This window comes from Aulonocara stuartgranti (assembly GCF_965226115.1).
Source record: "Aulonocara stuartgranti genome assembly, chromosome: 2".
In the NCBI taxonomy this organism is placed as follows: domain Eukaryota; kingdom Metazoa; phylum Chordata; class Actinopteri; order Cichliformes; family Cichlidae; genus Aulonocara; species Aulonocara stuartgranti.
Window position 1 is genome coordinate 6,355,310 of NC_138940.1, and position 144,179 is coordinate 6,499,488.

Genomic DNA, 144,179 nt, shown 5'->3' on the forward strand with positions numbered 1-144,179 from the left:
CCATGCAACTTCTCATCACTAATACCTCTATCAAAGCCCTTCACCAAAAGCAAGCTGTATCACATCCTATAATATGCCAAGATATTTGACATCAGCTTTGCTGGCTAAGTAGCCAGTGGTAAAATGTGGTAATGTGGTGCTACAATACCTCATGTTACCAATATGCATATATATTAGTAGCTCAATTAAAGTTGTGTTTATATCAAAATTTTACCCTGCTATTTAATTCTTATTGCACCCCCATATCTGTGATGAGATAAGCACTTACTAATTGGCTGTTTCTGCTTGCCTGCATAAATGCCACAGATCAGCAGCCTCTGCTGGCTCTGCTGAAAATAATGAGCTAATAAAGATAAGGATCATGGGAAAATTGCAGACTGGGGACCACTCATATTCCCTGTGACACATTATGTGCTGCATTGTGAAGTGGGCGCCGACAATCATTTCTTTTTCCCTTCAATGCAGTTGTCTGAAAATGAAAGCTATGGCCACATTTAAGAACCTTGAGGTTTATAATGTGATGTGTGGAGACCTTCAGTGCTAGGACCTTGACTGCTCCATCAAAACCAATTGTTGAAAGCTGTTTTTATTCGCATGACTCAAGGCGAATAAATAAGACTTCATAGCTTAGTTTGATAGCAGGTTCTTCTTCATTGCATTTTTTTTTAAAGAGAACGTTTGTGTTTTGGACAAACTTAAACATCTTATAACATCTTAAACAACTTAAACAGGCATTTTTTCTTCTTGTGCCCATTAAAAGTTGATCATGTAACAGATCTTTATACAACAGGATTAAACTAATATAATCTGACAAAAACACAAACTTTTTTTACTTGAGTTTTCTTCAGTTTTGATTAAATCTGTCAGCACTGTTATGGTGCACTATTCCACCATCATATATAAAAGGGAAATGAATAGAAAGTTAACAAACGGTTTAAAGACCTTGCTGCTTTTGCTGCTTGGGCAAACCTCAAGTGGTGAGCAGCCATCAGAAGAGAATCTGAGAGCTTTCTGTGTTTAATAGCAAAAGTCAACTTTATCAGAGTGCATGGGTTCATTTTGTTGATAAACTTTAAATTACATTAAAAACATCCACACAAAATTCATGACTACACTTCTGCACAATTAAGATGTTGCATGCATGTCCAGACTTTTCAAGTACTGTAATACTATTGCACCCTGTGGTTTACCCAGTGTGAATCCTGATCTTCCACTCTGTGTGAGTCAGGCTGTGATCACGCAGAGTAATACCAGTCACAAACTGCCTGGGTGCCAGTTGAGTTGATAGGCCTGAAAGCAAAACATACTATCACTGAGAACTCAATTGGCAGGCAACTGCAACTGAGAGGAGATGAATAGCTAACAACTGCTTCCTTTAAAGTAAGGAGAAACCTATGAGTTAAATTGTCTTTCTCTGTGGACAGCCATGCAGGGTGCATGGCTGAATTTGGTATTAGGAGATACCAGTGGGTACGCTAAATAGTCTCCACAGTGCTCATCAGTACCAGAGCACAACCTGACCTGTGTAATCCCACACTGCTGCATTTCAGCCAGGTCTGACTCTAAGTTAAGGCGAGGTATACGTCTTCAAAGTTGCTTTTTCACAGGAGGTTCATCCATCTTTAACCAGGCTATATGCAATGACATGGGATTCAACAAGGGCAGAAAACAAAAGATAACAGAATAACGGTGAAGGAGAACTACGATTTTAAAAAACAGAAAAAAAACCCCAACTTTCCCCAACCATTGCCTTTTGAGAGAAGATTTGGGCATAACTGGTGTCTGATGTTTACATGGCCAGGCTCCTCACAACACTCACACCAAAGAACACTGTCTGTACTTCAGGAACCATCATAACATAAATTATTTTATTTATAAATCAAAGCACATATTACTAATGAATTGTGAGAAAACAGTTGCCACTATTACGTTTGCATTAAAACAACAACAACAACTTTGAATAGTCAATCGTCTTTCTTTGCCAAGTGAGTTGATCAGTTTGGCATAGTGATACATTTGGTGTGTGTGAGTCAACCAGCATGTTGTTTGTAAGATGAAACGATGACCAAAAAAAAAAAATCAAATAAAGTTCTAATTTTGAACTGTATGAACATTCTGGTCCCTGTACAACTGATCCTTCCAAGGCTGAAAGTCAACATTAAATTCGATGTTTTCATTAAGGCCAAGTGTTGCATAATTCCCTTAGAACTAATTTTGCCTGTGCTTTAACATTTATTTCTTTTATATTTGATTTCACACCAGATATCTCCTGTTAGTGTAAAACATGAAATTCTTAATTACTTAAATAAACTTTTTACTTGGATGACTGATAAATTAAACAAAGATTTAGTGGCTCAGGAAGGGTGGCTGACATAAAAATCTGTGCCAAATCAAAGAAAAGAATATTTTGCTATGGTGACTCCTTGCTAATAAGAGAGCAGCTGGAAAAAAAAAAAATATGTGGGATGTTAGTGTATTTAAAAAGTTTTTCAACTAGATAATAAATGGCAGATATCAATACCATAATTTAAAAAAAACATAATCACAACTATGTATAACACAGCCTGGCAATTAGATAACTGATATCATGTGTCAGAGAATTTATTGCCAATTGTTTTGATCATTGTTATTTTAGTAACTATTTATTTGACTACTGTGCCCAAGCACTTTGGGTCATTTGCATTAAATGTTCTCCCTCAGTTGCCCATGATGTCACAGTACAAATTAAGTGCAAGAAAAATACAAATCCTACTTCTAATCCTTAAATGGTTGGTGCTCTTGGGTCTTGAAGACAATCAAGTCTTCCCTTGCTTCGAGTGCAATAGGTCTGGATTGCATCTGTGACTCCCATTCTTATCACCTTGATGATCTTGTACTTAAAGAATCGGCAGACAAATCAGTTGGTCATTTTTCAAGGCAAAGGTAATGCTCCAGGTGCTAAATTCAGGCAGCACTTATCCAAATACAAATTTGTTCCACACCTCTTTGGAGCAGGAAAAGTCTTAAACCTTAAATTTTGTTTATAACTCTTATTTGATTTGGTATCTAAATGGAGAAATCACTACCTCAAACCATTTGTTTGATATAAAAGCTTTAGATTATCATCCAAAGGGTTAGATTGTCATCTGGAAGCATCTTCGAGGCTGATTAAAACAAAACAATCTGAGTCCTTGTGTCCCACCACTTTAACTAATATGCTGACATCTCAATAACCTTGATGTTTTGAAAATGAACTTTTATTTACTACACTATTTTGCTTCGTAATTGGTGTATTGGTTAGTTTAAACTGACACTTCTTGAATATTAACTGAGACCAAAGCTTCAAATGCCTATTAAGAATCTGACAGTGCTGCCCTCAGTTTTAGGAGAGAATTATGGCTGCAGCCAGTGACCTTCATTACTGATAAATCTGCTGTTTTTTTTTGGTTGTTGCTGTTTGTTTTTAATTTTAAAGCCTATGGTTTTCTTTCTTTTGATTGTTCCTGGTTAAATAGAAATAGCAAATACAGTGTATATAACTTATGATGAACACAGGAAGAGCAAATTTGCAATAACAAATGTCTTTCCCACTTGTCTTTAAATTTGTCAGCATTGATTTTGTGCAGACTCTATACTTTCCCATTTAAAAAACATTGCATGAGACATAAAGAGGAAAATGGAGGAAAGGGTTCACAACTTTAGATTCTTGGGATTAGTTTGCAGGTTGTGTGGCATTATTCATAGGTCTGGCTGTATTCTAAGGTATTAACTGGACAGTTAAACTGTTAGAATTGCTGGGAAAATTGGGAATCTCCCAGCCCCTGTGAACTGTGAACAAAAAAAGTTAAGCTTTCTGCCTCACAAAGACTCTAAAACCCCATTAAGAACCAAAGCCACGATGTGTCTCCATTGCAGTTTTGTCCTTTATAGCTTCCCCTGTCCTTTTTTAAACTTGCCACATTTCAAAGCAGATGGGATACACCCAAGGATTGGCCTGCTGCTATTCATTCTCATTGCCTTTTTTAGCACTTCTTTCCACTCTGGTTGTTCCTACATTGGGGTAATTACCATTCAGCACTCTCCTGAAGGCTCTAGCTGTAAAATTCAATCAGCAACCAAGCAAGATTTAACTCCCAAACTCCCATATGTTGAAGCAATAAAGCCCTGTCCATTGATTTCGCAGTAACATCCTCTCTCTTTTGGCTGTGTTCAAACCGCTTTGGCTTTTTATATGTGATTGCAAATAATATTGGAAATAGATGAACTTTGTTAAAGGACGGCAACAGGGAGGGCTAAACGATATGGCTCTTCTACACAGTGTTTCACAACTGTTGCTGTTTAGGTGAACTGCAATAGGCATGAGGTGAGTGCATTAGTGTGGTGAAATAATCCAATAATTCTTATTATATTACTTCAGTAATTTGATTTTGTACTTGTATAACATTTGGGGCAATGGGTAAATTTGTCAAACAGTTATCAGCAGAAACATTTGCAAACAATACAGTTGGAGAAGAGGGTGACTGCTGTTTTGATTAAATAAAGCTGAGATCTTGTTGTTGCTTTTATTATATACACACACTTTGTTAAAGCAACTTAAAAGCTTCATATATCAGTGTGGAAGGCACAGTTAGACACTACTACATTCTAGATATTTGTAGATGAGTAACATGACTTCAGCCTGATTTGGTGAACAGGCACTTGATGTCGCCTGATGCTGAGGGTCGGGGGGTTGGTATGTTGTAAGGGATGTGTGGGAAACCATATCTGCTGCAGCTGAGTGGTGGTATTTCCTAAGACTTTAAAAACAACAGCCTTCCAGCTCTTCTCCCAACCATCCTCCTGGTTGCTTGCCAAGAGCTTTAGTCATGTTTGCATTACTGTTTTATTCATTAACTGTCTTTCACTGTGAATGACAAGAGGCTTGAATCACTGTATAAACACAAAATGGGATCTTTGAACCACACTACCTCTTTTCCTAGGGGGAAAATAACTTTGTACCCATCTTTAGTTACAGATTGGTATTATTTGTAATTTGTGATTAACATGATAACTTGATTCACTATAAGTGCAGCACAAAACCTCATAGATGTTCTTAGTTGTTTTCTAATGATTTAAACTAAACCAATTTTCAACTTGACCTTTTGAAGAATGGAAAAGTAAACTGCTCCCCAAGTAGCTTTTAGTATCATTTACAGAGCTCCCGCAAAGGCTAATGGGTCTGTTGTCATCACTCTATAAGCTTTGGTGCATTTGTTTTTGTCAATTCTCTTTCTACTCATTTTCTGTCTCCTTGTTCATTAAAAGTGCATGAAAGCTCTTTTATAGATCAGTCTTAACTACCAGGAACATTGTCAGAGCAGTTAGCTTGAGACACACTGAACTTATTAGAGGTGAGTTTGTATGCTGAGTAAAGCTACTAAGACACAAGAACTATTCTTTGTTCTTCTCTTTTCCTCTTCTGACCTTTCTGGTAATCATTAGTTTTAACTCTTTTCCCATAAAGATGACATTTGACAGCCTCCCCTGTACCCTTAATGACGAGTTTTGATGCCTCAGTGTATGTCAATAAAGAAGTGGTTTTACTACCATTAGAAGAGACTGCAAGTTTTTCCAAGGGTATCCCTAGTAAACTGTTCATTCAACAACTTCTGTTGCTTACCAAATCATTTTGTTCTGGAAGCAGGCCTGAAATATGACAAACCACTCAGTTCAGAAAGAAGAAACAAGCATAACCCTAATAGAAGTCAATATAAGTTATACTACAGTGACATTAAGGAAAACAAGTGGTTATGGTGATAGTGTACCTCAAACACACTTAAATTTCTCAATCAAAACATTTTTTTGTGTTTAAGCTCTTTATTTAAAACACAAGACATTTTGCATGGCAGCAAAATGTCATGCCATATATCCCATAACCTAATAAACAAAACAAAAACAAAAAACTGCAAATGGGACAGTGATTGTTTATTTCTAAACAAAAAATCCCAAGTATTCCATTTATCCAAATGTTTTATAATGTAAAAACAGCAATTCACATTATTATTTTGTCTTGTACTGACCTTCCTACAATCCATAATGAAATGAAAAATGCCATTGTGCACAAATATGTAAAGTACTCAATTTAGTTTACACTGGGCCAGCCGTGGTTAAACTAAATATGAGCTTCAACATGAAACATGAAAAAACAGCACTCTGAAATGTGCAACTATGTGTTTTAAACCAAAACCAAAAGTCTTTTAGCACTCTGGTGCCTCAGTGCTCCAATTCTGTTTGTGACATAGACCTTAACTGCTTTCCACGTCCTTTGTTCAAGTTCTTTTGGTGAAGTTTCAATACACGCAATCCACCTTACCAGGAACTTTGCCACCTTCTAGGAACCTTTTCTCTTTTTTTCTACAGCAAGAGTCTCTGCTGCAGACCAGCCTCTCTTCTGTGAAGCTCCTGAGAACAAACAAAAGTATTAATAGTAATAATTAATTTTAATTGAAGGGGCCTGTGAGGTGAAGTGATATTTCTGAATCTAGTGATTTCGAGAGCATAGTGGTGAAACTAGTGTGAGGGACAGACAAGAAAATAGGAAACCGAACAAGTAAAATACAACATGTGAACAAGTGAAATAAAAAGTAGCCCCCATTTATTTTTGCCATTTCAGGGGAGATATTGTACTGCATGTACATATCTCAAAACTGGCAAACTTCCCTGTATGGCAGGGGTGTCAAACTCCAGTTCTCGAGGGCTAGTATCCTGCTTGTTTTTGAGATATCCCTGCCCTACCTGCTGCCGATTACCTGGATCAGGTGTGCTTTGCCAATAAGAAGCTACAAGGGCAGGTTAGTTGGAAAACAAGCAGGACAGCGGCCCTCGAGGCCTGGAGTTCGACACCTGTGCTGTATGGTGTTATACAAATGCTGTAATAACTCAAACATACTTCCAGAGCTAAATAAAAACCTGTACAGTACCATAACAATCTTTTAACTGTGTTCAACAAATTCATCAACTGAAGATAAAATTGTTTCAGGCAACAGGGAACAATGAAATAATTAAACCGTCGCCTGGAAAAGAATTTGGACAGTTAGGCCAAGTTCTTTGTTTTTGAGTCACATGAAGAGGTTTAATTTTCTTTGCTGTGGACTTTTGGTTTGACTTCAAAAGCTGAATATCAGACAGCAGATTTAAATAAAATGTAAATAAAATATCACCCTAGCTCTTGAGGTGTACATTTGTTGTAACAATACCTTTCAAAGGAGTAGCACCCTCTGACTCGGTCCACCATGTTGTTGTGATCAAAGGGGCTGTTTAAACAAAACAAAACATTAAATTCAAATGCATAAATCTGGTCATTTCAGAAGTGAAGTGTTTATTAAGTGTGTCATAACTTAACAAGGAGATGGAGTCAGGCCTAATACCAAGATGGCGGCCCATGCATCACACTAGGTACAGTGTCTCTTCACATTTTACAAGTTTGCTGTATTATTCCTGCTTATTTTGGGTCTGTTCTTGTAGAACAGCTTCGCTTTTACATATTACACCCGACTAGAGGTTTTGGATTTAGGATTACACAACTTCGACTGTTTTATCAGCAACCTTTGACTCATCCCGGAAATAAGAAGAACACCGATGCTTTTGCAGGCTGCTCGGCCAGCCGGAAGTGCTCGAAGACGGCACAGAGACTGTAAACAAAGGCAAGGGAAACACAGAGGGCTAACAGTTAATCTAAGGCTAACACCTGGTGAATAAAATGAATGAGTTATGACTGTGGATCACTAACAACAGGACACTAATGGATTGTAATGTCATGATAATAATGGAAACAACTCTATCGAGCTAGTTGGATGCCACACTCTCCGGCGACTTCAGCTCAGCATTCAGTACAGTTATTCCCTCCAAACTCCATCATAAAGTCTGCAGATGATACTATGGTGATTGTCTCATCAGTGACAACGACGAGTCTGACTACAGGGAAGAAGTAAAGCACCTAGCTGTGTGCTGCTGACAATAACCTGCTTCTGAATACCAGCAAAACCAAAGAGCTCATTGTGGACTTCAGGAGGGAGAAAACAGACACCCATGTCCCCATCTACATAAATGGAACAGCTCTTGAACGGGCCTCCAGCTTCAAGCTCTTGGGGACCCACATCTGAGAATCTGTCCTGGTCAACTAACACCTCCAGCCTGGTCAAGAAGGCCCATCAGCGCCTCTTTTTGTTGAGGACACTGAAGAAGAATCACCTGTCTGCTGACATACTGCGTAACTTCCACCGCTGTGCGATAGAGAGCATCCTGACCAACTGTGTAACTGGTATAAGAATTGCGCTGTTGCTGACCGCAAGGCACTGCAGCGGGTAGTGAAAATGCATTACAGGAACTCCACCTCCTGCCACTGAGGATGTCCAAGAGAAGAGATGTCTATGTCAAGCACGCATCGTTCTCAGGGACTCCTCTCATCCTGCCAATAATAATAATAATAATAATAATAAATATCATAATGTTAGGCAATGATAAGAAAATGAAATATCGCGATAGAAAATGGGTAAAACGCGTTTTGTTGTTTTCATATGCATATGGCGGAAAAAGCATGGCGGCGACGGAGAATGAGAAGGGAGAAAGTGGATGGCTGAATGAATCAGATGAACCAGAATTGGTTTGTAAAAATGGTGCAATTTCAGTGGTGTGGAACTGGTTTGGCTTTCGTCCGTCAGATACACAGCAGAGCACATTTTTTGGTAGAGCATGCAAATTGGCCGTCGTTATTACCGAACCAATTTTATGTCGTACACGGCGCTCAAAAATCTGTCAAAAATGTTTTAGTACGACTTTGCTAAGCTACAGAGTCACACCGCTTGATGGATTGTCAGAGCATTACGGCTACCGTCGTCAGGAGCCTCGTAACACGTACTGTGCTTCAACATAATATTACCACATTTTGTGTATAACCTCTTTTTAAGTTTTGTGGTTACTATACATGGTTGTGCTGAGTATATGTCGGCCAATTTCCACTGGAAATTAGTGATGGGATTTCCGGCTCTTTTTAGAGATCCGGCCCTTTCGGTTCGGCTCACTAAAAAGAGCCGGCTCTTTCGGCTCCGAACCGGCTCTTCAGGTTGTTTTGTTGCTTTAATTAATTTATTATTAACAATAATATAAAATTATGCACAAAAGGAATTACTAACGTAAAAAAAAGTGGTTTTATTTGTATATGTTTATATATAAATATATGCGGTGGCCCCTAGAGAAAAAACACGTACAAACTCCAAAACACATTTCTAGCATGAACGGAACTTCCAAAGCAGAGCTACTAGATCACTTAAATTACACAATTGAAAGCATATGTGTATTGTTTGTGTATTTATACACAGGCAGTCATATATATTCAAATAATTTTTTAAAAAAAGTTCATTTACCTGTTACTACCACACACCAAATCCGGTCGTTGGTACTTGCTGGCTTGTGTAGCCACTAGGTAACAAAAGCTCAACACTGCGCCCAGCATCCTGGAGCACTTCTGTTGTCTTTTGTATGTGTTTTGAGTTTTTATGTGCTTCTGAGTTTTTTTTGTACGTGTTTTGGAGTTTGTACGTGTTTTTACGTGTTTTGGAGTTTGTACGTGCTTCAGAGTTCGTACGTGATTTGAAGTTTGTATGTGCTTTGTCTCTAGGGGCCACTGTAAATATACTTTTATTTTTTCACTCCACATAAAATGTAATAAATAAATCATATAATACAAAAATCAACTATTCACATTTCAACTTTTAACTATTTAAATTTTCAGCTTTTTCCTTTTACAAATTTAAAGTGAAAACAACACAAAACACTGCAAACCACAACACAATTAAATATAAATTATAATATGAAAACAAAAAGAAGATGCATATTCTCTGTCATATGGGCCTGCATGAATAAACTTTATGAATCCTTTATCATCTGCAACCGAAAATAGTTGTGGATGATTACTATACCTTTCTAATGTGACGTTGTTGTCCCTGGCTCTCTTTCTCTCTCTCTCCCTCTGGCTCTGTTCCTGTGCTACTGAGTGTAACTACCGCCCCTCCCCCCTCTGCCCAGCATAAAGCACAAGGCTCAGGTGCGAAGTGAAGCGGAAAAAAAGTGCGCGAGAGAGAGAGAGGGTGAGAGAAAGAAAAAAAAAAAAAACCCAAGTGACGGCTCGCGATAAGGAGCCGGCTCGCGTCGTTCACGTCAAAGAGCCGGCTCTAAGAGCCATTTCGTTCGCGAACGACCCATCACTACTGGAAATGCCTTTTGTTAAACTGTCAGCAAGGAATTTGCATTTGCAATGTTAAATTTTTATATAACTTTAATGCACATAAAAAACAGCTGCTTGTTTAAGTGAAAATTTATTGATGAGGTTTTTTTGCACTAATAAAGTTGTGGATTTGGAAAGTATTTTGTCTAGTGTCAATTATATCGTCAGTTATATCGTTATCGCAAATTTTCAAATGTATATCGTGATAAATATTTTTGGTCATATCGCCCTGCTCTAGTTCATATGTTGATTAATGGTTTTCTTTCGTTTTTGATCTACTGCAGAATATTTTTATAAAATCCCAGGCCAGGAAAATCGCCTTCATGTTTGTCTGTGTTTTATCCTCATTTACTTTGACACAAAGGCATCTGATGTGATGCTCACACCTTTGATAAAGTCAAGTGTCAGCTTTCATGATCTGAATTATGATATTTCTGACTATCTGAGGCAAAATTTCCCCAATTCAAATCAAATTGAATCGAAAATAATCGACGCGGGACCTTGTGAATCGGAATAAAATCGATTCTAGAAATCAGTGACGATACCCAGCCCTACTGTTTTACCTCTATGGCCTCAAATTGTGGTCATAAATTTTTTGTACCAGGATTTGTTTGTGCAAAAAGAATTTCTGTGTACGTAAAAAAGATTTGTGTGTGGACATAGCCAAAAAATCTCTGCACTCAAGTTTCAACTTACAAGTACGAATTTTGACCCTATTTTTCTTCCTTTCAGCTGATTGGTCAATGTCATGTCAATCACAAATGGAACTATCCAATCAGAGAACAGATTGGCTGTTGGTGGGAAGCTTTTTTGAACTGCAGGTCCTTGAAGGGTAATACAGTTGAAGCTGGAGGATCTTTATATAAATATCCCATAATACTCATAAGGTCCTTTAACTTTTGGTAGCTGTTGAAAGCATACAGTTGTGGTATACCAGTCTTCAGAAACACCATTATTACTTTAGTATTACTTTAACACAAAATCAGGGTTGACCCGGGACCACTGCTATGAGTCACACTATGCAGCATAAAGGCAGTTTCACATCGGACGCAACATGCGCTGTGCTCACCGCTAACTAAGAGCGAAGGATCCAGAATTTGTTGCGCTGGCTGCTGAGCTCTGCTTGTATATTGTTTTTTAGCGACTGCTTTAGGTGTACTAAATGCGCCTGATCCTTGTCGTTTCAAAACATGTATCTCTCTGACTTTATCTCCTCTACGAGAGTTTATGTTGTATTATGTTCAAATATTTAATAAAGACAATGCAGCTCTGCAGAAGGAAGAGCTGCAAACAGGGTCTGCAGCTGCATGAAAAACCCATGGTTCTGTCCATGTCACACGCCAGGCATGGAGAGCAGAAGCAGCTATTTTGTTTCAATAAAATTGCTGAGATGACAGTAGGTTGACCAGACTCCATGTTTCTACACAAATATAATTTTACTGGGCCTCATGCACGTGACCATGGTCTACAGGCACGTGTCCACCGTGTAACATTAAAAAGCTATATGGATTTAAAACAAACATGAGCCCATCAGAATAATTTAGAAGATAAACTGCCCAGAATCATTGCAATGGAATATGAAACATGCTAACAAGGTTAATGCGTATTCTGATCTTCAATCCCCCTTCACCACCTCCACCACTGCATACTTGAGCATTTCAATAAGACTTCAGGCTTTTAAAGTTAGTACAAATGTAATATAGGTCAAATTAAGCTCCCATGAATAAACAACCAAACCAGTGTCAAGGAGCCATCATCATCCCTCAGTAAGCCTCCACGCCACAGAGCTAATCAATATTAGCTAACCACACACCATGTATGAAAAATATTGCAGTTAAAAACTCATAAAAAGCTAAAATATATCTCTGAAACATCTCTGCATCTATTGAGAGCGGCAATATTAAAGTTTTGAGAGGACTTACCTGGTTTCCATCATGTAATCAGTCTCTGCAGAAATTAAAATTGCTTTGCTCCATCCAACATGGCTCCTCGTGCTGAGTGTCTGTGGGGGAGGGGATAAACTGATAGGTAACGTGGGGACCGCAAAATTCAGGAAATGTGTAACCTTTGGAAACAAGATTCTTTCCTCCTGCTGAGGCACACACTTTATGGGGGGATGGGCATGGTCATCATGGGGACCAGAAAAGTCTGGAAATGTCAGCTTACTCTCATCTGCACACATTTGTTTCATGTAGGCTTGCTTTTGTTACACTGTTGATTGTTTCGGTGTATTTTTCATATTTCTTGTTGATCAAAAATATATTATTAAAAAAAATCCAAATAAGAAAAATGGATCACTCATTTATAAAACAGCAGTTTAAGCACAGGCATATGTACTTCTTCAGCAATCACCGGGCTTTTTAGATGCTAATCTAAATAGTGACAGATTTCAGTCTGGGTTTAAACCACATCATAGCACTAAAACGGCTCTGCTGAGAGTTGTTAATGACCTTTTAATTGCAGATTTATGGAGCCCTGAGTTCTTGGTTTTACTGAATTTGTCTTCAGCCTTTGATGTGGTGGACCACAGCATTCTGCTAACAAGACTAGAATATTTAGTAGGCATTAAAAGAAGCGCCCCTGAATGGTTTAAATTGTACCTTTTGGATAGGTCCTTTTGTCATGGTCCTGGGTCCAAATGTGAGACTCAGACCCTAAATTTAAACTCAGAACCTCAGCTTTATTGCTGGAGAAAACAAAATGGGAACTGAACAAAGAATACTGGTAACAGAGACACACAGGAATAATCTGATGATACGGACACGGAGCAAGGGCAAACACAGGGCTAATATACACAGGTAGGAAGTAGGAAGTAATCAGGGAATGGAAGACAGGAGGGAGACACAGCTGGGAGAGATCAGGGCTAACGAGACAGAGGGAGCGAAGCTAGACACACTAACATAAGACACAGACCTTCACAACAAAACAGGAAACAAGAAACCACACTTTACTAAGACACGGATTAGACAGAGAGACGGACTTGACACTGAACAAAACCTACTAATATAATGATAAACACAGTATCACAAAGTAAACAGCATATAAATCCTAATCCCGAGAAATACCAAAAACATAAGAACTAATCCCTTAAAAAGAATAACCGAAACATAGCTTATAATAATAATCAATAAAGCACCAGAGAAAGAAGACAGTCCATCATTCAAAAATAAACCAAAACATAAGAACTCAAAATGCTGGGTCGAACCAACCCAGAACCATGACAGTACGTGTTTCCTGTTTTACTTTGAAGGTCCCTGTCTGATGTCAGTGCGTTTTGTTTACGTTTCCCCTGCCTCATCAGCTGTGATGTCTCCCAGGTGTGTTCCCCTCCTGTTTCCCATCCCCTGATTCCTGGTGTGTGTATTTATACTGTGTGTTACCTCGTCCTCGTTGCTGATTCGTCTGCGTTTTTCCCCTCCGTCGTTCAGAGTGGTTTTCGCCACATCTCCCTGCATCTTCTTTTGTGTCTCTAGGTTTCAGGTTTGTTTTCTATGCTTAGTTTTCCCAGTTTACTCGGTTCTGTTTTTTTTTTCGCCACTCTCACCTTTTGTTGTATGAGCACGCTCCACCAATAAAGCTTCCTCACGTCAGGTGTGCCACATCTTGGGTCCTTAATATTTTCATACGGCTCACCTCGCGAACCGTGACACCTTTTCTGTTACGATGAGGAGCTACTCTTCTTCTGTTACCCCTTTTCGTTGTGGTAATCTGTTCTGTAAACAGTAATCTGTTCTGTACAATTTTCTCATTGTACATGCTACCCTTGGGCTCTATATTTGAGAAATATAACGTTTCTTTTCATTTTTATGCTGGTGATATTGAAATCTATTTTTGTCTGACTGACAATACTCTTCACTACACTGCTTTCTTGATTGTATGAGGGAGGTCAAAGGCTGGTTATCGAGTAACTCCCTAACTAAAAAGATAACGGAAATTATTGTCTTTGTTAGCCACATGCCGCGGGGACAATTAGCTGATATATTTGGGCCCTTTGCTACCTCCCTCTCTGATACAGTATGCAACATAGGTGTTCTTTTGGACAGTTTCTTTAAACTTGTTAAAAAAGTGTCCTCTGTAGTACAGTCTAGCTTTTACCAACTACGACAAATCTCTAAGGCTAAGCATTACATACCGCAAATGGATCTTGAAAAACGTATCCATGCCTTTGTTACTTAAAGATTAGACTACCGCAACTCCCTTTACCTGGGCCTCCAATCTGCCCTTCTTCCTAAACTACAACTTGTCCAAAATGCAGCGGCACGCCTTTTAACTGGTACTCGAAATGGCTGACTTTAATGGCTGCCCATTAAATATTGGATTGATTTTAAGATTTTATTGCTTATATTCAAAATCATAAATAATATTGCGCCTTGCTATTTAACTGAACTTCTCAGCCTGTATACTTCTAGGAGAGCACTTCAATCATCGAGTCAAATGCTCTTGGCGCAACCTATGTCCTGGCTAAAAAACCAGAGGTGATCGTGCCTTTGACATTGCTGCACCTAATATCTGGAACAGTCTTCCAGCTGATATTCACGTGTCGGAATCTATTCAGTCTTTTAAAACACGATTGAAAACGTATTTATTTGATCTTGCATTTTCGGTTAGTGATTTATCGGATGTACACTTTGTACTTTTATTGCATCTGTATCTAATTTCAACCTATTGTCTTACTAGTTTTTTTTACACTAGGAGTGAAATATTTCTTTTAACATAGTATTCCCATGTTAATTACTGCTTTGTTTTTTTTCGGGACGTGTATATATACTCTGCTATCATACCCAATTAATTTTATTTCATATTTTACTATTTAGAAGCACTATGGTGTACCTCTGGTCTTTAATTGTGCTATATAAATAAAGTATTGATTGATTGATATAAAAAAATTTTTAAATGAAATACCCCACAGTCCACTTTTGAATGCAAGCTTGAGTTTCTCCCCCCTTACTTTTAAAGATATTACCTCTTTAACTTTATCTTTATAGTATTAACAAGCTAAAGACAGTAAACATATAAAGGAAAATTACTTCTAAGTAGGGCTGGGCGATATGGCCGAAAATCCATATTGCGGTATAATTCGAAGCATGTGCGGTAACCATATATATAGATATATTCTTTTCTTCTGTATAATGTATTTTCCACACTATAAAGCACACTTAAAATCCTTTAATTTTCTCAAAAATCAACAGTGTGCCTTATGTATGAATTCTGGTTGTGCTTACTGACCTTGAAACGATTTTATTTGGTACATAGTGCTCAAAAATCTGTCAAATTTTTTTTAGTAACACTTATGTCTTGAAGAGGGTGATTTGGCGATGAAGTGACCCGATTTCTGACCCTCTACGCCTCTCCTGTGACTCACTGCATGACTGCAAAGTTAGTAGAAAAGGCAATACAAATGTATAGGGGATTTTGAAAGTACATTTTGGGGGGCCTAATCGCGTAGGAGTGGCGTATCAGAATACAAACACTTATGTCTTGAAGAGGGTGATTTGGCGATGAAGTGACCCGATTTCTGACCCTCTACGCCCCTCCTGTGACTCACAGCATGACCGCAAAGTTAGTGGAAAAGGCAATACAAATGTATAGGGGATTTTGAAAGTACATTTTGGGGGGCCTAATCGCGTACAAGTGACGTATCAGAATGCAAACACTTATGTCTTGAAGAGGGTGATTTGGCGATGAAGTGACCCGATTTCTGACCCTCTACGCCCCTCCTGTGACTCACAGCATGACCGCAAAGTTAGTGGAAAAGGCAATACAAATGTATAGGGGATTTTGAAAGTACATTTTGGGGGGCCTAATCGCGTAGGAGTGGCGTATCAGAATGCAAACACTTAAGTCTTGAAGAGGGTGATTTGGCGATGAAGTGACCCGATTTCTGACCCTCTACGCCCCTGCTGTGACTCACAGCATGACCGCAAAGTTAGGAGAAAAGGTAATACAAATGTATAGGGGATTTTGAAAGTACATTTTGGGGGGCCTAATCGCGTAGGAGTGGCGTATCAGAATGCAAACACTTATGTCTTGAAGAGGGTGATTTGGCGATGAAGTGACCCGATTTCTGACCCTCTACGCCCCTCCTGTGACTCACAGCATGACCGCAAAGTTAGTGGAAAAGGCAATACAAATGTATAGGGGATTTTGAAAGTACATTTTGGGGGGCCTAATCGTGTAGGAGTGGCGTATCAGAATGCAAACACTTATGTCTTGAAGAGGGTGATTTGGCGATGAAGTGACCCGATTTCTGACCCTCTACGCCCCTCCTGTGACTCACAGCATGACCGCAAAGTTAGTGGAAAAGGCAATACAAATGTATAGGGGATTTTGAAAGTACATTTTGGGGGGCCTAATCGTGTAGGAGTGGCGTATCAGAATGCAAACACTTATGTCTTGAAGAGGGTGATTTGGCGATGAAGTGACCCGATTTCTGACCCTCTACGCCCCTCCTGTGACTCACAGCATGACCGCAAAGTTAGTGGAAAAGGCAATACAAATGTATAGGGGATTTTGAAAGTACATTTTGGGGGGCCTAATCGTGTAGGAGTGGCGTATCAGAATGCAAACACTTATGTCTTGAAGAGGGTGATTTGGCGATGAAGTGACCCGATTTCTGACCCTCTACGCCCCTCCTGTGACTCACAGCATGACCGCAAAGTTAGGAGAAAAGGCAATGCAATTGCATAGGGAAGTTTGAAAGTACATTTTGGGGGGCCTATTCGCGTAGGAGTGACATATCAGAATGCTCAACCCTTCAAAACTGCACCCAGATCATTAAGAAATGCTTTTGATGTAAATGCATTCATAAAATATAAAGTTATACTTAGTTTAAAAGTTTACACTTTGTCAGGAAAATGGCCCCACCGGTCCAATTTTACACACTTGCAATACCACATTTCAACAGTAGGGCGTCAAGTCGACGCACACATTTACACACGTTGTCAGGAAAAGTCACTTCCAGGGGACCAATTTTACTTTTCAAAAAAAATCGCACTAGGCATATCAGGAGGCTGTTTTCTATCCATTGCAATGCTTGTGCCTGTGGGGACCGGCGCTCGGTCCCCACCGGAAAAATTGGACCCCACGAGGTGAGTGAAATCTCAGGTTGTGGATCCCACCAGGTAGTAAATACGAGAACACACACACACACACACACACACACACACACACACACACACACACACACACACAAAAAAAAAATAATCTAACCTGAATTGAAATTAAAATTAATACTTTAACAATTCTGTCTTGCAGTGTTAGTCAGTAAGTGACAGGCTGCTCCCGTATGGGATTAGAACGATGCCACCTTATCCCATAGTCCAGCCAATATACATTCGTATATACGCAGCTAATCAACGTCGTTTACAGGCTATGACAGCGTCCTTATGTGCCGAGACCGGTGTTTTAGCTAGCAAAGCGGCGTGGCTGATGTGGAGTGAAGCCACGTTAATGACAATGTGTACAACCATTGGAGATGTGAGCAGGACAGACAGAACAACTGACGGGAAAAGTGTAGACTTTATACCAGTTTTTAAATTGTGTTGATAGGCCATGTAAAACCAGACTTATGATAAAAATATCTGCAATGTTTGGTTTTCTTCCTGAATACTATCGTTGTTAAATATTACTGCAGGAAGAAACGGTAAAAACTGCGTTTTATAAGATAAGCGCTTGAAAGCACTCTCCGCCTGTGAGCAAAAACAAAACCAAAAAAAAACCCCACCCTTTCGTATTGGTCGAAAAATGTACCATGTTGACCAATCAAAAAATGATATGGCAGCATGGCATTTAGATGTTTAGGAAGGGGGGAAGTTTTAGGAGTGACGGTGGTGTTTTGAGATGTGAGAGATAGTTAGTGTGTAGTGTAGTCAATAGTTTTGTTGTGTGTGTCAGAACAATGAGGCGACTGCTGAATGTTACAGGTGTTACAGGAGTGATACATCTCCTGTTGTCAGGCCTGCAGGTATCAGGCTGTTGTTCTCCTTTATCTCATAGTGGACAGAAATAATTTTTTGGAGTGGCACAAATAATTTGTGTGGCATCAAATGTTATGCAGAACAGCTGATTGTTCTGTAAATAGTCGTTTATTTTAAAAACTGCCTTGGCTTCATTTTTAGGTAAACAGCTGCAAAAAACGTTGTTGTTTGCAAAACTCAGTTACTTTTTTGAAGTAGTAACTATATAATTAATTGCCCAACATTGGTCATTATATCCTGTATTTTGCAGACAGAGAGTTACAGGACTCTCTCCCAGACCACAGACTCATAATACATAAGTCACAGCTTTATAACAAAACTGTTGTAATAGTAATTTTACAATGTATGTTGAAGAGATATTACTGCCCTCTGTTGGTGTGTCTGTGCATTACAAGCAATAAAAGGTGTTCGTTAAAAACATCAGGTTATGGGCCCAGAGGTCACCAAGGGAAGCTGCTAACACGTTTTCTTTTGGGAGTCATAAACAGAATTGTGGGATTCACAATGGAAGATAGATTGTTTATTGACAAGCTGAGTGGACCGGAGAATTGGGCAACGTGGAAATTTCAACTGGAGCACCTGTTGAAGGCAAAAGGACTGTGGGGTATGGTACAGGAGACGGAGCAGTTAGCTGCGGATGCTAATGCCCAAGCGCGAGCTGAATTTGAACGGAAGAAAGAAAAGGCATTTTCAGTGCTGGTACTGAATGTAAGTACACCCCAATTGTACTTGATAACAAACTGTAAGACCCCCAAAGAAGCATGGGAGATGCTAAAAGCACAGTTTGAAAGAGATACTGTTGCTAACAAGCTATTTCTGAAGAAGAAGTATTTCCGGTGTGAAATGAAGGAAGGAGAACATCTCAATGATCATTTAAAGAGGATGAAGGAACTTACTGATCAGCTAGGGGCAATAGGTTCTGTATTTGAAGAGGAAGATCAAATTGTCACCCTTCTAGGTAGTTTGCCACCCAGCTATGCAACTGTTGTTACTGCTTTGGAGACAAAGATGGACAGTCTGACACTACAGTTTGTTCAACAAGCCTTGATAAATGAGGAACAAAAGCGAGTGCTTACTGACAACACCACTGTGTCCAGTAGTGTATCAGCGATGTCATCTCAGATGCATAGAAATGAACAGAGTGGATCAAAAACAGTGGGAGCAAACAGCTCCGACTCATGGAGATGTTACAAATGTGGGAAGGAAGGACATATCAAGCGTGATTGTCCAAGCATTAAAAAAAAATACAAGGCCCACAAGGCTAAAAGCGTGGTGTATAAGGACAAAGAGGACTCATATGAGGGAGCTTTTGTTGTAAATGAGTCATGTAAAAGTGATGCACAACAAGAAGAATGGTTAATTGATTCAGGAGCGTCAAAACACATGACATGGAATAAAGAAGCTCTACAAAACTACCAAGAGTTTTCAGAACCACAAACAGTGAAACTCGGTGATGGCAGAGTAGTTGAGGCTTTAGGTCTGGGCAACATAACAATGAAAATGTCATTCAGAGTTAGTAATGGAAAAGATGTCACAATGTATGATGTGCTGTATGTTCCCAAATTATCAATGAACCTTTTCTCAGTGGGAGCTGCTGCCAAGAAGGGAAACACAGTGAAGTTCAAAAGGACTCATTGCTACATAAGAGGAAAGAATGGAGCTCTCCATGGAATAGGAACACAAAGATCTGACCGATTGTATCAGCTGGATATTGAGGGAAACTGCACAACCTGTCATGGAGCGTCAACTGCTTCAGTTCCAGCAAGTATGTGGCATCAGCGTCTAGGTCACACTACAAATCTGAAAAAAGTCAAAAACTTGGTAAAAGGGGTTAGCTTTACAAATGAAGAGGAGGACATTTTTTGTGAAGCTTGTGTTGAGGGCAAATTATCAAGAAAACCTTACAAATCAGTGGGAGAAATACGAACAAAACGTAAGTTGCAATTAGTGCATAGTGACGTTTGTGGTCCTTTTCAAACTGAGTCACTTGGAGGAAAAAAGTACTTTGTGACTTTCATTGATGACTACTCCAGATGTTGTAAAGTGTATTTCATAAGAGAAAAAACGGAAGTCCTGAGCAAGTTCAAAGAGTTTGAAAGAATCTTCTCAAATGAATGTGGACAGGGAGTAATAAGACTCAGAACTGACAATGGTGGGGAATACACATCTAAAGAGTTTCAAGAATATTTGAAAGCTCAAGGCATCCACCATGAAATGACTGTAACACACACACCACAGCAAAATGGTGTTGCAGAAAGAAAAAACAGAACTCTAGTGGAATCAGCTAGAAGCATGCTATTACATGCAAAGTTGCCAAACACATTCTGGGCAGAAGCTGTTGCTACTGCAGCTTACACACAGAATAGGCTCCCAACATCTGCTTTAAAGAACGAAACACCCTATCAGAGATGGTATGAAAAAACCCCAGACATTAGCCATATGAAAGTATTTGGTTGTGTTGCTTATGCTCATGTTCCAGACACAGAGAGAAAGAAGCTGGACAAAAAGGCAGTGAAAGTCCGTTTCCTGGGATATGCAACCAATGCAAAAGTCTACCGACTGTGGGATGAGGAAAAAGGAAAAATACTGATTCGACGAGATGTGGTCTTCAATGAAACAGAGTTTAAATGCAAACAAAGTGAAAAAGATCTCGGTTTGGGGAATGAGGTGACACTACACACGGGTGAAAGACAAACAAGTACTGAGGAGACTGTCACCAGTGAGGCTGCAAAAGGAGATCAGCGGATCAGAAGACCTCCAAAGAGATATGGATTTGAGGAGTTTGCTGACGCAGCTACAGTTGATCATTATGCAAACATCTGTTGTGTCACAGAACCAAATACACTAGAAGAGGCTATGTCAAGTCCAAATGCAAAGGAGTGGAAAGAAGCAGCTGATTTGGAATATGAGTCACTGCTAGAAAATGGCACATGGGATTTAGTGGATCTACCAAAGGATCGCAAAGCAGTTGGATCAAAATGGGTCTTTAAAGTTAAGCATCACAGTGATGGACAAGTGGAAAGATACAAGTGCAGACTTGTTGCCAAAGGCTATTCACAGATTTATGGTGCAGACTATGATGAAACATTCTCTCCAGTTGTACGATTTGGTTCAATTCGTACATTGTTGTCATTTGCTGTGCAAAACAATCTAAATGTGCATCAAATGGATGTTGTGACTGCATTCTTGAATGGACACCTGGAAGAGGAAATCTACATGGAGCAGCCAGAGGGTTACATCAAACCTGGGCAGGAACATCTAGTGTGCAAACTAAACAAGTCAATATATGGACTGAAGCAGTCTCCACGTTGTTGGAGCAAAGCTTTTACAGAGTTCATGAAAAGTATTGGTTTTACACAGAGTACTTCAGATCAGTGTGTGTTTGTTAGAACAGGTCAGGAGTTGGAAATATTGGCTGTGTATGTTGATGATCTGAGTTTGATTACAGAATCAGCAGAGAGCATGAAGACCTTAAAGGACACTCTGAAGAAACACTACAAAATGAAGGACATGGGTGAGCTATCCTACATTCTGGGCATCTCAGTGGTCCAAGACAAGGACAAAAACCATGTTATGCTTCATCAGAGGCAGTATATTGAAAACATACTACAAAAGTATGGAATGGACAGTGCCAATCCAGTAGCAACTCCAGCTGACACAAATGTCAAATTAAGAAAGAGTGATGATGTCAGTCAACCTGTAAACCCAAGCATGTATCAGTCAATGGTTGGAAGTTTATTGTATGCTGCCATGGCCACACGACCAGATATTGCACAAGCAGTGAGTGTGGTGTCAAGGTTCAATGCAAATCCAAACACTACACACCTGACAGCTGTGAAAAGAATCCTGAGATATTTGAAAGGAACTCTAAACATGGGGCTCAAATATCAAAGAACAGAAACCTTGGTTGGGTATTCAGATGCTGATTGGGCAGGTGATCAGGACGATTGACGTTCTACAACTGGAAACATCTTTCTACTTGCAGGAGGTGCAGTCAGTTGGCTTAGCAAGAAACAAGCAACAGTTGCACTTTCAACTGCAGAGGCTGAGTATATTGCTTTGAGCCAAGCTGCACAAGAAGGAGTTTGGTTAAGACGACTACTAACTGAGTTTGGAATGGAAACCACAGCAACAGTGATCCTGGAGGACAATCAAGGAGCAATTGCAATCGCAAAAAATCCAGTCGATCATGCAAGAACAAAGCACATAGACATTCGTTACCACTACATTCGTGAATGTGTGCAAAATGGACAAATCCAGCTGAAGTACTGCTGTACAGAAAACATGAAGGCTGATATGTTAACCAAACCGCTGCCTAGACAAAAGTTTGAGTATCTCAGAGGGAAGATTGGACTGTGTTCAGTTTAAAAGGGTTATCATATGCTTAACATGCCTATACTATGCTTATGTTAAGATGGTGAGCATTTAACTGTAATGAAGAATAATAGTTTTGTCTAAGATGGACACAGTACATTTTTTGTGTGAGTTCAAAACAAAAGAGAAAATGTTTATTTTCTAGTAACACCGTGATATAGGTGCATAATGTTGTTTTTTGAAAGAAATAAGCAATGGCAGTCAAGTAAGTGAACTCCATGGTAAAATTAAGTGGGAGTGTTGTAATAGTAATTTTACAATGTATGTTGAAGAGATATTACTGCCCTCTGTTGGTGTGTCTGTGCATTACAAGCAATAAAAGGTGTTCGTTAAAAACATCAAAAACAAAAAAAGAAAAGAAAAGAAAGAAAGTTGTTTTCAAAATTGGGGTTCAAGTTACTTTTACTTCCAATAGTGTTAACATACTACACAGGTCATGAACAAGATTTTTTTTTTAATTTTCATTGTAAGTGGGCTAAAACAGTTAATTAAAAGTAGTCTAACATAAATGTAAATGCTGTAATTTGATTTTTTTTATTTTATTTTAAAACTTTTATTTAACTTTTTTCCCCCAACAAATATAAGACTGGTTCACATCCAAAATAATAACACTACACAGCACTAGAATATTACAACATTATGTCCATAACTGTTGTCCTCTAGGATCCAGTTTATAGGTTACTCCCAGTGCTTCCAGTGGTCTCTTCCATTTGTCCACAAAAATTCGGGAGCTCCCATCAATATAATGTCCCAGCCTGATCAGAGTCATAACTTCAATGATGAGCGACTTCCATAGAGAAATGGAGGGAGGCTCAGCCCCCACCCATCTCAACATAATGCTTTTCCTGGCCAACATTAACAGTGACTGAATTACATGCTCATGTTGTACCAGTGAGACAGGAATATATCCCAATATACACATTAATGGGTTTTCTGTCACCTGATGACCAATGGCTGTACTAATATTGGCGCAGACCTCTTTCCAAAATGACTGAATAATAGCACATTCCCACAAGCAGTGGAATCTAGTGCCCACTCTGACCTTACACTTGAGACAGTTTGGAGATATTCCCATATTATACTTACTATAAATATATGGAGAAATATACACATTGTGCAAAATTTTGTACTGCAGTTCTTTAAATCGGTTACAAACAGAGATTTTGGATGGAAGGAGCAAGATTTTGTCCCATGCCTGTATATCTATTTGACATTTAAGCAGCGTCCCCCAAGATTTTCTCAACCATGCCAGTTTATCCACGATTAGGGCATAAATCTCGGAATAAAACTTTGATACAAAATGTTTATGCTCCCTATTATCCAGAAAAAATTTCTCCAACCGAAAAGAGGCAGTTGAGATTCGTAATGTTTTAGCATTTTTTAACACATAATTTCTCAATTGCAAATACTTATAAAACTCAGTCTTTGACATAGAATACTGGGACTTCAAGGCAATGGCGTGTCCAGCGGGGTGGCCTGGGGGGGCACAGGCCACCCCCCAAACCAGACTGGCCACCCCAGGTGCCACCCCAAAGGCAAAACAATAAAATTCAATCAAATATCAAATGTCCGATTATGTTTTCACGGTGACGCTCAGATATCCGAGTGTAAGTGAATGCAGCATTGCTTCTGTGCTATGCGCATCACGTTAGCAAAGGTAGGAGAGCCAAGCGCGAAAGATGGCACTGCAGGAAACAATTTTTCGGTGAAAGAAAATGAGGACAGAATAAATGTCCCGGTAAGTAATATCAAGTTTGTTGAGTTTAGTAAACTTCAGTGAAATTAGAATACCAAGGAAAAAAATAACACTTAAAGAATTATTGCAGCTGTGGAATATTTCAGACAGTATGCTACTGAGGGCAGCTAACATAAGAGTTATGAGTTATAAGATATAATCTAAGTCGTAACATTGCTGTATGGAGCTGCAAATTTGGTTGCAGGTTAACATAGCTGGACTGGCCATCGGGCATATCCCCAGTGACTTATTTTTTATTTTTTTTGTAATGGCATGAACAATGAGAGGTGGTGGATTGGCCAGATGCAGGTCGATGTGTAGAAATAACTCCGTTGTTTGGTGGTGGCTATGACGGGGCTTCCACAGAGGCAACAGGTGGATGAGGGAAGGGGAGGCAGGAGGAGAGACCCGAAGCAGCCACCAGTCCGAGTGTCAGGTGAACTGAACTTCAGGTAAGAAGTTATGACCTGCAGTCTATCTGGGTCAGATATAAACCAAGTTTAGGTGGAGTTTATTTTCATGTTGCTGACTTTTTACTGTCAGTTGCAATAACTCATACTGCGTTCTAGCCAGCTTGATGGAGTTTTTATACAGCTGGGTGGGTGCTATGATGTTACTGATAGTGAACTTTATTTTATTCATAAGGTTAGTAGAGTTGCCAACGGCTCCTTAAAAAAATGGAATGGTCCCTCATTCAGAGAAAATATTACGCGTTTCGTATTGAGCTGAGAAGAGACGCAGTTTGTCCCGGACTTTAGCTAGAATGGAAAAAAGACACAAAGCTGGATTTATTCTGTCTTTATGCTGCACAGCTGCCTCTTCTCTCATTCTCTCCCCCTCCCTCTCCTGTTGCTACTTCAATCATGAAACTGATCAATGATCAGCTGATCGGCTTTTCTCTCTTGTTTGTTTATCGCCCACTTTGCGCCAGAAAGAGGAAACCAGCAGATATTGCGCTAAACAACAGCAGCACGTTTAAGCTTGATCAGCTGTTGTTAGAATGTATTTAATATTAATTTCTAGTATCAGCTGATGTTTGCTGGAGCCACAGCTGTAAAGCTGCTGGTCATGATGTCTGTTTAGATATGTGGTGAGAGGGAAACATGAAGATGAAACCAGGAGATGTCCTTACTGAATCATCAGAGCTGAACAGGTGATGGAGAAACAGGTTTACCTTTTAGGTGACATGAATGAGTTGAAGTTATCAACTGTTTCTGAGAGATAAATAACACCAGGATCCTTTTTTATGTAGCTGACAGCTGGTAACTGTGCAGGGGCGGGTCTAGCAAAGTTTTGCCAGGGGGCCAGGTAGGGCATTAACAGGGAAAGGTGGGCACAAAGAAATACTTTTCTTTCTTATTCTCATTTAAAATACCTAGTTTTTATTAAATAATTATCTAAATCTTACAACCAAAGTTTTTATCTGACGTAAAATGTATAGAAATCATACATATACCAACAAGACTGTACATCACTGTCACAACAGCATTTGTTTTCATTCAAAGTCTTTATGGCTTTACTACCTGGTGGGTCGGTCTGTAGTAAAAATGCCCAATTTTTTTGTCCCAGTCCAGCCCTGCAGGTTAATACTAGCAGTGTCACCATGCCAGCTGACTGTATTTTATCATCAGCCAGTGTTGTTCTTTATCAATATTACCAAAGTTTACCATAAGGCAGCATAGAAAGTATTTACTTGCTTTCAGGTTTTATTCAAATGTTAGTCTTTTCATTTGTTTCCCCACTTTTTTCCTGTTTCAAAATCAAACACCAGTTTGTGAGAAGATTATCTTCTTTTTTTAACAGTCAGATAAAGTTTTGCATTGGCATTGGCTAATTTGTCAATTGTTTGTTACAAATGTTCGTATTTTAATTTTCAAAAATGTTTTTGCCCAAAACATATGTGCACTATATGTCAGTAAAAATACTATGCAAATATTGATGTCCTTGAATGCTGAGTAAACACTGACAAAGCACTGATTGTATCTCTTGTACTTTATCAACGCAGTATCTAAAAACTTTGCACCGTAGTGGTTAAAATCTCATTCTAATAAGAGTTAAAAGTGCATTTGGTTATTAGGTTTATAGGATTATTGAATTATGGTTAAGGGTTGGTAGAATTTTTTTTTTAAACATTATCTGCCAATTAAATCTGCCACCCTTCTCCAAATCTGTGCCCCTACCTGGCCCCCCCAACAAAAATTTTCTAGACACGCCACTGCTTCAAGGATTCAAATGATTTAAACTCACCATGTTTAAAGAGGTCATAAAACCTCTTTACACCTACTTTATGCCATCCCACAAAGCTTGACCCTATGTTTTGTGGCAGAAGGTCTGGATTATTTATAAACGTTGACAAGATATTAAACGGAAGACTACTGTTAAAAATTTTTCTCAGTTTTCCCCACGTCCACATAGCATTATATATCAGTGGGTTATGCTTTATTACGTGAGGTAAGTCATTTAGACGTTTCCCTAAGAAGTTAACAGGTGAGGATGGTTTACATAATACTTCCTCAATATTTAGCCATGGCAGATCAGAATGTTCATGTATCCAGGAAGAAAGAATCCTCGCTTGTATTGAGAGGACATAATTTTCTATGTTTGGCACTCCCCACCCGCCCAGATCTTTCGGTAACTGTAGTGTCTCCAATTTAATTTTGGGTTTTCTTCCTGCCCAAATGAAATCCACCATAGCCTTGTTAATTACTTTAATATCTTCTGATTTCAAGATTGCAAACAACATGCCTGTGGGATATAATATTTTCGGTAGGATTACCATTTTAATGAGATTTATTCTTCCCAAAAATGATATCGGAAGTGATCTCCATCTTGTCAGCATCTCCCGAAGATCTTGAACCATTCCATTAATATTTTCTCTATATAAGTGTCCAACATTTGGTGTAACTTTAACTCCCAAATATACAAAACCTGATGGTGCCCAATGAAAGGGTTTAACATATAAAGGTTCATTATCCCCTCCACTACACAAAGTCATTATAACAGATTTATCAAAATTTACTTTGTATCCAGATATAAGACCAAAGTCCTTGATGCACCTAATAAGAACGGGTAAAGAGTTAACCGGGTCAGTCAGAGTCAGAAGAATATCGTCTGCATAAAGCAGAATTTTATGTTGTCTATCCCCAATTTTAACTCCAAGAACACTTGGATTTTGTCTAATGGCCATGGCCAAGGGCTCGATGGCCAAAGCAAATAATAGTGGTGACAATGGGCTACCTTGTGCTGTACCTCTGCTCAGTGAAAATGGGGAAGATAACAAGCCGTTAGTTAACATAGATGCTATTGGCGATTTGTATATAATTTTGATCCACCCCAGAACGTTTTTTCCAAACCCAAATCTTCTCATTATTTCAAACATATATTCCCATTCAATTCTATCAAATGCCTTTTCGGCATCCATAGAAACAACAACCCCAGGGATCTGATGAAAATTTAAAAAATGAATAATATTAAATAGGCGTCGAGTATTATTATAAGAATTCCTCCCCTTAATAAAACCTGTCTGATCAGCATGCACGATAGAGCACATTATTTTTTCTAGCCTAAGAGCCAGTATCTTTGAAAGTATCTTATTATCAGCACCAAGAAGGCTAATAGGCCTGTAAGATGAGCATGACTCTGGATTTTTATCTTTTTTAGCTATCAATGTTATATTAGCCTGGTACATAGATTCTGGGAGTTTCGATTCTTCAAATGCTTTATTAAAAACCCTTAATAATAAACTATTTAACTTCATTTTCATTACCTTAAAAAATTCTACTGAGAAACCATCTGCCCCAGGACATTTCCCTGACTGGAGTGCAGATATAGCTTTATCCACCTCTATCATTGTTATGGGTGACTCCAGCAGGCTTACCTGATCTTCAGAAAGCTGAGGGAATACTAAGTCGTTTAGGAAGAAGCCTGAGTTAAGCCTTGTTATGTCCATCTCAGATTGATATAGGTTTGTATAGAATTCTCTGAAGCACTCATTAATCTGACGGTTTCCTACTTGTCTTTCACCATTCACATCCACAATAGCTGTGATAAAGGAACTTGATGGAGTATTCCTTGCAAGACGAGCCAGAAAGCGGTTAGGCTTACTAGCTGATTCAAAAAGCCGTTGTCTGGCAAGTAGGACATCTCTTTCAGCCTTTCGCATTATCAAATTACGCAAAGATGTCCTGGCAATATTAAGCTCACTTAACGTTTCAGCTGATTTTGTTACATAGTATTGTTTCTCCAGCTTTTTGATATTATTCTCGATCTCTAACTGCCTTATTAATCGTTGCTTCCTTTTATGACTTGTGTATGAAATAATCATCCCTCTCATGTAAGCCTTATAGCTATCCCATAAAGTTCTCGTGTCTATCTCCTCTTTATCATTTATTTCTAAGAATACTGTTGTTTGCTCTGTTATGAAATGTATAAATTTCTCATCCAAAAGAGACAGTGTGCTCATCTTCCAAGACCTAGAGCGCTCAATATGTCTCATGGGTTGAATGGTTAAGACAACAGGAGCATGGTCAGAGAGACCTATATGACCAATATTTACCTGCTGAACTAACTGACTGATACACTTGGACATAAAAATATAATCTATACAAGATGCTGACAAGTGAGGGTTAGAATGGAAAGTGTACTCCTTAGATAGTGGATTATAGTGTCGCCAGACATCTATAAGGTCAAGCTCATTTATAATTTGCCAAAGGGCTTTGGAGTTTTTGGTCAAGATAGATTGTGGGGGAAATTTATCCATTTTAGGGCATAAAACACAGTTAAAGTCACCCGCTAATATTATATTAGCACAGTCCATGTCCACTAATTGACTAAATAATACCGTATAAAATTCGCCATCCTGTGCATTCGGCGCATATATATTACCTAGGAGAACAGTTTCCCCATGCAACATCCCTTTAACCAATATATATCTTCCTTCATTGTCCTTGTGAGTGGCTATAACGTTGAAGGGAAGATTTTTGTGTATAAGGGTAATAACCCCCCTTTTATTTGTGGAGTAGGATGAGAAAAAAATTTGACCAACCCATTCTCTACAGTATTTTCTGTGTTCATCATCTGTCAAATGGGTTTCTTGCAAAAAAGCAATGTGAGTCAAATCTTTCTTCAGAGAATTTAAAATGGACTTTTTTTTCACCACATTGTTGGACCCTTTAACATTCCAAGTACTTATCTTAACTGACATATAGGAAAAGTAATGTATATATTGTGCTGTTTACATATTTAACCAAATCTACATTTGACCAGTCTGAGCCTATTAACCAAAATAATTGAGCATAAAACAAGAACACTGGTTCCCAGCAAAACCTGAACACAAAGCCTGGAAACCTCAACCCTCCCCAACACAAATAACACAAAATAACAAAAAATAAATTACACATCTAGATGTACCCTACTCTAAAGTACAGCTGTGGGGGGCCACAAACGCGTAACATCCCTGCACTGGAGTCTATGTCAAAAATCAAAGTCTCTATACCTTAGCTCATTATCAATACTATAATGCTGTAAGCCTCGAGTTTGTAACTTACGTTACAATGACGCTGTCGTGCACCAACAGTTTATTTAGGTCTTGGCAATTTGCTCACATAGTCCTTGACGTCCTGGGTGGTCGCGAGGGAGATGCTGGTGCCATCGGGGTTAAATATTTTAATGATGGCTGGATAAAGGAAGGAATATTTGATCCCCGCCTCTCGGAGAGCTTTACGCGCATTCGCCGACTCCTTTCTCTTTCGAGCCACCTCGGCGGAGAAATCCTGATAGAAGGATACTTTTCCTGCCTCTGTGTTTACGGTACCTTTAGCCCTGGCAGCCTGGAGAATCCTCTGTGTATCGGTGTAGTAATGAAGCCGGACCAGTACTGCACGCGGTCCCTCCGTGCCGGTAAGCCTCATAGGTGGTCCAGTGCGATGGGCTCTGTCGACTGTAATGGCACCCTGTTGAAGGCCCAGGACTTCTGGTATCCATTTTTTTAAAAAGTCCACTGGTGCTCTACCCTCCGCGCCTTCCTTTAACCCGACAATCCTCACGTTCTGCCGCCGGCTCTGATTCTCAAAGCTTTCCAGACGCTCCATGGCCTTCTTAAGCTGGGTCTCGAGAGCGGCAATACGTGGCTCATTTGTAGCCGTGACATCTTCCAAGTCCGAGACCCGCTGCTCCACTGTTTCCATTCTTTCTATCAGATTGTCGAATTTCTCAGTGAGCTCGTTTATTGGCTTTATGACTTCGGATATCTTGATATCCATATACTTAGATATGTTAGAAGTCACCTTGTCCACAATCACGTCATCCCGCAGTGTACTTAGTGCATCCTCAGCGTCGCACATGGTCTCCTTTTCGGGGCAATTGCTAGCTACCAGGTCACTGCTAGCTTTTGCTTTGACTCCACGTTTGCTCATTTCTCTCTTTTTGCTTGATCCAGGGTGTGCGAAAAACTCGTCTAGAGACATTATATAGATATTCGAGGCAACTTGTTGGCAAAAATGAGCTAAAATACCAATATTTTACAGCTGTCCAGTGCAGAGCTCATAAACTCACGTCTGCTCAGCTCGACGCATCACGTGACCCCCGCCCCGTAATTTGATTATTTTAATAAACCATGTAACTTGGATGGATTCGATGCTGGCGTGGCCACAGTGTCTGCTGTTGCTCACAGTGGTCCAAGGAACCACTCAGGGAGTTTGTGTGTTCGCTCAGACACGTGAAAAATTAGAGGGAACATTGTTTGACTATGAGAAATATTATTGTGACTGCGTGCAATGAATTTGTGATTTCATTGTATTTGAAATCGTTGCTTTAAAGAGAGGGACCAGGTCTGTGACCACTCAATCAGTTGCTGTCTTCAAAGTGATTTTTAGGGTATCAAAATGGTGATAAAATGGCAGTAAAATGGAATCTTATTACCATCCGGGGTCAAGCTGTCAAGTAAATACAACATGTTCTTGATGAAAGAGTGATGAACTGTGATAAGCGTTCAAGAGTCACAAATCTCTTGCTATTTAAATGTACAGAAATTCAGGTTAAACAGAAAGTCACATTACTAGTTTGCCTTCGATGTCCTCATTGATGTGAAACAGAATGTCCTCCATAAATAGCGATTTAGTTTGTACATGATGGCAATTTAACTACAAAATGACCAGAAAACCATTGGCTGTCAATCAGTTGAGTTGAGTCTCTTATTGCAAAGAGATGCATTGCAGAGGAGTTACATTCATCACTGCAGACTGACTCAGATTGATTGTAGCGTGTTGGAAATCTGTCTTCATAAAAAAATTGTAGTATTTGCAAACCTTTGCCAATCTCATTGAGAGTGGTTGCAGTCAGTTAGATGTCAACTGCTTGTAAACGGATTGCGCCTAACCAAGTGACCTATACACCACCTTACGATCAAAAGTGGTGGCCTAAACTAGGCAACTGGCAAACAAATTTGACTGCAATCACCATTGGAGCATGCCATCCTATTTTAATGCTAGTCTGATAGAGCCATTATGAAATCTCATTGTGCCTGGTATTATATTGGATAAAAATTGAATTGATCATCAGCAGAGCAGGAGTGTCAGGGTTGCCACTCAACTCCAACATTACTGAACCAACCTAGAAATGATAAAGTGTACAAGTGCAAATAGTTTTTCTTCTAAATGTAAATCTGCTTTGTTAGTCAGGGATGTAATTGCTCGAAATATAGTACAGACAGCATTTCATACATAAGTTGCGGTTCCAGCTTCCTGTGTTGCGAGAACAGTGAACGGGAGAAATATTAGATCCAGTACGAATTTGAGTGTGAGGAAATATTCAGTTTCCTTTTTAGTGCTAATTTGGTGTGCTATTCATGAGAAACCTTTTGCTTTGTTCTTGCCACATGTGGCACTTTTTTTTTTTTTTCCAGGCTTCACTCACGTTAAAATCGGATGTGTTAAAACACATGATTTTAATTTTAATTTATGCTCATTTAAAATAAAACCAATTCTATGAGATGAAAGACTGTAGAGGTGCAGAATCGAGTGATAATGATCTGTGGAGTTATTATAGGAGTGGATAAAAGATAATCTGCATAGCACACAGCTTCCATATAAGGTTGGTAAGGACTCGAAATGTTACAGAACTAGTAAAAGCTTTGTATGGGAGCTTTATGATGTGCACATTTACCTCATATCTAGGAAGTATTATTAAACACTAAGGATGTTTTTAAAGATATTATTTAACTTAACCAGGACTTTAAGACTTGGTGTTGGATGTTAACACAGAAATAATAAAAATAAACTTTTTTGTCTTCAGAACATCCTCATGTTCAATTACTTTTGTTTTGTATTAATTTCAGCCATATTATGCTCCTGTGGTAGACTTAAACTGGTTGACTGCCTTAGCAGAACAGATGTTTGATGGGCCAGCCATTTATTTTTCTCACAGCGGACAGTCTGGCTTGTCAAACACAGGTGGAACCGATAACATTTTTAGTGGCTGCATTTCAAAATTAGAGCCTCATGCTTGCTGGCTCACTGGCATGTTGCCTAAACGGACCACAGCCATCATTAAGGTTTAATTGTCAACACCTGTGTCAAAACATCCAATATAAAGAGGTTCTGATTTGAAACACAGTTCAGTTAGACATCGATGTGCAGTTTCTGTAAATCTGCTGTTAGATCTGACAAAATAATACCTGTTTAGCTGGTTGAATAGCTGAAGTTTCACAAGTTTCCACCAAATTACAAAGGCTGTATGTCATATCTTAGACCCCACTAATGACCATTTGTTATTGTTAGAATATCTTTAGTGCTTAAAATGACCACATGGGATCAGGCTGGCAAGCTGTACTTTTAAACCGTAATAATGTTAAGCACCATAATTACACTTCTCAAAGGCAATGACTCCTGCTTTGAACTGTGTCCCACTCTAACAAACATTCACTTAACCCATTGGAGAATTTCAGGTCAGCAGATATTAATAGCTCTATAGAGTACAAACCACGGATTTTAATTGAGTCATTTTTCTTTGTCAGAACATGCATGCAAGGACAGCCGTTCCCAGGGTGCAAAGGCTTGAAATCAGACATCATAATGACTTAAGCAAAACTTGAAGCAGTTACAGTGTTCTGATGAATTTGGGACATTTTGGTGCAGGAGATTAGTGGGTGGATTAGTTTAACCGGAGATTCAGCGGGTATCTTACACAGAAGCTTTAGCACTTCAAACATTTTTTTGGGGAAGATCATATCCAATAGATGCAAAGAGGAAATACAATCATCTCCTTCCTGAGGTTTCCCGCCTCCCCAAAAATACCCTCCCTTACTTTAAAGGCGCTTTGGAAAGAATGTCAGATGATGCAAGTAAAGACCAAGGCAATGAAATTATTCATTACACTGGCCATTTCAACAGCATCCAGAAACCTGCAAATGGTTCATGATGACATCACTTTGATCTTTTAATTAGCCAATGTGATGTGGACATTGCTATGAATCTCAATTCCTGTTATTTAGAAACTTTCTACTCCTCCCCCATCAGATAGAAGAACACACCTTTTACATAAAAATGCTGTTTTTGATTCTGTTCCCCTAAAAAGTCCAGGGGATGAGGGAAAGTAACAAAAGGTGTCTGGGTTGAAATAAAAGGAGTCAGGGAGGCAAAATGATTAAATTAAAGGGTTTTATTAATGTCCCTATTACTAACCAAACTAAAAGAGACAGAAAAACCACTCTCACCTTTTAAAGAAGGAAAACAACAAAGCCTAGGAGTTGGTCAATAAACTGAAAAGTTAAAAAAAAAATGGTTGGACAATAAAACACACTCCTCTCCACAGAGCAGGAGCAATCAGCCACCACATACACAGCTCACTAGCTGCAAAAACTAACAAGTCTCTCTGGCACTAGACTCACTTTTCTCTGGCCTTAAGTGCTGTTAATTGCTGATGGGAGTCAGCTGTACAAAAAAAGTGACAATTATCCTCAACAACCAAATAATTATTTACAATCCAGTCCAGCTAAAATACGTTTTTACTGGTATGGATGTCAGCAATAACAACTGTGCCGTCACAAGAAATGTGTCAAAATAATTCAGTGGCAAGATACAATAATAAAACAATATTATTTAACATCCACGTGGAGCATCTCCTGAGCACCGAGCAGCATTTCCCCTCACAGGCTCATTTTAATGAAGAGAACTCCCAGAAGTCATCTGTAGTTACAGGGTAAAGTACGTACATCACCTCTGCTAATAGCTGTCAAAATATCAGCGCTCATGCATAAAATATGTGTATGGAGTGACTGCATTGCAAGAGATGGTGACAGAATTCATTAAGATGAAGATTTTATAATAATTGCTTGACCTCTTTGATGGGTATGAATAAATATGAAGATAACTTTTAAATGCAACGCCTTATTGTGAATTGATTTATATTTTTTTAATCATGTCATCATCTCGTTATGATCAAAGGCTTCATGTGATGAATGCAATCATTTCCATACTTCTCTATGTTTGTCTGCAAGATTATGCAAAGACACTCAAATATGAAAACATTTTTAGGTAGGTGGAGCATAAGCAAAGCAACAACCCATTACATGTTGGTGTAGATTTGAATAATTTTCTTTCATGCTGCAAAACTGCCAGAAATAGATGATATTTATGTGTGTGTGTCTGATATCCTCGTGCTGGTGTTGTTCCTGGATTGTCATAATTAATGTTGGTCCAGGTTCAACATTGCAAGTGACCAATTATGATGTCATACTTTTGCGATGTGGGAAAGGAACAACATAAACATCAGATTTCTGTGGGGATCGCTGCCAAGGCCAATGTCCAGTCACATGTGCTCTGCGTGTGTATGTGTGTGTGTGCGTGTGTGTGTACTCAAAAGGAAGCACTCCCATGGGAACAGCTGCCTCTTCAGTGAGTCCCACATCTTTCAGTTTGATTCCAACTTCAAAGTCTTCAAATGCAGTTGACAGCGTTTGTCACTGTCATGCTCTGAAGGCTAGCTCGGCATATGAAGCTTGAAGTTGCTGCAGAGTCTGGTTGGAGTGGCGCTCTCCACAGCAGAACAGAGACTACTGTTGGCCTGGTGGTCTGTAGTGCAGTTCTTTTATATGATTTTTTTTTTTAAATAAAACCGCTGGATGAGGTCAATGCTTGCTACAATCGCTAGACATCTGGGAAGAAAATTATCAGCAAAGGGCACTGTTAGTTGTCAGCACTGACTGAACTTTCAAAATAAGAGAAGTAAATTAAATGTGGATCCATTGTTCTCTCTGATGGATTAAAAAAAGTGGGTGGCACGCCAGTTTAAAGTTTTTTTTCTTTTCTTTAAGGTTCTCCATGGAGTGTCGAAGGATTTTGCAGTTATTCTTTAATCAGTTTATTAAATGGCATAACAAATTTTTTTTTTAAATGCTCTATGTAAACAATGTAGAAAAAACAACGATAATAATATTACTGTCAAGAGCTAACACAGACTTTGGATCAATACCAATAACTCTAGAGTTGCTTTGCCAGTTGCTGAAATTTCTGGGTTTCAGAACTAATTTTCTGGCCTGTTTAATTGTGTTTCTCCACACTACAGTCTCTCAAACCTTTAATAAAGCCTCTGTAGAGAGACCTGCAAAAACACAAAGGTGTTGATGCTGTATTATAATATTAATTAGTATTTTTCACACTTACAACCTGATACTCCCAACTTACAACATAAGCAATCTCAAAGCAATGAAACATTACCATGAAACATTGTAAAGTCATTAAAGCACATGGCTGCAGTACCCATCAGGATGTCAACAGGTACTCAGTAATGAGGTCTGCAGTAAACACACTACTGTTTTGGGCTGAATGTATATGACAGCTTGTCTTTCCAAACATTTGGGAAAATAAAAATGTTACTTTGTATTCATCTGGTTTGGAGAGTTTCGTTAAGATCATCTTTGTTGAAGGAAGAGAGTTCTGTCATATCTTAATCTTTTCTTGTGCAAAATTACAAAAGTAGTTATAACCCAAAGATTACTGCATTTTCCTTGTCTGTCTCATCATGTCCTTCATACATATCATCATCAATTAGGGGATCTCCACTAAGAAGCTCATCACTGAAACCCAAATCACTAAGACATGTAATGGTTTATAGCGCTAACTATTAAGCTTATAGATGGGGCTCTGGGTTATTGTAGTGGCTTTACCTTACAATATAAAGCACCTTGTCACCTTTAGGATTTAAATTTAATGGAATGATTTGCAAATTTAGTCATTTCTGGCCATAAGGGAAAATGCACTAAATTGATATATAAATAGTTTATTTATTTTTGATTTAAGCACATTTTGTATGTTTCAGTACTTGCATAATCAGTTTTTGTCATGATTATATTTAATTGCTTTGTTGATTTGGAATATCCCTGGTTTGCCCGTTTGTTATGAAATATATGTGTATATTTAAAAAATAAAGTAAATTCTCTCTTTTTTGTCTGTCTCTTTTTTCTAATAATGGGAGAGCATACTTTTATCACAGTAATTTTACCTGCAGCAGCTTTACGACTGCTCAGGACAAGGAATTCTATAATAGACTTTCCACATCTGTAGACCGTCATTTCCTGATGGTTTTTCAACATGCAGAGTATTATAGCTGAGTGCTTTTCAACATAAACTGAACACACAATGATATTTATTAATGTCAGTCCTGATGTGTATGATGGCAGGTCACAGAATCCCTCTAAACGCTTGAACAGTCAACTGATAACATGTTTATACGTTCAAATCTGCAGATTTGCTGGTGCTTGGATTATCATGGTCTTACATTTGACTCTAGAATGCTTTGATATACAGAGGAGTTCATGGTTGACTTGATGACTGCAAGGTGCCCAGGTCCTGCAAAACAAGCACCAAATCATGAGTCCTCTACTTCCATACTTGGTAGTTGGTATGAGGTGGTTTTCTCCAAATCCACTTTGGTCTCTAAAGGATCTGTCTAAAGTACACTGTTCCATGAGTCTTGAAACTTTGGAAACCTAAGCTGTGCAAGCCATGTATTGCCTTTTATTCCTCTTTTATTGTAGAGTAATGGACATTTAAAATGCTAACTGTGGCCTGTAAAGGGTGGAGTGATTTGGGTCATGTCTAGTCTTTTGCAGTTTTTGTGACCTTGAAAGAAAATTTTTGGGATGCCACCTCTAGGGAAGATGTAGTTTTGTTTTAAAACACACCTAATAAACCAATAAACTGACAAAACCTCTGCTTTTATATAGATGGTCATGCTTGCTAATGATCAATTAGTCAAATGCATTTCATTAACAGCACCTAGCTGCTACTTCCACTCAAATTCAAATTCAAATTTTATTTGTCACGTACACAGTCATACACAGTACGATATGTAGTGAAATGCTTGGACAACTGCTCGTGACCTAAAGAAAACAAAAAAGGAAAAGGCTATGAATAAGATAGGAAATAAATATGAAAAATTAAAAAGGGTAAATTTAACTAGGAAGGAATAAAATATAAATTAAGGTTAAAAATGAAATAACTGTACAACACAAATTAGAATGAAGGGTAAATTTAACTGGGAAGAATAAGATAAAATATATAAATTAAAGTTGAAAATAAAATAACTGTACAACAAAATACACAATACACAATATAGAACTATATAAGAATGTATGAAGAAATCTAAATATAAATAAATATATACACAATAACAGCAGCTGTACAAGTATTAACCGGAAATGAAGAATATAGTGACCAGTGTTGTGCAAAAAAACAATGTGTGCAAAAACAATGTCCAGAGAGTCCAGTGTGTGTGTAAGAACCATATGTGTGGGTCAGTACTGTGTGGTGGTGTGATTGAGAGACCGTATCGCCTGCGGGAAGAAGCTCCTCCTCAGTCTCTCTGTGTTGGTCTTCAGGGAGCGGAATCGCTTTCCTGACCTCAACAGAGAGAACAGTCTGTTGTTGGGATGGCTGAGGTCCACTCTTAATTTCCATGAAAACAAAAACAGTGCACTGAATTTTGTGTTTGTGCATGTGTGTGTTTTTGACTGTATGTTTGCGCTAACACCCAAAATCTATTACAATTTTTTTCCCCACTTAACAAATTGGCTAATAGTACAGTTTCTGTAGGAGCCTTTGTTAAATAGTAAACCTATTTAAAAACATAATAATATTATTAGTATTTTAATTAGTTTGGACTAATATAAACTCCCATCTATGTTAGCATGTTTTCAGGAAAAAAATACATTTATATATTTGAGCCACTAGCATCAAATTTAATGCATATTGTAATAAAGGTAGACTTAAAAGAAGCTGAAAGGCTTGTTTTTAATGTTACTGGACTTGTCTGCTTAGACCCTGTTTCACATCTTATCCCTGTACTCGTGCATAACAGGTTAGGGTGTCCTTGGGTAAGTGCATATTGATTCCTTCAAGGGCCACAGTTGAGGTGAAAACAACCCCAATCTGAAAGTCTATAAAGCTCTAAGCAACAATTCAGCTTGTATGTGTTTTGATTTTAATTTCTATTCCATATGCTATCATTAAGCTGATTGAAAATGCCTGATATTTTCACCTTTAGTTACACTGCTGTGTGGTACAGTAAATGTATTGAGTAGAACGGAGCAACATCTGGTGAACATTTAGTACCCAGTGTGTGGATGTTAAAGAAGTATTCTTCTTTTAAAGACTTATATCCCATCAGATGCAAATATAAAATATATATAAATATATTTAGTGTCATTTATGATAGTATAGTTAAATTGGCATCCACACAGTTGCACATGTGCATGGCATCTGTTCCTGCTGGTTTAAAAAAAAAAAATGGGGTGGGGGGGAGAATGATATTATATTGGTAGTGCTGTAAATTGCCATTAGCTGCCCATACTGTACAATCATTTTGCACACATAGCGAGGTTTAGATTGAAGCTGATTGCGGCATAATTCCCTTCTCCCCAGATCCAAATTAGCCAATGTGCATTAGCAGGTAATTTTCAGTTCAGCGGGATGTTGCCTTCGCAGGCTGAAGACCTCATAAAAATCTGGATGCAGCCGTGCCAAGAACAAGATATTAGTCCCCTGCCAGCAGCAACAGGGTACAAATGCTGCTCAACAAAAAAGCACACTGTGGCCAAGTCTCCCTTGGAGGTGAAGATTTCTCGGGTAAACTTGACACTCGGCACAAGCCGTTAATGATCTCCACTTCCAACCTTATAGTGTCTGTTAGATTTATGTCTCGTTCAAAAAGGACTGTGAAGCCTCACATCTGTGGTGGGAAGTCGACAAATAAACTGTAACTCTGCCCCCTGCACAAGGCCAATGTTGTTTATTGATGGTCCTACTAGAAAGTGGTATGCAACCAAGAGTGTTGTCAAGAAGAAAAATATTTATGGGCCAGCAGTACTGAATAACTTTAGCCAGGGATTCAACAGAAGCTTCAAGAATATTTATTAGTATTTTCCATGTTTGAAGATTACAGTGAGAATGCACATCCCAAACACTGTGCCTATGGTCATTAGATAGGATTCTTTAGGCTTGGAGCATTGTATATATAAAGTTAATGGAGCACGGAGAGGAGAAAAACAGGAAGCGAATTTGCCTTTTTAATGGCTTAAAAGAAAATTTATGCCCTCAAGTTTCGCAATTGAACCATGAGCTTAAATAAAGTAGGGGCCAAAGGCAGCAATCTCCTCCACCACAAGTAGTCCCTGTGGAGTTGTACACAGAGAGAGGAGCTGCGTAAAAGGTGAAAGTAGAGACTCTTTCACAGTCACAGAGGACTACTACAGTAGCTAACTTCACATAAAGAGTAGTGGAGGATGACAAAAGTCTAACATCACATCTGAGTAAGAATAGAATACACAAATACACACTAGCCTCTGGCTCTATTTGCTCTTGCTGTTTGGATCATGCCTGCCATCTGCTACATTGGCTGATTTTCAGGAGTATTTTGAAGGTTACGTTGTGTTGAAATGCATTCTGTTGTTCTTTAGATTAGTTAGCCTGCTACATATTGGCTCATGATATTTGATCACAAATCTTATTACATTATTGTTATTTAACTTATGCCATATAATTTATTACTTTATTAACTGTAATATTTTGCACACAGACTGTATGGGTTTGTTGCACAGGAATATTATTTCCACCTAAGTACATTTGGTGTACAATGTGGAACGTTTTTAATTTAATTTAATTTTTTTTCAAAAATTCTGGAGAACACTATTTACAAGTAATCTTTGCAGTCATATCTCTTATTTTGAATGTTGGGTTTCTGCAAACCAATTAGTCCAAGTCCTTACCAGTGGGTTAACTCGTGAGGTTGATATTCTGGTAGTCTTTTTTTTTGCATGGAAGAGGCTATCTGCAGATACTCACCAACTTCAAGGCTAAACAATAGCAAAAGTGAAAAGTTGGTTACCATGGCAATTAGCCAGGGAAGTTTTTGGTGCAGCACCGTCTTTGTGGCTGATTTCATCTTGCAACCACTAACCCACTGGTTGTTTAATACGTGTATTTTCCTAGCAATCTGAGGTTTTCAAGGGGTTGCTAACTGGTTGCGAGCTGATCTCCAAGTCTGTCAACACATTTAATGGTTATTTATCAAAATTGGTTAATGTATTTATATAAAAACATTAATATCTACCTATATTGCTAATATTGCTTTTAAAATATGTATTAATTTGTATTGATATTAATCACATTGAATAGGGCTGCACGATTAATCGTTAGAAAATCGCGATCTCATTTCCAAAAAAATAAAAAAATAAATAAAACGACCACGACGTCCCGGCATTTTGATCCGGGACGTAATCTGCATGAAAACAAGCGCTCACTCTTCCTGTTCAACAAATGACAAGGGCGGAGCCTTATACCACGTGGTACAGAAGCTGTGCCGTGTGATGCTAAAATTAGCAGGGAAAAAACAACGGAGAGCATGTCAGGGATGAGGAGAAAGTGACAGGAGAAAATCCGTCCCGGTCAACCACCCAAACATCAATAACGGGAACCTTATACAGCGCTTCCCTATACCCGTCGAACTCCCACAGGCACAAAGAAATTACGGAGGCTATCACTTATCACCTGACCAAAGATATGGCTCCCATCAACACTGTGCAAAACGAGGGATTTAGGAAAATGATCAACACCCTAGACAAACGCTACACAGTGCCGTCCGCAACTATTTTTCTATTGTTGCACTACCTGCTCTATTCACGCAGTGTCGAGCAACGGTGGAGACTGAATTTCAAGCAGTACAACATTTTGCAGCAACAACAAAACATGAGACATTTGTTGTTTTTATGTTTATTTATTGTTTTTATGTTCAGTCTCAACTGTTACGAAGATGATGTGCAGTTAATAAGTGCAATAAATATTTATACTGGAAAAGAAAATCGTGAGAGAATCTTGATCTCAATTCTAAGCCAAAAAATCGTGATTCTCATTTTATGCAAAATCGTGCAGCCCTAACATTGAACATGTAAGAATTAATGTTTTTTTCCAGGACTTCAACTAAATGATGGAAAGAAGTTTGAGCTGATGTAATGAATACATTATTTGGTTTTATCATGTATAATGGGATGTACTGTAACCACGGTAGATTTGCATATGGAAACATTGCCCTTGCCTCACATGTATAATCTATATAAATGTATATTTCCCAAACCAGTGATATAGCCTCATATGCCGTATTATTCTGCACTCATTTTAATAATTTTTACTTTGTCTTGTCCTTATGGGGTCATTAGACCTTGTTTGAAGCATAAAGCTTCTCACCTGTTGTGAGCAGTGCAATAACCATTAACAGTTTATATTGTGAGACATTATGTTTCGGGTGAAGTATAGTTTGCACAGGGTCAACAATTTAAATGCAGTGCATGGCTATGTAGGTATGTGGCACATGATGAATTGGTAACCAGTTGTGAGACACAGTTTGAAATATATAGTTAAATGTGGACATAAAAATAAAAGGTCTTGTCCTTTCATGCGGTTTACTGTGTACAGTTTGATTTTGGAGATCCACTGAAGAAAAAAGGTGCAAAACATCTCATTCAAGTCTCACATTTTCCCCATGCAGTAACCACCAAGCCCTAATGATGAAGTTATTTGTATAGACCCCTGGTTTCACCCTACATCACAACCATCTATAACCGTACACTATTGTAATCTTTCTGCTATTCATTAAAATATGAGGGCAGGAAACTGTGCACGGAAATGGGCATTTGACAGATTTAATGAGACCGGCTGTGAACAATGAGCCTTTGGGGTCTATAGCGGGGCAATTCACACTTAGTCACTTTAATGGGGAATTAAATTCAACTGACAGACAAAGGTATTAGTGACAGTTTGTCACTACCAACTCACTTCACACGCTGATAAAATTCTGTAAATTAAGTTAGGAGAAAGACTGAAGTATAACAAAGGAAGTAGCTTCCTTATGAATTTGTGTGAACTGACTACAGTGTATAGAATAATATGAGCTCATTATACTGATGCTGTTATGATTATGAGCTGCATTTTGGACTGGATAAGGTGGGGGTGTCATAATTGCATTTCATTATAAAGAACGGCTTCGCAGGTTATCATTTTTATTAAATGTTAATTAGTTGTCATACATCTGTTCTAGCTTATCGTTGAAAAAAAAAATTACAACAGTGATTGATTGAAAATGGAGCCATGTATGAATGAACTTAATTTCCTCAGGTGATCTTCAGTTTTGCATATTTTTTAATAACTGAATAAATTACTTTCATTAAAATGTTAGCATGACAGTCAGCATTGATGAGGTCATGTTGTTTTATCCCAGCTCATCACTTTTTGAATTAATTCATACGTTTTGTAGTTGTTTTTGTTTGGGCTTTACTTTTTGTGTTTGCAAGTTCTACTTTTACTACAGAATTTATTAGGTTTCATATAGGAATATTACTGACGGTTAAAACTATGTAAGATAAAAATGTATCGACCAGTTAAGGCAGGAGATGAGTGAGGAACATGCATAACTGTCAACAACACTTTGGTAATGATATTCAGATATGTTGCAGTGATGGAGTCATTACCAAAAAATATAATGTATTTATTAAGCACAGCTATTTTTCTACAAAGTAATGCATTGTATAACTTAATTATTCCCTCAGGAACATTATTTGTTACATTACTCTTCACAGGGATGGTTATGACTCAAGAGGTAGAGTGGGTTGTCTTCTAAATGGAAGGTCAGATCAGTTTGATTCCCGACTCTTCCAATCTGCATATTGAAGTATCTTTGGGCAAGACACAGAATACACCCAAATGACCCCTATCCCCCAGTGCATCATCACTTTTTGTGTCTGTCAGTGCTCTGATAGGGTAGAAAAGTACTATAAAAGTACAAATCCATTACTTTAAAGTTATAAGTTAACAATACTAAAGCCAGACTATAGTCCCACAGACTGGCACAAATGCTTATCCTAGTGAGGACACAAAAGATTTTTCTATGAGTGGTTGTTTTTTTTTTTTTTGTTTTTTTTGAATGAACATAAAGCCAGCAAAGTTTAATACCAGCCCAAAAAGAACTCCACAGCAACTAATGTTGTAACAGGTATTGCCAGAAAAAGAGGCAACAATGCTACAATCCTGACTGCTCATCACTCCCTTTGTTACCTGCTGAAGATCAGGTTTTGACTGCTTGGTTCAGGTCAGCATACACTTAGCTATAACACTACTCTAACTTCTTTGCTTGCTTTGTATTAGAATGTTGTTTGTGCAGATGCTTGCAAAGAGCTGTGCTGTGTTGGCAGCAGTAAGGCTGCTTCTGTCCTGGGTGCAGTTTGCATGTTCCCATCACTCTGTTGTCCTTTCGTGCAATAAAAGCAAAAGTAATGCCCATTTCTCAGCTCCTCAAATCAGCTGATTTCTTACTGAGCAGATAACTGAACGACCTTTGTAACTCAATTAATGTCATAATTGTAACTATAATGTGATTACTGAATGAAGTATAGTATATGTGTTGCTTTGTAATGCATTGTGCTCAACACTGTTTATAGTCAACCTCAACTTTCTTTGCTACATGCAGTTCACATTTATTCCAGGTTTTAGCTGAATTTATAATGCTAATCTAGTTATTAAGGGATTCAATTAATGGTTTGAAGTATTTCTTTTTTCACTTTTTTCTTACTTTCAGACAGGTTGATTAGTCTGTTTTCTTTTCACAATCATTCAACAACTAAATTCATTACCAGGGACATCTTCACTTAGTAGCTATTTCACATAGACAGAGTAATTTATTTATACATGGCCACAGAAGATGTTTTAACAAAACATTAACAGCATTGCATTTAATCAATTCCTATCACAATCATTACTAATTATTAATCTCTGACTCTTTTCCACAGTGTGTCGTTTGTCCTTTCTCCCTCACTTCACCGAGATGGCAGATAGCTGCCCGTCCATGAATCTGGTTCTGCCAGAGGTTTCTTCCTGTTAGAAGGGAGTTTCTCCTTTCCACTGCCTCCAAGTGCTTGCTCATAGGGGGTCGTTCAAAAGTCCAGCAGATGTTGAGTGAAATTCATGTCATTTGGTGTCGTTTCTCTGCCTGCCTGATTGAATATAAGTCCAGTACTCTGCCTCTGGTCCCCACCAGTTCCTGTTAAATTCATTAGTTTATCTGCTCAAAGTTAACCTAAAAGTAAATTATGACCAGCATATTCAACATTTAATGTGAAATAAACCAGCAATAAACATAGGAGTATTAAAGTCATATAAAATGCTATATAATATTTGTGCATGACAGTATGCTGCCAGCTAACAGGCCAAACTAATGACTGCTTTACAGTTTAAATAAAAAAAACAACCCACCCTGCACTTTCACAAACAGCAGGCAGCTTAATCTGCGGCACGTACAGTAGTCAAGGACGGGACTTTAGCTGACAAACACAGGGAGTGCATACAGGTGGCAGGTTTTGGGGCGGCGGGAGGTGGAGATGGATTTCAGAAGTAATTAGAGATGACATTCTCCAAAGACTGCAGTCAGCATCAAAGTCCCTCGCTCCAAAGGAGCTGTTAGTTTCCTGGGAAAAGGTTAGGAAAGACCCCCAAAGGCCTCAGGCAGTACTTCCCTTTTCCTTCTTCTTTGGTCAAAACAGACGTCTGACAACTTGCTGACACTGTACATTATCACACTGAAATTTTCACTCAGAGAAACATGAAAAGTATCTGAATGATGACGGTTTGAATGGTGAAAAGCACGGGAGGTGTAAGAATGAATGGAAACATTTGAAAGTTGATCCCTGCCTCAGCTTTTCTCTTTAATTTTCATGGACAGGACATGGGCAGGTAGCGGGTGCTGAGAGATAATTATTTGATTTGTTTTTGGAAATATGATTCTTCCTAACTCAAGGCTTTGATTACTTAGAAAACTCATCGTTTTAACATGTGCTTCATGCTTTAACAAAAATCAGATTCGTTCAGTACCTAAGCACAGGCAAAAAGGCCCTAGCTAACAAGCAGTATGCTGAATTGCTGTTTTAAGATGGAAACACATTAGTTGGAAAGGCATTAAATGAGACACTGTCTATATCAACAGTTATAAAAAAGGTCATTCTGCGTTGTTGCTTTATTTAAATGTTTTTTATTTTATTTTGAAGTGCATTAAATTAATAGATCAAGATGATTTATTGCATAAATGATTATGAGACAAGTTATTTAGTCAGTGTTTAGATATGAACTGTTAAATGAGTTCATAAGAGAGAAGGCGAGCTGGGGAAAAATGAATTAAGTTTGCTTCTTTTGGTTCTCTTAAAGGATTTTGTGCTCTAATATCTGTGCAGATGAATGTGCTGGAGAGTGACGGCAAGGACTTCACCTTTTATTATTAAGGCATTATCTTTCTCCTTGTGCATGCCCCTTTTTCATTGCCAAGGCCAGATCAAACCCTTGCTCTAGGGTGCAACAAAGAGTTTTAACTTTAGTGTTGTCCTAATATCTCCTGATAGTGAGACGGGGGCAGTCACAAGGTTATCTTTCTACATGTCTTGGTAGTTTTGTTTAAGCATGTAAGCTGTGATGCACTTTGAAGGTATGGCTTCCTGCGGTCACTGGTCTGACAGTCAGTCGGTGTTTTAAATTCAAAAGCAATAATCCAGGGTCACATCTGGAATCTTCTCTTGCTAGCATAGCTAATGAATTTCTGAAGTGTGGAGCCCTGTGTGAGTCTGATGATCAAAGGGTATTCTGAAGTTTTGCTATCCCACTTCTGATTATTATTTGCCTCTTGAGTTTTGCTGATCTGATCCCACTTTAATATCAGACAGCACACCCCTGTCGAAGGATCATATTTGATAAATCCACCTTAACATCAAAAGTGGAAAAAACATAATTCTCTGAAAATAATAATTCACCTTACCTCTGTTTCTGCAAACAGCAGTAGTTTATTGTCAGTTTCAATTCCTAGCTCCTTGATGAGCTACTGATGCTACAGTAGCTGCTTTATTAGATAATACACGAGAGCTAAAGCTGGCTCACCCTAGAAATGTGTGCTGTATAATGCTATTGAATTTCAAGGATAAGACTGACTATATTATTTCCTTTAGTTGATTGGAAAAAATCAAAAGAAACAACTTATTTGTTCATTTGTCAGTGCTGTTTGACAATACTACCCTTTCAGCCCGAGTCTATAGATAGGTTTCTCACTAAGATACACAGACAGGCAGGAGGCAGAAAACAACAACAACAACAACAGCTGACCGAGAGCCTCCAGTATGAGGATAAAATGTTCATTATTCCAAGACAGAAACCTGTCTGTTGCTTTAGAGTTGGTAATTAGCTCCAGCAGTCTGGTCAGAGTTGTGAATTTTCTGAAGGGTGTTTGTAGTTTTTCTTTGAAATTGCGGAAGTAAAAGCCAGTTTTAAAATAAGACAGCTCACACTGTCACTGCATGTTCATAGCTCTGGTCCAGGCTCTGTTTCTCACATGCACATGAGTTTCTGTTCAGGGAACGAGTGGCAGCTGAAAGAGGAGCATACTGATGAGTTTGGAGGGAAAATGAATCCCATCGTTATGTTTATAATTTTCCAGAAAGAATATTAAGATAAGATAAGATAAGATCGAACTTTATTAATCCCTCGGGTGGGTTCCTCTGGGAAATTCGACTTCCAAAAAAAGCACAGCAACGACCGAAGTTAGTTACAGAACTGTTATATATATATATATATATATATACACACACATATATAAATACAGAGACAAATATAAATAAAATATACAAAGGGGATAAATAGAATAAATAGGAATAAAAAATAAAAATACAAGTGAATTGCACATTTCAAGTATTGAGTCTATTGCACTGTTGACTATTTACAAAAAGTATTGCACAAGGTATTGTACAGTGAGGTGAAGAGGCACTACAGCTTAGTTGTTCCCCCCTCCTTTGTCCTCCTGTTTCCCCTCCCTCTCCCCTCCAGAGAGGAGTTAAACAGTCTGATGGCGTGTGGGACAAAGGAGTTTTTAAGTCTGTTAGTTCTTGTCTTGGGGAGAAGCAACCTGTCACTGAACAGACTCTTCTGGTTGTTTATGGCCGTGTGCAGAGGATGCCCAGCATTGTCCATAATGTCCATCAGTTTCTTTAATGTCCTTTTCTCTGCCACTGTCACCAGAGTGTCCAGCTTCATGCCGACCACAGAGCTAGCCCTCCTGATCAGTTTCTCCAGCCTGGATGAGTCCCTCTTTGCTGTGCTGCTCCCCCAGCACACCACAGCATAGAAAAGTACTCCAGCAACCACTGACTGGTAAAACATCCTCAGGAGCTTCCTGCAGATGTTAAAAAGACCTCAGCCTCCTGAGGAAGTACAGTCGGCTTTGGGCTTTTTTATACAGGTGCTCTGTGTTGCATGACCAGTCCAGTTTATTGTCCACCCACAGCCCGAGGTACTTGTACTTGTTGACCACCTCCACCTCCTCCCCCTCTATCTGAACTGGCAGTGGACCTTCTCTGGACCTCCCGAAGTCCACAACCAGTTCCTTAGTCTTTGAGGTGTTGAGTTGCAGGTGGTTTGTGTGACTCCATGCGACAAAGTTCCTCACCAGACTTCTGTACTCCTCTTCCTGATCATCCCAGATACACCCCATGATGGCCGTGTCATCTGCAAACTTCTGAATATGGCATAATTCAGAGTTGTAGCAGAAGTCAGAGGTGTACAGGGTGAAGAGAAGAGGGGACAGCACAGTTCCCTGTGGTGCTCCTGTGCTGCTGACCACTGTGTCAGACGTGATGTCCTTCAGCCTGACGTACTGTGGTCTGTCGGTGAGGTAGTCGGAGATCCAAGCCACCAGGCAGGGGTCCACCTCCATCCTGTTCAGTTTTTCCTGAAGCATACAGGGCCGGATGGTATTAAAGGCACTGGAAAAGTCAAGAAACAGGATCCTGACCGTGCCTTTTCCCCCATCCAGGTGTGAGTGGGCTCTGTGTAGGAGGTACAGGATGGCATCCTCCACTCCGACACCCGCCTTGTATGCAAACTGTAGTGGGTCCTGGGCATGTTGTACCTGTGGTCGGAGGAGGTTGAGGAAGAGCCGCTCTAGAGTCTTCATAAGATGTGACGTCAGTGCCACCGGTCGGAAGTCATTCAGCTCATTGGGCCGGTTCTTTTTGGGGACCGGGACGATGCAGGATGTCTTCCATAGGGCGGGCACTCTCCCCAGTCGCAGACTGAGGTTGAAGACTCGTTGTAGCGGCTCCCCAAGTTCAGCAGCACACGCCTTAAGCATCCTAGGACACACCTTGTCTGGGCCTGCTGCCTTTCTGGGGCGAAGCTTCCTCAGTTGCCTCCTGACCTGATCCACTGTGACACTGGGAGATGTTTGGGAGGAGGGGAGGGGGGGAGATGTCTTGCTGCTGAGAGAGGGATTGGAGGAGGGGGGTGTCATGGTGTCAGGAAGGGGGGGAAGCGAGGGAGGCAGGAGAGTGGGGAGAGGACTCTGTAGTGAAGGTGAGGGTGAGGGTGGGGGGGTTGTGGGCTGGTCAAACCTGTTGAAGAAGTTGTTGAGTTCGTTTGCCTTCTCCACAGTCCCCCCCACTGTGCTTTTCTTGGTGTTGTGGCCTGTGATGGTTTTCACACCATTCCAGACCTCCCTCATATTGTTCCTCTCCAACTTCTGCTCCACCTTCCTCCTGTAGGTGTCCTATTAAATGGGCACAAAGAAACTTTTTTTATGATTCTTTGTGGCTGATCAAAACAACTGAAATTTTGCACTGTCACATTGGTCAGGATCAAAGGTTTAGTATTAACTTAACCTATTTGGTAAATAGCATACCACAAATTGTGGCTGTAGGTCTGGAGAGGGTCATCTTTGAATGCTGGTCATGTGATCTTTGGCTCCTTCAGTCTGCATGTACGCGGATGTGGCTTTATAATGGTTAATAAAACTAGAAAAGTGCTGTAAATACAATCATTTTACCAGTGTATGGTCATTCTTAATATTTGTAGAAGTTTGTGTTACATTATTGCTACAACCCTCCATTTCTTAGTGAAACGTGTCATATAAGCTATGGATGTCTGTCAAATGTGGAGTGTGTAGTTCTTATTAACCTCTAAACAGTAACTTTGTGAGTTTCCAGAAAACTACTTTATTTTAAAATAGCCTCTGTGCCACCGGGGGCTAAAGATGGATGGTGTTGTATAATATACTGATTGTAAAGCCCTCTAAGGTGAAATTGAGATTTGCGATATTGAGTTGTATAACTAAAAATGACTTGACTGTGTACTATCAATCTTTTTTAGAGCCGGTCGGATCATGGGATTTGCCAAAACTATCAAAAATAAGGATCATTACCAGATTTATTCTTTCAGGTATTTTACTTATGTTTTTGTACAATAAAATGCAGTGTAAGGTAAAGGGTAGGGGCACATTAACAAGAGTGGCTGGTCATGTTTTTACCCTTTTGGTTGCCATTTAACATACAGTCCTGTGGAATAAAAATAAGTGCACTCTTTATCCTTCACAGCTATTAAGAGGGGAAGTAGCAGTCAGGTGCTGCTTATCAAACGCACTTGATTAACCAATAATCAGTTAATCAAGTGTGACGACCTCCATAAACAAAAGTTTTGGTAGTTTGCTGGTCTGGAGCATTCAGGTCAACGTATTCCTTGGAGTGGACAACCCAGCAAATTCGCCTCCAGGTCAGACTATGCAACGCTCAGAGAAAAGGCCAAAAAAAAAAAAAAAAAAAAAAAGCCAAAAAAAAGAATTTCTTTACTATGTATTAATATTGCTTGTTCGGAAGGGTTGCCAGAATAAGTCATTTCCTCTCTAAAAAGACGATGGCTAGCTCGGGTTTCTGAAGGTTCATCCGAACAAAACCACAAGACCTCTGGAACAATGTCCTTTGGACAGACGCCAGAGTGGATACATTTGGTCAAAATGCAGAGGGTGGTTTGACCAAAACCACACACAGCATATCAGTACCACAAAGAATAGTCATGGAAAGGTGATGATTTGGGGCTTGTTTTGCAGTCACAGGACCTGAGTACTATGAACCACCTTTGTATACCAAAGTAATTGAGACTCACATTCAAGACCAACAACTAAAGGTTGTCCAGGACAATGATCCCAAGCACAACACCAATCCTACAACAGAATGACCAGGGAAAAAAACTGTTGCAGTGACCCAGTCAAAGTCCAAACCTCAGGCGGACTGAAATGTTGTGGTGAAACCTTAAGAGAGAAACACTGCAAAGAAGAGTGGGATAGAATTCCTCCAAACCAATGTGAGAGACAGAAAACAATTACTACAAGATTGCAGCTGAAGGTGGTTCTACAAGCTACCGAATCATTGGGTGTACTTAGTTTTTTACAGCATCGAATCCTATGAACATTTTCTCTTTCACATGACTTGAACAAGGTCAAGTGGTTTTGTTTTTTTGTTTTTGTTCATTTTTGTTTTGTTTGTTTGTTTTTTCCATAGACATTAAAACAGATGGACGTTGATACCCATGAAAGTCAAACTATGGAAATGCCTGAAACCTAAATAATTTTTGATAGCCAGAAGATGACAGTTTTCGTGCCTGCTTAAAGAACTTCTGGTTGTTTACAATAGGACTTACCGGGACCTTCCTGAGGAGATTATGGACCGCTGCTAGTCATACTGGGCAAAATGCAATCATTGTAAACAATGGTCATTGTTAAAATCAGAAAGGGGGATCATCCAGGTTATGCTCTTTGACTAAAAACTTGTCGTACAGCGTCCGTGGTTTCATAGTCAGATCCAGCTCTCAGTCATCTCATCCAATTTCCAAAAAAACAAGTTTACAACATATGAAACACTCAGCATGAGGCTTATTAAAGTTTATAATTATTTATGTATTGCATTGATTTGTTATGCTGCTTTTTAAATAATATACAGGATATTTTAAAATAATATAGATTTATGAAATCATAAATTAAACTAAATGAAATTAAACTTTTTATACAACTTTGGGTGGTTACATTTTTACGTATCAGATCTCAGCAGGGGGCATTTTAATTGAAGTGCATATTTCCAACCTGATATTTACATTACTGGTGAACTGCCTGAGGCGCCTTGCGGGTATTGCTCAGGTGTGTCAGTGTCAGACACTTACCTTTTCGTTTGTGGGGAAAATATGATGATTATCAAGGTATGCAGTGATACTATTTTGCAGAAACAAGCTTAAACTTTGAGACTGATCAAAGTCTCAGTCTTTCTCTTTCATCTTTAAAAAAAACATAGGTTAACGTAGGTTCTCTTGTACCCACACTTGTTTTAGTTGGGATCTATAGCTCCAAGTAGTACATTATAATGCCAACCATTTACTGAAATATATGTAATTAAAAAGGTTAATTTATATACATACAAAGATTCATAACAGTCGTGTGCTGCCCACACTTGGTTGCCCTGCTAATCTAATTTTAACGATATTTTCAATTCAAATCATTAAATAATGAAATGAATGCATTGCATGTCGGAAAATGATTAATGTCTTATCTTGAACAATGCACAACTTGGAACAGAATTACATGCTCCATTAAAAGAGCAGAAGAAAAGTAAAGGCAAAATAAACTGACAGAAAGTGCACCACTCTGTCTATCACAGTATTCCCAGTGCAGCTCAACAAATATACACCGTGGCATTGAGCAGTTTCAATTGAGATGATTAAATAGGATTAGAGGGCCACTGTATCCCCCAATTAAATGATCCAAAGATGAAAAATACATTTAGTTCTCAAATTCCTTTCCATCAATTCTTTGAAATTATTAGATGTATTCATCTTTGCCCTCTGAAGGGGACAAAATCATACTGGTTTCAGGAGTCGTTTTGTCTTCTAATTCACTGAATATAGTCACACATCAATATATAATAGGATCGATTTTCAAGAACTGCTGACAGAAAACAACACACAAGCCACAGACAGATTGTTCGAGCCTCTATGGTTTTGACTTGCTAACTCAATTGTGCTTCACAATGTACTCCCTCTTTCGTTTTGTTTTGATGGGTTTTTCTTGGGTCTCTTGATGCTCATATTGAAGTCGCTCATTTGGGCACAGTGCTGCAACGCACTGCTTTCCCGGTAACAGGCCTTTGAAGCTCTGCTCTAGGCACCTCGCTGCCAGTCAGGAACCTCAAAATGTACCGCTGGACTTCCAGACAAGACCATAGGGGCTTTCATTTGCCGATGTTCCACTACTCTCTTTTATTTATTTATATAGCCTTTCGTATTTTTCTTCTTCCTAACATCCCTCCCTAAAAGCTTTATGGTCCACTGGTCTGCTGCTTCTTTGTACTGTGTTCAAATTAAGTTGGGACTCTCTCTCAACTGTGGAGTTATGGAGTGGATGAGAGGAGTTTCAGAATAACTGCTTAAAGTGAGCGCCACACACTACGGCAATCTGTGGGTTGCATGGCTGGACAGTTTGTTTTAGTATAATGCCTTTAGTGTACCAATACTATTATTGCATCTATATATGTACAGTTCTGTGTCAAAACTCCTCATTTCTTTTTCTTTTTATTCCAAAGAGAAAAACTTTATTCTAATTTTTGAAAGTGATCTTAAACAATAGCTGTCCAGGCTTTCTGAGGCTCTTTTAAACCTTTTCTTTAGACATTTTTTGCTTTTTTTGGCTCATTTTCAGTTCATTCCTTAGGGCTGACCATTTTCAGAGAAATGTTGTCTGTATATGTTAATCCATGAACCCGTGTTCTGTATATATAAGAGCAAAGAACAGCTTTTAAGTTATGTCTTAACAAATCAATGAATTAATAAATAAATACAATTACCAAGAAAACCCAGTAAAATATATGTTTTCTAAAGAGCTATTAGCTGAAAGCTTAACATATATGGACATGGAGTCCTTAAAAAGATTTTGAGGACAAAACCTGCCAGTGGTCTGCTTTCACTGCTCTGAGTTTCTTTACTAGAGCACTTCTATGGAAACACAGCTAACATTAACAAGGACACCAGCTTCAATTAGGTTTCTTCATGGAAGTTTCCTCTTGTTAACCATCTTAGCCAACATATGTGATGTAGAGAAGAACAGCTCTGATCATGTTTGCTCTAACAAATCAGGCAATTTGAGCAGGTGCAGGCTGAGCAACACTTTCAGATTAAAATCTATAAGAATGTAAAATGTCCAACCAGCCTTTAATCCCCCTGTAGATATAGACAGTTCACCATGTCACTCACCGTTCAAGCTTTTTAATTCAGATGATCTGCATTTATGTTTTTTTGTGAATTTTTGCATTATAAAGATGGTTTAAGTTGCAGTTTTACAGTTAGACTCAAATTGAGTTGTCCTTATCTGGGTCTCAGTCATTGTGGCACTTTGGTGTTTTATTTTGACAGTCTCTTGATCGGTGTCTGTTCAGTTTTGCTTCCCCCTTGCTATGTCTACTCGTTCAAGCTGTGTTTCCATGTGTTTCCACTTCTTCCTCATACCTTTTCGGTGCCTCTGCAAATCCCTTAAAATCCTTCCTGGGGTCTCCATGTTTCCTCGTGTTCCAAGGCATTCCAGTCCCCCAGGTTTTCTGATTATTTCCATTTTATTTTCCCCAGTCGAAAAAAAAAGAAAAAAAAGAACAGCAACAGGACAAGCCTGTGCTTTATAGAATACGATATTAAACTAAACAAAGTACTTCAAATGAGCTCCATTTTAATCATATGCAGCAGAAATATTAATTACTTTAACACTGATGAAAGATATTTTTCTGCAGAATAATCATTTTAGCTTTTGATACAGGTTAATGTGTACTGACGTGTTTTATTGCTGTTTTTCATAAAGGAAAAGTTTGAAAAATTCTTCTACCACTTGTCATTTTCAGCTAATAATAAGTAATATTTGGTAATATAGTAGATATTTAACCAAAAGTAAAATGTTTTTCAGGAAGGAGTGCAGAAAGGTGAAGATATCCATGAAGAGTGCAGACAGGCTGCACAAATGCTATGTTTTAATCTAATCAAAATGATCTTATTGGAGGAAGATGTTTTTGTTTTTGTGTGTATTATTATTTATTAATTAATTAATTAATTTATTTGGGAGGGGGGGTCTCTGCTTGCCTATCATCAGTAATAGAAACTGATAAATGATCATATTTACTTATTTGCATAATTTCAGACTTAATAATTGTATATTTATATCTTTATATTTCAAAGTTAATAAGAATGCATTTATTACTACTCACTGAGTACTGTGTGTGTTTTTGCAGTGTAATGAAACTGAGGTTCTCATACAAAACTGTTTTTGTGTGTTTATTTTGCTCATTATACTTGTAGTGTCTAATTTGTGAACACGTGCAAAGGTCATGTCACATCGTGTAGCACGTTTGGGTGTTTTACCTGAAATAGTTGCAAGTTTTTTTAATGATGATTTTTTTTATTTTTATGATTTCAAGGATGAAATCTGGATTTTTAATGTAAAAGTGAAACATTTTGTGAAAACAGAAAGCAAAACAAAATGGTTTAAAGGGCAAAAATTGTTTCTCAGGATAATAAAGTGCAAAGTGCTGTGACAGGGCAGGGCTAAAAACATAAAAACAAAATTGTCAGTATGAGAAACCGGTGTTTTTCTGCTACAAGGATGTATTGCATTTTAAAGTAGGTAAGAAAGATTTTCTGTATTGGTCCTTACTAATCAGACAGCACTCCATGGCTTGTCCAGTAAGTGGTGCAGATGGTAGTTAGGATTGGCCATAATGGAAAACAATTTGGATGGTCAAAAAGTTGTTCTTCCTGATCAGTTAATTCACTCTTATGCATATCTTGAAAGATCTCAATGTCACCAGCAAATGTAGCCTCTTCTTCCCCTTATATTATATTATATACAGCCTTTCTGTTGGTCTTCTAGTTTAGCCTGTACTCCTCCATCACCTCACTTAAGCATCGCTTCCCAGGGTAGACCAGGGTTGGCCATGTAGCTGTGAAATTAGTCAGGATCTGTCTTTTCTTGTTCACATTCAGAAGCAGATTATTTCTGCTTGACCACTCCACAAAATCATTTGCTAGTGTTCTTTAATCCTCCTGCCCATCACTTATACACTCAACCACTGAACATAGTATTTCTGAAAGTGGAATGACCTGGAGTTGTACTGAAAGCTTGAGGTAAAGAGGAATAGATTCAGCCCGGTCCCTTGAGGACTTGCTGTACTGTTGTACCTTTTGTGCAAATAGAAGATAAATTAGGGGTTTGGCTATGGTCAGAGTGGTTGCCAAGCTTTCCAGCTTGCCAAATAAAACATAAAAAAGTAAGGAAAATGTATTTATATAGTGCTTTTGAAGACAAGAATCCAGTCATAATTTGCTTTACACAGGTATCAATAAAAACAGTTCATGCAAGGACAAAAATGAACAAACACAAACCAGTAAAACAACACAGAAAACAAAACACTACCTAATGCCTATCTGAACAGATGAGTTTTAAGTTGTTTTTTAAAGAATACTTTGTTTTGGAGCTAAGGATTTGAATGAACAATCCCTTGTAGATTTCAGATGGGTATGTAGAATCAAAAGAAGACCCCTGTCAGCAGAACTGAGAACCAAATGTTGTCAATTAATTGTGTATTTAACTAGTTTTGCATATAATGTAGCAAAACTAGTTTCACTAGTTTCAGTTTAATTAAATTAAATTTAACATTAAATTTAATTAATGTTAAATTTAATTTGCTACAACATGGTCTGTATCCCTTAATATAACCATCACTTAAAACATTCACACAAACACACTGTTAAAGGTCAAACTTCTGCAAAATTATTGTACGATTGGAGAGTGACTATATTGATCCATCACAAAATGAGAGAAAACAGGCGGAGGGAATTTATGTGTGTTGGGTTAAATTTGCATTTAAACGAAATGTAATCGCATGTTTGGAGAGACAGTAGTGATTCTCTCATCAATGTGTATGTGGAAGACCCTGTTCTGAGTGTGTGTAGAAAACACGGTGGGGAGCAGAGGTGATCGTATTGGGTATTGGCAATCTCGCAGGGTGACGATAAGATGATTGGACTATGGAGAAAATCGCCCAACTCCACATGAACATTCTGTTTCTCATCAAGCCCTACACTGGATAGTTTGTCCTTTGATTCAGCACTTTGAGCCCTCGCCTTCTTTTGCTCTCAAACATTAATGCTGAGCATGTATGTGACTATAATTAAAGTCTATGAAGGTCACAGACATTGAGAATGGGTTTCAGACTGTCTCTGTGTAAAGTGGTCTGTGACTTGCGAGGTTGCACATCCGACACAAAGTGAGAGAACGTGCCAGATGTGTCACAGTAAGTAGAAACATTTGGTTACCAACACGTTGTTTAACAGACAGCTGTTTGACTTCACTAAAGTTCAAGGTTTCGTTTTTATACAATACTACCTTAATGTCAAGCTGTATTGTCTCTTTTAGTTTAAGTTTATATATTTATGTTCCATCATCCTCTGATCCTCATTTTGATTGACAGATGTGTCAGCACAGGCTTCTGCCATCTGCTCGTCTCACCTCTACTAATTCAAGTCACTAACTTTAGAGAATTTTTTCATTAGAAATAGTAATATTTAACTACTTTTTTTTTTTTTAAATCAAAAAGCCAAAATTTTTTTACGTTAATTTACCTATTTGGTCTGTCAATCCTGCTTCAAAAGCTGCCTCGTTGTCGCTCTATCTACTCAGTTCAGTGCTTGCAGATGGTTTTTACTTAACCACAAGCTTTGGTCAAGTGAACTGACAACACTCCAAAACACAGATCAGAAGATGCTTTGGATTTTCTTCTCTCACTCCCTTGCTTTTCAGCTTGTCATGTTTGATATTGTAGGTGAGATACTGTACAAGATAAAAGCTAGATGTTGGTTGTTTATAGCGTTTGGTAGCTTTGCAATACATAGGGTAACAGTATGTGTCATATTGTCATCTTCATATTCATATTTCACTTCCCCTTCTCATTTTTGCGTGTCCATTTGTGTGTGTGCATGCTTGTGTGTGTGCCTTCTGTTGCACTTTCTGTATCTGTTTCAGCTATAGACAATATATTTTTTTATTTGGGGGGGGGGGAATTACCAGGAAATACTAGCAAATACTTTATATGGATGAAAGAGTTGGTAATAAGTTATCAGCTAACATTAGCTAGCTTGCTTAATAAGCTGGGTAATTGACTAAAAAGACACTACAGTAGTCTGTTGTTCTAATATTAAATGCAAGTGATCCAAAAAGCACCAATGGTACACACAGTGAAAAGGTCCAGTTCAATGACTTGGAAGTAGTGGATGAGGTCTAGCAGATGCCAGCTCCAGCTGGCTTGTGTGGGGACACCTGTTAATCAATGTTGCCACACACCTAACTCCCCCGCTTAACCAGATGGATGAGTTATAATAAATAAATTCCACCCTCTCAGAGTTCTGATGAGGGAGAAAATGTTCACAGATGTTAAAACAGTTTTTGTGCCTATACTGAAATATACTTTTTAACCCTGTAAAGTCAGACATATGAACATGGGAATCTATCCGGTCTTTAAGTGATGACGTGACGAATCCTACTTCCGGGCCTAAAGTAGTCTGCGTTTAATATGGCTTTTGTGTTGTAAACATGTTTAATATTTTCTTCTGTTTAATCTCAAAAAGCTCCTAAAACAGTCAGTGATCACTGTTGACCTCCCTCGGCTTTTATTACTGCTAATCATTTATTTAAGCTCAGTTTTTAAAACCTTTAGGATGTAACTACAGCCCAGTCCATGCAGCAGTATATGAATACTTTTTTGTGCATGTTTGTGTGCGTTTGTGTGACCTCCTGCCCACAAAAGGGTCATAAAAGCAGGAAGTTTACTAAACAAGAAAACAGAACCTTCATATAGGATGTGCCTATAATAAAACACAGACTGGGGATGTCACGGGCTGCAATGGCAGACCGTGGAGTTGCAGTGAAAGTAGGGCCCAAATGCGAGACTCTTAGTGAAGGACAGTGGATTTATTGACAGGGGGTGGAAAACAACTATATACAAAATCCCGGCACTGTGGTCCCATGGCGATTCTCCCTGAATCCCACACAGTGCAGATGTTCGTGAAAGGTGAAACAGTGGCGACTCCAAAAACTCCCACATGGTGACTTCCAAAACACACGCCGCTCCAGATTCCTGGTAACACAAACACATACAAGTTAGCAGGGAATCTACGTTCTCAAAGGTTTATACCAAGTCCACAGATGTACTGACGAGTTCTGACTCAAGGATCCCGCGTCGGCCTCAGCTCAGCTACAGTCTTAAATGCCGCTCCCTTGACGAGCGTAATCTGCTGCAGCTGGCAGAGGACGACGAGCGGCAGGTGTGGTTGTTTCTAGAGCAGAAACACTTCCGGATTCGCAGTCTCCTCAGCACACCAAAACCTCCGGAAGCTCACATGGAGAAACATGGAGAAGGAGAGAAAACCAAAACACCACACGGAAAATATAAACGTACACTAAAATACATGAGACCCAGGCCATGACAGGGGAGGTCAACAGAAACAGAAGAATGTCTTTGATCATACAGTTTCAACTAAGACTTACAAATTTAAGTAACACAATGACAACATTTAACAATTTGACCCCAACAGGCATTAATTTCAATACTCAGCGGGACACAAATAATGTTTTTGAAGACTTTTCCCAAAAGTTACACTTCTGCCATCATCTTTGCTGTTGTAAAAATTCTCTCATAAATTGAAATTCTGAAATTAAAAGTGCATCTTTCTTTTACTCTGTTGCTATTCATCCAGCCTAGCAGAGACCATGGATACCATAATCTGCCACAGTCCGTCACTTTACCACAATACTGCAAACTACTCATTTAAGACTGCACTTAGTATCCAATATTATTATTTTTTGGCCTTTTTCTGGCTTTTATTCAATAGTTACAGTTAAGAGTGACAGAAAAGCAGAGGGAGAGAGAGAGAGAGAGGGGAAGACATGCAGGCAAAGGAACCCGGGCCGTCCACTCTCAGCCAAACAGCATGTGGTCGCCTGCTCACCCCAGTGAACTAAACTGGCGCCCTTATAAACTTTTTAATAACATGGAATTGGTAAATATTTCAGAACATAAGCTATTTAGATAACCTAAACAATGCATCATGTATCTGATTAAACAATATAAAATTAATCAGGACATTACATGTAAGCGTTGAATTTCCAAATTATATAGGGTCACTTGTCAAGCGGTCCTTAACTTTGAGAATAATCTCTCATCTAATGTTCCTGCCTTCTCTTTCTTACATCTTCTGCATTTGAAAGTAAAATGATTGCACATCAACACGTTTTCTTTCTTGGTTATTTAGCCAGTGTGCATTTAGTTAGCAGACATACTGTGTGCCAGAATGCTCTGAAACAGTTTGTCATATTTGTTGAGTTGTTTGAAACATTGAATTGGGAATTACTTGCCAGTTCAAACAGTTACTCCTTTTTATGCTGGCTCTTCTTCTGTAGTGCTAGCTAGATGCAGAAGTAAGCAAACACAAACTTACTGGCATCTAAACCATGAATGTATGATAGGAATGGGATGGAAAAAAGGATCTGTACAATTAGGATTTTAAGTGTCTCTGGCATCAGCTAAAAAGATCACCAGACTGCAGCACATGAAAGCTAAGCTTGATTGAAAATATTTAGCAGAATATCTTAACTGCTATTTTTTGGCTGGATTTTTAGAAATGTATTTTATGTATCCAGGGCATCCAGTTCTCTGGGTCTTGTGTATAGTACCTTTAGTGTATAAATTGTGCATTTCCTTATGTCACATGACTAAATTCCTCTGTAATTTCTGAGTTTCTACATTCTTTTATGGGGGTGAATCGCAAGAATGTTGGTTGGAACGTAAAAGGAATTTAAAAATCAGGGAATAGAGGCCAAATTTCTCAAAGTAGTTCAAAATGACTTTAACAGTTAATTTACTTTTTTTGACACAATATTGCAAAATAGCTGGGGGAAAAAACTGTCCAAAAACTGCCTCTTTGTTACACATGTGACATTGAGGAGCTTAGCATCTTAACTGTGAAAATTTCTGAAATGGCAAAATTGATGGGCACTTACGCCATCTTCGAGTTGTCTTCTTCCTCTAATTATTACATTATTCTTTCCTGCTTTTAGTGGTCTAAAGTGTTACAAAGTATTTCAGCCCAGTTGGAAAAACTTTTAACTGTGTGCAATCTCCTTCTACCAGGGTGTCACTTTTAATGCATGACTGACTGCTCATTAAATACCTAGCTTGCCTTAAGAAAATAGACAATTGCCAGGATCTCTGTGGTTCTGTGGTGCTTGACGATGAAAGAAGTAGGTATTTCCTGTTGTTAAATATTTTTTTGACAATATACGAGATCATGTTGATCCATGTGATGAAGAAATACAGTTTTTACAAATTATTTAACAACAGATGACCCCCCACCCCCCACCCACCCACCCCCCACGAATTGTAAAGTGGCAGTAACAATATATTTAAATTAAATTAAGTTACCAGTATATTCTGGCCAGGCAATAAATATAACATATGCTGGGGCTCTTAATATGTCTCTGACCTTAGTTTGATGCTGTAATATCTCATTTGTGTCTCCAGACAAGAGAGACACAAATGCATAGGGTCAAAGAGAAACATGACAAAGTTGTCAGAAAACTGTTGATTGCAAATGTGAAAATAACACTTAAGAGTAAGGGTTCTTTTTCAATCTGTCAGCATTTTTAATGTCTGAAAAATGACATTTTAAAAGTGAAGAGAAGGGAGAAATACCCTTCAACTATGTTACGAGTGTTGAAGTTGCATAGTTTGCTCACCAGTGGTGACTCCAACTTCCCTGCTGGGAACATAAGTGGCTTTGTGTCTCAAGGGGAATAACCAGATGACCTCAGCAGAGTCGGTTAGTGCACATACAAATAATAATTACTCTGTGATGATTTGGTTCAGGCCGGAACCAATGACCTGACTTGTAGCTACATTCTCAGTTAAATACATTTTATTGAAGAATGTGGAATAGTTGGAAAATAAGGGACTGGGAATAAAGAAAGGCCTCAATGCAAGGGGAATCACAGAAGCGCTGCCAGAGAAGAGAGTGGAAGTTAGCCAAGCTTCCAACAGGTAGGTAGTGTAGCAGTGAGTTATAGATAAATCTTTTGTCTTACTTGTTATGGCAGGCAGGCAGAGTGTGAAGGGAGTACAGAGTCAGCAGGAATGTTCCAGACAGTTGGCAGGTGGATAGGTAAGCTGGAGCTGTTGCTGCAACAGTGGTGCAGAGGGTAGCTGATTTACAGAAGCGGTCCACAGAGTGCTGGTAAGTAATCTTCCAAACAGACGAGCTCCTAGCATGGCTTCAAGGGTAAATAGCTGCAAGGGACACAGAGATTGCACGTTACCAAGCGAAAACATCCAAAACAGATACAAGAAAAAGGCAGTCTGATTGTCACCATGATGACGGGGACAGTCTGCCAGAGAACTATGGCATCACCTGTCCTTGATATACTAGCTTGCCTTATGACACGTTTGTAAACAGGTGTGAGGGGAGAGACTCACACCAGGAAACACCATCCCTGGGTGGAGACCACACATAGTCACCTCAGTAACTCCACCTGAGAATTGATTAATAGGGTAACAAAAAGAAAGAAGGAAAAAACAAAACTAAAATCATCCTAGTGAAACCATAACATACACGTAACAAATGTTTTTTTGACAAACTGATAAAATAAAGTTTTTTATGATGAAACCCCAAATCTATTTTAGTCCTGGTATTTTCGTTTGAGGAAGATCAAAACTTTTTTTAAAGGAGGGGATGCCAACATGTTTCTTTCCTGGAAGAGCCTGACAAGTTTGTCAGAGCATCTCTGGTTTACATGCAGATGAACACGGTTTGTTTTTTTGTATTCTTTTCCTTGTGCTGCTTTTGCCTTTACCTGTTGTCATGGCAAATCTTCAACTATGTGCTTACCTGCATTATACTGACTATAGATTTCAAAGCACAGAATTCTAAAGATCCTTCTTTTTCTCTGCTACAACTTTAATCCTGACATCTATAAAGCATGATAGGTTGTTTCACTGTGCTATGGGCCCCTAACCTTGACAGTGTCAGGCCAATGCTCTATCTATTGAGCAACACAGGTAATAAAACCTAATCCTGGAAGTGTTAGTGCAACCCTCTGCCTGCAGAGCTCCAGAGGACACGGGATATCTAAAGATGGAAGTATTGAAACATCTCAATAAGCAGAATGAGATGTAGCAGAAAGTAAGGAGATAAAGTAAAGGACAAGGACAAAAACATAACATATGATGTGCAAGATCCCTGTCCACCAGCAGAAAAATCTCTGTTTGATTTCTCTGGTGGAGGAGGGAAGAGGTGCCCTTGTGGTTTAAAGATACTGTGCTATAATTAAAAAGTCACAGCTTAAATCCCATCAGCGGAAAACGCATTCATTGACAGCCATTGTTCCTGTTAAAATGTCTTTACTGCTCTATTTCTGTTACATTTTGCATGCATGAAGCAGTGTGGTTATTGACCATACTCCGGTTAAGGTTTAATGTGGATTAAATTATTCAAAAAGAAGCTATCACCATCTAATTGAGTATCCCAGTGAAAAGGCTGGTGTAATATTTCCACCTCTACCCTCTATATTGGGCAAAGTAGATGGCTTTCAGTACCAACAGATATCAATATCCCAGAGATAATTTGCGCAAGCGCCTGTAAATAACTTGACAAATAGGCTTGTTAATGCAAATTCTGAAATCTCAGGGCTTCTCAATAAGGGTCACCTACTCTGCTTGATTATTCAGGGACAATAACATTTTAATGCTAAGCATTGGAGGTTGCTTCTGAATATTGTGGATCATCTATGAGGCAATTAAATGAATGCAGAACCTAATGTTCAGTCTAATAAATTAGCTCACTCTGCATAGAGCAATAGTGCTAAATGTTTTACATTTTTATGAAAATCATATTTTAGCTGTTATTGGCTTACTTTTTTTTTAAGCTGACAGTTAAAAGGTTGACAGTTAAAATTTTTAATCAGAAAATGTTGGTAGTCATGTAATCACATTTATTTTATGACCTGATGGAGACTGTAAAAATGAGTTCAGTCCGATTTTAATATTAAAGCTTCAAGAAGTTTAGGTGGGACACACATAACTCAACTCTTAATGGAGTAAGAGTTCTTATCTCCCTAAAGCGTCATAGTTGGTGACATGTTGGAATGGACATTTTCACAGTACTCTAATTTTGTCTTGTCTTATAAATTCACCACACCTTTGTCTTTTGTGTTTATGTTCAGCTTCAGCCAGGATGGCAGAAAGAGAATTTTTGTTCAAAAAGATTTATCTAGAAGAATTTGAAGTTCTAGGTTTGTGTATGTGAACCTTTAGAGGCTCAGCTCGCCTTTGCTCTCCCTGTATTGCCTGAGGGCCTTCCATCATTGGAGTCCAAGACAAGCTTCAAGGTCAGAAGCATCCTCTGGTATAGGCTCACCTTCCAGCCAGATGACCTGGTGTCCCCCCATTACCTCCGTGTTGGTATTACCAAGGTGTACTTAATGAATAGTGTATAAAACAGTAGATTCTTGTGTGTAAAGGAAGAGAGTGGATTTTTATCATCTGTACTTAACAACTGATTGAGTGAATTAAATAATTATTAAATATAACACTATAAACCTCTTACAGCATCGTCACTCGTCTCCAGATTCTGACCCTTTTGTAGTATTAATTTATTTAATATTGTCCAACTTCGTAGTATTTAATCCTGAACTTATCAGGAAACAGCAACTATGTTCACCAAACAGTGCACATCATATAGACAAGATGAAAGACACTTTTTTCTTTTGCTTTGCAGTTTGATGTTTGTTTTTAAATTATTTACACTTGTTTGATCATTACGATTAATTTGAATGACACTCTCAATGCAATTTGTAAAAAGGGCATCTGCATCTTGTTCTGGAATCGTGTTACTTTTATCTATACTATAAACAAAGTCTCAGGAGGTCATTGCCTCCCTTCAGGAATTGATGACTAACTGTCACATTTGTTGATCTCATGGAATATTATTAGTTGTTATTATATGCAAAATGACTTAAAGTAAATAAACACTGTATACAACACTGTGTACAAACTGAGCAATCTGACCTCAATGCTTTTGTTTAGTGTTTTATATTTTTAACTCAGAAAGCTATTTAAACAAAATACCCCTCTATTTCCTCTACAACATTCAAATCACACTGTCCACTTGACTTCCACAGCTTTAGATCTCATAGTTGGAGATAAAATCTCATCAACAAACACATTGCAAGAGATCAGATCAATGTGCTTATGTTTTTATTTTCATTTTTTCCCCTTCTCTTAGATCAAATCTCTAGATAAGCTACAAAACAACAACAACAACAAAAAACACTTAACCATTTTAAGTCAAGACAGTAGCATGTCTGGCTATAGCTATTCTTGTCACAGACAGAAATCAAGGCAGCTGATACAACCAGCTATCATCTCACCTGTATTAGCTTTTTAACTTAAAATAGCCTTTTTGTACATGCTGGTATCCACCAATCATACATTTTATTAAGCAGCTTAACTATTTGTAATAAATAAATGTGCCATTGTTTGGGGAAAATTGAAAACCTGTTTAACTGAAAAGAAATCCAAAGACTGATTTCACAATATCAAAAAATGAAATAATACACAGGGTTACTACCAGTATACTGCAAGCACAGCAGCCTGGCAGGCTTAAATTGCTCTCTAAAGGAAACGAGTACCAAGATTTTTTTCTTTAAACTTTATCAGAAAATAGCTACAGACGTAAAGTTAGCCAGCCTTTTGTTCTTATTAATCACGTTGAGACGTCTAAAAACAGCTCAAAATGACTTTAAAGGGGAACAAAGAACCAGACTAATGTTATTAGTGAGACATCACTATATATATATATATGTATAGTGTGTGTGTGTGTGTGTGTGTGTGTGTGTGTGTGTGTGTGTGTGTGTGTGTGTGTGTGTGTGTGTGTGTGTGTACTTGTTTTCATGACATCTTAGGACAATTTTATGATAACACACTCACAAAATGAGGACGCTCAGAAAAATGAGGACATTTTTGAGGTCCTCATTTTTCTGAGCCTTCTAAAGTGTTCTAGAGGCTCCCAACATGCTCCCAAACCAAAAATCTCAAAAGTCCTGAAACATCACAATTTTATGAAAAAGTGTGTTTAAGTGTGTTTAGCGTTTTTGCTCACTTTCAGTTTCGCCGCCTACTGGCCAGTTTTGGAACTTAACACACTTTAAACACACTTTCAGTGACGTCACTCTGCGAGTCCTCATATTGTAGGTGTGTCAGACACAATAACACATTTGACCCAGGTTATACCCTTCTGGGGCTTAGCGGACACATGCGTGGACAGCACCTTTTAGTTCTTATGTCCAAAGTCGTATTCAATGTTGAAATGGAGGTGAACTTTATTTCAATCATTCGTGGAATAGTAACAGATGAATTTTGAGGCTTCTGAAAATTGTTCGTTCAAACCTTGCCAATTAAACAATCATTCTAACACACATCAAAAACTTTTCACATTTTTATACATATTAAGGTGAGCTATAAGCAAGGGTAACAACAGTTAAATCAGGCAAATCTTGACAAAAATGAAGGTCTTTAGATTCAGTTATCAGTACCTGCACAGCTTGGTTTCTTTTGTTGTTGACAAAATGTATCGAAATATAAAGTTTCAACATTTGTCTAATTATATTACTATTAATTAATGAGTCTTACTTCTCAAGATCAATGCACAAATTGTCTGACCTTCACTATGCAGAATGATGTGTGTGCAGATTTTGACCCTTGAAGAGTTTATATTAATCTACATTAATATAATTGCATCTGCAATCTGCAGTTGAACTTGGAGATTCCTGCCGCTGTCATCTGATTCAGTATGATCATCAGGCTCAGTCTCGACTCTGTGTATCTACAAGAATTGATGAAAAAAGTCAACACTTTATTAATTATATTTTAAATTCAACTTACCTTATACTTTTTACAATATAGTATAAAATGCATATTGTTTCTTTAAAAACTAATAACACACTATTAAAAACTGCAGAATGCACAATTCCAGCTTCATTTAGTAATTCAATTAGTAAATAAAAGTGAGTAATTAAGTCACTTAATTAACTAAGCAACTGTAAATGTCACAGAAGTACAATTCAATTTCAATTCAATTTTATTTATATAGCACCAAATCACAAAAAAAGTCGCCTCAAGGCGCTTCATAGATACAGAGAAAAACCCAACAATCATATGACCACCTATGAGCAAGCGCTTTGGCGACAGTGGGAAGGAAAAACTCCCTTTTAACAGGAAGAAACCTCTGGCAGAACCAGGCTCAGGGAGGGGCGGCCATCTGTTGCGACTGGTTGGGGTGAGAGAAGGAAAACAGGATGAAAGACATGCTGTGGAAGAGAGACAGAGGTTAATAACAGATATGATTCAATGCAGAGAGGTCTATTAACACATACTGAGTGAGAAAGGTGACTGGAAAGGAAAAACTCAATGCATCATGGGAATCCCCGGCTGCCTACGTCTATTGCAGCATAACTAAGGGAGGATTCAGGGTCACCTGGTCCAGCCCTAACTATATGCTTCAGCTAAAAGGAACGTTTTAAGCCTAATCTTGAAAGTAGAGATAGTGTCTGTCTCCCGAATCCAAACTGGAAGCTGGTTCCACAGAAAAGGGGCCTGAAAACTGAAGGCTCTGCCTCCCATTCTACTTTTAAATACTCTAGGAACAACAAGTAAGCCTGCAGTGTGAGAGCGAAGTGCTCTAATAGGGTGATATGGTACTACAAGGTCATTAAGATAAGATGGGGCCTGATTATTTAAGACCTTGTATGTGAGGAGTAGAATTTTGAATTTAATTCTGGATTTAACAGGAAGCCAATGAAGGGAAGCCAAAACAGGAGAAATCTGCTCTCTTTCTAGTCCCTGTCAGTACTCTTGCTGCAGCATTTTGGATTAGCTGAAGGCTTTTCAGGGAGTTTTTAGGACATTCTGATAATAATGAATTACAGTAGTCCAGCCTGGAAGTAACAAATGCATGAACTAGTTTTTCAGCGTCACTAAGAGACAGGATATTTCTAACTTTAGAGATGTTGCACAAATGAAAGAAAGCAGTCTTACATATTTGTTTAATATGTGCATTGAAGGACATGTCTTGGTCAAAAATGACTCCAAGGTTCCTCACAGTATAACTGGAGGCCAAGGTAATGCCATCCAGAGTAAGAATCTGGTTAGATACCATATTTCTAAGATTTTCAGGGCCGAGTACAATAACCTCAGTTTGATCTGAATTAAGAAGCAGAAAGTTAGCGGCCATCCAGGTCTTTATGTCTTTAAGACATTCCTGCACTTTAACTAATTGGTGTGTGTTATCTGGCTTCATGGACAGATAGAGCTGGGTGTCATCTGCATAGCAGTGAAAATGTATGCTATGTCTTCTAATGATACTGCCTAGGGGAAGCATGTATAATGTAAACAGAATTGGTCCTAGCACTGAACCCTGTGGAACTCCATAATTGACCTTAGTGGGTGAAGAGGACTCTCCATTTACATGAACAAATTGTAGTCTATTAGACAGATATGATACAAACCACTGGAGTGCAGTACCTGTAATATCTACAGCATGCTCTAATCGCTCTAATAGGATATTATGGTCAACAGTATCGAACGCTGCACTAAGGCCTAGCAGGACAAGCACAGAGATGAGTCCACTGTCAGAGGCCATAAGAAGATCATTTGTAACCTTCGCTAAAGCGGTTTCTGTGCTGTGATGAACTCTGAAACCTGACTGAAACTCTTCAAATAAGCCATTCCTCTGCAGATGATCTGTTAGCTGTTTGACAACTACTCTTTCAAGGATTTTTGATATGAAAGGAAGGTTGGAGATTGGCCTATAATTAGCTAAGACTGCTGGGTCTAGAGATGGCTTTTTGAGTAAAGGTTTAACTACAGCCAGCTTGAAGGCCTGTGGTACATAGCCGATTATTAGAGATAGGTTGATCATATTTAAGATTGAAGCATTAATTAATGGCAGGACTTCTTTGAGCAGTTTTGTAGGAATGGGGTCTAAAAGACACGGAGGATTGGAGGAAGTAATTATAGAAGTTAACTCAGAAAGATCAATTGGAGAAAAAGAGTCTAACTTAACATCAACGGTACTAAAAGTAGCTGTAGATAATGTTACATCTGTGGGATGATTATTGGTAATTTTTTTCTCTAATGATAAGAATTTTATTTGTGAAGAAGTTCATGAAGTCATTACTAGTTAACGATGGTTGGCTCAAAAGAGCTCTGACTGTTTGTCAGCCTGGCTACAGTGCTGAAGAGAAACCTGGGGTTGTTCTTATTGTCTTCAATCAGTGACAAATAGTAAGATGTTCTGGCTTTGCGGGGGGCTTTCTTATAAATCAGCAAAATATTTCTCCAATTATGATGATCCTCTAAATTTGTGACACGCCATTTCCTCTCCAGCTTACGAGTCATCTGCTTTAGGTTACGTGTTTGAGAATTATACCACAGAGTCAGGTACTTCTGATCTGAGACCTTAGTTTTCACAGGAGCTACAGTATCCAGAGTCATATGTAGTGAGGAGGTAAAATTATTATTAACAAGATAATTGACCTCTGTTGGGGTAGCGTTCAGATAGCTGCTCTGCTCTGTGTTGGTACAGGTCATTGAAGATGATAACAGTGGGTGGATTACATTCTTAAACATAGTTACAGCGCTTTCAGAAAGACATCTGTGATAAAGTCTACTCTCCACTGCTGTGTAATCAATTATTGTAAATGTAAATGTTATCAGGAAATGATCAGACAGGAGAGGGTTTTCAGGAAACACTGTTAAATGTTCAGTTTCTATGCCATATGTTAAAAACAAGATCTAGAGTGTGATTAAAGTGGTGGGTGGGTTCTTTTACATGTTGAGAGAAGCCAATTGAGTCTAATAACAGATTAAATGCCATGTTGAGGCTGTCATTCTTAGCATCTACATGGATGTTAAAATCACCCACAATAATTATTTTATCTGAGCTGAGCACTAAATCAGATAAAAAGTCTGAGAAATCAGAGAGAAACTCTGTGTAAGGCCCAGGTGGACAATTAGATGATAACAAATAAGACTGGTTTCTAAAAATTTTCAGCTGGGGTGGACAATGCTAAGCATCAGGCTTTCAAATGAATTAAAAGTCTGTCTTGGTCTTTCATTAATTAATAGGCTGGTGTGAAAAATTGCTGCCACACCGCCCCCTCGGCCTGTGCTTCGAGGTTTCTGGTAGTTAGAATGACTCGGGGGTGTTGATTCATTTAAACTAACATAATCATCCTGCTAAAACCAGGTTTCTGTAAGGCAGAGTAAATCGATTTGTTGATCAATTATTAAGTCATGTACTAACAGAGACTTGGAGGAGAGAGACCTAATATTTAATAATCCACATTTCACTGTTTTACTCTTTAGTTAGGATGTGGATACTGTATTGTTCTTTCTTTGTAATTGTTTATGTTTAAGTTGTTTGTTGCTGGTTTTTAGTTTGTTTTTTGTCTTTTTGGAAGCTGACACAGTCTCTATGGAGATGGGTTTTTGGGGGGGTAGCAGGAGGAGAGAAGCTGCAGAGAGGCGTGTAAGACTGCAACTCTGCTTCCTGGTCCCAACTCTGGATAGTCATATTATGGGGGGTTTAATTAATTTGTCCATATTTCTAGAAATGAGAGCTGCCGTCTCTCCTTATAAGACCAGGTTTCCTCCAGAAGGTTTGCCAATTATCTATGAAGCCCACATCGTTTCTGGGACACCACTCAGACAGCCAGCAATTTAAGGAGAACATGCGGCTAAACATGTCACTCTTGGTCTGATTGGGGAGGGGACCAGAGAAAACTACAGAGTCCCACATTGTTTTGGCAAAGTTACACACCGATTCAATATTGATTTTAGTGACCTCCGATTGGCGTAACCGGGTGTCATTACTGCCGACGTGAATTATGATTTTACTGAATTTACGTTTACCCTTAGCCAGCAGTTTTAAATTTCCTTCAATGTCGCCTGCTCTGGCCCCTGGAAGACAATTGACTATGGTTTCCGGTGTCTCTAGCTTCACATGTCTGAGAACAGAATTGCCAATTACCAGAGTTTGACCCCCGACGGGTGTGTCGCCGAGTGGGGAAAAACGGTTAGACATATGTATGAATTTGAGGAGTGGACCCAAAATGCTGACACAAAGGAACGTGAAAGAAAATTTGAATATTAACAGAAAGCAAGCCGTTTATTAATCTCTACTTTTAAGATTAGGCTTCAAACTTTCCTTTTTGCTAAAGCATATAGTTAGGGCTGGATCAGGTGACCCTGGATCCTCCCTTAGTTGTGCTGCAATAGACGTAGGCAGCCGGGGGATTCCCATGAAGCACTGAGTTTTTTCCTTTCCAGTCACCTTTCTCACTCACTGTGTGTTAATAGACCTCTCTGCACTGAATCATACTTGTTATTAATCCACAGCATGTCTTTGTCCTGTCTTCCTTTTCTCACCCCAACTGGTCACAGCAGATGCCCGCCGCTCCCTGAGCCTGGTTCTGCTGGAGGTTTCTTCCTGTTAAAAGGGAGTTTTTCCTTCCCACTGTCGCCAAAGCGCTTGCTCATAGGTGGTCCTATGATTGTTGGGTTTTTCTCTGTATCTATTATTGTGCGATCTACTGTACAATATAAAGCGCCTTCAGGCGATTGTTGTTGTGATTTGGCGCTATATAAATAAAATTGAATTGAAATTAAAAGATTACAAAACAAAAGGCAGAGGTGAAGCTAAACAATAACCTAACCTGGGGAAAATATTTTTTATTAAAAAAAACAAACAAACCATGAAACCTGACATGGATACAAAGATACCTGGAACATGGAAACGTGGCACCAAAGACAACAGATGACCTGACACTGAACAAATGAGGACAGGACTTACAGTGGCTTGCAAAAGTATTCGGCCCCCTTTAACTTTCCCACATTTTGGCACATTACAGCCACAAACATGAATCAATTTTATTGGAATTCCACGTGAAAGACCAATACAAAGTGGTGTACACGTGAGAAGTGGAACAAAAATCATACATGATTCCAAACATTTTTTACAAATAAATAACTGAAAAGTGGGGTGTGCGCAATTATTCAGCCCCCTGAGTCAATACTTTGTAGAACCACCTTTTGCTGCAATTGGATTCCATTAAAATTGATTTGTGTCACGGCTGGGAAGGCGAGCCGTGTGGTGTGGAGGAAGGAGGACCCAAGATGCAAGCAGTGGATGAAAATGCTAGTGAAGTTTATTTACAAGGTGTAGTGGCAAACAAGCAGTGGGGCATGACAAATAACTGAAGACACCTAAACTGGGAAGAACTAAAATAACAGACCTGGGTGCATACGACAAAGGGATGCGCGGCAGCCGCCGAGCAGGACACCGAGTAACAGGCAGGAGAACACACAGGGCTTAAATACACACACCAGTAATCAGGGGATGAGAGACAGGAGGGCAACACGGCTGGGTGGAATCAGAGCTGACGGGACAGGGGAAACGTAAACTGAACACACTCACATCAGACAGAGACCTTCACAATAAAACAGGAAACTCAGACACGGGGAACCAAACAAGACACAGAACTAAACAGACAGATTCACAAACAGACGGGGTGACAGCATAGACAGAGACACAGACGCAGACTCAGAGGCAGACCAAATATAACACATAGAACTCAAACAATAATAATCATCATCATCATCATCATAATAATAAACTAAAAGCGCTGGGTCACCGACCCAGGACCATGACAATTTGTGTTTGTGGCAGTAATGTGACAAAATGTGGAAAAGAGGGACGAATACTTTTGCAAGCCACTGCAAGTACACAGAGAGATAATGAGGGGATGAGGAACAGCTGGGACAAGGGGAAACAAAACTAGACTCACTGCATTTAGGACAAAGACTTTCCCAATAAAACAGACATCACAAGGGTAATCTAATAAACAAATGAACTTAGCAAACCTAAAGAACTTATAAATAAACATCGACATCTAAACAAACTAAAACTTAAAACGCTGGGTCAACAGACCCAGGAAAGTGACAGTAAAATCATTTATTATACACATTATACTTATTTTCTTAAATTGCTTATCTATTATCTGTATTTTAACTTGGGGGTCTAGGGGTGCTGCATGTTTATGATAACACACTGACAATATCAGGACAATTTTAGCCTTACTCTATCAGTGAACAGCATGCCCATGCTAACTTAAACTAGACCAGCAAGCTAACCCCATGTGTATTAAGTGTTACTTCAGAATAGGAACCAAACAAATTAACGGAACGAAATTAACTGTAACAGCAGTTTGCAAAACATTGTGACAGTTCTCAAGTGTTCCTACCTCAAATCCAGCACGTGTTGCTGTGTTTTTGTTGTTAAATGGACGAGGAGAGACCGTGACTGGTGAGAGGATGCAGCATTTCGTCAGTGGAGCATAGAACGACGTCTCTGATTGGTCAAAAAGTGAGTAAAGATGCATCTGATTGTTCGAAAGCGTCAACCAAAGAGCTGCTGGTCACGGCAAGATACAAACTCGCCGGAGCTCTGCGTGAACGGCACATCCGGGACCTTCAGCACTCAGGAGAGATTTATCTTGAGGTATGTATTTACCTTTGATATCCATGCGTCGACGAAAGCTCCGCGAGGTAAAGTTGTATGTTTAACAAGCTAATTAAGGTTAGTTAAACGGAATTAAAACAATACACAACCGATTTGAACAAATTGAAAGTGGTGAATGATGATAAATGCTAAAAAATTACTTAAGATTTATCTTTAACAATAGATATTAGAAGTTAAATTTAACTGTTTTTAAATTCCCACCGGAGTTAAAGGGACCTGCGGCCTTGCATGTGCTCTGCATCTTCAACTGCAGAGACAGTCAGTCTAAGCTCAGTGTAGCTAACTGCAACACACTTTTTTTTTTCAACACAAGATATGCTTGGGGGGATTTAAATGATAATATTAATGTTTTCTTATTCAGCACAAATCAATAATATTATAGTTATTTGCTCACGGTCTGGGTCTCTGGCCCAGCGTTTCTGATGTTATTCTAAGGTTTTTGAGTTTCTTATGTTTAATGGCGGGTTAGTTGAGTTTGGCTTAACGTTATTAATATCGTTTTAAGGAGTTTATGTTAGGGCTGTATATTACCACGTTTGTATTTTCATGCCATGTTTCCTGTTTTATTTTGAAAGAGTCTGTTGCGTTCAGTTCATTAATCTCACTTCCCTGTTGTGTCAATAGAATCATTTGTGCAAGCTACTACCCTGCTGTCCCTCTGTCGTGTCTCAACCTCCAACAGGAAAGTAGAAGTCCTCATATGGTAGGACCAGTGATTGTAGTGTGTGTTACACTGTCCTCATATTGTTTTAAGCTGTGAAGGACAGGAGTGTGTTTCAGTTGCCTTCCTCATGTGGTAGGACCAACAACTCTAGTGTGTGTTACACTGTCCTCATATCGTTGGGTAGCAGAACCGTACAGTGTTAAGTTTCTATAGAATCTGGTATAAGGAAGTCAGATCCTTCTGTAATAATATTCACTGATACAAATATGATCTGTAGTTAATTAAATAGTCGGGATTTATACTAGAGAATGTTTCTGACGTTATATTGTTGTCTTTTGTTGCAGACACCAGGTGCCGAGGTCCTGTCTCAACCTCCTTCAGACCAATTGGTGAGTGACACACCCACTTCATTCTTCCAACAGGTTACACATTATTTTTTTGTATTTGGCATCAAGTATATGTGTCAGTTGGGCCTAGTGCATAAATGAAATGCACTTTAATTGTACTAAAACAATCAGTTTTAGTCGAAGTTAACCAAAACCAACATTAGCATTAGGATAAAGTAATTGTCTATACCATTTGTTAGTCCAAACTTTCCCTTAAAGCATCAGCTTGATCTTTATTCTGACAAAATTTGATATTTTTGTCGTTTTACACATGTTTTTGTCAAAATAAGCTCCCGCTGATCAGTTTACATGATTTAATTTCTGGGGAAATAGATGGCTGTACATCAGTGTTGGGTTTAGAGCTTTTATTGACAACAGCAGGAGAAGTTAGAGGTCAGGAATGTGAACTCTACATGTGTTCAGTCGTCATGTCCTCATATTGTTTTAAGCTGTGAAGGACAGGAGTGTGTTTAAGTAGAAGTCCTCATATGGTAGGACCAGTGATTGTAGTGTGTGTGTTACACTGTCCTCATATTGTTTTAAGCTGTGAAGGACAGGAGTGTGTTTCAGTTGCCTTCCTCATGTGGTAGGACCAACAACTCTAGTGTGTGTTACACTGTCCTCATATCGTTGGGTAGCAGAACCGTACAGTGTTAAGTTTCTATAGAATCTGGTATAAGGAAGTCAGATCCTTCTGTAATAATATTCACTGATACAAATATGATCTGTAGTTAATTAAATAGTCGGGATTTATACTAGAGAATGTTTCTGACGTTATATTGTTGTCTTTTGTTGCAGACACCAGGTGCCGAGGTCCTGCCTCAACCTCCTTCAGACCAATTGGTGAGTGACACACCCACTTCATTCTTCCAACAGGTGAAGATGGATGTTGCAGACAGGACATATCCTAACTTTTGCAGCCGTTACGATAATAACGCGCTGTTTGCACGATGAGCACAGCTTCCAAGCTCCCCTAAATTGACCGTGCGCTTCGTGTTGTGTGTGCGTGAGTCTGTGCATTTAGTGGCGTCTGTGCAGAAATGACTAGTAAGACAAGGCTGCAAACTATTCTCACAGACTTCAAGTGTGCACTTGAATCCAAAACGATCTCTCTCTCCCCCTCCGGCTCTGTTGAGATGCCACTGGGAGAGTAACGACTGCCCCTCCCCCCCTCTGCTCAGCAAACAGGTGGCTGTTTTTGCACCCCTCCCCCTCTGCTCTGCAAACACGTGGCTGCTTTTGCACCCCTCCCCCCTCTGCTCAACAAACACGTGGCTGCTTTTGCACCCCTCCCCTCTCTGCTGAGGGCAAAAACAAGGCTCATGTGCAAAGTGAAGCAAAATAACATTGACAGAGGTTCAGAGAAAGGAGAAAAAAACGGAGCAGGCTCCCGTTGTTCACTTCAAGGAGGCGGCTCTACGGGCCGTTTTGTTTGTGACCGACACACACAGTATATATATATATTCTCAATCACATTCACACCACTCTCTTATATCAGTTCCACTACATCAAGACTATTTTATGGTGGTCAGCTGTTTTATTGTCATGTATTTTGCATAGTAAGATAACCATGTCCTCCATTCAAAAGCACTGAAAATGTCTATGGTGGTGCTGTACCTAATATTGTGCTCATTTGATCCAAAACCTATTTTTCCTTTATTTTGAAGGCTGAGGCTTAGATCCATTAGGTATTCACGAGAAAGGCATTATCGCATGTCAGGATTACAGTATATCGAAAATATGTGATTATAATGGGAGTCAATGGGGCCCAAACGGATACAAGGGTAAAAGGAGGTAGTACATATGTGAATCTTCTTTACTATACACCACACCATAGAGGGGATCATTGAATTTCAAAAATAATCCTAAAACACACATCCTGGCCAAGTTTCATGCAACTAGTCTTTAAAATGACTGATATATTGAGAATCAAAAATCCAAAGTTACCCAAGCGGGTCCCTTTTTTCGCTAGGGTAAAACGAGGGTTAAATAGTCGGGATTTATACTAGAGAATGTTTCTGACGTTATATTGTTGTCTTTTGTTGCAGACACCAGGTGCCGAGGTCCTGCCTCAACCTCCTTCAGACCAATTGGTGAGTGACACACCCACTTCATTCTTCCAACAGGTTACACATTATTTTTTTGTATTTGGCATCAAGTATATGTGTCAGTTGGGCCTAGTGCATAAATGAAATGCACTTTAATTGTACTAAAACAATCAGTTTTAGTCGAAGTTAACCAAAACCAACATTAGCATTAGGATAAAGTAATTGTCTATACCATTTGTTAGTCCAAACTTTCCCTTAAAGCATCAGCTTGATCTTTATTCTGACAAAATTTGATATTTTTGTCGTTTTACACATGTTTTTGTCAAAATAAGCTCCCGCTGATCAGTTTACATGATTTAATTTCTGGGGAAATAGATGGCTGTACATCAGTGTTGGGTTTAGAGCTTTTATTGACAACAGCAGGAGAAGTTAGAGGTCAGGAATGTGAACTCTACATGTGTTCAGTCGTCATGTCCTCATATTGTTTTAAGCTGTGAAGGACAGGAGTGTGTTTCAGTTGCCTTCCTCATGTGGTAGGACCAACAACTCTAGTGTGTGTTACACTGTCCTCATATCGTTGGGTAGCAGAACCGTACAGTGTTAAGTTTCTATAGAATCTGGTATAAGGAAGTCAGATCCTTCTGTAATAATATTCACTGATACAAATATGATCTGTAGTTAATTAAATAGTCGGGATTTATACTAGAGAATGTTTCTGACGTTATATTGTTGTCTTTTGTTGCAGACACCAAGTGCCGAGGTCCTGTCTCAACCTCCTTCAGACCAATTGGTGAGTGACACACCCACTTCATTCTTCCAACAGGTGAAGATGGATGTTGCAGACAGGACATATCCTAACTTTTGCAGCCGTTACGATAATAACGCGCTGTTTGCACGATGAGCACAGCTTCCAAGCTCCCCTAAATTGACCGTGCGCTTCGTGTTGTGTGTGCGCGAGTCTGTGCATTTAGTGGCGTCTGTGCAGAAATGACTAGTAAGACAAGGCTGCAAACTATTCTCACAGACTTCAAGTGTGCACTTGAATCCAAAACGATCTCTCTCTCTCCCTCCGGCTCTGTTGAGATGCCACTGGGAGAGTAACGACTGCCCCTCCCCCCCTCTGCTCAGCAAACAGGTGGCTGTTTTTGCACCCCTCCCCCTCTGCTCAGCAAACACGTGGCTGCTTTTGCACCCCTCCCCCCTCTGCTCAACAAACACGTGGCTGCTTTTGCACCCCTCCCCCTCTGCTCTGCAAACACGTGGCTGTTTTTGCACCCCTCCCCCTCTGCTCTGCAAACACGTGGCTGCTTTTGCACCCCTCCCCCCTCTGCTCAACAAACACGTGGCTGCTTTTGCACCCCTCCCCCCTCTGCTCAACAAACACGTGGCTGCTTTTGCACCCCTCCCCTCTCTGCTGAGGGCAAAAACAAGGCTCATGTGCAAAGTGAAGCAAAATAACATTGACAGAGGTTCAGAGAAAGGAGAAAAAAACGGAGCAGGCTCCCGTTGTTCACTTCAAGGAGGCGGCTCTACGGGCCGTTTTGTTTGTGACCGACACACACAGTATATATATATATTCTCAATCACATTCACACCACTCTTATATCAGTTCCACTACATCAAGACTATTTTATGGTGGTCAGCTGTTTTATTGTCATGTATTTTGCATAGTAAGATAACCATGTCCTCCATTCAAAAGCACTGAAAATGTCTATGGTGGTGCTGTACCTAATATTGTGCTCATTTGATCCAAAACCTATTTTTCCTTTATTTTGAAGGCTGAGGCTTAGATCCATTAGGTATTCACGAGAAAGGCATTATCGCATGTCAGGATTACAGTATATCGAAAATATGTGATTATAATGGGAGTCAATGGGGCCCAAACGGATACAAGGGTAAAAGGAGGTAGTACATATGTGAATCTTCTTTACTATACACCACACCATAGAGGGGATCATTGAATTTCAAAAATAATCCTAAAACACACATCCTGGCCAAGTTTCATGCAACTAGTCTTTAAAATGACTGATATATTGAGAATCAAAAATCCAAAGTTACCCAAGCGGGTCCCTTTTTTCGCTAGGGTAAAACGAGGGTTAAATAGTCGGGATTTATACTAGAGAATGTTTCTGACGTTATATTGTTGTCTTTTGTTGCAGACACCAAGTGCCGAGGTCCTGTCTCAACCTCCTTCAGACCAATTGGTGAGTGACACACCCACTTCATTCTTCCAACAGGTGAAGATGGATGTTGCAGACAGGACATATCCTAACTTTTGCAGCCGTTACGATAATAACGCGCTGTTTGCACGATGAGCACAGCTTCCAAGCTCCCCTAAATTGACCGTGCGCTTCGTGTTGTGTGTGCGCGAGTCTGTGCATTTAGTGGCGTCTGTGCAGAAATGACTAGTAAGACAAGGCTGCAAACTATTCTCACAGACTTCAAGTGTGCACTTGAATCCAAAACGATCTCTCTCTCTCCCTCCGGCTCTGTTGAGATGCCACTGGGAGAGTAACGACTGCCCCTCCCCCCCTCTGCTCAGCAAACAGGTGGCTGTTTTTGCACCCCTCCCCCTCTGCTCAGCAAACAGGTGGCTGTTTTTGCACCCCTCCCCCCTCTGCTCAACAAACACGTGGCTGCTTTTGCACCCCTCCCCTCTCTGCTGAGGGCAAAAACAAGGCTCATGTGCAAAGTGAAGCAAAATAACATTGACAGAGGTTCAGAGAAAGGAGAAAAAAACGGAGCAGGCTCCCGTTGTTCACTTCAAGGAGGCGGCTCTACGGGCCGTTTTGTTTGTGACCGACACACACAGTATATATATATATATATATTCTCAATCACATTCACACCACTCTCTTATATCAGTTCCACTACATCAAGACTATTTTATGGTGGTCAGCTGTTTTATTGTCATGTATTTTGCATAGTAAGATAACCATGTCCTCCATTCAAAAGCACTGAAAATGTCTATGGTGGTGCTGTACCTAATATTGTGCTCATTTGATCCAAAACCTATTTTTCCTTTATTTTGAAGGCTGAGGCTTAGATCCATTAGGTATTCACGAGAAAGGCATTATCGCATGTCAGGATTACAGTATATCGAAAATATGTGATTATAATGGGAGTCAATGGGGCCCAAACGGATACAAGGGTAAAAGGAGGTAGTACATATGTGAATCTTCTTTACTATACACCACACCATAGAGGGGATCATTGAATTTCAAAAATAATCCTAAAACACACATCCTGGCCAAGTTTCATGCAACTAGTCTTTAAAATGACTGATATATTGAGAATCAAAAATCCAAAGTTACCCAAGCGGGTCCCTTTTTTCGCTAGGGTAAAACGAGGGTTAAATAGTCGGGATTTATACTAGAGAATGTTTCTGACGTTATATTGTTGTCTTTTGTTGCAGACACCAGGTGCCGAGGTCCTGCCTCAACCTCCTTCAGACCAATTGGTGAGTGACACACCCACTTCATTCTTCCAACAGGTTACACATTATTTTTTTGTATTTGGCATCAAGTATATGTGTCAGTTGGGCCTAGTGCATAAATGAAATGCACTTTAATTGTACTAAAACAATCAGTTTTAGTCGAAGTTAACCAAAACCAACATTAGCATTAGGATAAAGTAACTGTCTATACCATTTGTTAGTCCAAACTTTCCCTTAAAGCATCAGCTTGATCTTTATTCTGACAAAATTTGATATTTTTGTCGTTTTACACATGTTTTTGTCAAAATAAGCTCCCGCTGGTCAGTTTACATGATTTAATTTCTGGGGAAATAGATGGCTGTACATCAGTGTTGGGTTTAGAGCTTTTATTGACAACAGCAGGAGAAGTTAGAAGTCAGGAATGTGAACTCTACATGTGTTCAGTCGTCATGTCCTCATATTGTTTTAAGCTGTGAAGGACAGGAGTGTGTTTAAGTAGAAGTCCTCATATGGTAGGACCAGTGATTGTAGTGTGTGTGTTACACTGTCCTCATATTGTTTTAAGCTGTGAAGGACAGGAGTGTGTTTAAGTAGAAGTCCTCATATGGTAGGACCAGTGATTGTAGTGTGTGTGTTACACTGTCCTCATATTGTTTTAAGCTGTGAAGGACAGGAGTGTGTTTCAGTTGCCTTCCTCATGTGGTAGGACCAACAACTCTAGTGTGTGTTACACTGTCCTCATATCGTTGGGTAGCAGAACCGTACAGTGTTAAGTTTCTATAGAATCTGGTATAAGGAAGTCAGATCCTTCTGTAATAATATTCACTGATACAAATATGATCTGTAGTTAATTAAATAGTCGGGATTTATACTAGAGAATGTTTCTGACGTTATATTGTTGTCTTTTGTTGCAGACACCAGGTGCCGAGGTCCTGCCTCAACCTCCTTCAGACCAATTGGTGAGTGACACACCCACTTCATTCTTCCAACAGGTTACACATTATTTTTTTGTATTTGGCATCAAGTATATGTGTCAGTTGGGCCTAGTGCATAAATGAAATGCACTTTAATTGTACTAAAACAATCAGTTTTAGTCGAAGTTAACCAAAACCAACATTAGCATTAGGATAAAGTAATTGTCTATACCATTTGTTAGTCCAAACTTTCCCTTAAAGCATCAGCTTGATCTTTATTCTGACAAAATTTGATATTTTTGTCGTTTTACACATGTTTTTGTCAAAATAAGCTCCCGCTGATCAGTTTACATGATTTAATTTCTGGGGAAATAGATGGCTGTACATCAGTGTTGGGTTTAGAGCTTTTATTGACAACAGCAGGAGAAGTTAGAGGTCAGGAATGTGAACTCTACATGTGTTCAGTCGTCATGTCCTCATATTGTTTTAAGCTGTGAAGGACAGGAGTGTGTTTAAGTAGAAGTCCTCATATGGTAGGACCAGTGATTGTAGTGTGTGTGTTACACTGTCCTCATATTGTTTTAAGCTGTGAAGGACAGGAGTGTGTTTCAGTTGCCTTCCTCATGTGGTAGGACCAACAACTCTAGTGTGTGTTACACTGTCCTCATATCGTTGGGTAGCAGAACCGTACAGTGTTAAGTTTCTATAGAATCTGGTATAAGGAAGTCAGATCCTTCTGTAATAATATTCACTGATACAAATATGATCTGTAGTTAATTAAATAGTCGGGATTTATACTAGAGAATGTTTCTGACGTTATATTGTTGTCTTTTGTTGCAGACACCAGGTGCCGAGGTCCTACCTCAACCTCCTTCAGACCAATTGGTGAGTGACACACCCACTTCATTCTTCCAACAGGTTACACATTATTTTTTTGTATTTGGCATCAAGTATATGTGTCAGTTGGGCCTAGTGCATAAATGAAATGCACTTTAATTGTACTAAAACAATCAGTTTTAGTCGAAGTTAACCAAAACCAACATTAGCATTAGGATAAAGTAATTGTCTATACCATTTGTTAGTCCAAACTTTCCCTTAAAGCATCAGCTTGATCTTTATTCTGACAAAATTTGATATTTTTGTCGTTTTACACATGTTTTTGTCAAAATAAGCTCCCGCTGATCAGTTTACATGATTTAATTTCTGGGGAAATAGATGGCTGTACATCAGTGTTGGGTTTAGAGCTTTTATTGACAACAGCAGGAGAAGTTAGAAGTCAGGAATGTGAACTCTACATGTGTTCAGTCGTCATGTCCTCATATTGTTTTAAGCTGTGAAGGACAGGAGTGTGTTTAAGTAGAAGTCCTCATATGGTAGGACCAGTGATTGTAGTGTGTGTGTTACACTGTCCTCATATTGTTTTAAGCTGTGAAGGACAGGAGTGTGTTTAAGTAGAAGTCCTCATATGGTAGGACCAGTGATTGTAGTGTGTGTGTTACACTGTCCTCATATTGTTTTAAGCTGTGAAGGACAGGAGTGTGTTTCAGTTGCCTTCCTCATGTGGTAGGACCAACAACTCTAGTGTGTGTTACAATGTCCTCATATCGTTGGGTAGCAGAACCGTACAGTGTTAAGTTTCTATAGAATCTGGTATAAGGAAGTCAGATCCTTCTGTAATAATATTCACTGATACAAATATGATCTGTAGTTAATTAAATAGTCGGGATTTATACTAGAGAATGTTTCTGACGTTATATTGTTGTCTTTTGTTGCAGACACCAAGTGCCGAGGTCCTGTCTCAACCTCCTTCAGACCAATTGGTGAGTGACACACCCACTTCATTCTTCCAACAGGTTACACATTATTTTTTTGTATTTGGCATCAAGTATATGTGTCAGTTGAGCCTAGTGCATAAATTAAGTGCCCTTTGATTATATTAAAATAATCAGTTTGATTGAAAGTTTCCCATATTCAACATTAGCATTACTTGTTTGTGAACATCTTAGGAGAAAGAAATTGGCATATCATTTGTTAGTCCTAACTTTCCCTTTAAAGCATCAGCTTGATCTTTATTCCTACTAAATTTGATATTTCTGTGTTACATTGTCCTCAGATTGTTTTAAGCTGTGAAGGACATGAATTTGTTTTTTTGTTTTTAGCCTTTCTCAATTGGTAGAACCAACAACTCTAGTTTGTGTTACATTGAAACTGAACAGCAGGGATGTTTGTCATGAAGATAATAACACTCTATCCGATTTCAAACAATCACACTGTGATGAGTATTATTAGTAGATTATGTTCACATGTAAAATATTCATATCAAATGGTAAATATCCTATATTTATATAGCGCTTTACTAGTCCCTAAGGACCCCAAAGCGCTTTACACATCCAGTCATCCACCCATTCACACAGACATTCACACACTGGTGATGGCAGCTACATTGTAGCCACAGCCACCCTGGGGCGCACTGACAGAGGCGAGGCTGCCGGACACTGGCGCCACCGGGCCCTCTGACCACCACCAGTAGGCAACAGGTGAAGTGTCTTTCCCAAGGACACAACGACCGAGACTGTCGGAGCTGGGGCTCGAACTGGCAACCTTCTGATTACAACTCTTGAGCCACGATCGCCCCTTAGCCCCTTAATGTAGAATTACACACTGCCCAACGCTGACTTTGCCTACAATGCAGAGAAAAAAGCAAACAGACCTATTGCATGCATTGATTCTCATATTTCACTGTTACTTTTCAAAGGCTCAAGGACCAAGTATTCCGGGGGTTCCAAGCCACACGCTTTACTCAGCTGCCCTGGACAACATGAAGGGCACCTCTGCCTCAATCACCCTGGACAACAAAAACATTAGCAACACTTCACCAAGAAGGGGTAAAGGCACCAAAATACAAAATGTTTTAGGTTAATATACTTGTGATCAAAGAACAAGTTTGTTTTCAGACATGACACTATTCAGAGCTTTTATCATAAATCATTTCATCTTATTTGATTCCCAGCAGAACACAGCACTTCAAATGGTTCATTCCAAGCATCCTTAAAGGAGCAATAAGCAATATCTTTTCACTGCTAGGTGTGCTGTTTTGCACTGCCTGTGAACCAAACCAAAGTCTATGGCTGGAGATCAACACAGAGAGAGGGATTGTGACTTCATGCTGTACTCCAGATGTAATTACACCTCTAGTTCTTCACATAGTCATTTTTAATTCCTTCAACCTAAGTATGATGAATTGTGCTTATTGCTCCTTTAAAGTGCTCCAGTAGAAAGCAAGGTTTAAGAACATTTTGTATTCACATTATAAACTAGAATATTTTCTATCTTTTCTTGCATTCACATTAAGATATTTTCTTTTGTTTCCATTTATGACAGCTGGGACGGTGAGAAGCAAGTGGACAAATGATGAAGTGAAGGTTGCTGAGCGGCATGTTTCACTTCATAAAAAGCTGCAAAGTACCAGGTAAAAAGGAATGTGACTGCTGCCTCCAAGCAGAGCCGGCAGCTCTGAAAGGCAGAGACTGGGTTGTCATAAGGTACTACAGCCACAACAGGATCATAGCATTAAAAGAAAGATGCAAGAAAAAAAGAAACAAGCAAGAGAGATACTTTGTTACTTCCACAGTTATGTCAGTATTGCAGTTTTCTGTATTGCATTGTTCTTACTCATAAATCTGTGGTTTATGCTGGGTGCTTTTTGCAATTAAATGATAAAAAAGGCAGATAATGTTCCACGTTTTTATTCACATGAACATTCACTACAAAATGAATTAATGCATTACAATATCAAGACTTAAAAAGTAGACTGACCACATTTGACCCATGTCTTTTTTTTTTTTTTTAAAAGTCTTTACACAGCTCAGATTTACTGTTTTATTAACACATAAATGTCTGATATTTCTGTCAGAAGTTACCCAACTGATGAGCATTACTATTGTGCATCCATGTCTATTATATTGTAATCTCAAAAGGAGCCAAGCTAAAAATGCAGAACCTACCGTTACCTGGTCCTTATAAGTCATGTATACTTGAAAATTATGTGTTTCCATGGGCTTCACAATTCACCTAAACATGAAATATCTGTGTGTGACCTTATGGTACTCATAAGTCACATAAACCTGACAGTGTCCTCACAAGTAGCATTAAATTCAGGTTTGACCAAAATTTAGCCCTAGCCAAAATCTCAACAGATGGGTGTGTTCCTGGAAGCATGGGTCAAATTTTTTGAGATCCCCATGCCTCTAGGACCTTCGGAAAGGCACGTTCCCATTTGTCACATTTTTGTCATACGTACTGATATATCACGAAAACACGTATGTGTGTGTGTGTGTGTGTGTGTGTGTATAAAATATACTTTTTCACAGGACCACATAGAGCCCTGTGATAGTTTTATTTTTTTGTATGCTCGTATGCAGTTTCATTAGGCTCTATGTAGTCCTGTGAAAAAGTACACCCTTACTGCTTCCATATGAAATGATAAGGAACAGCCAGGTGGTGCTAATCAGATGCACTTGATTAACCAAGCAAGTGTGACCACCTCTAAAAGCAGAAGCTTTGTCAGTTTGCTGGTCTGGTCCTCTTCTTAAAAAAAAGAAAAAGGGAAAAAAAGAAAAAATCAATTGTCTCTTAACATAATGCTACAATCCTCCGAGGAGTGGATGTCCTAGAAAATTCACCCCAAGGTCAAGATTTGCAATGCTCAGACAAATTGCAAAAGATATAAGACTCTTCAACAGTTAGTTAGCATGTTAGAGTTTATGACAGTAGAATTAGAAAAAGACTGAACAAGTATGCCTTATTGGGAAGGGTTGTCAGTAGAAGCCCTCTGCTAAAAAGAGCATGGCTTGCACAACTCAAGATTGCAAATCTACACGTGAATAAATGACCGTACCTCTAGAACAATGTTCTTTAGAGAAACAAAACCAAAGCACAGCACTACATTTGGCAAATGCATTTCAATACAAACATCTCCAACTGTCAAGTATGGTGGTGATTATTTGGGCTTATTTTGCAGCCACGGGACCTAGACATCTTGCAGTCATTGAGTCCACCATGAACGTCTCTGTATACTAAAGTATTTTAGAGTCAAATATGAGGCCATCTGCCCGACAGCTTGGTCTAAACCAGGGGTCGGCAACCCTAGGCACGCGTGCCACGGCTGGCACACAAAGGGTTAACTGATGGCACGACAATAGCTGGGCTGGGCTGATTTTCCGTTTTTATGGGCCGATGATTTTTCTTTTTTTGTAACGGTATAAACAATGAAAGGTGGTGGATTGGCCAGATGCTGGCCGGTGTGTAAAAAATAACTCAGTTGTTCGGTGGTGTGGTGGCCTCCACCACATTAGCAGGTGGTGGAGGACACCAGGTGGATGAGGGAAAGGGGAGGCAGGAGGAGCAGAGACCCGAGACGGCTGCCGGTCCGAGTGTCAGGTGAACTGAACTTCAGGTAAGAAGTTATGACCTGCAGTCTATCTGGGTCAGATATAAACCAAGTTTAGGTGGAGTTTATTTTCGTTGTGCTGAGTTTTTATAGTCAGTTACAATAACTAGTACTGCGTACTTGCTAGTACTATACAGCTGGGTTTGATGTTACCGATTGTGAACTTTATTTCATAAGGTTAGTTAGTAGAGTTTTCTCTCTTGTTTGTTTATCGCCCACCTTTCGCCAGAAAGAGGAAACCAGCGGATGTCGCGCTAAACAACAGCAGCACGTTTAGGCTTGATCAGCTGTTGTTAATATTAATTTCTAGTATCAGCTGATGTTTGCTGGAGCCACAGCTGTAAAGCTGCTTGTCATGATGTCGGTTTGGATATGTGGTGAGATGGAAACATGAAGATCAAACCAGTAGATGTCCTTACTGAATCATCAGAGCTGAACAGGTGATGGAGAAACAGGTTTACCTTTTAGGTGACATGAATGAGTTGAAGGGAAGTTATAAGGGAAGGAAGAAATACACGGATACATCTGTAGATTCGAGACAGAATTCACAATGCGTTTTTGGGACTTTCAGGTGTATGGACCAATGTTTTATTTTCTGATAAAACCAGAGAGCTTTAATGAGCAGCTAGACTTGTCTCTCATTAACTGGCTGAGTTAATGCCAGGTAATGCAACATCGAAGCAGCTAGAATCCACAGCTGTGCGTGTTCATGGAGCTGCATTTTCACCTGCTGGACATCACTACCTGACAAGTTTTAACTGTCTTCAGAACATTGCAGAGGCCTTATTGACAGTATTTGGCTCTACATGTCTGTGTGAGCAGATTTTCTCTCACATGAGTGTCCTCAGGTAGCTGTCTGAACGCTGGACACTCGGAGACCTGTGTCTCTGAGTGGGAGACCAGAGATCACATTAACATGTGTATTAACAAGCATGCCATATTGGCTCAGTTTATTTTTCTTATCATTGTTGTGAGGAGACCATAAATAGCATTTGTGTTTTCTGTTGTACAGTTCATTTGCTGTTATGGATAAAAAGTGTCTTTTTATTTTTTTTTGTTTCAAAATAGCTGATAACTATTCGCTGATAGCTGCCAACATCTGCGAACAAATATAATTCGATAAAGTGGTTCTATATATTGTGTAACTGTTAATATAGCGCGTTATTAAATTTATTGCTAATGCAATCATATGGCACACTGACTTCTGAGGAAATTTTAGATGGCACTCGCCATGAGAAAGGTTGCCTGCCCCTGGAACTCAGTCGTGTAACAGAACTATAATCCCCAGCAGAGCAGGAAATCTACAGGAGAATAGCTGAAAAAGAAATGATTGCTTCTGAAGATGGTTCTATATCCTATTGAATCGTGAGACTCTAGATTGTCCTGTGAAATCTTTTGCACATAACTGTGCTTACGTACACTTAGCATTAGAGCAGGTGAGTAGTACTACATGAATCAAGTGTAACATCAAATACTGAATCATGCAGCCATTGGGTCTAATAGCCCTCTAATATAGTGAAAATAATAATATAGAGAAATAATTTAATATAGAACATGGTAGAAAAGAGCAATCAACTTTCCTTGAGTAAGTCTAGATGTGGCATACTACCACACATTTGGACTGATTTGTGACCACTGTTTGGGAGGGATGGTTATATTGTGTATCTGGAATGAATTTTAGGTCTCTACGTCCATCCCATGGGGAATGGGAGCAGTAACAAAGGTGTTGCGTTTATATTTTTGTTGAGTGTAGATATATATGTATGTATATACAGGGAGTGCAGAATTATTAGGCAAATGAGTATTTTGTCCACATCATCCTCTTCATGCATGTTGTCTTACTCCAAGCTGTATAGGCTCGAAAGCCTACTACCAATTAAGCATATTAGGTGATGTGCATCTCTGTAATGAGAAGGGGTGTGGTCTAATGACATCAACACCCTATATCAGGTGTGCATAATTATTAGGCAACGTCCTTTCCTTTGGCAAAATGGGTCAAGAGAAGGACTTGACAGGCTCAGAAAAGTCAAAAATAGTGAGATATCTTGCAGAGGGATGCAGCAGTCTCAAAATTGCAAAGCTTCTGAAGCGTGATCATCGAACAATCAAGCGTTTCATTCAAAATAGTCAACGGGGTCGCAAGAAGCGTGTAGAAAAACCAAGGCGCAAAATAACTGCCCATGAACTGAGAAAAATCAAGCGTGCAGCTGCCAAGATGCCACTTGCCACCAGTTTGGCCATATTTCAGAGCTGCAACATCACTGGAGTGCCCAAAAGCACAAGGTGTGCAATACTCAGAGACATGCAGTGTTGGGGAGTAACGGAATACATGTACCGCCGTTACGTATTTAAAATACAAAATATGAGTAACTGTATTCCGTTACAGTTACAGTTTAAAAAGGTGGTATTCAGAATACAGTTACTTTGTTGAAATAAATGGATTACACTGCGGTACTTTCCTGTTTCATTTTGTCGCGGGTCAGGACTGTTTGGGTTTTGTTTGACAGCTACGTGTTGTTGTTCCAGGCGGCAGCGTTATGGTTGCCATGGTTACAGGGCGACGCTCTCTCTCTCTGCGACTGTGTGTTTCCTGGGTGAGAGAGCGCCTTTTCGTTGTTGTTGTTGTTGTTGTTGTTGTTGTTGTGCTAAGCTAACAGGCAGAATGCTACAAGCATAGCTCTAAAGAATGTAGCATCATGGGCAGTGTAGTCTGTGTTGCAGGGAGAATGGACTGCCATACACGTTATGGGTCTGTGAGCGCGAGGAGGGAGAAAAAGGGGAGTGGAAAGGTACGAGTTGTCTTCGAGCAAAAACGGGAGCTGGAAGCATGTAAATATAATAATAACCACTTCAGCCAAGAAGAGTGCCTGACGAGCCCAGTTGTAAGTAAGCTATTAAGACTCGACTGTACACCGTGTTCGTGTTTTCCTCCGAAAACAATAAGTTCCGTTGGAGCAGTCTTTCAACGCCTCTCTCTGTCAAGAAAAGTTGACCCACACAACAAAGTAAAGCTATTTTTCGGCTACGAGCCGACAGGGACACTGTCACGGTCTGCGGAGGCAGACCGTGCGGAAATGTGTGTGGTGGACCCAGGAGCGAACACAAGCGAGGATGCAGGAGTGGAGTTAAACAAAAGCGAGCCTTTTATTCTGGCTGATGAAAGGAACAAAACAGAGTGAGGGCAGCATAAGAGTAATAGTTAAACAGAAACCTAAACTGGACATAAACTAAGGAAAAGCTATGGCTGGAGATACGGAACACAGGGGGTGGTAACACAGACGACGCGACACAGACTACATGAAACACAGAGACTAAATACACAAGAGGGATGATCAGGGGAAGTGGCCACACATGGGAACACAGCTGACACAGATAAACATAACAAGACAAGGCAGGAGTAAACAACACTGACGGGAGACTGTCAAAGTAAAACAGGAAGTACACAGAGGTGCAAACAGGAGGAGAGAGAGAGCACGGGCATAGTGGGCTGGGGAAACATGGAATGAAACACAAGGAGGGGAGATGAGGGCTCACAGATACATAGAGGGGCACACAGGGGATAAGAGTCACAAGGGGAAGTCAAATAAGGAACAACATAACAGGACAACTCAGGAAACATGACCTAAATAAGGAACAAAATACAAAAATACAAGAAACTAAGAATACTGGGCCCACATGGCCCAGGACCATGACAGACCCCGCCGTATTAGTCAGAGGTCCCCTTACTACAGTTCGGAGTCGCGGACCTTCAGTAATAGTAATAAATCACACAGCAATAGTACATTCACGTTGTTGTAAAAAGCATGATAATAAGTAATCCAAAGTATTCAGAATACGTTACTGTCATTGAGTAACGTAACGGAATACGTTACAGAATACAATTTGGGGCATGTATTCTGTATTCTGTAATGGAATACATTTTAAAAGTAACCTTCCCAACACTGGAGACATGGCCAAGGTAAGAAAGGCGGAAAGACGACCACCACTGAACAAGACACACAAGCTGAAACGTCAAGAGAAATGTCTCAAGACTGATATTTCTAAGGTTTTATGGACTGATGAAATGAGAGTGAGTCTTGATGGGCCAGATGGATGGGCCCGTGGCTGGATTGGTAAAGGGCAGAGAGCTCCAGTCCGACTCAGACGCCAGCAAGGTGGAGGTGGAGTACTGGTTTGGGCTGGTATCATCAAAGATGAGCTTGTGGGGCCTTTTCGGGTTGAGGATGGAGTCAAGCTCAACTTCCAGTCCTACTGCCAGTTTCTGGAAGACACCTTCTTCAAGCAGTGGTACAGGAAGAAGTCTGCATCCTTCAAGAAAAACATGATTTTCATGCAGGACAATGCTCCATCACACGCGTCCAAGTACTCCACAGCGTGGCTGGCAAGAAAGGGTATAAAAGAAGAAAAACTAATGACATGGCCTCCTTGTTCACCTGATCTGAACCCCATTGAGAACCTGTGGTCCATCATCAAATGTGAGATTTACAAGGAGGGAAAACAGTACACCTGTCTGAACAGTGTCTGGGAGGCTGTGGTTGCTGCTGCACGCAATGTTGATGGTGAACAGATCAAAACACTGACAGAATCCATGGATGGCAGGCTTTTGAGTGTCCTTGCAAAGAAAGGTGGCTATATTGGTCGCTTTTTTGTTTTGTTTTTGAATGTCAGAAATGTATATTTGTGAATGTGGAGATGTTATATTGGTTTCACTGGTAAAAATAAATAATTGAAATGGGTATATATTTGTTTTTTGTTAAGTTGCCTAATAATTGTGCACAGTAATAGTCACCTGCACACACAGATATCCCCCTAAAATAGCTAAAACTAAAAACAAACTTAAAAACTACTTCCAAAAACATTCAGCTTTGATATTAATGAGTTTTTTGGGTTCATTGAGAACATGGTTGTTGTTCAATAATAAAATTATTCCTCAAAAATACAACTTGCCTAATAATTCTGCACTCCCTGTATGAAGAATGGCAAACTCAAACTTGACAAACCTCTGCAGGAGAAAATTCTGCCTGTCACATTAAAAAGATACCCATAATCAGCAACAGTTAACTTCTCCCTTTCCTCAGAAGTGACTTCAGACGTTTTATACTTCCTATCTGCCCTATAAGCAGGTTAGTAACCTTGAGCATAACAGCATCATTATGACCGAACTGCACTCTCATCTCATCAGAATGCAAAAATCTAATTTGCGTGGCACATCTCTGGGAGAAGACATCAACATTGCAATATTGTATCGCAGGACTAAATGGATTTCCAAGTGCCTTCACACATATTACCGCATCTTTATGTTTTTTTACATAGGAATATTACTGCAGTGGATAGGGCTGTGTAACACTGACTTATCTAGAGATACTTCATCAGTTTACCTAGTAATGAAGTTGCCAGTGGTTGAGTAATTTATTGGCATGTTTTTCACTATACTAATGAAGTTTTGCCTCATTAAGCCACATAGTGTAGGCAGATATTTTGTCTTAGAGGTTAGGTGTATGTCACACAGCGGAAATTTGTGTTTTTATGTTTCATCAATCTGTGTATTGGTACATAGTGTTGATTTTATTTGCATGATTTTATAGTGATATTTATATTGCATGTTTGTTTATTGATATTTATACTGCATGGTTTTATCCTCATATTTATATTTGTGTTAATGTTGTACCATGTTCCTTTAACCCACTGTGGACTAAACAGATAATTGTAGGCACCTGTGAGGTGGGGGCGTTCCCCAAGGTGGCCTATCAGCCGCCAGGTTGACCTGTTAAAGGGGATGGTGAGTGCAGAGACAAAAGGAGAGAGGAGTGACGCACGAAGGGTGAGGAGGCGAAAAAGGAACGCGTGCAACCCCGCACGTGTGTGGAACGAACTGCTGCCTGACTGTGGGGCGCCGCGAGTTGTTCGGCGATCCAGTCCTAACGGCAGGAATGGCAACAGTGGGTGGCGATGGCTGCAATGCACGACAGGGCAGGGATGCCCCTCTGCCTGCATCTGACGGCGAGACGAGGGAGGCCGTGTTCAGGTGTGGAGTGGGGCGGGACTGTGCGGCGACGCGCTGTCAGGAGGAGACAGGTCTGCGATAGGAGCCCCCTCCCTGGTCTGTTGCTGACGAGTTTTACCATACTGGAAGAGAAGTTCCTCTCCTGTCCCTTTCATATAAGGACCATTCGCCCATGTGTGGCTGGACTGTGGGATTATGGGACTATGGGAGAGTAATTTTAGTATATAGAACACATGTTTTAGCCTTGTTTTAATAGTGTATAGTTATTTCTGCCGGCAGGGTTTTTAGCGGGTTGCAACACTATTTTTATTGTATACGGGGAATTTTGTCTTGTATTTGTGACTCTGGCTGTGTTTTTTTTTTTATGGAAATAAATGGTGTTTGAAGCCAGCTAAGTTTCTGTGCCCTGAGCGCTGACCCACCCACTCCCCTTTTTCGCTTGTATGTATACCAGACGTGGTGGTGAAGATTTAGGTCCACCAGTTTAGCGACTACATGTACAGGTTTGACTCTGACTGCAGGTAATAATTTGCTCCTCTTTTTTGTTCATCTGATATATCAGCTTTTGTTAAATATAGTTGTGGAGTTCATAATTTGTTTTATAATTCATACTTATCTTATATGCACACCAGCCATAACTTATCACAACAATATGCAAGCTCATTCTGCCATCATTATCACTGCTGCAGAATTGATATATCAGAATTACATAGGACTTCAAACACAAAAAGTAGGGGAGCTGTTCATGTAAAAATTCATTACCCTAACAGCCTTTTCCTTCATCTGTAAACAATACCTTTAACCAAGTTGTCTGCAGGGAATGCTTGTCATTAAATCAAGAAGCAGCTCTACAGAGGTCTTTACTTTTAATGGTTACAATGATAAATGGTGGTGTTAGGACAGGTTGTTGAGGTCAGGCAAGGCTCTCAGTCTGAAAGCACCTCTGAAGTCTTCACAAGAAACCTTCCCCAGCAAATTTTCAGTTGTTTTTTTTTTTTTTTTTTTTTTTGCCATGAAAAGTTAAGTTGCTGTAATCATATGCAGTAATAGCCATTGTACGCTTTCTGCAGAAACATCTTGGCAAGCTTGCATGAAATAAAGGTTATTGCTGGGGAAACAAAGTGCAGCAGTGGCTTTAGGCTCTACATTGATTTCATGCTTGCTGGCCAAATTAATGTAATACTTTAAAAACCAACCTCCAGTGTGCAAGCATCTGCAATTAGTCTGAAAAATTACACTCTTTGTTTTGTTGCTTTGGAGATCTTGAATTGTATAACAGATCACATGACTTTTAAATGTGCACATTCCCACATCATTTCTCATTCCCCACAGCCATTGTAGCTATTGCTTTTCTAAACTTTTATCACCAATATCTGTGCTGTTCCTAGGTTACAGTTTACTTTAATCTACATTAAACCCCACTGTGTTAAAAAAGACATTCAATATAAAAGCTCACAACACAATGGCTGTGAGTCATCCAGAAGGCATATGTTCACTTACAACTCACTCATCAGTATTTTTACAGGGAGTGCAGAATTATTAGGCAAGTTGTATTTTTGAGGAATAATTTTATTATTGAACAACAACCATGTTCTCAATGAACCCAAAAAACTCATTAATATCAAAGCTGAATGTTTTTGGAAGTAGTTTTTAAGTTTGTTTTTAGTTTTAGCTATTTTAGGGGGATATCTGTGTGTGCAGGTGACTATTACTGTGCATAATTATTAGGCAACTTAACAAAAAACAAATATATACCCATTTCAATTATTTATTTTTACCAGTGAAACCAATATAACATCTCCACATTCACAAATATACATTTCTGACATTCAAAAACAAAACAAAAACAAATCAGCGACCAATATAGCCACCTTTCTTTGCAAGGACACTCAAAAGCCTGCCATCCATGGATTCTGTCAGTGTTTTGATCTGTTCACCATCAACATTGCGTGCAGCAGCAACCACAGCCTCCCAGACACTGTTCAGAGAGGTGTACTGTTTTCCCTCCTTGTAAATCTCACATTTGATGATGGACCACAGGTTCTCAATGGGGTTCAGATCAGGTGAACAAGGAGGCCATGTCATTAGTTTTTCTTCTTTTATACCCTTTCTTGCCAGCCACGCTGTGGAGTACTTGGACGGGTGTGATGGAGCATTGTCCTGCATGAAAATCATGTTTTTCTTGAAGGATGCAGACTTCTTCCTGTACCACTGCTTGAAGAAGGTGTCTTCCAGGACTGGAAGTTGAGCTTGACTCCATCCTCAACCTGAAAAGGCCCCACAAGCTCATCTTTGATGATACCAGCCCAAACCAGTACTCCACTTCCACCTTGCTGGTGTCTGAGTCGGACTGGAGCTCTCTGCCCTTTACCAATCCAGCCACGGGCCCATCCATCTGGCCCATCAAGACTCACTCTCATTTCATCAGTCCATAAAACCTTAGAAAAACCAGTCTTGAGATATTTCTTGGCCCAGTCTTGACGTTTCAGCTTGTGTGTCTTGTTCAGTGGTGGTCGTCTTTCAGCCTTTCTTACCTTGGCCATGTCTCTGAGTATTGCACACCTTGTGCTTTTGGGCACTCCAGTGATGTTGCATCTCTGAAATATGGCCAAACTGGTGGCAAGTGGCATCTTGGCAGCTGCACGCTTGACTTTTCTCAGTTCATGGGCAGTTATTTTGCGCCTTGGTTTTTCTACAGGCTTCTTGCGACCCCGTTGACTATTTTGAATGAAATGCTTGATTGTTTGATTATCACGCTTCAGAAGCTTTGCAATTTTGAGACTGCTGCATCCCTCTGCAAGATATCTCACTATTTTTGACTTTTCTGAGCCTGTCAAGTCCTTCTCTTGACCCATTTTGCCAAAGGAAAGGACGTTGCCTAATAATTATGCACACCTGATATAGGGTGTTGATGTCATTAGACCACACCCCTTCTCATTACAGAGATGCACATCACCTAATATGCTTAATTGGTAGTAGGCTTTCGAGCCTATACAGCTTGGAGTAAGACAACATGCATGAAGAGGATGATGTGGACAAAATACTCATTTGCCTAATAATTCTGCACTCCCTGTATATACATACATATATATCTACACTCAACAAAAATATAAACGCAACACCTTTGTTACTGCTCCCATTCCCCATGGGATGGACGTAGAGACCTAAAATTCATTCCAGATACACAATATAACCATCCCTCCCAAACAGTGGTCACAAATCAGTCCAAATGTGTGGTAGTGGGCACATCTGCTATATTGAGATAATCCATCCCACCTCACAGGTGTGCCACATCAGGATGCTGATCTGACATCATGAGTAGTGCACAGGTGTACCTCAGACTGCCCACAACAAAAGGCCACCCTGGAATGTGCAGTTTTTTGCGCTATTGGGGGTCTGGGGACCCAGAACCGGTCAGTATCTGGTGTGACCACCATTTGCCTCATGCAGTGCAACACATCGTCGCATGGAGTCTATCAGATTGTCAATTGTGGCCTGTGGAATGTTGGTCCACTCCACTTCAATGGCTGTGCGAGGTTGTTGGATATTCGTGGGAACTGGTACACGCTGTCGTATACGCCGGTCAAGCACATCCCGAACATGCTCAATGGGTGACATGTCCGGTGAGTATGCTGGCCATGCAAGAACTGGGACATTCTCAGCTGCCATCTGCCCTGAACAATGTGAACCATGATTCATCCGTGAAGCGCACACCTCTCCAACGTGCCAGACGCCATCGAATGTGAGCATTTGCCCACACAAGTCAGTTACGACGACGAGCTGGAGTCAGGTCAAGACCCCGATGAGGACGACGGGCATGCAGTTGAGCGTCCCTGAGACGGTTTCTGACAGTTTGTGCAGCAATTGTTTGGTTGTGCAAACCAATTGTTCCAGCAGCTGTCTGGGTGGCTGGTCTCAGACGATCTTGGAGGTGAACCTGCTGGATGTGGAGGTCCTGGGCTGGTGTGGTTACACGAGGTCTGCGGTTGTGAGGCCGGTTGGATGTGCTGCCATATTCTCTGAAACGCCTGTGGAGACGGCTTATGGTTGAGAAATGAACATTCAATGCACGGGCGACAGATCTGGTTGACATTCCTGCTGTCAGCATGCCAATTGCACGCTCCCTCATTGCTTGTGGCATCTGTGGCATTTTGCTGTGAGACAAAACTGCACATTCCAGGGTGGCCTTTTGTTGTGGGCAGTCTGAGGTACACCTGTGCACTACTCGTGATGTCAGATCAGCATCCTGATGTGGCACACCTGTGAGGTGGGATGGATTATCTCAATATAGCAGATGTGCCCACTACCACACATTTGGACTGATGTGTGACCACTGTTTGGGAGGGATGGTTATATTGTGTATCTGGAATGAATTTTAGGTCTCTACGTCCATCCTATGGGGAATGGGAGCAGTAACAAAGGTGTTGCGTTTATATTTTTGTTGAGTGTATATATCACTGTATAAAATTTGTTTTACACAGTCTTAAATTACACTTCTGTTGACAAACTCACTGTTTGCCTACATGGACAGGATTGCATTTAGTTTTGCACCTGTTATGCATTCTGGCCCAAACATATGAGATATATTTATCAAACAGACCCACTGGGCTGGAGTTCCAACTTGCTTGTCTTGTCAGTTTCATTGCATTTTTCCTCTTTTTAACATATGGGCTATTCAGTACCAATTCACCTCACTCCAGTTCATGTCAAGGATTTTGCTGAATGTCATGTAAAAAAAAAGAAAGAAAGAAAAGAAAAACTTCTATTAAGTTCACTGGACCTTGCAAAATCCCAAAGATCTAAACCAAATACTTTTTTTAGTCATACATTTTTTAAGTTGGGGCCTCCAGAGCAAAATTTCATTAAAAAATATTTTTAAGCTTCACTAATTGCATATTTTACTATGGATTTGGTTGAAATTTTTATTGAACATTCAACAAAGCCTAAGATAAATTTGAACTAAATCGCTGTTACTTAATGTTTTACAGTGATCAAAAATTAATCATTTTAAATAAATGTTCTACCAAAACAAAGAGTTATTCTAAAAATCAATATCTTCTCTAGCTTTCCTTTTTTCTTATAACTGAATTATATGTAATATTAATATATTGTTATCTTATCAACAAGTTATTTGAACTGACATTAAAAAAACCAGCTGTTTCATCAGTCTAAAGGAGAATGTGCTACTTTGTTTATGAAACTTTGCAAACTTAAGCTGTGCTGATCTTTTTAGAGACGACTGGTTTTCCCTGCCAACTCATGAACTTTAACATTTAGAATCAGAATCAGAATCAGAAAGGGGTTTATTGCCAAATGTTGAGCAGGTTTACAACATTAGGAAATTGCTGCGGTGCTTCAGTGCAAACATACTGTCATAAATAGCACTTAAATAGTGTCATAAATAGCACTTAAATAGACATGAAAAAATAAAAGTAGGTATAAGAATTAAAAGTGCTACGTAGAAAGATATGTGCATGAGCTATACATGGGATATATACATGAGAATAAGAATTAAGAGTGCTACGTAGAAAGATATATACATGAGTGCAGGTGGTGATCAGTGCCAAACATGGAATGATGCAGTGAACACAGCGTAGGGTCATGTGTTAGTGGCGGGAACAGTCATATGGTTATTGTTCATGTGTCCAACAGCAGAGGGGAAGAAACTGTTCTTATGGCGAGAGGTTCTGGTGCGAATGGACCGGAGCCTCCTGCCTGAGGGGAGCAGGTCAAACAGACTGTGTCCAGGGTGAGAAGGGTCAGCTGAGATCCGAGCTGCACGCCGCAATGTCCTGGAGGTGTACAGGTCCTGCAGAGATGGGAGTCTGCAGCCAATCACCTTCTCAGCAGAGCGCACAACACGCTGCAGTCTCTGTTTGTCCCTGATAGTGGCTCCAGCGTACCACACGGTGATGGAGGAGGTGAGGATGGACTCGATGATTGCAGTGTAGAACTGCATCATCGTCCGTGTTGGCAGGTTGAATTTCTTCAGCTGCCTCAGGAAGTACATCCTCTGCTGGGCTTTCTTGATGACGGAGGTGATGGTGGGCTCCCACTTCAGGTCCTGGGTGATGGTGGTACCCAGGAAGCGGAATGAGTCCACAGAGGTGATGGGGGTGTCAGTCAGGATGATGAGGGGGAGTGGGGCTGTGTGCTTCCTGAAGTCCACAATAATCTCCACTGTCTTCTGGGCATTCAGCACCAGGTTGTTGTGGCTGCACCAGGACACCAGACGTTCAACCTCCCTCCTGTAGGCAGACTCATCCCCGTCCGAGATGAGTCCAATAACGGTGGTGTCATCTGCAAACTTGATTAGCTTGACAGACTGGTGGGTGGAGGTGCAGCAGTTAGTATACAGGGAGAAGAGCAGAGGAGAGAGAACACAGCCCTGAGGGGAGCCGGTGCTGATGGTCCGGGAGTCCGAGACATTCTTTCCCAGCCTCACATGCTGCTTCCTGTCCGTCAGGAAGTCAGTGATCCACCGGCAGATGGGATCAGGCACATTCATCTGGGAAAGCTTGTCTCGGAGATGGTCTGGAAGGATGGTGTTGAAGGCAGAGCTGAAGTCCACAAACAGGATCCTGGCATAGGTTCCTGGGGAGTCCAGATGCTGCAGGATGAAGTGTAGGGCCATGTTGATGACGTCGTCTACAGACCTGTTGGCTCTATATGCAAACTGCAGGGGGTCCAGGAGGGGGGCCGTGAGGGTCCTGAGATGGGAGAGAACTAGGCGCTCAAAAGACTTCATGACCACAGATGTCAGAGCCACGGGTCTGTAGTCATTTAATGGAAGCCTTTAGAGTCTGATATATGGCTTTGGGTTTTTTTTTTTTCCTTTCTTTGAGCACTGCATTGTTTGAATCTGCTGGGAGTTTACAAGGACATCCACTCCTGGGGAAGACTGTGACATTGTTTCACATGCTTTTCTGGAGGTAGCCACACTTGCCAATGATCTGCAAGACCTAGATACTAATTACTGTCTTACCTCCTGTGATAGCAGCAAAGTGTACTTAATTTGTCACAGGGCTTCAGAGTCTTGGATGTGAAGTTTGCTGCTTTGGACTCCATTCATTGAGAACATTTTCTGTTTTCTGTCAGTTGATTTAAAGATTAACTGAGAAATGTTATTGTGCCAGTGTTTTACACAAACTGAATAAATGGTAACAAGTCACAAAAATGCACCAAGTAGGAAACGGTACATTATTAGCATTTAGAATTTAGTGCTGAAGTTTGGCTTTAATTTTTGTTTTATTTGTTGGCCTAAGTTTGTTTATTCAGTAAGGCTTTGTGTTTCATGGAACAGTCTAGAAACATGTCTCCTTTGTGATCTTGTTTTCTTCTGTTTTTCCATCTTCTTGTTCTCCAAGGAACAATTGTGCATTATGATATCATTAAAGTTAAATGCATGGGGGAAATAGCTTGGAGCCTTTTTGTCACACTGTTATTTTTTATGTTTATTAACTTTTAATATTTATTTTGACTCTTTTATGTTAATACACAGTGAAGAAATAAACCCATGTGCGGCACTTCCTGACAAAATGTGCTGCATCACATTTTGTTTAATCATGGAAAAAGAAATGAGCGTCATACTTTTTAAACCTGTATCCTCCATAACTGAATACAGACCATTGGTTTGTAACCAAGGTGTGCAGTAAGCAATCCTTTTATCCAACATTATCATTATACAAACAAAAAGTTATCTAAATGGAACGTAGAAAATTTTATTATGACCCCAGTTCAAAGCCATCTGTCTGTTGCAGTTGCTGCTATTTTGAGGCATTCATGGGGAGGAAAATTAGAATGACCTGTCAAAAGACAAGAACTGAATCCCCCTGGGTCCACTACTCGGCATGTTTCAAGAAATCTAAACAGATGGATGGATAATTGTAAAAGAAAAAAAATGAGTTAGAGATGTGCTTATTACTGATAGTTTTCAAAGGAAAACAACTTGGACAATAATGAACCTTCAGGATATGTTTTCAGCTACATTGTGGATCTAAGGAGCTTGGTCTTTGGGATGACCCTCTTGGGACACTCCCATAGGGCTTAAAATCTGGGTCTCTCCACCAATTGCCCTTAGAACTGAAGAAGCTTCTCTGATGAGAGGTGAAACTTCTTCAAGAAAACTTAAAGAAGTCCAGATGCCTTTCTTTCCAAGCTCCTTAGACTATGATGACCTGGATGACTGAGAACCTTCACAGACCTACATTTTGGACCTGCATAAGATAAGATAAGATAAGATAGAACTTTATTAATCCCTCGGGTGGGTTCCTCTGGGAAATTCGATTTCAAAAAAGCACAGCACCGACAGAAGTTACAGAGTTACAGAGCATGTGGTCTAGAGCAATGTTTCCAAACCTTTTGGAGCCAAGGCACATATTTCACATTAGAAAAATCACACGGTACACCACCAAACAAAAATGTCACAAAAAGACATTGCTTTTCAACAACGCTTCAACAGAATTATTTAAAAAATAAATGCATGGAACAGGCCTGGACAAAAATAATGGTACCCAAAATTTAATATTTTGTTGCACAACCTTTTGAGGCAATGTCTGACTTTTATTGGTTAACATTCATAGATTTTTTTATTTTATTTATTATTACTTTTGTCAGATTAAAGTTATTTCTGTGACCAGTTATTTCTGTGGCTCAAACGATCCTCCAACCTCAGCCTCCCAGTAGCTTGGATGACAGGCACATGAGTTTTTCTTTCCTTGACCGAAGGGTACCAATTTTGTCCACGTCTGTATTTATCTATTGCTATTACACACTGTGTTGTCTCATTAACTGCATCACTATCCGGTCGTTAAGTGATGACGTGACGAATCCTACTTCCGGGCCTAAAGTAGTCTGCGTTTAATATGGTTTTTGTGTTGTTAACATGTTTAATGTTTTGTATTTTCTTCTGTTTAATCTCAAAAAGCTCCTAAAGCAGTCAGTGATCCCTGTTGACCTCCCTCGGCTTTTATTACCACTAATCATTTATTTAAGCTCAGTTTTTAAAACCTTAGGATGTAACTACAGCCCAGCCCATGCAGCAGTATATGAATGACTAACCTCGTATTGTGGATGGATTATCTCAGTTGTTCTCCTGGCTGAAGTTTGGTCCTTTTACAGCATCCTGCCACGCGATTACATTTGTTCCTGACCACTGAGAACACTCACGTTAACTTTTATCGAGTGGAAAAAAAGTTAGCTTGTTTATATTATGCTAACATAGCTGTGTCGCTAGCGGTCACGTAGCACATCATTATATACCAGCTAGCCAAACTTCAGTAACCCTACAAACGTCACTACTGTTTAGTTTTCTGTCTTAATTTATGTTGGAAGTGATAACAGAGCTGTACGTTTTAATTTGTTTCCAAAAGGACATGCTATATTGTATTTAGATAGAAGCTGGCGAGCTAACTTCCTGCTAACTTCTAACTCCGTTAAATGTCATAAATTCCGTTTTCATGGATGCCTGGATGTTAAACTCAATTGTTACACCTGGTAGAACAGAACTCTGATCATTTTATTAAAGATGAAAGACTTTAGACAGTTTTTCAACTCTCAGTAATGCCATAGTGATCGTTTGATATATGGACCTACAGCGGAGTTTAGGCCCACACACGGCTAGTGACGTCAGACTTAACGACCGGATTATGTAATTTCTTCTTCGTCTTCTTCTGTTTTACTGGCAGTTGGCAACCCAGTTAATTGGAGCAGGTAGTTGTACTGCCCTCCAGTGGAAGAGAATGCAGTTGTTCTGCCCATTACTAACACCAGTCGCTTAGAGTACTAATCAGGTCCACGGCACACCTGATCATTTCTCACCACATCTGTTAGTTTAATGTGTAGATAAATGCCCTGAGCAAGTGACTAAATACATAATTACAATACTAAATACAATACATAATTAAACAATGTTGGAATAAATGAAATGTAGCATTACACTGACATATTACAGAATACACGTACAACTACTGTGTTAGTGCTTGGTTGGAACTCCGTTTTACCTTCAGAACTACCTTCATTCTTCATTCAGAAAAAGGCTGAAAATATTTCTCAGAGATCCAAATTCATATCACATAGTTTGTCTGCTGCATGTCCATGATGTGAATATCCTGTTCCACCACATCCATAAGGTATTTTATTGGATTGACATCTAGTGACTATTGAGGCCATATAAGTACAGTGACTTGAACCTCACTGTGATAATTATTACATTATATGCTTAAAACAACCATCAAAATATGTTAAAAGGGATATGATCAGCAAAAATATTCTGCCCGTTTTTCTCTGATCTCTGGCATCAATAAGGCATTTTCAAACAATTTTCTGTAAACCCCAGAGATGGTTGTGTAGGAAAATCCTAGTAGAATCAGCAGTTTCTCAAATACTAGCATTCTGATGAATATTGAGTGTCCGCAGGGTGTGTATGTATGAATATATTAAGCTGCTGCTTAATGAAGTATTCAGTTAATTATGTCAGTTTTTTTTTAAATTTTGCCCTTTTTTTGTCATTGTTTGTTTTTGTCTGTTGGCTAGTTTGCTAGTGATTTAGAATTATCAACTGCATAGGAAACATGTATCTGTCAACATCACAGCTAAACGATACTTTTGCATACAGCATTTTGAAGCCTGAAAGTTAGTGTTTTGGACTTTGATTTTTTTGTTTGTTTGTTTATTTGACGTATTTGAACAACAGGGTGAAGTGCTAACTTCTAAGCTAATGCTAGGTAGCTTGGTTAGCAAGCTACATCTATAAAATCTATGGAATGCAACATACAGACATCTAAACTAGACACACCTGCTAGTGTTACTAGTGTTAGTGCTATGTGATTCACTAATAAAATACAATTTATCTTTACCAGAAACTCTTATTGTGTATTTTTAATCCATTTTAAAATAGAGATTCATCAGTTCAGTTATCTCAAGTTCTGACTGACAGCAATACCAGTACCTCGGCTTCTTTATATTTAAATGAACATCCTGTGTAAATGATAAATAGCTTCCTAACTTGATCAAATTAATTGTGACAAATAAACACATTTAATAATAAATAATAATATATTTTTACCCAATTCATATTTATTGGTAAAATAATAATTGGTATATTAAATAACTGCCCCAAGATAGATGCAGTGAAAATTCAAAACTGTGTGGCATCTAATTTATTTTCATTAGTGTCATAAAGGACATAAAGGAGGTGTTTTATGACTCTATAAGGTGAACTGTATCATTCATGCATTAAAATAGGCTAGGTTCCTAGTTTTTCCATAGGTAGGTTTGTTGAAACACTGATAAGCTTAAACATTTACTTCAAACTGTTTTCATAGAGAAAGTAGTTTTAAAGTGTTTTCCCTGTTAGTGTGTCATTTTAGTGTAGACCACAAAATATTAATGCTTTTCATGTTTCTGCATCAGTCTTTTTTGCGCACTGTACATATTTGTGCCTTTTCCCCCAGACACATTACTGACTCAGGAAATGTATTGATTGTGATTACCCAGTCAACAGTGCTTTGATATTTCTGCACACCGCGGTGTCCTGCAGGACTTCTTTGTTTCCTCTGCACAAAGATGTCCTCATCAGCTCCATTGTGTTGTGAGATTATCTTCCAGCAGGTTTCACTTTTTATCCTATCACACAGACAAATCGGTTCCTGAGTTAAGCAACATGTGGGACCTGTGATGCTGAGAGGCAGCTTATGCTTTCTGCTGCTATTCATCATAAAACCTGCACCATCAGTTTTAGGGAACTGTATTCATAATATTAGATAAAAACAGAATAACCCGAAGAAATTGTTCATGGTATCAGCCAGTTTAAAAAGATATTAATCAAGAAACAAAACATTTTTAATTTAGGAAATTTTGGTTTAAGTTATCAAAATTAATATGGTTAATGCATCTAGACAATTTATTCTGTTTAAAGGTGTTGAAGGTGAACATTACATTTAAATTTATTGATGAATGTCTTTCAGTAAATCAACAGTAAGTATGATCATGGCTGAAAATCTTCTCAGCTGCCTTGGTGCTGGTGGTGCTGGTGTCATCCCCAGTTGTTTTATGCCTGGGCCTAGATTGAGTTTTGTTGGTGAGCCTTGATTACAACTGCAGCACTGCTCATTTCACAAATGAACAGCTCAGCAGACGCCACACCCCGTTGTCTTACAGATGACGCGCTACTACTACTCCCACTGCCAAAAGGTCCCACTGTGTAAAACGGCACCAGCTGCTCTGTAAATCTCCTCTGGATTATTGTGAAATTAAGTCAAAAACACATATTGTATCTGAAAAAGTATCTTAAAGATAAGAATATGGCACAATATGCTATTTTTATATGATATAAATGTAGTGTTCAACATTTCAATCCAGTAGCAGGTCCATTTTTTGGAGTCACACTTATCCAGAAAGTTCAAAATATTGCCTCAGGAGTCCTGTACTTCTCAAGTACAATAGCCATTGGACATGTCACCTGCTGCCTATGTTTATTTGCTTCAGTATAAATGGTATGAACAGTCTGTTATGAGCTCCCTCATCTAATCCACTGCTGGAGTTATTCATACTGCTGTATTGTCACCGTGGATCCAATCTCACCAGGAGTCTGAGCACCAAAAGAGTTGTCATTGTCATGTGTCATTGTCAGCCTGGCTTTACATGCTGTGCATTGGCACATTTCTAGCAGTAGAAATCCTCCCACCCCCCACTTTCACACAGGGTTACAAGTATAAAAAATACTGCATTTTTTTAAAAAAAAATAAAGATAAATCTGATATAGGTTTGACCTTTCAACCTGGTATCAAGGTGGCAAGTGATGCATAGCAAAAGATAAAGAGAGGCTGTTGGAACTGGCTAGTGCTGCGGCACATAAGCATCCTAGCTTAGACCCAGATAGGATGTCTGGGGAATACAGGCCTCCATTTTTGTCATTAGTCTCCTCCCCTGGCACATCCTATTCCTTCGGGGAATTAGCCTGTTGATAAGAAAGCGTCAAACCCGCTGCAATTGATAGAATCCATTTAACCAGCCTTTTGTTTCCGACATTTTTCAGCCGCCATCTGGAAAATGTCATGGCAACCTTATCACAAAAGTCACATGCTGTAGTGTAGACAGTCAGCATCTGACAGATAAAAGGGTGTTGGAAATTATGTGGCCTGTCAGTTCATATATGGTCCAATCAAGCTGTTGCCATTGTGCTGAGTTGGCCCTAACAAGCTATGAGGTCTATGAGTCTCAGCAGGGCTGGGAAGGTTATTGATGTGCTTTGTGTGTGCATTTTCTATGATTTTAGTATTCATTTTTCATGCTGTGTTAGGGTTCTCTTGCAAAACATATGAGTGGTATTTCTCAGGTATGTTAAGCAAGCTAAACCATAGCACAGCCCATGATATCTCTATTTCAAGACACAAGCCTTAAGTCCTCCTTTCAGCAATTGTACTATGCCACAGTGCAGCAGACAAGCAATTAGTCCACAAAAGGCCAGACAATTACGGAGATTGCAGCAAGACTTCAAAGAGACTGGGGCATAAATCCTTAAGGGCACAGTGTGCATCCCGTTACACATCCTCAGTAGTTGGCAGTTTATATTGTCTGCGGTGAGTGCAGAAAAGCAGCTGGAATGTGTCAGTCTGAGTATCCGCTGAGGCTCAGGCAAGATAAAGAGGCAGAATTGTCCTGAAAACACACCAACCAGACAGTTATTTTGGAGGAAGCCTGCCTCCTCTGTGTACTTAGCATTTGCTTTCCTGCTATGATCCTGCAGTGAAGCCTGTGCCAGGTCAGGCCTCTATTAATGTGGCACTCTGAATATACATTTGCATATGGATAAACTGACTCAACGTAACATTTTATCTGCTGCAATGGGCTGTTGTTTGACCTTCAAGTCAATCATGCAGCCTCTAACATGCTTTTCAGAACCACGTTGTGGTGTTAATATGTAGTGCAAATTTTAAAAAGTTAAAAAGCATTAGGAGGATGTACTTCCTAGACAACTGGGGAAGTACAGTCTTCCACAGGAGCTGCTGATCCAGTTCTACTCTGCGGTCATTGAGTCTGGTATGGTGCAGCCACTAAATAGGACAGGAGCAGACTGCAGCGGACTGTACGGGCAGCAGAAAGGATCATCGGCGCCCCCCTGCCCTCCATCCAGGATCTGTACCTCTCAAGAACCAGGAAACGGGCAGGGAAAATCATCGCAGACCCCTCACACCCTGGTCACAGACTTTTTGATCTGCTGCCCTCTGGCAGACTGTACAGAAGCCTGCAGACCAGGACCACCCGACATAGGAACAGTTTCTTTCCCCTCGCCATCTCCCTTCTTAACAGTTGACCTGTCACACTGCTCCCACTGCCAGACTGCAACTGCACCTTATGTACATTCTGTAGTATTCATTCTACCTCATTTCGTTTCTGTATTTTATGTATATAAGTTTAGATTAGTTATTTATAGTTGGTTTACACAGCGTTGTGTATGTATGTGTATGTATGTGTAATGTGTATATATAGACACGTGTGTGCGTGTGTGTGTGTGATTTACATTGCTGTGCTTGAGAGCCACCATCTACCGGAACCAAATTCCTTGTGTGTCTGCACATATACTTGGCCAATAAACACGATTCTGATTCTGATTCTGAAAGGTGACAGAACTTAAAGATAATTGTTTTCCTATTGTAAAAACATTCAGTAACATCTTGCATGAAAGTAGGAAGTTGCATGCTGCTTTGTGTTGTTTTTCTCTCACTTTGCGGAAGAATTTTGAGGATCAGAAGACCTGCCAAGCTGCGGTGCTCAGCTTCTTTCCAATTGCTTGATTATACTGTTGTTGATTGAATGAAAAACACTATCATTAGATCAAATTACAATGATTTGTTAAAATTGCACTCTGATATATTTTCGAGTATGTGCTTTGAATCATGCAGTATGAATATGGCGGTTGGTAGGCAAAAACTGGAACTTAATATTTAAGTTGACAGAAATTTTGTAATATTTTGAAATATGAGTAACAGAGCAAATACTATTACTACTCCTTTAAACACTGTATAGATTTTAGAACTGCTTGTTGTTTTTGTCAAGGCGCTTATGAAGCGCCTTGAGGTGACTTTTGTTGTGATTTGGCGCTATATAAATAAAATTGAATTGAATTGAAAGTTAAAGATGCATCTTCAGACACCTTTATTTGTGTAACCTGTTCCATGGCAGTATTTGGAGTCAAATGCAATTTATTATAGAGTATCTGTATGTGCACACACTCATTAACATTTCTAAAAGCCCCATCTTGCCACCATGGCAAGCACGTTTTCAAAAGCATGGCTATAATCATCCATTTTCTGCACTTGTTAGTGTTAGGGTAGTGGGCGAAGCAGGTCTGAGGAGAGAAACCCGAACTTCCCGCACCCCTAACCACCTCCTCCAGCTTATCCAGAGGGACACCGAGATGTTCCCAAGCCAGCGAGAGATAAAATCTCTCCAGTGAGTGCTGGGTCTGCCCTGTGGGCCTGCTCCTGGTAGGAAGGTATGCCTGGAATACTTCACAGACGAGGCACCTAGGAGGCATTCTAGTCAGATGCCTGAACCATGTCAACTGGCTCCTTTTCTAGTTGGACCTCCTGTTGGCCCACCACCCACAGGAGGGACCATAGGGGTTTGGTACTTAGTAGATCAGGATTTTTTAAAAAAAATGTCTACTCCTAACTAGAGATGGCACGATACCACTTTTTTATGTCCGATACCGATATCATAAATTTGGATATCTGCCGATACCGATATGAATCCGATATAGTGTTTTTTAATCAACAAAACTGTTTTTTAAATATCTTGCTGCATTTTGTATAAGTTCATACTCAAGTTTGGAAAACAACAACTACACTAAAGCTATTCTGTTATACCTGTATGCAAAAAAAAATATTCAGCAATTTCATTTTCATTTCATAGTTCAGCAATACTGATCAATCTAATAAACTTAAACCTACACCATCCTCCCTATTCTGGTATTTTAAAGAGTACTTAGCATAAATATTAAGCAACCTAACTAATAGGGTTCCAACTCCCAGCAACAACAAAAATAAATAAATAAAAAATAGGGAACCACCCCTCACGCTCCACCTCATGATGCTTAATCGACGTAATCAACCTTAATTTGATGCAGTGTGAAAAAAAATGCACAGAAATCAATTATTTTTCAAGAAATATTAAATAGATTCAACATCTTTCTTCAACAAAATTGCAGACTGCACAGATGGTACCTTCCCAAAGGAAAAAGTACTATAGCTTACTAGGGTATATACATTAGACTTAATAGTTACTATATACAGTAATTGACTTCTATTCATTTTACATCAGATTAAAACTTTGGGTGTAAGATTCAGATAATTATTTATTAAAAGCTAGACATTTTAAATGAGAATAAGAAAGAAAAGTATGTCTTTGTGCCCCCTTTTCCCTGTTAATGCCCTATCGGCCCCCCTGGGTAAACTTTGCTAGATCCGCCCCTGCACAGTTACCAGCCGTCAGCTACGTAGAAAAAGATCCTCAAGTAGAAAGTAATATTAAATACATTCTAACAACAGCTGATCAAGCTTAAACGTGCTGCTTTTGTTCAGCCGCTGGTTTCCTTCTTCTGGTAAAGTGGCCAAAAGCAAACAAGAGACACGGACTCGCGACAGAAAAGCCGATCAGCTGATCATTAAGCAGTTTCATGATTGAAGTAGCAGCAAGAAGAGGCAGTCGCTCCATATATCGTTTGTTAAGCTTAACGCAGGAATGCTTTACAAACATTGTGGGGCAGGGATAGCTCAGTAGGTAAAGTGGTCACCCCATGATCGGAAGGTCGGCGGTTTGAATCCACTTAACGGCTACCCTGAGGTACCCCTGAGCAAGGTACCGTCCCCACACACTACTCCCCGGGCGCCTGCTTAGTGGGCTGCCCACTGCTTCACTGAGTGAATGGGTCAAATGCAGAGAAAAACAAGTAATTTCCCCATGGGGATCAATAAAGTATCCATTATTATTATTATTATTATTCAGAGATGGACTAACACACTTGCTGTACTTCTCTCGGGGGATAACTTTGTCGGAGATGAAATGCCGGGTTGCTAGCGAAGCTCCAAATGCTATCCAGACCACCGACAGGTCCCGCATGCCACAGCCACTCTATCACGTGATGCATACTGCTCCGACGTGCTAACGTTCTGAGGCGAGTTATGGCGTGTTGCAAGTTTTGTGAGCTGCTTTCGTGATATTTAATAGATCGGATTACATTTTTATTTTTCTCCGATAACCGATCCAGTAATTTAGGTCAGTATCCGGACCGATACCGATACGTAATATCGGATCGGTCCATCCTAACAATATATTTGTAATAAATAGCATATTTACAGACAGACAAATGGTGTGTGAAAATCTGTGATGAGTATAAACTTGGACATTTGGCATGGATGTTGATATTCGTTGATATTCCACTCATCCAACTACTAAATATTGACTTTTTTGTCTTTTAATTATTGGATATGATAGCAGACCGATTAAAAGTTGTGTTCAGGGACATTGAATAAAGTTGGGAAACTCACGTTGTGGAACACACACGCATGCACGAACGCACACAGGAAAGAAAATTCATGTTCTACAGTACAAATCAATAGATTATAGGTCAAGACTATTTCAGGAACTCCCGTGAGACCAGGTAGTACTCCAGGATGAGTTATAAAAAAAATCCTCCCTAGCAGAGTTTTCATAAATGGGTGAAGCTCTCCAATACAGGCCATAACCAGATTTGGAACCAGCCTGTAATCCCCCATCTATGGGAATTGACTCACTTTTTGAGCCAACCTCAAGTGGCCATAAGGGGGAATGGCAATTTTCTGCACTTCTGTATTGGCTTCATGGAGGTTGCTGCTTGGTTTGGACTCATTCATGTTGGTAGTTAGCTTTTATTCATAAAATATGCCTCTTGATCTTTTTAGTCCTTGGACTCATAGAATTGTTTAAAGTTAAATCTGTGTGCAGTTCTGCAGATATTCTTCCATACAAACACTACAATTATTGAAAAAAAAAACAAAAAAACAAAAAGCAAAGACCCAGAAAAAATGCCATCATGCCTCATATACAGCCTTTTCTGTTAGATTTTGTTCATATAAGATTTTTTTTCAGTTTTCATGTAATAATACATATTGGAAACAGTACTGTAGTAATTTTTATTGGATTTCTTCCATGTTAAGGTATGAAGATGCCTGTGTTGTTAGAATATCAGTTAGACATGTATCATGAGATGTAATGTATCCCTAATACTAAGTAAAAATACAGTGTTGTGTGAGGTGTGGAGCCTACCCTGCTGTCATAGGGAGAGAGAGGGTACACTATGGACAGGCCACCAGTCCATCACAGGGCTAATGCACAGAGACAGACAATCATCAGCACTTGCATTCACACACTCAATTTAGACTCACCAATTTGCCTAACAAGCATGTCTTTAGACTGTAGGAGGAAAGTACAGTGCCCAGAGAGAACCCACACAAGCAGTCTTCTATCTGTGAAACAGGTAAGGTAAGAAAGTTTGTAGATGCTGAATTTTCCACCAATGGTACCTATTTATGTAAACTGGTGGAAACACACTCTCCATTACTGTTAAGCATGATTGAGCGAATGCAATTATATGAGGTGATAATTACCTACAGCCATGATTGCTGGGAAGGTCATAGTAAGTCAGTACTTTCATTAAACAATTCTAACCAGCTAAATAACACGTGGACATACTCTAAACAGAAGGACACCAGCTGACCAGAAGGCTGAAATCTGGAAACTTCTCATTGTGTAGTGATTAACTACTAAATCGCAATGCCGTCAGCTGATTCGGATTATGTATGTGTGCAGTTAGTTGACTAAACTCAAAAAAAGACATAAAGTATAAAGTAAGACAGATGACAGCTGTGCTAGCCAGCACAGTGCTGCAGCACTTTGTAATAGAAATTGAATGGTTGCATGTCAGTGAGGTAAACCCACTCAACCACAAACTCAAGCGTGACCACATTCTGCACAAGCATGAGGATCCTTTGACTAAGATTTATACAAGCGTAATGCACTTATTCTTTAAATTTTGGCTGTAAAATGAAAAACAAATCTTTCAGGAACCATTTAAATTTTCTCTCTAGCCCAAAATGATTGAAGACTATGGTAATGTGAAGTGGACATGGTAACATCTAGACAAAGCAAATTTTTTGTGTTTAAAAAAAATCTGTGTTTAAACAGCAGTAACTTGTGAATGCCTTGTGCTACCGTGATGCACCAAATATCCCCACAAAGCTCATCTTCTCTTTTTTCCCCAAAACTGTTTCAATTTTATATCTAGAAAGAAACTGCAGAGTTAGGGTCATTTAAAAAGTCCTTGTATAAGTGAAGGGTTAACCGACAAGAAAAGAAGCTACACTCTGCAAACTAATCTGACCTTGTGTGTGTACAGTGTTATGCAGGGTGCAAAGTGTCACACAATTCACGTGAAATTAAATTATGTTGTGATAATTAAACATAAACAGCTATTATGACCCTTAAATGCACATGTAGCATTTGCAACAAGGAGTGTTTAACCTTTTCCAGTAAATGTTCCTCAGTTTTAACGATTTGTTTTCTTACCTTTAGACTAGTCATTTTTCCCGCCAATTTAATCCACAAGGAAAACAGCCCAAGGAGCATCCCTACTTCAGAAATGTCTGTATACTAGCAGAAAAGAAAAGACTATAAGCTCCTTCTTTTTCCCCTCCATTGTTGCAGTCATCATCATCGTCCTGCTACTCTCTTTAGGTGTCACCACAGCAGATTATCTGCCTACATCTGAACCTATCTCTAGCGTCCTCCTCTGTCACACCAGCCATTTGTTTATCCTCCTGGACTACATCCATTAATCTTTTTCTGTGCTCTTCCCCTTTTCCTTCTCCCTGGCAGCTTCACACTTAATATTGTTTGTCCAATATAGCCACTATCTCTCCTCTGTACATGTCTAAACCATCTCAACCTTCTCTCAAACTTTGTGTCCAAACTGTCCCTCTAATGCACTCATTTCTAATCTTGCCTGTCTTGGTCAGTCCCAACAAATATCTGAGCATCTTTCAGCTCTGCCATCTCCAGCTTAGCCTCCTGTCTTTGTGTTAGTACCATACATATCATACATCATAGCAGGGCTCACTAATGTCTTGTGAACCTTCTCTTTCATTCTTGCTGCTATCCTTCTGTTAAATGTCTTCTTTGCTGCTCTTGTGCTCTCAAGGTGTATATAAAGTACCTTAAGGTGACTGTTGTTTTGAATTGGAACTATGTAAAAAAAATTAACTTATCTGAATTCAATTAATTGAACTGCACTCTGTTTTCAGTCCATGGAGATTCTTGCCTGACCTCATTTGTCAAATTTTCTATCATCACAGCAAACAAGTATGGGCTCTCACTCCCACCTCAAACCCATCTGTCACTCCAGCTGACATCACCACAGTCTTTCTGCCATCATACATGCACCAGCCTCACATACTTCTACACAGTGCAACACTCTCAAATCAAGCATTGCATCTATAGTGCTCTTTCTCGGCATGAAGCCATGATGCTGCTCACTGATCATTACCTCTCTCCTTAACCTAGCTTCAACAACTCTTTCCCACAGCTTCATGGTGTGGCTCATCAGCTTTAATCAAAGTCTCTCTGTAGATAACTCAAGTTAAGATGATGAAAAGTTAATGCCAATGTTTGCACACTTGTAGTTTCTCTTCCTATGTTCTGCACCAGCCTCACATTATCTCCTATAACAATGTCTACTTTCTGTTACTACGTTCTGATACTTGCTCTTACAAAGTCCAGTGAAAAATGTTGAATGATATATTGAATTACAGAAGCTGACCTTGGCCTGTCTATCTTTTGAATATAGTTTAACACAAAGCATTTCAGTGATGATGAAAATGTTTTTATCAGCCCAAGTGGCAACAACAATAGTCGTATTAAACAATACGGCTAAAGAATCAGGTAAATAATGAAGGGCAGTAATGCAGTGATTCATAAGCAAAATGTTGTTGTAAACAGCCATTGTTTTCCATTAAAATGTTGAAAATGACAGTTGTTAAATCTGTTTTTCTTTACGGCAGATATCTTTGCTTAAATATTTCTATTTTTTTTTAACTTTTGGATAACAGCATGCACAAATGTTATCAACAAATTAAGGCCCATTTTCTGTCTTTCTTTTGTTCTCTTCTGACTGTTTGATTATCACAGCGGAGTTGTCATGTGAAGGAGCTGCATCCCAGAATGAGAGTATTCAGCACAAAGTATTGTATTAGAAATTACTGCAATTAATTCAGCTCCCTCGGGGCTGAGAACTTGGCAGGAAATGGAGCCACTCTAGAACAGAAATCTCATCCGTCACTCTGTGTAGCCTTATTGTTGACATTTGGGTGGTCCCATTTTTTTGACCTTAGCTTGTATGTAATTTATCATAAAATGTTCCTGCTGATCAGATAAGCTGTCTGTTTTAGCTTTGAAACATATATATCAAATGGCTTTTCTGAAATCACCGGAGCGAAAAATTACAGCTCCAGTTACCTGACAGAGTCCTATCAAGTTTGTGATTAGGTGCCCAACCTGAATGTGAACCAATATCCAGCCGCAATTGTTCTCGCAGCTGCCAGAAGGACCTTGGTTGATGATGATGTGCCTCCTTGAAATCCAGATGAGTCATGTGTGTCACTAATCATCTGCAGCATTTCCATCTTACTCTGAGCTGATTCAAGGGTAAGGGCACCTGGAAAAAAGCCAGCATCGTTTCTATTTTGTTTAAACGGCTTTGCATTTATAATTGTTGACAAAGATTTCTGAGATATATATTTGTGCTTCTAAAAACAGCACAAATCACTTTTCTGCTGCGATAACATCTTTTTCATCACCCTGATACTCCCCTCATTTTGAAACCCTGTACAAAACTGACCAGAGTAGCAGAAAAGGAGAGACTATTTCCCTTGACTTGCTCCTGTTAAAACGAATGGTCTCACATCTGAGCACCATGTTCTGCTTGACTGGGTTTGTCTGCCAGCTTGCTTTTGTCAGGACCCGAAAGAAACCAATAGAGAGAATGAAAGAAATATGGAAGGGGAGACCTGGAGAGCTTTGGGCTGCCAGATGCTCACTTGCCACCAAGAAGAGACAAAAGAACGAGCCAGAGGGTTCACAGCAGCTGAATCATTCCTCCTTTCTATTCCCCTCATCTTTCTTTGCTCTCCTTCTCACCTACATGGCAGATGGGCAGTTTCAGAAGTGGGGAAAGTGAACTTGCTGTGTTTTGTTGATCCCCAGGCTCAGTGGACAACAGCTAAAATAAATCAATTTTTTTCGGCAAATGGAGACCAGGCACCCAATCTTTTACTAAAAGGAGGTGTTAGACTTTGTGGGTGGTGCTTTTGTTTTATTTTTTTAAATCAAGCTCTGATTTTCCAGTGTTTTTCCAGTGCTTTCAACACCATCAGGCCGACCCTCCTGGGTGATAAGTTAGCAGCGATGCAGGTGGATGCTTCTCTGGTGTCCTGGATTGTTGATTACCTGACAGGAAGACCACAATATGTACGTCTCCCACAGTGTGTGTCTGACAAGGTGATTAGCAACACAGGGGCACCACAGGGGACTGTCCTCTCCCCCTTCCTCTTCACCCTCTACACCACAGACTTCAGCCACTGCACAGAGACCTGCCATCTTCAGAAGTTTTCTGATGACTCTGCGGTGGTTGGATGCATCAGCAGGGATGATGAGACAGAGTACCGGGCTGTGGTCGACTCCTTTGTCACGTGGTGTGAGCAGAATCATCTGCAGCTCAACGTGGCAAAGACCAAGGAACTGATCGTGGACTTCAGGAAGACCAGGAAACACTTGACCCCTGTTTCAATCCAGGGGGTCAGTGTTGACATTGTGGAGGACTATAAATACCTTGGAGTACACATTGACAATAAACTGGACTGGGCTAAAAACTAGAGATGGACCGATCCGATATTACGTATCGGTATCGGTCCGATACTGACCTAAATTACTGGATCGGATATCGGAGAAAAATAAAAAATGTAATCCGATCCATTAAATATCAGGAAAGCACCTCACAAAACTTGCAACACGCCCAACTCACCTCAGAACGTTAGCACGTCGGAGCAGTATGCACCTGTCGGTGGTCTGGATAGCATTTGGAGCTTCGCTAGCAACCTGGCATTTCATCTCCGACAAAGTTATCCCCGAGAGAAGTAAAGCAAGTGTGTAAGTCCATCTCTGAATGTTTGTAAAGCATTCCTGCGTTAAGCTTAACAAGCGACTGCCTCTCGCTCTCCGGCTGCTACTTCAATCTTGAAACTGCTTAATGATCAGCTGATCGGCTTTTCTGTCGCGAGTCCGTCTCTCTGGTTTGTTTTTGGCCCACTTTGCACCAGAAAGAGGAAACCAGCGGCTGAACAACAGCAGCACGTTTAAGCTTGATCAGCTGTTGTTAGAATTTATTTAATATTACTTTCTACTCGAGGATCTTTTTCTACGTAGCTGACTTAACTGTGCAGGGGCGGATCTAGCAAAGTTTAGCCAGGGGGGCCGATAGGGCATGAACAGGGAAAAGGGGGCACAAAGACATACTTTTCTTTCTTACTCTCATTTAAAATGTTGAGCTTTTAATAAATAATTATCTGACACCCAAAGTTTTAATTTGATGTAAAATGAATAGAAGTCAATTACTGTATATAGTGACTATTAAGTCTAATATATATACCCTAGTAAGCTATAGTACTTTTTACTTTGGGATGGTACCATCTGTGCTGTCTGCAATTTTGTTGAAGAAAGATGCTGAATCTATTTAATATTTCTTGAAAAATAATTGATTTCTGTGCATTTTTTTCACACTTCATCAAATTAAGGTTGATTACGTCGATTAAGCATCATGAGGTGGAGCGTGAGGGGTGGTTCCCTATTTTTTATTTATTTATTTTTGTTGTTGCTGGGAGTTGGAACCCTATTAGTTAGGTTGCTTAATATTTACGCTAAGTACTCTTTAAAATACCAGAATAGTGAGGATGGTGTAGGTTTAAGTTTATTAGATTGATCAGTATTGCTGAACTATGAAATATTTTTTTTGTATACAGGTATAACAGAATAGCTTTAGTGTAGTTGTTGTTTTAAACTTGAGTATGAACTTGCAGACTTGCAAAATGCAGCAAGATATTTTAAAAAACAGTTTTGTTGATTAAAAAACACTATATCGGATTCATATCGGTATCGGCAGATATCCAAATTTATGATATCGGTATCGGTATCGGACATAAAAAAGTGGTATCGTGCCATCTCTACTAAAAACACCACAGCACTTTACAGGAAGGGCCAGAGTCGTCTCTATTTTTGAGGCGACTGAGGTCCTTCAACATCTGCCAGAAAATGCTGAGGATTTTCTATGAGTCTGTTGTGGCCAGTGCGATCCTCTATGCTGTTGCATGCTGGGGGAGCAGGCTGAGGGTCGCAGATGCCAACAGACTTAATAAACTGATCCGTAAGGCCAGCAATGTTGTGGGGATGGAGCTGGACTCCCTCAAGGTGGTGTCGGAGAGGCGGATGCTGTCCAAGATAAAGACAATGTTGGATAACACCTCCCACCCACTCCATGACATGTTGGTCAGTCACAGGAGCTCGTTCAGTGAGAGACTGAGATTACCGAAAAGCACCACTGAACGACACAGGAAATCATTCCTGCCTGTGGCCATCTCCCTGTACAACGCATCCACTTAACACACTGTTTGCTGCTACAGCTACACATGTTTCTTTTCCAAATATTTATTTATAAGTGACTTATGTATGTATGTATGTATGTATGTATGTATGTATGTATGTATATATATGTATATATTGTACTATTCTTAGTTAGCGTATTGTCTGTCTTGTCTTAATGTTGGTTTAAAATGGAGCACTGTAACAAAAAATAATTTCCCCCAGGGATCAATAAAGTATTCTGATTCTGATTCTGATTCTGATTACCACATGTGCAGCCTTTTAAGCAAAGCAAGGTTTCAATTATTTAGTTAGAAAACCATGTATATTAATTTAGCTGAAAGCTGTAGTGTCAACAGAGCATTCTGTGGAGTGGCATAAGGACAACATTAATAATCAGTTGGCTTTGCTCTCAAATAGCTTTCACTGAAAATGAAATGGGAAAAACAACAAAAACCCGTTAAAAATGGTTCATTTGAAAACTGTAGGTGTAAAGCATCATTTGTGAGTCACCATGTGATCAACGAAGCTGGATCTCGTCTGCTGTAAAGTGAATTTAGGGTTCCAGTGCCCAGCCCTTTGCCAAGTCAAGAAGCACGAGTTTAGAGGGGAGAAAAGGTAGAAAATGGGACAATATGAGACACGTATAGAAGAAATTGGATTGGAGATGAGAAAAAAAGAAAAACAGTTCAGTTTTCTGATGATTCCAATTAATTACATTAACTCAAACCTGACCTTAACTAGTCTTTTAATCATTTACTGATGCAAACAGTGAAATAAACACATCTGTGTGCACTTACTGTTTTTCTTTCTTGGTAATCATCATAATATAATTCATGTTTCAAGTTATTTCTATTCAGTTGTCATGACAGACTGGTCAACTCAAGTCTTGATTAGAGGAGACAGGAGGAGATGTAATAAAAGAAGAGAAAGTAAAGTGGAGTTGGGAGTAAAGGACAGTCAGATTTGGGTGGGGAGAGGAGGAGCTAAAGTGAAGGTTTAGAGAATTTGGATGTCTGCCCTGTGGTTGTAATGCTGCCAAATCCTGTCTTGGACCCGGGAGCTGCACACGCAGCTGAGACAACTGTGGGAGGTTCTGGGATGCTGAGATCCATCTCAACTAAAGGCAGAGAAGCATCTGTAACAGTGATGAAGAGGAAGGTTATTATTTTCATCTGGATGGTATTCGAAGTGATGCGTTTTACAAAGCACATGGCTCATTTTTATCAGATTGTATTTTATTTATTTATTTACTAATTCACTTGTGTGGAAACCACAGCTGCAAAATACAGGCAAACTGTTTCCTTTTTAACTCTGTGCCGTGACAATCACACACTTGACTGCTTTATTGAAGTTTCAGGCAAACATGTATTCACACCTAAATTATTGTCATACAGAGATTAAAGACCCTGAGAAAGTTTCCTTATATAAAGGACAAGGTCATAGACAGTGATGTTTCCTGTATATCACAGTATCATTATACATTTATGGTAAGTCCTTCAGACAAATGAATTTTTTAATTGAATATGCTTGCAGAATGGATGGACTCGGTGGAGGTTTATCAGTTACCATTTCCTCCTCTCTGTGTAATGAGTTTGGGTGATAGAGTGGATTCCAGATCGGCCAATTGAAAAACAGATGTGCAGCCATCAGATTTACTGACTTCAGCTATTCCATCTGCCCAGAAAATGTGATCAGATGTCTCACATGCCTGTAATATACCTTCAGACAAACACAAAAGGCATTGGCGATTAGATTTTATCACTAAACGTCTCACACGACTCTTTAGATATTCCCATTAGCTTCAGAAATATAAAAGTTTGTGCAACTCGAGTTTGGAGATAGTCTTGGGGAAAATGAAGTGAAGTTCACTTTGTGTTTTGTTCTGTTTTATGATGAGGTAAAGTACTTTACAGCGATATGACTCCAATTTCTGCTGATTTATTTTGGGTAGATGATTATAATGAAACACAGAGACCACCTGTCCTCCAGTTACTTTAACAAAATGCCTCTGCTTGTTAGTGAAACATATACACTTGAAAATATGTAAATCTGACTTGTTACATCTTATTTGTCTACAATAAAGCATAATTAAATGAATTCTTCTGGGCTCACTTTATTCACTGTGGGCTTTAAATTATAACAAAGAGTAAAGTTATCATTTAGGTAAAGGTGATTTGAATGCATGCTGAGCACCACAAATTATGTGCTTTCCTGTGAAAACAAAGCATTGATGAGGAAAAGGCATTGTTGTGTAAAATAAAAAATAAAAAATATTGCAATTTGTGATCCCTGGAAACTAAAGCAACGTGACATCAAAAATCAATCACACGGCTTTTTAGCACTTACATTACAAGCATAACAACAAATGAAAATTATAACAACTCATTTCCAGGTTTAAATCGTAATTTATTCAGCAAAAAGCTTGACTTACAGCTAATTTTCAGGTTTTTTTCTCAGAGGCTGTGGAAGTGAAAGTTGATTATGGCTATGAACAGTATATGCAATTAGACCACGCATACGCTTGGAGTAATTTGTTTTGATCGGAAGCCCGGTAAGACTTTGAACTGAAAATTGATCTAAAGTAAAAGTTTTATGTTATATACAACTGTTATTTTTAATTATATCGTATTTTTGCATAAATCTTTCCTGCAGAGTTTTGTTTAAATGACTGAAAGTTGTGAGATCAAGTTTTATTCAGTAACATGCTAAATGCATTATATTTTTAATTTCTTGTTTCAGATTAAGGAAAAATCTGCATAATTATGACGTAGCATGGTTTTTGGTGGCAGATGGGCTGGTCTGAGTCTGTTAGAAACTTCTGATCTACTGGGATTTTCTCATGCAACCATCTCTAGGATTTTCAGAGAATGGTCAGAAAAGAGAAACTATTGGCAAGCGAGCAAAAATGCCTTCTCCATGCCAGAGGAGAATGGCCAGCCTGCTTTAAGTCGATAGAAAGTCAGCAGTAATTCAAATGATAACTTCTTACAACCAAGGTATGCAGAAGAGCCTCTCTGAACACGCAGCTTAAAGTAGATGGGCTACAGCAGTGAAAGATCACGCTAGGTGCCACTCTTGTTAACTGAGAACAGGAAACAGAGACTAAAAATTCACATAAGCTCACAAAAAATTGGACAAGAGAACTTTGGAAAAATGTTACCTGGTCTGATGAGTGATCAAAGCTACATGAAAGCATGAATCTAGCAGTGTTCCAGTTATGTAAAGGATACTTTGGTGGCACATTTTGGGCCCCTTTGTACCAATTTACTGTATTATTGTTGAAATGCCACAGCCTATCTCAGTATTATTGCTGACCACATCCATCCGTTTAATACCACAGTGTACCCACTTTCTGATTGAAGCATACTATTTCACAAAGCTCAAACGAGCTCAAACTGGTTTCTTGAACTTGAACGTAAATTCACTGTGTTCGAATCACCTTCACAGTCACAAGATCTCAGTCCATTAGGTGTGGTGGAATGGGAAATTTACATCAAGAATGTGCAGCTGACAAATCTGCAGTAATGCCAAGTGGTACAAAGTCTCTGAGGAATGTTTTCAGCATCTTTTTGAATCTGTTGCATAAAGAATGAAGGAATTTCAGAATGCAAAATCAGGCCCAAAGCAATACTAGTAGTCTGTAATGTAAAGATGCTGGATTTATCAATATCTGTTAATTTTCATCTGGATTCTGTGACAGTTCAATGGTATTGTTGGGTCTGTGTTTCCACAAGCCCCGCTAATTCTAGAGACTTATTCATCATGAAGAAAACAAGACAGTCGATCGATCAAACACTTGCGCAAGGGAGGCCTGTGTCCACCACGAAAATGACCTCTACCACGACCTCCCTTCCTGCCCTTTTTATTGAGACACAGTTCACACAAAACACGTCAGAACAAAGCCACGCCCACATGGTCCTAAGACAAGGCATTTGTATGTATATGTGTGAACTTCTGTATTTAAGTAAGATTATGTGTGTGTGTGTGTGTGTGTGTGTGTGTGTGTGTGTGTGTGTGTGGTCCTGTTGATCAAAGGGTCTCCTCCACACCCTAGATGGTTCACCGTAGATAACACAGTGAAGCCATACAAAGGGGAGGAAGTTTGCCAACATCAAACAAGGTGTTCCTGTGATAAAAACACTACCGCCCCCCTCCCAGAATCTTAAGGATCTGGGGAGGGAAGGACAGAAAGAATTCTTTAAAACTATGTACAAATGGTAAACATAAAAATGACAAACATTTAATATTTCAACTTAACAGGTATAAATACATTTTAGAAGGAATCCAACAGCAAAACAACGACATAACCATGTGACATATTAGACAAATTACAAAGGTGATAAGATAATCAACCAAAATAAATTTTCTCTAGAAAGTGTTCTGTGATTTGTTGTTCGCTAAAATATTTATTTTGTTTAATAATATTTCGTTTTCATTGAGAAGAGGCAGAAAAGGACATTACATCCATCTATATCTATCAGTTGTATCTAATGTTCTGCTAATGTAGTTTTTCTGTTGATTGTAATGTGGTTCAGTCTAACTGCGTTCAACTGGAAAAAGAAGTCCACCATTAAACAGTCCCCAACCTAGGCATGCGTATAAAAATAAAACATTAATGTGATTATGGTATATTAGTCTGCATTTCTCAATTTTGGGTGATCCTCATCGTGAATGCAATCTTCAGCTTCTTTCTACTCACAGAAAAGCGACTACTTCAGTTCATTAGATCCCTGCAGGCATCTGATTGCAGAAAGTAATCTGAAAATGATTGCGTCAAAGCACAAAGCACATTACATTCAGCCATCTATTGCATTTAGTTTCATTAAATCAAATTTAAACAATACAAAGCTGTTACAAAATAGCCCCATGCACCTCTATACATTTCAGATGGTTTGTTTAGTATTTGTATGTATTACCCATTACTGTAAATCACGTCCTCCTTTGCAAATTAAAATCATGTTTATTGTGGAAATGTAATATTAATCAACAATATGTTAAATTTTAAGATGTTAATAAACCACGATGTAAAATGCTGTCCAGTACACGGCTTCATCAGATTCTGTTTTTTCTGTTTGTTCGTTCAGCTGTTTCGTAACTTGCTAATCTGCTTCTCTCTGCACATCTGCATCATTCAGACAAACCTTTGATTTCATGAAAGTCTCTAAGCTGTTGTTGTCATACATCACTGTGATTAGCACTGCTGTTTTTAACCTCAGTCATGTGAGCTGTTGTTTTGGATTTTTTTAACATCATTAATCACTACAGCTCTGGATTTATACTGAACTTTACACCTTGTGGCATCATCTACTTGAGCAAAATAGCAGGTTGCAAAACAGGTGGATGAAGGCACATGTAGCACTTTCCAACCACCTGTGCTATTTAGAGAGCCCTCTAATTACGGGCATCAATGTGTGAACATACAGTAGGTTAAAGTAGGTCTAAGCATTTGGCAAAATGACTAATGCTGACATTTTTTTTTTCTTTTACAAGCAATCTCCAGATAGTGTGCCACAGAACAAAAGCCTTCGACAATAGTGCTACTTAAGCTCATCAAATTCATCCTGAACACTTTTTAAAATTATTTGCAATGCAGATATAAATACGCATGAGTCTATGGCCTATTTCTCATCTGATTTAAGAGAACTGCTACCGTTTCTCAAACAGCGTACAAAGAGTGTGTTCATACAGTAACGTTTATAGAGGGTACTTGCTCATGTCTCATTAAAGAGTGCACAGCAACTACCCACTGAGCCTGGTGAGGTCACAATACCAAAAAGTGAATGATATTATAAACATAACAGGAAGTCACTGTATAATTAATCCTCAGTTGCAATGTACGCAAGAAAGGTTTGAAGAATTTGTGTGTGTGTGATACAGCCCTCTCTTCTCATTTGCATACAGTCCAGTATATCTGTTTCTGCAGTTATCTGTTAATGAATGAGGTCGACCATCCTCTGCTGCCTTTTTGCTTCCTCTGAGGTTCATTTTATCTGCAGTCAGATCCAGTTGCACTAACATACAGAGACATGATCAGGCACTGCACTCAGAGCTACAGAAAAAGAAGAAAATGGATTTCACGCCCAAGTTGTCAAGTGAATTTAGGATTATAATGTACATGGCTCCTCTTTAATTCATAAACCTCAAATTCAATTAATTCAGCAAATACCATTCAGTTAATGTGGTGTAATTTTCTTCCTAACTTATTGATGAGGCTGCAAATGTTCTTATGTGGTTACAGAATTGGCATGATTTTTTTTTTAATGTGATACAAGCGTGATTACCAATTCACTTTTCTTCTGTGACAAGAATTTTGTAAAAAGGAGACACCAGCTTGAAGCGAACGGATTATAGTTGCATCCCTTCCCGAGTCGTTTGGTATTCTCAGGTTGTACATTGTCATGATTTATTCATCTCTCTGGCATTCTTACTGGCCATTCTCATATATGAAAAGGTACCGTATGAAGTACAGATATTAGTGTCCCACTGAGCAAAGGATTCGTTTTTCTCTTTCCTTTTTATCAGGTCAGCAGATTGAATTGTGAGAAAGGTGCTATAACTAACAACAGAAGACCTTCTGAATGTTTTCAAAGGCTAAACACAAAGAGAAGTAATACCTGTAATTATTGGTATTATTTCTCTTTATATGGTATGGTTTTCTGGGTTGAGAAGAAATTGATAAATGTCTAAACTTTCTGTTTTCTGTGGTAATATAGTTTGCACTGTCTGTCAAAGACAAAGCTTTTGTGTTTACTTTGCATGAGTAATCTTCCAGAGAACTCGACGGGTAACTCAGCATTACTCCATTTGATTGGCACATCTTACAAAAAAAATTAAACCCCAATCAGGACAAGCACAATATCTTTTTTGTCTTTAACAAAACATTTCAGCTACATGACTCTGTTCTGTCTTATGAAACAATGAAAGATATAAAAAGCCATTTGACTTCCACAGATGCTGAAATGTAACTTGTTCTTACAAATCTTAAGCTAGAGCAAACCTTCCCAAAGTGTGGGGCCCGCCCCCTAGGGGGGGCGCAGAGCCATTGCAGGGGGGGCGCGGCAGGAAAAGGGAAAAAACAAAACAACGCCTGGCCACTGCTAGCACGGGGCGCCCACACAAACGCAAAGCAGGAGATGAAGCATCTCTGAATATGTTCCCAAACCAACTTCATTCTAAGCCAAAGACTAGAAAATATGGTGAAGCAAATCTTCCCTTTGGCTTCACCTGCACAAGTGCCGAGGTAGGTCTCCCCGCAGAATTGGTTTTCCCTTCGTCGGGAGCAGCGCTGGGCTGTTTAAATCACGGACAAACAGTATCCCACATTCTTGATTTTTAGTTCACAAACACGTGTTTTCTTGTAAAATAAAGGGGGGCCCAGCAAGGCTGGACTGGGACAAAAAATCGGCCCGGGCATTTTGACTAGAGACCGGCCCACCAGGATAAAGATTGAAAATGTGACGTCATTCAGGGGTAAAACTGCAAAGGATTCTGGGAACTTGTGGCAAGAGGTACTAGCGCACGCAGGCGTTCAATTGAACTCCGTTACACAGCGATAAAAAGAAACCCAAAAAATGACAAGAAGCTGTTGTATTATTAACTGCAATAGCCGGTCGCATGACAGCCACGGGAAGCCGACGGGTAAAGAGATCGTTTTTTTTAATCGGATTACGTCGTTGAAGAGAAATTTTTAAGCCATGTTTCCGAAGTAAGAGCCGACGGATGGTCTGGATATACCAAATATAACGTCCCAGAACACTCCAGCTCACAGGTTAGTCTTCTCCAAGCATTTCCACAGAGGTCAGTCTTCTGTTGTAGTTAATACGTAATTTTTCTTAACATAATTGGTGATATAGGTTACAAGCAAGTCTGGCGCTGAACATAAATTGTCGCGCTATGCTCCTTTGTTTATTGTGCATAAATAGTGAATTGTCCTGACACAATATTGCGTTTTGCTTCTGTTATTATGGTACATTGACAAAAACATATACTTTTATTCACAGGATAAAACAGTTGCTTTGTATCACTAATTGTCCAGTGCGATTACAACATACAATATTATTGTCACTGCTACATTTCTGTGATGCTACCAGAAATTATTTCCACTGCTAATTAATTACCGTTGAGCTCAAAGGTCCTATTAATAAACGGTTAACGAATGTGTATTTATGACGACGATTTGTGAGACTGGTAAACTTACCTTTGTTCGTACGATGGTCTTTCGTTCTACACGGTGCATTTCAAGGTCCTGTACCCATCCGTCGGTAAACTGTACCTGGGCTTGTTGCAGTGACCTGAAGTTACTAAACTTCATGAGTGTATGCACTCACTCCAAGAACCGTGTAATTATAAATCTGCGCGTGGTGAAAGTTGGGCAGCACGCTAACGTCTTTGGTCCACTCTGTGTGCTCATAAGGGTCTGACCCTTTCACTCCTTTGATTTTTTCCACGTATCTTTTCTTTGTCTTTTCGTCGAGTCTGTCTTTGTACGGACCGGCATTGTTCTCCTTTTGTTTTGTACATTCCTTTTTTGTGCGGCAAAGAAAAAACAAGAAGGCATTGTAACCGGAGAATGAACGTTTTGCGGTGCTGTAAATGCTTGCATTTGATGCGGTACTTGGATTGTTTTGCCACGAGTTCCCGGCATGCAATGCGCGAAAATCACGTGATTGCTAAACAAGGGGGGGGGTGCATCCGGCCTCCTCGGCTGTAATTGGTCCAGCCCAGAGTCGATCATGACCAATTGGCCAATCCAACACCTTTCATTATATATACCCTTCCTAAAAAAAAAATATCCATCGGCCCATAAAAACAAAAACTCGCCAGCAGCCCACCGGGCAAATGCCCGGTATGCCCGATGGCCAGTCCAGCTATGGGGCCCAGCAAAAAAAGTTTGGGAACCACTGAGCTAGAGTGACAGACTTGCAGCCTGTCCAGGTGTTCATCCCCATTCTCACCCTATGACAGTTAGGATAGGCTCCAGCTACTTCACAACCCTGAAGTGGATGGATGGATGCATGCATCTTGGTCTACAGTGAGATAGATGAAATAATGTTATATTCCAGTTAACTAGCTGAAAAGATGCCCTTGCTTTAGCCAAGATATACTAGAACAGTATCCGACTTACCATACATCTTCTCACCTAAAATAAGAGGCGTCTTCTTTACCTCCATGGTTTCTAATCAACATCTGCTGGACTTATATATTTGAAAACTCAGATATTCATTTGATTATATATTCAACATGTATATCATCCAATTTACATGGAAATAACCCTATTTTAGCCTGAGAGTCTACCATGCTTCTGCAGTGAGCATCACTTTCTTAAGTCTTTTCTTTTCATTCTCCTCCTAACTGATCCTTACAAATGACTGCTTCTCCGCGAGTCTGGTTCTACTGGAGCTCTGCTCCAGTTAAAAGGGATTTCTTCCTCCCCACCTTTTCCAAGTTAGATTTCCGGTAGTTCCTTTGATATTGTAGAGTCATTACCTTACAAAAATCTTACCTTCTTAAGTGTTTTGAGATGGCTGTTGTTGTTAACTAGTACTATGTGAAATCCGAATGTCAGCAATGTAATACATCATCCGTCACAATTCATGATCCATAATAATTCAGAGGTTTATGTTGCTGTAAAAAACAAACATTACCTTTACTTTGAGCATGCTTTCAGTGAAGATCCATTAGGTCATTGTGTCCAAGTTTCACTAAAAACTTCTCAATACTCTACGAGGAGTAACGGTTCTTGTAAAAATAGAAATACAATCTTTTTGGCCAATTCCCAGTTCTTGATCACCTCTTCCAGAAGGGGGACTGCTGTTCTAAACATGTGTGTCTCTGTTCTTTCATCATGGATCTCAAATTTCCACTGAGAACAAACAAGGTCAAGCTGACCCACCTTTCATGTTGAGGATCTTTACTGGTGATATCAACTGGGGTTCTGACCCATAGCCCTAGAAATGGCTTCAGTTCAGTCAATCCACTATATTAGCCCCAACAACAATGATTAAATCCAGATGTGTAACCTGGAGCTGGCTGAACTGTTTTTGTTTCCTTCCGGCAAAGTTCAGTTTTACTGTAGTAACTTGGAATGTCTATGGAAGAAACATGGTGCAATTGATTTGAACTGTGGCTCACCCTCATAGCACATTTTAAAGAAAAAAAAAAAACATCCACAAAGTCTTCACTCACTGACTCATTGTGACTTTATCCTGTTACCAGTATTGCCAACTCCCCAGTAAGGAAAATCGCTATTGGTTGTCCTAAAAGTCGCTAGAAGTCGCTAAATGACGTCATCGCCTAATTTGCATAATTTGGTCATGCTAAGCTAATTGTAACCTATGTTGTTGGAGAGAGAAATAACATCGTGGAAGAGACATAAAGTGAGTAAAAAACGTCCTAAATGCATTTAGAGTTTATTTAGAACTACAAATTAAATTTCTTTTAGCAATTATTGTTTTTTTTAATGTCACAATTCCAACCCTGCTCCTTTACCCGGGCTTGGACCGGCAAAAGTGACCCGAAATAGGCACTCTGGTGGAGTTACTTTGTGTGTGTGTGTTTATAAGTAGTTTTAAACCTTGTGATCCACAAAACAGCATAAGAGTAAAAGAGTAAAAGAAGAACTGACTGCATTACAGCACCCGCTGCTTGTTGAGAGTAAAAGCGATACGCGCTTTCACGTCTTTTTTTAGAGAAAAAGTCGCTAAGGGGTCTGAAAACTCGCTAAATATAGCGACAAAGTCGCTAAGTTGGCAACACTGCCTGTTACCCAAATCAGAGAAAACACCAAATCACCGAAGCTCCAAACACCAGAAATACTTTTTGCAGTCTTCGAGAGGCTGACATTTTACCTGTTTATATGAACCTTTAGCATCAGTCTTCTATACCTTTATGTCAGTAACTAATGAATTAGGACTTAAGAAACCAATCATTAAGCATTTTTTTCAAATAAGTAACGTTAGCTTGGTTAGTTTGATCGCAAGAAGCATGGTTATAATTTGTAGTGAGAACAGCTAGAAACAAGGAGTCTGAGTTATCTACCTTTGGTATTTTCCCCCCTGTTTTTTCGGACAATCTTGAACTTTTTTCCAGCTGCTTTATCTGTCTCCAGGCTTAACTCAGGGACAAATGTCATACAATTCATGTCCGTTACACTGTGTGACAAGTAAAGATATGCAGTGTTTGCATGCAAATTCCCTGACACAGCGAATGGCTGAAATTGGCTGAGGAAATAGAAAGAGCCAACATAGCAGCAGAATCTCATGCCTCAGTACACTGTAAGGTGTCAAGAGAGTTGGCAAAGCCCTGCTTTACATTCAAGGCTGAGGAGGGCCGTTCCAACCAAAGGTTATACACTTCATATTAGTTGAATGAAGTGAACAAGTCTAGATGAATGCCAAGAAAAAATTGGTGCCAAGACATGTTCTTTTTGTTTTTGTTTTTTTCATCACATACTGGCAGGAGTTTTGCCGCCGTCTGGTATCGATTCATCTGTGTCTTCATATGCTGGAGGGAAGGAACGACTTCACTTCAGTTAGATTATTTGAATGATTATGACAAATTATCAATACTAAGACATTTTTTCTTGTATCTCTAACTAAGTGATTTCCTTACTTTATAAAATCCTTCCTTTTTAAGATATTTTGAAATGAAATTTCAAGATTTGCACTTTGGATTTAGATGCTTCACAGAGAATTCAGTGTCTTTATGTAGTCTAGAAAAACTTTTACATTCATTATATCCCTTAATAACTCATATAGATTGTGATAATTGGAGTGGGTGTAAAATTGATTCAGTTGTAGCATGTCAGTGTCCTCTATTTGTGAGAAAAAAATATTGGAAATTAGGAAAACAGAAAGTCTACTAAATGAAATAAGATTATTGTATAAATTAGGTGGGTTGAATTAGGAGGCACTGATTGAGTTTTCACAGAATGACCTAAACTGCTGAAATGTGTTGTTTTTAAGATAAATAGACAAACAGGAAAAAAAAACCCAAAAAAACTAACCAAGATAGTTACTCACATATTATCCCTTTCTATTTATTGTTACTGTCAAACAGCTACAGCAATAAAAGTGTTTACACTTGTGGTGTAGCAGCTGTAGTAAAATCACAGAATGATGTACCCATTATTAAAACTCATCCATCTTATTATTTACTATATTTTGGCTCCCTCAAATTAATTGTTTGCATGAATCAAGCTCTCTATTCAAACGTAACTAGTTTACTATGACACAGTTAAGTGTCTCACAGGTTTGTGAAATAAAATATCTACTGTGAGGACCGAGGAAAGGTGATTGAAGCAAGTTTTTACAGTGCAGACCCAAAACGAATACATCTGACTTGATACAGCTTTCAGACTGTAATTTCTTCTGTTGTCACTGTTTCTTTCTATGGGAAAATGATATCTGATATACTTCAGAAGATCTTTCAAGGAATGGAGCCTGAAATATAACTTTAATTTAGCCAGATCTCTTTATATCCCCTCATTAATCCATGTCTGTGCTCTGCAATGTCCAATAAAGGCTTCTAGTGCTCAAGCAAAGAGTAATATGTGACTGTTGAGGCTTTATCTTTCTTTTTGGAGAACATATGGAAGAAAACTGAATGCGCATACTGCAGGATTTGTTTTTTATTGTATATAGTCTTTAATTCTGGAATGGGAAGCTTTCCTTGCTTTTGGTCTTCCTCTCATTATCTCTGTAAATGGGCACTCTGTGTGATAATTAAATGCAGTAGAAAAATGCAAATGAATGGGACAAACAGAGCTACAAGTCTTGGTAGCTCCCAGTGGACAAGCCAAGCCAAGAAGTGATTCAGAGGCAACAAAGGAAACAGCCCTCATTGTGATAGCAGAGGAGCATTTAATTTTTTTAGTCAGTGGAACATAATGAATTGGTTCACTTTGTTTTATACAGTGTGAGCCTTTGACATTCATGCTCTTGTTAAAAACAAAACAGACCATGCTGTTCTGCTGACAGAACACATTTGTGAATGTGACTACATGATTTAAAAAATGGCGTACATTTTAGTTTCTCAAGTGTAAATCTGTGTTGGTTTTTAATCTGACTGATTTTTAGTATCCATTGCACACTTTGCGCAGTAGGTATTATTTTTTCATATTTCGCTAACGAGCAAAGTCAAAGTAATAAAACATAAATACAGACACATCAGTGTGCATGCAAATAATAGAAATCCATCACAGTAAATATTTTTAGCTTTAGCTGGGCCTCCCTGGTGTTTGCATTTTCCCAAAAAATTCATTTAGACAGCTCAGCATGTGGAGTATGAGATGGACAGATTTTGACAGATGACTCCCATCAAGCAGACATGTCGGTTAAAGTAAGTTAGAAATGACACAGCTCATCTTCATCAAAGATCAACTGTCTACTTTGCTTTGTAAGGGTGAGACGGGGTGACATCCTACTCATCTGTTGAAGAAATTAATCATGCCATTTCTCTTACTGATAATACCTTAACAAAAATAATCATGCTTTGTATGATTATTTTTGGTACTGTTCTAGTCATAAAAAAAAATCCATGGTGATGAAGAGCATTTAACCAGTAGGCTACTACCTTCTTTGATCAAGAAAAAACATGGGGTCCTCTGGTGTCAGCAGCTCCTTTCAGTTTGAGTATGCTACGATCACACTGGCTGGAAATCATCGGAAAACCAAAATTATTCTATGTGCAGTGATTTTGGCGTCTTTGATCAGGTGACCGGGTCAGCGACCACTTTTCAGAGCAACGATAGTGCTTGAAGACCGCAATAAAATGGCAACATGATAGAGATGGTCTATGATTCTGTCAACTCTGATAAATTGGAGAAAACCTCAAATATGTGCTGTCTACATGCACAATAATTCAGTCCAGGCAGAACGTTATCAATGTGAAACAAAATTTCAGAAATTCCTCCCCAACCAGTGATGGAGTTGCTGCAGAACAGTGATTCAACTACAAATTAACACAGGATCTCAACAAGCTAACTTTTATATATAAATATAACAAGCATGCAACTGGTTGGTAACCACTTAAGTTCTTTCTTGCAAAGAAATGCATCGTAGATGTGTTGCACTCATCGGCACAGACTTATACTGATTGGCTGATCAACCAGTGCAATCAATCTGTGTGTTTCTAAACTACCTGGCACTTATTTGCAAGCCTTCACCAATCTGTCTGACAGTGACAGCAGTCAGTCAAAGTCAGACTGTGACTGTAGTGACAGGCTGTACAGTTGCCTTGTGACTGACAATGGTTGGCCAGAACTTGGTGTGCTGCACCAGTCACTTCAAGGTTGGTAAAATTCAGCCAATGCAATGCAAACCTTTACATCTACTTTATATCTAAAGGCCACCAGACAAACTGTGGATTATCTGAAATTGCGTTACAAGTAACGCATTACTGTAATCGGATTACTTTTTTCAAGTAATGAGTAAAGTAAGGGATTACTGTTGCAAAAAAGGTAATTAGATTACTGTTACTTTCCCATAAGCACGCTGCGTTATTGCATTACTAAAACTTCTTTTTGCGAGTGTGTCTCACGACAATGACGTAAGTGAGTGCGACATTCATGGCAACAGCTGTGTGCAGATCAACTATCGAGTGCAGGAGAGCATATGACCGTGCAGCGTTTAAAGCGTGGAAGTACTGACCTTACTTTGAGTTTGATTCCGTAAAAAGTGACAAAAACATTAGTGTCCGCTGTTCACTGCGTGAGAAGAAACCTTCTTTTCACAGCGAAAAAAAACCCCCTTAACTTCTGAGTAAGCACCGAGTACGCTGCCTGTCTTTCCTCTGGTGACAGGAACGGCAGGGTTTTAAAGCGTGGGTCGAGAGCTGATGCTGTGTAGAGGGTGTTCCTCTCAACTGTGCTGGCATATCTCTTCTTAAGATCTTGACTGATACTTTGCTTGATGTTTCTGACCAGTGCTGTGTCACCAATGTTGTCTTGGGTGTCATGCAACAGATGCGCTACGAGAGACAGAGTAGGATTCTTTTCCTCAGACATCACAGTAGTCGCGACTTGCATTGACTCAAGGCCCGGACAATTTCTTGAGTGTTCCCAGTATCTGTCTCATTTAGAGTAAAGATATCTGTGCTACTCTTTTTGACTTCGGGAGACAGCAGCGCCGCACAAATTGCAGGTTGTTGTTCAAGGAAATGCTGGAGCATGTCATAAGCACTGTTCCATCTCGTGCAGACATCAGTCTTAAGCTTGTGAGTTGGGAGCTGTAATATTTTCTGTTTTTGCTCCAGAGCGTGGTTTGCCACTGTGCTTCTATTGAAAAACCCAGTTATGCGCCGCACTCTTCCCAAGACTTTGGCTATTGCAGGCAGGTTTAAGGCTCATTGTGATGCCAGATTGAGCGTATGGGCGAAACACTTCACATGCAGGTATCCCGCTAGCTGAGTGGCAATTGTCATATTAGAAGCATTGTCGGTGACAACCACCAGATTTTTGTCGGTAATCCCCCATTCCCGTGCTGGATTTTGCAGGCAATGTTCGCTCCGGTGTGACTTTCATGTAATGTTCGAGTTTGGAGAACGTAAGACAGCAGTCGCCAGTCCGCTGTGAGATAATGAGCTCACATATGAATCCACAGCCCGTGAGGTCCATGCGTTGCAAGTTAATGCAACCCTTTCTGCTGTGCTCAAACTTTCCTCAACTTTACGTTTCACGTCTATGTAGAGATTGGGTACGGCTGCGTCAGCGAAAAAACGTTGTGATGGTATCATATACTTGGGTTCCAGCGTCTTGAGCATGTAAGAAAAGCCCTCGTTTTCCACAATGTTGTAAGGACGCAGGTCTTTGCAGATGAAGTACGTGATAGATTGTGTTATTTTCTTAGCTCGCTCTGAATTGGAAGATAGCTTTGCTAAGCTAAGAGTGTCCAGCGTTGGTTGATTTTTCAGTTGCTTTTTCAGTGCTAGCTTTGCCATCCTCGGTTAATGCTATTTTTGGATGGTGCCGTGTAAGGTGGGCCCTCATGTTCGTAGTATTCCCAGAGGACTTTATTTTCATACGACACACCTTGCAAATCCCGTGTGTCATATCCATCTCATTTGTTCCATCCTTGTTAAAAAATCCAAAATACGTCCAGACGTTTGATTTAAACGCAGATGGCGCTTTCCTGATTTCTTTCTCTTCCTCCATCTTTGTATGATCAACTTTCCCATGTGCTGACCTAACCTCTGCTGACCTCACTAGAGAAAAAGCTCAACCGCACCATCTGGTGGACTGGAAGTTTTTGGAACAAAATATCAATATCTGCTGTCCCTGTATCGATACTTTATTAGCAAACAAAATCGCGATACTACGCAGTATCGATTTTTTTCCCCCACCCCTATTGCCTACCCAGTCCCACTCTCTGTGTCTGTGAGCTCATCATACATCAGAAGGCCAACAAACACACCACTACAGCAAGACTGAGAACACTTTCCTTTTTTCTTTTTGATGCATGATTTTAATTTTTACATCTGGCAACTTTGCTTCTTTGGTTTAGATTCACTGCACTGCCAACAGCATCTCCTCTGCAGCAGGGGGCTGGTTTCAGTGAAAAAAGCTCAGATAAACTATATACTCTGCCAAACAGAAGACAGGCAAAGTTAGCATATAGCTGCTGAACGTACTGGAGCTTTGAGCAACAAAAAAAGAAATTGCCGCTATAATCTGACAGAAGTAGAGAAACGTGTGCCTTCTAAAACAGTCGACTAAAACCTTTATATGGTGATTTCATTCCTTTAGTGCAGTCATTGCTTTTTCACTTCCCTGTAAAACAAAATCATTAATTACATTCCATTAGAGATGTCTATTGGCCTGTCTTATGGCTGCAGTTGGAAACTTATGTATGACTGGTGCTGAACCAAAATGTAAATTAATGGACTGGAAAATCAAAACAATGAGCTGAAAGCTTTTAAAACTGTAGTACGTCACTCTTTATATATATATATGTGTGTGTGTGTGTGTGTGTGTGTGTGTGTGTGTGTGTGTGTGTGTGTGTTTGTATTGCATGTGTATTAATGGAATTCAAACAATAAAAATCCTTTTTTTTTACTGTCTCATGCATGTCTTTACATATTGTGAAGAGAAATACATGTAATCATGTACTCACCTTTCTTTGTATTGATCTGTAAAACCACTCACATAAAACATTGCAGCTTTTTAGTATAGCTCTATAAAATCGCCAAGACCTTTAAAATAATTTCCTCAAGTCTGGTCAGAACTGAAGGACTTTGCAGTAATAAATGATGAACGTGCAGCCTTTTGAAAAGTACTTCTGTGTTCAATATATTCCCAAGAAAAACTTTAAATTCCCAATTGAGGTAACTGCTGAGCAGGCTGCTGAGAAATGCTGCTAGTGTTGGTTGACTCTATATTATTTTGGGAAATATAAGCCTGCTTGCTCCATTGCATTTGAATTGCCTTCAACTCACCTGCACATGGCATTCTCCTGGTGGGAATAACTGTTTATACTTGTGCCATATGTGTGTGCTTTTTTTCCTCAAGTCCTAACAAAAACAAATATATATTGAGCACTAAAAAAGTCATGCTGTTCTCTTTCTAGTATAGGAACTATAACATTGGTCAAGGGATGTGAGAGAAAGAAGATTAAAACCTTGTTACAGTGTCAAACACCAGTGATAGATCTGACAGCTTTGGGGCAGGTAATGTAATTCAGATGTCCCCACAGATTCGAATGCCAAAGACACTCAGTTTCACCAATTTAGCATGCAGTGGATTGTTACTCTCTTTGCACTGCCAGGACTTTACTTCAGCTTAGAAGTGTTAAAAAAAGAAAATCAAATCATCAAGATCGCAATATCTAAAGCTGAGATGTGTGAGCCAAATAAAGCTCAACACACATAGAATTTTAAACACTATTTCAACATTTTGCATAGGTGGGAACCATTGTTACAGCCATTTATTATGGCTAAATAATACATTCATTTGCAGAGAGAAGCAGTTTTTTATTTTAGAGAGGACAATAAGAAATTTACATTTAGCACTTTAGTCACATATATTGCCAATGATCTGTTGCTCTCAGTTTCTGCTCTTCTAGAAGAACAACTGTTTTCTTTAATAATTAATTATACTTGTATCACTTTGTTGCATATTAGAGAGTATATGGTGGAGACACATAACCATAAGAATAGAACAGCAAACAGCATAGGCCTTTTATAAGGTGAAAGTACTACAACAGTAGTAACTCACCCTTAATAGCTCTAAATAAATATGGTTGGAGTCTTCTAAAAATACAAATATTAACAGTGTGTCGTTTTTTTTTTCAAAGTTTAAGTCTGTGTTTCCTTTTTTTAAGTTATCTAAACAATTTATTCGCTCTTGATAAAACGTTAGGCATATTAACATAAGGTCAGGAGATTGCTGTGGGGCTAAGACTGACTTGAATGATGCTGAATTTTCTGAAATCATTAATAAAATACCTACAGTATATTTGGTTCTTAGCTGTAAAGTCTGGTCCCTTTATGAATAATTCCAACATTGACTGTAATAAAAAAAGGGGGGCAAACTCAAAGTGAGTGTACTATTTTTCTAAGCATCAAAAATTCGCATAATTGGACTCTTCTTTAGTTTCAGAGTCTGATCTGTTTTGTCGAGTTCATTGTTTTAGGAGTCCAGAGGGCAAAATGGTGCCCTCCCACCTGAGTTTTTTGTTGTTTAGTTTTTTTAAAACCAGGTTTGTTAAGCTGAAATATTTTACAGCTGTTCAAATGCACTGATGACTAGCTGCTACAAAAGTAGCTTGTATACTACTGCATAGGACCGCACAAGCACATTGGCCAAATGGGAAACATCGCCCACTGGCTCAATCTAACCAAAATATTAGTCATGTTACTACTGCCCCGAAGCACTTACAGTAACCCTGAATCTAATGATCCACAGGTCAATGTTAGATAGCTAGCCCTTTGGCTAATTAGCATTCACCTTTGCTTTGACAATGAAGAATTTCTTACCTTTCACCAGCCAAACTGCAGCACTATTGATCCATTCAGATATAGCTGTCTGCAGCTTTTGTTGTTTCAGCCAGGCAGCAATAAAATAGAGGTGGAAGGTTTCTCCATAATTTCTTTGTAATACCTCACCAAAGTAGAGTTCAACAAGGGCTTTTAAGTGGTCTGAACACGGTTGCAGCTGCAATGTGTAATTCACAAGTGGTGGATCAAACTTGCATTTTGGTTATGATGTTATTATTTATCTGCTTTTGAGAGGTGATTAAAATATTTGTGGCGTGAATCAGATGGAGATTTGACAGGTGTGTGCTGCAGTTCGTGGGGGAAGGAAACTAAGCAAGGGTGCCCAGTACTCCCTCTCCCCAGTCACCTCTTCTAGCTTATACAGAGGAACACCAGAGTGTTCGCAGACTATCCAAAAGATATACTGTGATCTCTCCAGCCTATGCTGGGTCTGCCCCAGGCGCCCTTCCTGGTGTGACATGCCCAAAACACTTCGCCCAGGAGGCACCCTTACAAAATGCCCAAATGACCTTAGTTGGCTCTTTTCAGATAGCGATTCCAAGTGGGTGGATTCAAGGTTAAAATTTTGCCAACTTTGAGATGGATGATTGAAGCATCTGTCAATGGAAGTGACGGATAATACTAATTGACATATGAGAGGATGTTAAATGGGTCAATTAATCAGTTATCTGTCCTTTATGTAGACCAACAATCAGCACTAAAGTAATGCGCACAGAGTGAATAACTTTTTGGCCATTTAGTTTTTATTACACATCCTCCAACAGCTTGACTAATTCATAGTCAAGCTGGTAGAGGATAATTCATCTGTGCAAGAAATTTCAGAAGCTGTGTGTAGCTTCCACAACTGGGCAGCTTTCAATCAAATGAACCAGGTAAAATATTTTCAAGCCAGTAATCCATCGTTTGATTCCTCCTCACTCAGTGGTATTCACAGAGAGCTGATGGTATCATTCCTGCTCTTCTGTCAGTATGTGGTCCTTTCTGGTTTCAAATATATTTTTCTCTGACAGCTGACACTTAATGTCTCACACTCTTTTTGTATTTAATTATATCATATGGTGTTAAATGCTATTAACTTAATTGCTTGTTCCTTTAACATTGTTTACACACTATATTAATATTTGTAGTGTAGTGTCAGCCAATGTGTAGCAACAGCTGCTGCTGTAACCATCAGATATAGTAAACAAGTCAAGGGAAGACTGGGGGGAGGAGGGGATTCTTTAACTAATGGATTGAATTCATCTGTTTTTGAAAAGTGGGGAGACTTTTAAAGAAATAACTGAAAATCACAGTGGGGTGCAAGCTCAGGTCTAGGCTAATTAGAGCTAACCCACCACTGTCTCTGCCACAAATAGTCTGCTGGTCATATACAACTGCCAAGAGACGTATTCACTGTGTCTATATGAAATCAAATGAGTGACTTCACTCAAAGTATATACTATGAACAATGTATTAGACCACACCTTTTAATCTTTGAATTCATGTATTTTCATGCTTTACACCATGCTTTCATCCTTTTCATTGTGCTTCTTGATAAAAGGCTTGGCCCATGACAACCTATTCCATGAAGCTGTCTACACACTGTTCTTGAATTAGTCCAAAGGCCACATGAAGTTTTTAGATCTACATCAGCATCCTCTGACCCCACTCTGTGATTTTACGTGACCTATCACTTCATGACTGAGTTGCCGTCATTCCCAGTTGCTTCTACCTTCTGAGTAATCCTGGCAACAAAAAGAACAACAAACAAATGAGCAGATATGCCAAACAAATCACATAAAATCACAAAAGCTAATTTATTGGCTGTTCAGGAGCTTTTCATCACTTCACATCATTCTTCCTTTGCTCATCATGTTTTGCAGCATGTTAAATTGCAGATGGTAAGATTGATGTTTTGTTTTCTTTTTTCTTCTCAAGTGCACTTGGGAATTTTCATAAAATGTCTTTTTTTTCCATTACAGACTTTTGTAAAAGTGGACTTATCTGCTGTGACTTCACCTACTGGTTTGTTAACTACTATTTTGAAGCCTCAAATGTGTCATTTTAGCCATCACCGCCATTGCTTTTTTGAAGTCAGAAGTGTCCATATTTGAAAATTAGCCTGTTTTGTTGAGAGACACTTGGAACCTGACTGGGGAAACATACCTCTCTTGGAGACCTAAAATCTACTTAGTAATGTAGATACTGTTTAAAGCCCCAAAGGCACATTTAGCTGAATGACTTAATGACAGAAATCATAATTCAAACATTTCATGATTTCTGTCATTATTGTTACAATCTATAAACATGTTCAAAAAATCATTCGAATAAAAGGTCAACATTAGTACAATGCATTCCTATATGCCAAAAGCTCAGACTTTGGAAGCTCTGTTTTAGACAGTTTTTTCAATCCTTTGTTCTCCATGACATTATTGAGACCAGTTATCTCAAAAATGGTCATCTCAGACATACAGCTGCACACCAAAATGCAGTCCAGACCTCTTGTTTGGCAGCTAAATTAAAATTTTCATAAACGAAGGGGCAAGGGAGCTAAAATAATTTGCTTTAGAAAGAGGGTGAATGGAAGTGTTGCACCAAGGCCAAATAAGCACTATTTTGAATGTTCTATGGGCTTAGCAGAAGTTGATAAAATAATTTCACTCCAAGGTCTATTTTTCTATCTGCCTGACTCTTTTCTGTACTTTTTTCACTTCTTCTTTATCTGGCTTCCTTCATTCTTCTGCTTCTTCTGTCCCTTCTTCACAGCTGTCAAGAATGAACAAGAAGTCCTTGAGGTGCTGAAAATTTTAAAGTTTACTTTTGCACAACTGCACAGAGTCCAATGGCTGATTATGCTGTGTGCCTGAAACCTTCACAGCATTGACAGATTTGACATCTAGTCTATTTGTTATGGCCATTTTAAAGAGTGAGAATAAACCTTGAACCACAGCCCCTTTTTTCTGCAGTACACAATCACTGCAAAGAAGACTAACAGCTTTGAATGACGTCTACAGTAAATTTCCAATTCTGTGCCACCAGGTCATCCCTAATAGGAAGGCTGCCATGTTACGTGTTGACAGTCTTTGTTTACTTAAACAGGACAGTAGGGTGATATTCTGATAAAGATAACAAACCTACGGTCTTTTTTATCAGTAGCTGAAGGCTGATGCAAAGTTCACCATCAGTGTGTTTGTCTTGTTCAGCTAAGTGAAACGGAGAGCCTTGAAAGGAAGTCTTGGGAAAGCAGAAATGTTATCATTTAAACAGGATTAATGACAGAGGGAAAATGTAATCAAAGACTACACTTCGCATGGGTGAGTTCTAATTGTACTGTCTTTGTCTCAGCCTTGATGATAAGTAAACCAAGGTAGAACAATTAAAAATACTCATAGTTCATGTTTGAGATTCTACTTGTATCCCAGAGGTACAGAACTGTGCAAAAGTATTGACGTCTTTATATTTTGCTTCCATCAAGCCAGATTTTGTGGTAATCTTTGAAAGTAGTCTTGTACATTAATTCTCCAGGCCAAGTCTTATAAAATTTGTGACACTGCCTGCTTTTTCACTTATTTTCTGTCCTTGTACCTGACCATTTTCAAATGAATTTTTAATTTCTTTATTTGTTAAGCCACGTAAACATGTAACTCTAACCTATGAATCACTCAAGCACAAAACTCTAGAAATGAACGATGTTGTCTACCCATAACAGACAACTAATAATCAGCAAATAATTAATTTTAAATTGTATCTTAAGGTAGTAGCAACCTGTGGCAAAACCACATAATTTCTTCCTGTTTCTTCAGGTGAATCATCAAAAATGCCAAAGATGGCACAGTTTCATGGGCATAGATGATTTCTAAAAATCAGTTAGCCAAAAGCTTGGCATATCTTGGAATGGTGTGCAGCATGCCCTTAAAAAATTGAGGAAAATGGACAAATTGACAAATTCAGATATTTATTAGTATCTGAAATTCATGTTCTTAAGTACAAGAAAAAAATCCAGCAGACCTGACACAGAACCTAAGAGATCCATCTGAAACCTTAAGTTGTGCCATTTACTATTTGCCTCATCAGAAATGGTCTTAGTGGAAAGGAGAAGCATGGAGAAAAGGCTGAAGTAGGTCAGATTACATGAGAACTGTGCTGATAATAAGTGGTGAATCTAAAGTTCTGGTAAAATCTTTGTACAACAGCAGTCATTTGTATAACATGATGGAGGCTCTGTTATGGTTTGGAGCTGCATTTCAGCCGATGGTCTTGGGTCAAGGCTATCAAAATTGATGGAATTATGAACACAAAAACTGCAGTGAGATTTAGTTTCACCATGAAATACCATCTTTATGACATGCAGACCGATGATGTGAAACGATGCTAAAGATACATTGAGATGGAGGCACATGATTCGCTCTGTTGACCACTAAAGGAAGCCGCAAAAGAAGAAAAACACAATACCACCTGGAAAGTGTCTGATATACAAAGGCCTCAGTTTTTCAGCATGGCATGTTAAAAGCATACCTGGAAAAAAAGCACACAATACAATACTATCAGTCATGAATTGGCCTCCTCAGAGGCCAGACCTCTGCATTATTGAAGCAGTGTGGGGTCATCTTCACAGAGAATGGAACAAAAGGTAGCCAACATCCAAAGAAGAGCTTTGGGATGTCCTTAAAGAAGCCTGGAGAAATATTCCTGAACCCTACTTAAAGAAATACCAAGAAAGTTTGCCTCAGAAAATTCAGGCTATGTTGAAGATGTAGGTGGTCATACCAAATATAGATTTTCAAGCTTTTTGAATTGTAGAAATTGTTTGTGCCTTAAAAACTGTATTTCCATTTATGTCTGCAAATGTTTCAAGAAATTTCTGCACCTATTTCCCCTTTTCTTTGGAAAGTGTAAAGTAATGAGGGGTGGCTCAAAACTTTTGCACAGTACTTTATTTCAGTATTGTGATTTGCTAAATGTAATTAAATCAGGCAAGGATGAAATGCATCTCAGAGCAGACACAAGTTGAGTGTCGCACTAAAAATGTTTTTTTTTTTTAGCTTAATGTGTCAGTGTGATAGACAAAGTTATTTATCATTTCTCCAGCAAGTGACATGCATTAAAAGGTCAGCGCCATACACATGTGTGTGTGTGTTTGATTGTGTGTGAGGTGACAAAATGAATTCAGTTTGAATTTCTGTGACAAATGGCAGCACATGCAGCTGCAGAGGGCAGAATGTGGCAGGCCTTTTGCCAGTTTATGACTTCCTGCTTTAGTTACACAATTATAGTGTCAGGCTAGAATTTTCCTATTTTGTTAATATTGGTGTGTCATCCATAATATGGGTATTATTTCATCAGCTGTCACTAGTAGGAAGGATGTGAATGGTGGCAACGGGGGCTCCATTCCAGATCTTAGTAATTCTGAAGGTTGAGAGTAAGACTTCAGTCATTTAGTTTGTGTATGCACATTCCCTTCATGATATGTTTGAAATATGAAAATTGTATTTAGTATGGCCATGACGTCTGTGCTTGAACCTTGTAGAACAATTAAATAGAGCAAAAAAGATCTCCAGAGACGGGCTGTGTTGTTGTCTGTCAGTAACAAGAATCTATAGCCAAGGAGCCTCAACATCACCATGCTAAAGTCATGACAGTGCTAAATGTTGTCAGTTTTGCAGGTTTTTTTTTTTTTTTTTCGTAAACAGATGATGGTCCATCATCTTCTTCTTATCCTTATCAGGGTATAGGGCAAGAGGTGGGGTACACCCTGGACAGATCGCCAGATGCAGGGTTAACACAGAGAAACAGACAACCCTTCGCACTCACATTCATACCTATGGGTGGAATTCTGTGGGTGAAAGCCGGTGTGCATGGAAAGAACCTGCAAAGAGCACTCCATACAGAAAAACACAAGGAAAGTGGTGGAATCAAACGCAGGACCTTCTTGTTGTTAGGCAACAGTGCTGCCCAACTGATAATGGTGCTGCATGAAAAGTTAAGGTATCATCTAAGTGACTAGACTTCACACTCTGGAAATTTTACAGACATTACAAACCCGTTCTGATCTGTCCTGTGGTGAAACTGGTGAATTAACAGACAGCCAGAGTAGCTTTGTTTAAGAACAGTGGGCAATGTTTTAGCTCAGTGGGATGTGCTCGCTGGCACTCAGGAGGTGGAGCGCAGGGTCAGCGTTGGGAACACCCAGTGCATCCAACTGTGTGTGGTGTGTGTGTGCAGAATGAATGTGAGTATGTTTGAATACGTGAACGTAGTCTGTAATTTAAAGGTCCTTTTAGTACTTGTTAAAACCAGAAAAGCACTATTAATGTTCACCATTTAACTTTTTTATCCAAATCAGTCTTAGCTGTATTTACCAGTGTAATCAAAGGACACCTGTAATTAGCTCAGCATGTTACAACCTTGTTTTTGCATTCTTATGTTCAGTATTGTTCTTTTTCCATATTTCCATAACAGAAAAATAAGAAATGATCCTACCTTGTTTCAGAGGCTTGCATATCCATCATAAAGCAAACTGTTCCTTTGCGGTCTGCCACCATAGCTCAGTTAGTAGAGCATGAAACCAACGAACTGTACAAGGGCAGAGACTTTACCCGCCCCCTTCTCTTTTTCTGCCTTCCTGTCCAATCATCAACAGTTATTTCTAATAAAGACAAAAATGAATGAAAAAGGAATGAGGGGAGGGGTGGGGTGGGTGAGGGGATACGGCCACTGAAAATGGTTCCAACCATAGGCTGTATATTCCAACAAGTGAAGTCCCCTCCTGCTGACCACAAAAAAGAATACAGGTTTAAGCCACTTATGAGCTGGCTTCAATTTATAAACCTGGAAGCTACGTCCATCTTTGCGTCTGCTGTGTCAGATCAAAGTGCCTCAGAGAAAAGCTTCCTGTAGGTGACACTGTTGTCAGGTCAAGGGCTGCATCGTTCCAAGGACTCGGCCGTGAAGAACACCATCTCACTTTGATGAGAACAATATTTTAGCTAAATATATATTCTGGATAAATTAAAGCATTATCAAGTTGTCTGTGGTTTCCTTTATTTGTCCTTCCCCCTGTCCTGTCCTGCAGGATAAACATCAGTGATTCACCACAAATTTATTTTTGTGATTCTCTATATGCAGCTGTTTTGTTTTGTGTTAGAGATACCTCTGCAAATACAAGAAACAAATATCTAGAAATTGTTTTAAATGATTCCACCAGTCCCTCAACTACAGAGAACAGATATCTGTTCTCCCCCTGTTCTCCTCTTCATCTCTAAGCTGCTGCTGGCTCCTCTTCCTAACACTGCCGAAATTGTCCAGGGGTGAAATGCCTCTGTCCCTTCACCTCTCAGCTCTCACCGGTGGGTTTCTCAGTCTCTCCTGACTCTACTCACAGAAGGAAAACAACCATGGCGATTAACAACAAAAGCTGAAAACTTTATCAAGTCTCTGTTAACAATCGGATGAAAACACAATTTGCTCTTAGAATCACCTGTATCTATTTTTTATATTTTAATCATAATAATGGATTGCATTTATATAGCGCTTTTCGAGACCCTCAAAGCGCTTTACAATTCCACTATTCATTCATTCTCACATTCACACACTGGTGGAGGCTACAGTTGTAGCCACAGCTGCCCTGGGGCAGACTGACAGAAGCGAGTCTGCCATCGGCCCCTCTGGCCATCACCAGTAGGTGGTAGGTGAAGTGTCTTGCCCAAGGACACAACGACCAAGACAGACAGAGCTGGGGATCGAACCAGCAACCTTCCGGTTACAAGATGAGCTTCCCAACCCCCGGAAACACGGTCACCCCTCAATCAGAGACAAATTAGAGACAAAAATAAAATTAAAAAGGGGAAACGGAACATATAATCCTGCGGAAATGTTGGGCTTTACAACAAAGGCGACAGGCCCAGATTGTATGATATAAACATGCCAAAAATTGTGCATTTACTGCATGTCTTATTATTAGTTGCTCTATACAGCAGTGTTTCCCAACCACATAGATGTGCCGTGAGAAATGATCAGGTGTGCCGTGGAAGATTATCTGGTTCCACCTGATTAGTACTGTAAGTGACCGGCATGGCTGAACATTTACACTCTCTTCCACTAGAGAGCAGTACAACTACCTGCTCTAATTAAATGGGTTGCCAACTGCCAGTAAAACAGAAGA

General features: G+C 39.4%; 2 protein-coding genes and 1 long non-coding RNA gene across 5 annotated transcripts; 1 reads left to right on the top strand and 2 right to left on the bottom strand.

The window, feature by feature from the left end:
- Positions 1–5,865: 5,865 nt before the first annotated feature.
- On the bottom strand, positions 5,866–13,921 carry LOC309713586 (uncharacterized protein). Of its 2 annotated transcripts, none has more exons than XM_082545330.1 (4): positions 13,621–13,921; positions 12,163–12,242; positions 7,215–7,271; positions 5,866–6,420 (listed from the first exon to the last, which is right to left on the bottom strand). In XM_082545330.1, exons 1-4 carry the CDS (start codon positions 13,693–13,695, stop codon positions 6,309–6,311), a joined length of 324 nt encoding a protein of 107 aa, XP_082401456.1. In that variant the 5' UTR covers positions 13,696–13,921; the 3' UTR covers positions 5,866–6,308. The 2 variants fall into 2 exon arrangements, with proteins under 2 accessions (XP_082401456.1, XP_082401457.1); XM_082545331.1 differs by lacking the exon at positions 13,621–13,921 and adding an exon at positions 12,841–13,587.
- Positions 13,922–59,041: 45,120 nt separating this feature from the next.
- On the bottom strand, positions 59,042–115,459 carry LOC309689683. The gene is made up of 3 exons (XR_014271500.1): positions 115,437–115,459; positions 61,874–62,075; positions 59,042–59,128 (listed from the first exon to the last, which is right to left on the bottom strand). It is a non-coding gene; the product is annotated as an uncharacterized lncRNA (long non-coding RNA).
- On the top strand, positions 73,265–84,603 carry LOC309713377 (uncharacterized protein). 2 transcript variants are annotated; one of them, XM_082544964.1, is made up of 11 exons: positions 73,265–73,401; positions 74,047–74,125; positions 74,431–74,475; positions 75,271–75,315; positions 79,936–79,980; positions 80,871–80,915; positions 81,711–81,755; positions 82,646–82,690; positions 83,626–83,755; positions 83,955–84,049; positions 84,252–84,603. In XM_082544964.1, exons 1-11 carry the CDS (start codon positions 73,277–73,279, stop codon positions 84,261–84,263), a joined length of 711 nt encoding a protein of 236 aa, XP_082401090.1. In that variant the 5' UTR covers positions 73,265–73,276; the 3' UTR covers positions 84,264–84,603. The 2 variants fall into 2 exon arrangements, with proteins under 2 accessions (XP_082401090.1, XP_082401091.1); XM_082544965.1 differs by lacking the exon at positions 82,646–82,690.
- Positions 115,460–144,179: the final 28,720 nt, after the last annotated feature.

Bases quoted from the DNA above. Each gene is read 5' to 3' on its own strand.
- LOC309713586 (XM_082545330.1), bottom strand. From the start codon at position 13,695: ATGCAGGGAGATGTGGCGAAAACCACTCTGAACGACGGAGGGGAAAAA. The intron at 12,243-13,620 runs GTAACACACAGT...CCTCCCCCACAG, and splicing joins GAATCAGCAACGAGGACGAG to ACACTCAGCACGAGGAGCCA. The intron at 7,272-12,162 runs GTAAGTCCTCTC...TTGTTTAAACAG, and splicing joins GATTACATGATGGAAACCAG to CCCCTTTGATCACAACAACA.
- LOC309713377 (XM_082544964.1), top strand. From the start codon at position 73,277: ATGCATCTGATTGTTCGAAAGCGTCAACCAAAGAGCTGCTGGTCACGG. The intron at 74,476-75,270 runs GTGAGTGACACA...CTTTTGTTGCAG, and splicing joins AACCTCCTTCAGACCAATTG to ACACCAGGTGCCGAGGTCCT. The intron at 82,691-83,625 runs GTGAGTGACACA...TACTTTTCAAAG, and splicing joins AACCTCCTTCAGACCAATTG to GCTCAAGGACCAAGTATTCC.